The sequence below is a fragment of the Chiloscyllium punctatum genome, chromosome 5 (assembly GCF_047496795.1).
Source record: "Chiloscyllium punctatum isolate Juve2018m chromosome 5, sChiPun1.3, whole genome shotgun sequence".
NCBI lineage: Eukaryota > Metazoa > Chordata > Chondrichthyes > Orectolobiformes > Hemiscylliidae > Chiloscyllium > Chiloscyllium punctatum.
In genome coordinates, this window is record NC_092743.1 from 132,865,288 (window position 1) to 132,978,983 (window position 113,696).

Here is a 113,696-nt window from a genome sequence, read left to right on the forward strand (position 1 = left end):
ATCTATAGATCTATGTAGATCTAGATCTAGATCTATGTATATCTATAGATCTATGTAGATCTAGATCTAGATCTATGTATATCTATAGATCTATGTAGATCTAGATCTATGTATATCTATAGATCTATGTAGATCTAGATCTAGATCTATGTATATCTATAGATCTATGTAGATCTAGATCTAGATCTATGTATATCTATAGATCTATGTAGATCTAGATCTAGATCTATGTATATCTATAGATCTATGTAGATCTAGATCTAGATCTATGTATATCTATAGATCTATGTAGATCTAGATCTAGATCTATGTATATCTATAGATCTATGTAGATCTAGATCTAGATCTATGTAGACATGTTGGCATTGGCATCAGTAAATTGGAGATCGGCCAAAACTGGAGCAGAGCTTAAACAGTTAACTTACAAGACAGGTTGGATAAACTGGACTCTAGCCCTTGAGCTTAGATGGTTGAGGCAAGTCTAAATTATCGTACTTAACAGGATAGATATAGGGAACTGACAGAATGACAAAGGAGCAGTTCTCTGAAAGCTGGTGATTTCAAATAAACCTGTTCGATATAACCTGGTGTTGTGTGACTTCTAACACCGGCACCACCACATCATTGAACCATTTGATTTGATTTGATTTACTATTGTCACACATACCAAGGTACAGTGAAAACGTTTTGTTTTGCAGGCAGCACAGGCCTATCATACCATACAAAGTGCGTCAGACTGAAGAATACAATGTTACAGCTGCAGAGAAGGTGCACAAAGAGTGAGGTCAGCATTAAGTTCAAAACTTGAGCAGTCCATTTCTAAATCAAGGTTTTGTTTGATGCGTGTGAAGTATATGGATTATAGTAAATAGGATTAATTGGTTACAGACATGGATTGCCATGTGGAAGTCTGATGCTGTTGGAAACAAACCTCATTAACCTGAGTACAAGGTGTTCAGACAACATAGGAAAGGGAGAGTGGTGGCAGGATTATATTGATTAAGGAGAGGTTGCACTGCTGGAGAGAGAGAACATTCCAGAAAGTCCAAGGACAGAATAGATTTGACCAAAGCTAAGGAATAAAAGATGTGCAATTATATTGCTTGGTGTAGTCTACAGACAACTGATTAGTGGGAAGGATGTGGAGAAATAAATCTTCAAGGAAATTACAGGCAAGGGCAAACATTATGGAGTAATTATAGAGATAAAAACACAGCACAGTGGATGCTTGAAATGTGAAATCAATCCAGAACAATCAGCTTTGACAAAGGGTCAGTTAGACTTGAAACGTCAGCTCTTTTCTCTCCTTACAGGTGCTGTCAGACCTGCTGAGATTTTCCAGTACTTTCTCTTTTGGTTTCAGATTCCAGCATCTGTAGTAATTTGCTTTTATCAGAACAATCCAAAGTTGAGCAGGTTAGGTGAATTGGCCGTGCTAAATTGCCCATAGTGTTCAGGGATGCATAGGTAAGGTGCATTAGTCAGGAGTAAATGTAGAGTAATAGGGTAAGGAAATGGGCATGGGTGGGTCTCTTTGGAGGGTCAGTGTGGACTTGTTGGGCCAAATGGCCTGTTTTCACACTGTTAGGATTCTATGAGCTATGAAAACGCTGGAGAACCTCAACAACTCTGGCAGCATCTATGAAGAGAGAAGAAAAGTTAATATTTCGAGTCAGCTAAACTCTTCTGCAGAATACACAAATGTACTGCCTGAGCATTTTCTGTTTTTACTATCAATTATAAAAGGAGTCTTTAATTATCTGAATATAGACTGAAATGGTGACGCTGTAAAAGGCAGAGAGAGACGAGCATGCCTAGATTGTGATCAGGAGAATGTTCTATGGCAAAATGTGTCCAACCCAATGAGAAAGGAGGAAGTGCTAGACTTGATTTTTGGGAAGCCAGTGGGTCAAGTAAATCAAACAATGAAGGGCTTATGCTTGAAACATCGAATCTCCTGCTCCTCGGATGCTGCCTGACCTGCTGTGCTTTTCTAGTATCACACTCTCGACAATTAAATCAAATGTCAATAGGGGAACACCTTCCACCCGGACCTCAAATTTACCTGGACCGTCTCAGACTTCTCCCTCCCCTTCCTAGACCTCTCCATCTCTATCTCGGACGACCAACTTAACACAGATGTATACTATAAATTGACTGACTCCCACAGCTACCCAGCCCCCTGTAAAAACACCATCCCATATTCCCAATTCCTTCGCCTTCGCCACATCTGCTCCCAGGAGGACCAATTCCAATACCGAACAACCCAGATGGCTTCCTTCTTCAAAGACCGCAATTTCCCCTCAGACGTGGTTGACGATGCTCTCCACCGCATCTCCTCCACTTCCCGTTCCTCCGCCCTTGAACCCCGCCCCTCCAATCGCCACCAGGACAGAACCCCACTAGTCCTCACCTACCACCCCACCAACCTCCAGATACATCGGATCATCCTTCGTCATTTCCGCCACCTCCAAACGGACCCCACCACCAAGGATATACTTCCCTCCCCTCCCCTATCAGTGTTCCGGAAAGACCACTCCCTCCATGACTCCCTTGTCAGATCCACACCCCCCACCAACCCAACCTCCACTCCCGGCACCTTCCCCTGCAACCGCAAAAAATGCAAAACTTGCGCCCACACCTCCCCCCTCACCTCCCTTCAAGGCCCCAAGGGATCCTTCCATATCCATCAGAAATTCACCTGCACCTCCACACACATCATTTACTGCATCCGCTGCACCCGATGTGGCCTCCACTACATTGGGGAGACAGGCCGCCTACTTGCGGAACGTTTCAGAGAACACCTCTGGGACACCCGCACCAACCAACCCAACCACCCCGTGGCTGAACACTTCAACTCCCCCTCCCACTCCGCCAAGGACATGCAGGTCCTTGGCCTCCTCCATCGCCAGACCATGGCAACATGACGCCTGGAGGAAGAGCAACTCATCTTCCGCCTAGGAACCCTCCAACCACAGGGGATGAATGCGGATTTCTCCAGCTTCCTCATTTCCCCTCCCCCAACCTTTTCTCAGTCCCAACCCTCAGACTCAGCACCACCTTCTTGACTTGCAATCTTCTTCCCGACCTCTCCGCCCCCACCCCCTCTCTGGCCTATCACCCTCACCTTAACCTCCTTCCACCTATTGCATTCCCCATGCTCCTCCACCAATTCCCTCCTCCCTACCTTTTATCTTAGCCTGCTTGGCACACTTTCCTCATTCCTGAAGAAGGGCTTATGCCCGAAACGTCGATTCTCCTTCTCCTTTGATGCTGCCTGACCTGCTGTGCTTTTCCAGCAACACATTTTTAAAATCTTGTGTTGTAGCTCCTTGTAACTAGCACCTCAGTTTTGAGGATGCCTGGTGCTTCTCCTTTCTTGGCCCCTCACACTCTTCACTGAATCACTGTTGATCCTCTGACTTTGTGGTAATAGAAGAGGGTGGGTAATGTAAGTGGTCATGCGGTTATAGATAACGATTTGATATAATTCTGCTAATGCTTATGGCTTACTTGCATTATATCTTTGCCTAGTTTTGAGCTGCTGGATCTGTTTGAAATCTATCCTATTTGGTACAGTATGCCACACAACATGATCTTGAGAATCCTCAATGGCCTCTCCAAGAACTGAAAGATCATTTTTCCTAACCATATTGTCCTGGAGAGATACATCTGTGACAAGTTGATCAGTTAGAATGAGATTAGTTAGCTTTTTCCCCCTTGGTGGTTCCCTCAGAACTTGCTGCAGAAACAGTCTCAAAGCTATGTTCTTTAGGACTCAGCCAGCTCAGTTAGTAGTGGTGTTACTGGTGATGATGAACAATCAAGTTCCACAGCCAGAGTACATCATGTGCCTCCACCACCCTCAGTGCTTCTACCAAGTGCTGTCCAACATGGGCATGTACTGATTCATTAGCTGAGTGGGATAAGGGATGTTAGGCAGTAATCAGTAATCAGCAGGGTATTTCCTTGCTTAAATTTGATTTCATGCAGTGAGACTTCAAAGGACACAGAAACAATGTTGAGGTCTCCAAGAGCAACTCCTTCCTAACTGTATGCCACTGTTCCACTATCTCTGGTGAGTATGTCCTAATGGTGAGACAGGATGTACAGACCACGGTGACCATGGCATATGAGACAATATCTCTAAGATGTGATTGGGTGAGCACAATTTTGTCAGTCTGATGTTTGACTAGTCTGAGTGATTTGAGCACATGCCCATCGATCTGAGTATGCAGAATCTTTCAGGGCCAACATAGCTGAGTGCTGTTGTTGCTTTTGGTTTCTGGTTTGATTCCTTTTAGTAAGATCGCGAAGCCCATTTTCTTGCAAAGGGAAATGGAAACCTGGAACTTGATGTCATAAAATACCTTACGTGCTGAGTCATTTTGAATTTTCAAGACTGAAATCAATAAACTTTTTATTAGGTAAGGATATCAAGGTCGATGCAATTAAGAAAACTTTATTCAGTTGGACTGTAGAACTGCTACTATTTAAGTAACTGATGGAACAGATCAAGGAAATGAATGATTTATTTACATGAAGCTATACAGGTAGTGAATGTTACTTTCCTCATGATCTCTAAAGCAAATCCTTTAGTCTCTTTCTTTAAAATAATTTCTGTGGTTGGCTTCCAAGAAGATTTTGTCTCGCAGTTTCCATCATGCTCCATTTCCGTTCAGTTCTCAAAATAATATTCATTCTTCATCATAAGCCAACAGCATGTGCCATATAAATGAAGTAACAATTTGGCTCAATGACGCTATCAGACGCTTCCCGAAAGAGCAGTTGAAAAAAAGAAACCCTTTTCAAAAATGTTCTATTCAAAGCTGAGAATGGAGTCTGTGAGATCTTGTTTTCAAGCTTATTCTGCACCGAGTTGTGTTTTCTGTAAAGTTGGGGCAGCAGTTTGCAGAGGAGGGGTAATGGGTTGATCAGTTGCAAAGATGTAAGGTGAACTTACTGTCATATATTTTGGGCTTTCACCTCAAAATCAATCTCATTGAGTTTCCAATTGCAATTTTGGTCTTTACTATGGTTTTGCTTAAAAAAAACTAGAAAGAAAATCAAACTTCTTTCAGAACCTAGAAATATATCATTACATCACTGGAGGTATTCAATAGATCATTGACCCAGAATGCAATAAAAGTTGACAAAACTGTACTATTGAACTGAAGTTCAATAACTTCAGTTATGTGATTACATGGGAGAAGATCTTCTTTCCAGGTTAGGGGAATCCAAAATCAAAGGTCATAGGTTTAAGGTGAAAGAGGGAAGACATAAAAGGGACCTAAGGGGTAACGTTTTCAAACAGAGGGTGGTGCATGTATGGAACGAGCTGCCAGAGGAAGTGATGGAGGCTGGTACAATTACAACATTTAAATTGCATCTGGGTGGGTACATGAATAGGAAGGGTTTAGAGAGATAAAGGCAAGGTGCTGACAAATGGGACGAGATTAATTTAGGATATCTAGTCAGCATGGACAAGTTGGGCTGAAAGGTTTGTTTCTGTGTTGTACCTCCCTATAATTCCAAATTGGGGCTGTATTCCTTGTAGAGTTGACAGTCGGAGGGAACTTTGGGAGAAGTGTTCAAAATCATGAGTTATCCAGAGACAGCATCTGGAGAAAATTTCTTTGTGAAAGAGTTGAGAATCAGAAGACATTAAGTTAAAATGATTATCAAATAAACTGTTGGCCCCTTTAAGAAAGTCATTTTTTTTCGCCCAGCAATTCAATAGAATTTAAAAGTCACTGCCTGAATCAGGTGGAAGCTGATAAAATTGTGGTATTCAAGACTGCCTCCCATACCACCTTAAAACACATCAAGTCGAACCAAGAGTTTCTGCTACAGGTGGAAGGGAGAGAGAACTGAAACCTCACTTCCCTGTCTACACTCAATGTGTTTGTGAAAGGAAGAAGTGCATGTTTGTAAACCCCAGAATTTGCAATCAATTTTAACAATTAACTCTTCAAAATGCAAGTGTCATTTATTTATTCACTCATTCATCCTGAAAATCTAATGTTAACAAACACACACACACACATGCGGTCCCCATACACACATGTGTTACACAGACACACACTGGCAAAGAGTTAGCAAGTTTTGAGAAGATTTGTCACTCAGGTTGAGGTTCTGGATGTAGGTTTGATCACTGAGCTGGAAGGTTCATTTTCAGATGTTTCATCACCATACTAGGTAACATCTTCAGTGAGACTCCGATCAGGCACTGGCGGCATTAGCCTGCTTTCTATTTATGTGTTTAGGTTTCCTTGGGTTGGTGATGCCACTTCCTGTGGTGATGTCATTTCCTGTTCCTTTTTTCAGGGGGTGGTTAATAGGATCAAAGACAATGTGTTTGTTGATAGAGCTCTGGTTGGAATGCCATGTTTCTAGGAATTCTTGTGTGTGTCTCTGTTTCGCTTGTCCTAAGATGGATGTGTTGTCTATTAGATGGGGTAAATGGGTAAGGTCTTTTCCCTGGGGTGGAGGAGTCCAGGCTAGAGGACATAGGTTGAGGGTGAGAGGAAAAAGATTTAAAAGGGACCTAAGGGACAACATTTTCAAGCGCAGGGTGGTGTGTGTATAGAAAGAGCTACTAGAGAAAGTGATGGAGGCTGGTATAATTACATGTTTAAAAGACATCTGGATGGGTATATGAATAGGGGTTTATTGGGATATGGGCCAAGTGCTTGCAAATGGGACAAGATTAAGTTAGGATATCTGGTCAGCATGGATGCTTTGGACTGAAGAGCCTGTTTCTGTGCTGTACATCTCTATGATTCTATGACTATGACTCATGACGATCACAATAAAAGTAAAATTAGGTGTTATCCTGATCTATGTCAGAATAGAATAGAATTTCTCATTCCTGCAAAACTTGGAAAGCTGCTCTCTTTTAAAAATCCCAATTAATAATGATCTAGAAATGGAGACATTGGAATTTGTAGGCAAAAATGTTTTTGTTCGCTCATTCTTATAAACACATCTATGGTTACACTCCATAATGAATTGGAGAATAGTTTTGACTATTTAAGCTGTGGTAACAGTCGTTAGATATTTTCTGAGTCACTTTTTGAAAGCATGGGAGTCTTTCTCTGTTTTGACTTCAACACAGTTAGGGTTCAGATGGATTTTCTGCTGGATCTGCTGTTGGTCTGCTATTGGGATTGAAGGGTGTATAGGAACAAGAAGGACAACATACCAGGAGAAACATATTGAGCCAGACTCAGTAACATCAGCAGGAAACTGTGAATGCTAAGATGGCAGCAAAGACCATAAGACCATAAGACCATAAGACGTAGGAGTAGAAGTAAGGCCATTCGGCCCATCGAGTCCACTCCGCCATTCAATCATGGCTGATGGGCATTTCAACTCCACTTACCCGCATTCTCCCCATAGTCCTTAATTCCTCGAGACAACAAGAATCTATCAACCTCTGCCTTGAAGACATTTTGCGTCCCGGCCTCCACTGCACTCTGCAGCAATGAATTCCACAGGCCCACCACTCTCTGTCTGAAGAAATGTCTCCGCATTTCTGTTCTGAATTTACCCCCTCTAATTCTAAGGCTGTGTCCACGGATCCTAGTCTCCTCACCTAATGGAAACAATTTCCTAGCGTCCACCCTTTCCAAGCCATGTATTATCTTGTACGTCTCTATTAAGTCTCCCCTTAATCTTCTAAACTCCAATGAATACAATCCCAGTATTCTCAGCCATTCCTCAAATGTTAGACCTACCATTCCAGGGATCATCCGAGTGAATCTCCACTGGTGATTCGTTCCAGTGCCAGTATGTCCTTCCTGAGGTGTGGGGACCAAAACTGGACACAGTACTCCAAATGGGGCCTAACCAGAGCTTTATAAAGTCTCAGTAGCACAACGGTGCTTTTATATTCCAACCCTCTTGAGATAAGTGACAACATTGCATTCGCTTTCTTAATCACAGACTCAACCTGCATGTTGACCTTCAGAGAATCCTCGACTCGCACTCCCAGATCCCTTTGTACTTTGGCTTTACAAATTTTCTCACCGTTTAGAAAGTAGTCTGTGCTTTTATTCTTTTTGCCAAAGTGCAAGACCTCGCATTTGTTCACGTTGAATTCCATCAGCCATTTCCTGGATCACTCTCCCAAACTGTCTAGATCCTTCTGCAGCCTCCCCACTTCCTCAGTACTACCTGCCTGTCCACCTAACTTCGTATCAAAGCATCTGGGCATGATTCAGTTGAAAGGTGCCTTACTTCCTAATATAAGAAAAGTCACTTCTACCATCTCACCAAGGACTAGAGATTCACCGTCTTAAAAGTCTCCAAGTGCATACTTTCTATGCTAATATGCTTGCATTGTTAAGGATATTAAAACTAACCGTGGTGTTAATAAGATCATTACAGTGCAGAAAGAGACCTTTCAGCCCGTCAAATCTGCACCAAACCCCTGAAAAGTATCCCACCCACACTTTTACTGTAACCCCACATTTACCATGGCTAGCCCACCTTACCTTCACATCCCTAGACACCATGGACAACTTAGCATGGATAATTGACCTAACCTGCACATCTTTAGACAGTGGGGTGAGACCAGAGTACCAGCATAAATGGGTGCGGACGTGGGGAGAACATGGTAACGCCACACAGTCATGCAAGGCTGGAATCAAACCTGGGTCCCAGGCAATGTGAGACAGCAATGCTAACCACTGAGCCACCATGCCACTCAAGGTGCCATCTAATTGATAACAACATTTTTCATTCTTATAGATTAGATTAGATTACTTACAGTGTGGAAACAGGCCCTTCGGCCCAACAAGTCCACACCGCCCCGCGGGAGCGCAACCCACCCATACCCCTACATCTACCCCTTACCTAACTCTACGGGCAATTTAGCATGGCCAATTCACCTGACCTGCACATCTTTGGACTGTGGGAGGAAACCGGAGCACCCGGAGGAAACCCACGCAGACACGGGGAGAATGTGCAAACTCCACACAGTCAGTCTCCTGAGGCGGGAGTTGAACCCGGGTCTCTGGCACTGTGAGGCAGCAGTGCTAACCACTGTGCCACCGTGCCGCCCACATTCATTTCCCTAAATCATTAAGAATAAAGAAGTGAAGGTCACCCATATGCAAAATCCTCACTGCCTTTACCTTTGTTTCTTTGCTGCTTCTTACAGTTGTAGCACTCCACTGAGGGCAGTTCAGTCAGATGTGCAATGAGGACTCTATGGGCTTTGAATATGATGGGATGAGATTCAGACTGAGGCAGCTCTGAATTGACTGGGTGGAGACAATAATTAAAAAGGTTACAGTTCTGCATATGCCACTTCCAAGGGACTGGGAGTCGGGACACGGCACATGAGAACATTGTGTCAAAATGATGTGAAGGCTACACTTATATTGAAGGTTGAGGCTGGGCTGAGTATAATATTTCAGGGGTAATATTTTATTACTTTTAAAAGTGCTGATAACATGGAACCTGTCTGGATAAAGTTGAGTCAGGTCCTGGATAGAATTGATGCTGTTTTCTAAAATCTTTGGTGTTGCAACTGATTGGATTATTATCTCATGGAGCATAATAATATATAGATCTGTACGCACGAGCAGTGCGATAATAACTTGTCCATCTGTATTAGTGGATTATATGGTTTGGGTGACATCACAGAGAGATAATGCCAATGCAATAGATGTCAGACCTATGGTAAACAGTTAGCTTATCATGTGGACTGCACCACACTGTGCCTGTTTCCTAAGTATACCTCTTGTAATATGTGTAAAGGGATGATATTTGCACTTGCACCAGTGTCAACGTATAATGAGAAGGGTGCTGGTAATGGACTGGAGTGGACAAAGTCAGAAGTCACACAACACCAGGCTATAGTCCAACAGGTTTATTTAAAATCATGAGCTTTCGAAGCGCTACTTCTTCGTCAGATGAACAATTCCTTAAATTCTCCTGTAGGGAGATCATTTATCCTCGTGGCATAAACTAGTCAGTTATCAAACCCATTTTATTCATGTAGCTTCAACTGCTTTTCCCACGCATGGCTAATTGCTTTCAATTCCTGTATGAGTTTGTCCTTGTCCCTTAATAGTTTTTTCCAGAGTTATTGCTCCTTTTCGACATGTGTAACAGTTTATCTTAGTAGATTATTTCATTTCCATGAACATTTCTTGAAGTTCTGAAGTTAATAATATCACAATAAGGAGTAGGAACAGGTGTAGACCATTCAGCCCCTCGGGCCTGCTTTGCCATTCAATAGAATCATAGCCGATCCAATCTACTTGTCACATCCGCTCACCTGCCCTTTCCCTGTAACACTTGATTCCCCAATTGATTATGAATCTATCCCAGCCTCACGTATACATAAGTTAACGTAATTTGTCCCTGATTGCTATCATGTAATCAATTACGTCATGAATAAGATATAGCCTCTTCTCATTAAGATTCACCATTGGTTTTCCTCTACCACTGTTAGCGAAGTGATCCCATAAATGAAAGGCTTAACATATGAAGAATATTTGAGGACTCTGGGACTATACTTAATGCAGTTTAGAAGGATGAGGGGGACTCTGATTGAAACATACAGAATACTGAATGGTCTGGGCAAAGTGGGCTTTGGGAAGATGTTTCTATTGAAGGGTGAAAGGTATAGGGGGGATGTCAGGGGTAGGTTCTTTACCCAGAGAGCGGTGGGGGCATGGAATGCGCTGCCTGTAGGAGTGGCAGAGTCAGAATCATTGGCGACCTTTAAGCGGCAATTGGAGAGGTACATGGATGGTTGCTTAAGCTAGGACAAATGTTCGGCACAACATCGTGGGCCGAAGGGCCTGTTCTGTGCTGTATTGTTCTATGTTCTATGTTCTATATTGGCAGGTGAGACTAGGACCCAAGGGCACACCCTTAGAGTAAAGGAAAGAGCCTTTAGCATGGAGAGAAGGAGAGACTTATTTAGCCAGGGAGTGGTGAATCTGTGGTATTCATTGCCACAGAAGGCTGTGGATGCCAGGTTATTGAGTATATTTAAAACAGAGATCAATAAGATCTTGATTGCCAAGGGGATCAAATATCACAGGGAGAAAGCAGGAAAATAGAGATGAAAAACCTATCAGCCATGACTGAATGGTGATGCAGATTCGATGGGCCAAATGGCCTAATAATCTGCTCCTACGTAGAATGGTCTTATGTTCTTAGACCCATTCAAAGAAGAAGAGGGTTGTGGCAGCATCCTTGCATAACCAGAAGGTGGTCATGGTTGACAATGCAGCACATTCAACACACGCCATATATTCAATAAAATAAAATGTAATGATATTTGAAACAAAGTTTTCTCCCATGCTGTTTGAGGGCGTAGAAATGATAAAATATTTCACAGAATGAATGGACAAGACTAGTAAAATGAATTTATGATGCTCAGTTAACAGCCTTTTTTCTTTCTCTCACTAATTTCCTCACTCCCCTCTACTTTTGAAGGAATTGCCCCTTATGGTGAAGTAGTTGTGAAAATTGAATGTTAAGGCTCAGATGTTACCTGTTCACTGGCAGCATCAGAACTACAGTCAACCTAGTGGAAATCGATAAGGTGACCTTGTAGCTGGATGCAAATGAAAGGTTGGAAGATTCTGAGAGTAGACTAGTTTCTGCTCACAAAGACTAGCTTCTTATGGTCAGACTGTGCTGAATCACTGGAAGGCTCAATGCACCATCTAAAATAAACTAAATTATGATGCCTGTGTGGCCCCAAGATTCACCTGGAATATGCTGTTCTCCATTCTAGTCACCAACACCTTCCCCAGCACCATCACAAATGCTCATATTCATAAGCCATCCTGGATAAATTTTGCTTTATAAACTTAGCTTGCTGCATTAGTGTTTCAAACTCAATAGAAGTTAAAATAATGAGACATGCAGACTCAAGTATTGATCTGCAATCACCAATTTCACACTATTGAACAAAACATAGACAGGTGGTTGTGAATGCATGACTTGCTTGATAATAAAATTTATTATTTATTCATAATAAATATGAATAAAATATTTATTATTCATATTTTGTGTCGAAAAGTGGTTCATTTGAAAAGACTGGTACAGTGACTACTTTATTTTGAAACACATCTCTAAAAAGATATTAGTCGTTTTTATTTTAAAGAGACTTCTTTGAAGTTTCATGGACTCAACTAAGACTTGTTTACTGGAAGTCACATGGCTGGGTTTATGGTTGTTAGGAATTAAAGTTTGTTTTGGAGTTCAGTTGGTCTCCAGCCTGTTAGGAAGGAGAAGCTGCTCAGCTCATCTGTTAGCTCCTGAGGAAATTCCTTTGGCGTCCAGGGTGAAAGTTGAAAAACCGATGCAGCTGTTCTCCTATAAAGCCTCAGAAGTTACAAAGATTCCTGAATGAGCTCTGTCTGCAAAATCCTGTAACAATTGTTTATGTTCAGTGACACATATCTAAATATTTAGATTAGAGTGGTGCTGGAAAAGCACAGCAGGTCAGGCAGCATCCGAGAAGCAGGAAAATCAACGTTTCGGGCAAAAGCCCTTCATCAGGAATGGAGGCAGGGTTCCTCCAGGGTGGAAAGATAAGCTGGGGGAGGGGGGGTGGGGATGGGGGAAAGGTAGCAAAGAGTACAATGGGTGGATGGAGGTGGGGATGAAGGTGATAGGTCAGAGAGGAGGTTGGGGGAAGGTAGCAAAGAGTACAATAGGTGAATTGGGGTGGGGATGAAGGTGATAGGTCAGAGAGGAGGTTGGGGGAAGGTAGCAAAGAGTACAATAGGTGAATTGGGGTGGGGATGAAGGTGATAGGTCAGAGAGGAGGCTGGGGGAAGGTAGCGAAGAGTACAATAGGTGAATTGGGGTGGGGATGGAAGTGATAGGTCTAAGAGGAGGGTGGAGCGGATAGGTGGGAAGGGAGATAGGCAGGTAGGACAGGTCGTGAGGACAGTGCTGAGCTGGAAGGTTGGAACTGGGGTAAGGTGGGGGGAGGAGAAATGAGGAAACTAGTGAAGTCCACATTGATGTCCTGGGGTTGAAGTGTTCCGAGGCAGAAGTTAAGGCTTTCTTCCTCCAGGTGTTGGGTGGTGAGGGAGCGATGGTGGAGGTGGCCCAGGACCTGCATGTCCTCGGCAGAGTGGGAGAGGGAGTTGAAATGTTGGGCCATGGGGCAGTGGGGTTGATTGGTGCGGGTGTCTCGGAGATGTTCCCTAAAGCGCTCTGCGAGGAGGCGTCCAGTCTCCCCAATGTAGAGGAGACCGCATCGGGAGCAATGGATACAGTAAATGTTGTTGTGGTTCTGTTCGCCGAGCTGGGAATTTGTGTTGCAGACGTTTCGTCCCCTGTCTAGGTGACATCCTCAGTGCTTGGGAGCCTCCTGTGAAGCGCTTCTGTGATCTTTCCTCCAGCATTTATAGTGGTTTGAATCTGCCGCTTCCGGTTGTCAGTTCCACCTGTCCGCTGTAGTGGCCGGTATATTGGGTCCAGGTCGATGTGCTTGTTGATTGAGTCAGTGGATGAGTGCCATGCCTCTAGGAATTCCCGGGCTGTTCTCTGTTTGGCTAGACTAGTAGCCAGTAGCTAGTAGCCAGACTACTATGACCACTAGGACTCATAACAGCACATAAACCAACAGCCACTCTCAGTCAACAACTCACCAAGACAAAGGACCCAATACCCAGCATGAGCAAAACCAACTCTCATGCAAGGACTGCACAAAACACGACATAAGACAAACAGGAAGACAGCTAACGATCCACATCCATGAACACCAACTAGCTACGAAATGACATGACCAGCTATCCTTAGTAGCCACACACATGTGTTTGACTGGGACAACACTACTATTATAGGACAAGCCAAACAGAGAACAGTCAGGGAATTCCTAGAGGCATGGCACTCATCCACTGATTCAATCAACAAGCACACTGACCTGGCCACTACAGCGGACAGCTGGAACTGACAACCAGAAGCAGGAGATTCAAACAACTACAAATGCTGGAGGAAAGATCACAGAAGGGCTTCACAGGAGGCTCCCAAGCACCGAGGATGTCACCTAGACAGGGGACGAAACGTCTGCAACACAAATTCCCAGCTTGGCAAACAGAACCACAACAACGAGCACCCGAGCTACAAATCTTCGCACAAACCCTGGATACAATAAATGAAATTGGTGGATGTGCAGGTAAAACTTTGATAGATGTGGAAGGCTCCTCGAGGGCCTTGGACGGAGGTGAGGAAGGAGGTGTGGACGCAGGTTTTGCAACTCCTGCGGTGGCAGGGGAAGGTGCCAGGACGAGAGGGTGGGTTGTTGCGGGGGGAGCGTGGACCTGACCAGGTAGACAAGTGAATATAGCACTTGCTGTGACTAGTGGAGGAGTGGAACTGAAAAAGGAAACAGTACAGTACAGCCCTCTAACCTTGGTTGTAACAATTTATGTAAAAAGTAAAGTCACCATAGTCCTACTCAGTCATTCTCGAGATGACTGCTGGTGCTTTAACATGCAGGTCACTATATCTCAGGTGAAGGGAAAGGTTGAGAAGGAGAGTCCTTCATGGTAACTTCAGCTGCTGTGGGACTTGATTAAGTTGGTGGTATACCATATTACAGATAGCTACCCAACCATTTAAGATATGGGGAAGCAGAGCTAGGACTGTAATAACATTACCTTTCCAATTGATACATCACTTTCCACGACCTGAGAATAAAGTCAAGGCTTTTACAGCAAATGGAAGACTTGCAAACGAAAGTCACTGCAGTGAAGCAGAAAACAGACTCACTGCTACCTCAGGTTGTGGCATGGATTTAAACCCATCGCTCAATCTGGGTTTGAAATTCTATAGATTGAAGTGAAACGCCAGGGTCTCCCAGCCTCAAAATGTATTTTGTTTGAAGCTGTCATATTGTTAATCATAAGGAGATGGGTTCTGACAATGCAATAGGCAGTTTTTTGCTCTGAAAGGCTCAACCTTCATCCTACAATATTCAACAGCATGTCCAAAAGATGCTGAGCGACAGTTTGGACTACTTTCAAATGCTGACATTTTCCTATTATTTCACAATTTCCTTTACTTCTCTCCCAAGTGCATTGACTCATTCCGCAGTATGGTTCCACTTATTCCAATAGCCACTAGTATCTCTCCCAAGTAATTATCCTCCATTCCTGAGTCTTTTACTCAATGGCATTGCAGGTTCAGAGCCAATTCCTGTCAGCTCTTTGAGGTAGAAGTTCCAGGTTGGCCTCCATTGAGTGTTCAGCAGGGGAAGGGTAGCTGTCAGAATTCTGGTTGCATTCCTTGTCAGCGTTTTCAGATGAAGGGGTAAGGTTAATGAATATGCACATGAGCATTTGAGAGGAACTCTGCTATGAGGATGGAACTTGAGTAGCTTGGAGCAGAGAGCTCTGCTGTACAATCAATCTGGATTTGGTGTTAATAAATACTGCTAAAGGAAACACCTTGAGATTTTACGTGAACTAGTCTGGACAGACAACCCACAATAAAAGTGGTCAACACTGCTGACTCATAGCGCCAAGGACCCAGTTTTGATTCCTGCTTTGGGTGACTGTCTGTGTGAAGTTTGCACATTCTCCCCGGGTTTCCTCTGGGTGCTCTGGTTTCTTCCCACAATCCAAAGATGTGCAGGTTAGGTGAATTGGCCATGGGAAATTACCCATAATGTTCAAGGATGTGTAGGTTAGGTGCATTAGTCAGGGGTAAATGTAGAGTAATAGGGGAAGGGTGTGGTTGGGATACCCTTCAGAGGGTCAGTGTAGACTTCCTGTTTCCACAGTGTAGGGAGTCTATAATTCTATAGGTCTATAATAAAACAAAATACTGTGGATACACCAATCTAGACTAAGTTAAAAATCACACAACACGAGGTTATAGTCCAACAGGTTTACAGAGGAGCCTCAATTATCCAAAGGAAATGGGTGGGGAGAATTTTGTTCAGTTAATCGGATTCCAGATAATTGATTGCCGGATAACAAAGTTTAGCGGAAGATCGGGACAATGTGATCTTGTCAGATAATCTGATATTCAGATAATAGAATGCCAGATATTCGAGGTTCCTCCGTATTTGGAAGCACACTCGGGGTCACATAAATATTTAGCATGTGGAAGTCTGATTTCTTATCAGAATTAACCAGACAAATCGCTCCACCAACTAAGAATGGCCATGCACTGCAAGATTGACAGATTGATAGTGCTTTCTTGATTCTGTGGGTGATGGTTCATGGCAGTTTTTAGTTGGTGGAGTGATTTGTCTGGTTAATTCTGATAACGAACGAGACTTCCACATGCTAAATAGTTATGGGACCCCGAGCATGCTTCCAAATAAACCTGTTGGACTATCACCTGGTGTTGTGTGATTTTTAACTCCCAGTCCAATACCGGCACCTCCATATCAATTTAGAATAGACGGTGTTTCCTGCAAAAACATCTGCAAAGTTAGAAGGCAAAAATCCTGAGAAGGCTTCCAAAATATTTAAAATTGAACATTTACCCAGAATGAATTATAATCCAATCAGCTCATATATCCACACCAGGAGAAAGTGAGGACTGCAAATGCTGGAGAGTCAGAGTCAAAAAGTGTGGTGCTGGAAAAGCACAGCAGGTCAGGCAGCAATTTCTGTTTTTGAAGGTGTTGACAAAATCTCAGCAAGTTTTCTATCATCCAGAAACATTCAATACATATTTTAGCCCCAGGAATAATCCTATTAATGAATGTACCGAGTTCAACCAATTAACTCGGAAGCCTAATAATTAGCGGAATCCTGTGGTGAAAGGTTGATGTAGATTAACCAGTTCCTGTGATTATGCACACTGAAGGGTCAGATTATTTTCTGGAATAGTGTTCGGGTTCCTGAAAAACAAGCTTTCTGATCTTCTCTGGTCAAAAGAAGACTTAACTTTACAGCACTTGGTCTGGCATACTAGTTAGGCTGAGCAAAGAGTACAGAATCAAGATGTGATTCAGAAAATCTTTAATACTCAGCCTGAGCCTGTTAGTTTGCTAGTCCCAAAGGTGTTCTCTAGCCAACTATAAACCTGGAGAACCAGCAGGAAGTGCCATTTTGAGAGGTTGGCAAGTAGTGCAAAAGGAAACACAGACAACAGGATTTTCTTCAGGAGATGCATTGTGCTTTCACTGTGGCAGAATTGGACACTTTCAGCAACTCGTTAATTCAAGATCACATTTGAAAAAGCACAGAGAATCCAACAAATTGAGCAAGCAGAAGAATACATCATGTCAGTTTTAATGCATCCTGTTCAAGTGGAAGTTATTGACCCTATAGAGGAGGTCAACAATCTGAATCAGAATCTTTCACATTAAAAGTCAAGAATTTGAGCACTACATTTAAAATCAACTCATAAGAGGCCATTACTTTATTGTCTAGCATCTTAGAATGGCTTGACTCTATGCCTTCACCAGTGTTAAGAAGGTGTAGAGGTATACTGTACCTTTAAGCCAGAGAGCAAGTTAGCAAGGACTGACTGAAACCACAGAGTGTCTTGAATAACTTAAAAATGTAACACTTGGTCAAAATAAATAGATGGAGTTGTGTTGCCATGGAACAAAAACAAATTCAAATTCGGCCAATCAGTTTAAATTATGCCCCAGACACCAAAATCCAATCAAATTTGAATTTAGTGTTTTGATGACATCAAACCAATGAAATGATCTGATGTTTTGTGGTGTAAAACTGGACATTTTGAACAGTTATGGGGAGAACTGCCAAGAAAACAAACAAGTACAGACTGCTCACCGAATAGTTCTCTGAAAGGAACCTATCCTGAAGAAGTTTGTGCAGCGTATCATCAAAACTAAGCTAGAGAAACATCTGCAGAGGAATATCTACAAAGGAGAATCAACAAAGCTGACTGGTTTTGAAACATGATTAATCTTTTTGTAAATCTTAATCGAGGTTTTTTATCGGACCAGTATTATAGAGTGGGAGGTAAAAGATAGTTTTAAGAGAAAGGAGTTATAAATAATATTCTCTGTTGGACTTTAAGAATAAAATTGTTAGTTTTTACTTTAAATAGTGCCCTCTGGGGTAGTTGTTTGTCTCTCAAAATTTAACAGATTATGGAGAAAGGTGAGCTCTTTGTTGTTGGGTTAAAGTTAGCAGAGGGGTTTACCCAGTGTTGTAACAACCAGTTAGATATCACCATTCAGAGTCTTGGAGGCAACAGCTTTCCAATGAGAGGTTATCTTATACCAACTCTTACCTACAATGGTATGCTTATTTATAAAGCTACATATGTCTTGCAGAATCAGAACAGATCCTTGTGATGTGGCAGGTATGGATGCAGCTTGGTCTTCTATACCTGATACAATACAGTCCGTGCCAAAAAGATGACTAGATTCTATTTGTGAGGAGTTGATTACGTCTTCTCCAAAATGATGAGTCTGCAGATTGGATGACATTTTACCAAGATTTCACTCTACTTTTCCAAATAAACTGAATATTCATCCAAAGAAGATTTGATGATCTTCTGTCAAAAGGTGTATCAATTTTTCTGTACTTTCATTAGCTTCATGAGATTCTGTGTCCCATGTATACTGAAGAGGATGAACCTTTTCTCTTCAGAAGCTTCAACACAGGGAATACACCAGTAGATGAACCAGAGAACAATGATAGTATCAGGCCACTTGTAGCATTTTAACATGAATGTCATGCCTTCCTCACTCTCCAGTCATTGGTGCTGTGTACCAATTTCCTTCTTAATTGCATCCAGACCAGGATTCCTTTCCCTATTCCTGGAGTGTTGCAAGTTCCTGACACAAACAGTGCTCATGAAGAATCACCATGAGTCACTCCTGAAGATGTGATGGAAATATCATTACTCTTAACTGTACAAAGTGGTCACGATGAGCTTCAAATTGTCAACAGGCAGATCATTTAACGTTATAGACAACGTCAAATTCTGTACATTCAGGAAGGTCCTTCAGTGATAAGAATGATACTTTTCTATGAGAACCCAGAAGATTCTTTCACGTAGCCTGGCTTTCGAGGGGTTCAGTCAGAAACAACAACAATGTCTACCTCATATTGTTTTATCGTCAAGAATGCTTCAGAGCAACAACAGATGTGGTCCAAGTAGTCTGAACAGCACATCTTCCAAAACAAGGAACAATGTTTGCAAAGATGCTCAGCAATAATTCTCATTCCTATTACGAATCTTGCAAAGAATGAACACGTACTTTGCAGTCTTCCAAATGCTTCATGCATTTCTTTATCCTAAATTTCAGAATACGGTGTACAAATCCAACAATATCATTATACTACTCATGAAATATGAATTCAATTTAAAAAAGGTTAGTCCAGTTGGAACTACTATCCTTAGGGAAGGAAGTATACAATCCTTATCTCGTATACCTCCATGTGACTTCTGACCCCCATCAACTTGGTTGAGCCTTAACAATTTGGATAGCTATCAACTCTTTTTTTTAAATAATGCAGCTCTCTTCATCATTCAGATGTGTTTCATTGTCAAATGATCTTTACAAGAAAAGATATTGTGGTTGAGTCCGACAAATATCTAAGACGAGACCAATCAAATGGTGGTCAAGAATCCTCTTTTAAAAAGGCCGGCCAATTTTGATACAGATGCAACTACCCAGAGCCACCCAAACCTTTCAATATCGCTGGGTTTGGGGTGAAAATATTGAACCTGTTTTTCTCATTTCAGCAGCCGAACGTGTGCTTCAAGTGCAACCCGCCATCCCCTTCTGCCCTATTTTGACCGACAAGATTAAGGAGAACTGATGATTTAGTTAATGAACAACTGACAGTATTTTGAAGTTAAAATCTCCCCTTGACAGAGAGATATGATGATACACTCTTTGGACTGTACAGTATGTTTTCCAGTCCAGTGAGGGAAATGGAACTGGAAACGTACCCCCCATTTTGGGCGGCACGGTGGCACATGGGCGGCACGGTGGCACAGTGGTTACCACTGCTGCCTCACAGCACCAGAGACCTGGATTCAATTCCTGCCTCAGGCGACTGACTGTGTGGAGTTTGCACATTCTTCCTGTGTCTGCGTGGGTTTCCTCCGGGTGCTCCGATTTCCTCCCACAGTCCAAAAATGTGCAGGTCAGGTGAATTGGCCATGCTAAATTGCCCGTAGTGTTAGGCGAATGGGTAAATATAGGGGAGTGAGTGTAGGTGGGTTGCGCTTCGGTGGGTCGGTGTGGACTTGTTGGGCCGAAGGGCCTGTTTCCACACAGTAAGTAATCTAATCTAATTTTCTCTCACTCCTGGTGTATAACAAAACAAATAATGCATTAACCAGCCAATGAGCTTTGTTCTTTTTTAAAAATCATTTACTTGTAGGATGTGGGCATTGCTGACCTGACCAGCATTTAGCCCTTCCTAATTGTTATGTCTCAATCAAATTGAAGTAAACTACAGGGACACCAAATAAGGATCGCATATTGCCTCCCTGAAAAGATAGCACTTCCAATTGGACTAGCTATATTTTCCAACTGAATTCATATTTCAGGCTACGTTGGGATTGAACCCATGATCACAGAACATTAGCCTGAGTTTCTGAATTAATGGTCTATTTCTTTGCCAAAACACTACCACCTCCCCAAATGGCTGCATTGTATTCAATCCAGTGAGTAGGGTGGGACGTGATTAAACGTAACCCAGTTGCAGGAGTTCCAGTAGAAGAGGGGCCAGGACGTAAAACTGAAGTCGCTCAGGGCTGTTCTGTAAGGTAATCATAGAGTCATAGAGATGTCCAGCATGGAAACAGACCCTTCAGTCCAACTCATCCATGCCAACCATATATCCTAACCTAATCTAGCCCCATTTGCCAGCACTTGGCCCATATCCCTCCAAACCCTTTCTATTCATATACCCATCCAGATGCCTTTTAAAATTGTACCAGCCTCCACTACTTCCTCTGGCAGCTCATTCCATACATACACCACCCTCTGTGTGAAAATGATGACCCTCAGGTCCCTTTTATATCTTTCCCCTCTCACCCTAAACCTACGCCATCTAGATCTGGGAAAAGACATTGTCTATCTACCCTATCCGTGCCCTTCATGATTTTATAAACCTCTATAAGGTCACCCCCTCAGCCTCTGATGCTCCAGAGAAAACAGCCCCAGCCTATTCAGCCTTTCCCTGTAGCTCAAATTCTAGCAACATCCTTGTAAATCTTTTCATGAACCCTTTCAAGTTTCACAACATCTTTCCAAAAGGAAGGAGACCAGAATTGCACACAATATTCTAACAGTGACCTAACCAATGTCCTGTACAGCCGCAACATGACCTCCCAGCCTCTTTACTCAATGCTCTGACCAATAAGGGAAAGCATACCAAACGCCTTCTTCACTATCCTATCTACCTGCGACTCTACTTTCAAGGAGCTATGAACCTGCACTCCAAGGTCTCTTTGTTCAGCAATCCTCCCTAGGACCTTACCGTTAAGTCCTGCTCTGATCTGTTTTTCCAAAATGCAGCACTTCACATTTATCTAAATTAAACTCCATCTGCCACTCCTCAGCCCATTGGCCCATCTAATCGCCCTGAAAGAGTTCATGCTGAAGTTGCATTGGCTCCAATCAACCTGATCGTGTCTTTGGGTGGAGAGACAGTTAGTCTTGCACATGGTCATGATGGAAAACAAATGTTTCCTGTTGTACCATTCCCCATTTCTTGTCCCCCACACTTCCCCACCCCCCAACCCCAACTCCTGTGGTACTAATTATGAAATATTGGGGAGAGGGTGAGTAGTTCATGTGTTGAGTGTACAGTTGCCTTGTATCTGGACCAGGCATAGAATCAACATGAAGCTGACACAGTCTGCTGTAAGAGACATAAGATCTGCAAATGCTAGAATCCAAAGTAGACAGGCAGGGGGTTGGAAGAACACAGGCAGCATCAGGAGGAGGAGAAGTCGACATATCGGGTGTAACCCTTCTTCAGGACTGCTATAAGGTACTGGGGGATTTCCAAAGGCAGAGGCAGGGATTCTAGAGTCTAAGACCTGTTAATCTTTAAGGATTAGAGTCATAGAGTCATAGAGATGTACAGCATGGAAACAGACCCTTCGGTCCAACCCTTTCATGCCAACCAGATATCCCAACCCAATCTAGTCCCACCTGCCAGCACCCGGCCCATATCCCTCCAAACCCTTCCTATTCATATACCCATCCAAATGCCTCTTTAATGTTGCAATTGTACCAGCCTCCACCACTTCTTCTGGCAGCTCATTCCACACACGTACCACCCTCTGTGTGAAAACATTGCCCAATAGGTCTCTTTTATATCTTTCCCCTCTCATCCTAAACCTATGCCCTCTCGCTCCGTACTCCCCGACCCCAGGGAAAAGACTTTTATTTATCTTATCAGTGCCCCTCATAATTTTGCAAACCTCTATAAGGTCACCCCTCAGCCTCCGACGCTCCAGGGAAAACTGCCCCAGCCTGTTCAGCCTCTCCCTATAGCTCAAATCTTCCAATGCTGGCAATATCCTTGTAAATCTTTTCTGAACCCTTTCAAGTTTCACAACATCTTTCTGATAGGAAGGAGACCAGAATTCCACACAATATTCCAACAGTGGCCTAACCAATGTCCTGTACAGCCGCAACATGACCTCCCAAATCCTATACTCAATACTGTTGTGAAAACAGTTATTCTTTAATGGGACGTGAATGACGCTGAAAAAGCCAACATCTGTTGCCTTTCCCTAACTGCCCTTCGAATGAATGGCTTGCTGGACCATCTCAGAGTGTGGTTATTAAAGGGTCAACTACATTTTGGTGGGCCTAGAGTCACATGTAGGCCAGGCCAATTGGGATGGCAGATTTTCCTTCCCTCCAGAACATTAGTGACACAGATTTTTACAACAATTGACAAGGGTTTCCTGATCAACGTTATGCAAATTAGGGGTGAATCTTTTGCTGATTCAAATGAAAACTGTGTTTTTCATAATTCTTGCTTATTACCCGCAAAGGTGAAAACTTGTCCTGAGGAACTTCCTTTAATCTCTGTAGAAAATGAATACTCAGATGTTGCATTGTCACATGATTGTGGAGCAGCTAGCACCAGTGTAGATAATTTGAACTTGATGGAAATGTTCGAGTCACCACAGAGATGCTGGTGAAAGTACAGCATAATCACAAGTTCATCTGGCAGAATCAGAGGGAGAGCAGAACAGAACAGGCCTCTGGCAATCAGTGGAATGCTGGACGCCAGCTACATGCTGAGGGCAGGTCTGATAATGAGTTTCATAAAATCATAGAATCCCTACATTGAGGGAACAGGCCCTTCGGCCCAACAAGTCCACACCAACCCTCCAAACAGTATACCACCCAAACCCATCCTCCTACCCTGTTGCTCTACATTTACCCCTGACTAATAAGACCATAAGACCATAAGACATAGGAGTGGAAGTAAGGCCATTCGGCCCATCGAGTCCACTCTGCCATTCAATCATGGCTGATGCGCATTTCAGCTCCACTTACCAGCATTCTTCCCGTAGCCCTTAATTCCTCTAGACAACAAGAACCTATCAATCTCGGCCTTGAAGACATTTAGCGTCCCGGCTTCCACTGCACTCCGTGGCAATGAATTCCACAGGCCCACCACTCTCTGGCTGAAGAAATATCTCCGCATTTCTGTTCTGAAATGACCCCCTCTAATTCTAAGGCTGTGTCCACGGGTCCTAGTCTCCTCGCCTAACAGAAACAATTTCCTAGCATCCACCTTTTCAAAGCCATGTATTATTTTGTACGTCTCTATTAGATCTCCCCTTAATCTTCTAAACTCCAACGAATACAATCCCAGTATCCTCAGCCGTTCCTCATATGCTAGACCTGTCATTCCAGGGATCATCCGTGTGAATCTCCGCTGGACACGTTCCAGTGCCAGTATGTCCTTCCTGAGGTGTGGGGACCAAAACTGGACACAGTACTCCAAATGGGGCCTAACCAGAGCTTTATAAAGTCTTAGTAGTACATCTCTGCTTTTATATTCCAACCCTCTTGAGATAAGAGACAACATTGCATTCGCTTTCTTAATCACAGACTCAACCTGCATGTTTACTTTTAGAGAATCCTCGACTAGCACTCCCAGATCCCTTTGTGCTTTGGCTTTATTAATTTTCTCACCATTTAGAAAGTAGTCCATGCTTTTATTCTTTTTGCCAAAGTGCAAGACTTCGCACTTGCTCACGTTAAAATGCACCAAGCCTACACATCCCAGAACACTATAGGCCAATCCACCTAACCTGCACATGTTTGGTTTGCGGGAGGAAATCAGAGCTCCCGGATGACACCCATGCAGACACGGGGAGAACATGCAAACTCCACAGAAGTCACCCAAAGCTCGGATTGAACCCGGGTCCCTGGCGCTGTGAGGCAGCAGTGTTGACCACTGAGCCACCATGCTGCCCCTTCTAGAGTCATCTGTTGTTAGGAGATTATAGACCTATAGCCCGAGGTATGTGGAGATATTTTAGAGCTTGCACTCACATAGACAGTGGAGGGACCAGCTGGGATATCTATGCTCCAGTCTTCAGAATGGGGTTTCCTGCATTGAGAATCTGGTGACTGCCATGGAAGGTCAAATCAATAACTCACTAATGGGATACTGGGTAGGGATTGGACTCACACCCCATCACCTTGTCTCATAGCGCTGATGCCCAGAGCAAGGGCAAGAGGGGGCAAGGAGTTCAGACTCACTTCCAGGTCCTTGATTCCTCTCAGAAAGCTAGGAGGGTGAAAGGAGCGTTGGTCCTACAGATAGTCAGCTGTTGTTTCTGTTGGAAGTGCACTCTGTTCATCTCTCAATGCACTTTCAATGAGAATGGCATCTCCTTCATCTTTCTGCCTTTGCCTATGTCTGTAAGTGCGTTGATGATAGATCAGCCTACTACAGCTGTGCTGGAGAACTTCCACCGTGTTAGAGCTCTCATACTCTCAGGGGACCTGACGATATCCATCAAACTCACTTCAGGTAAAGGAACTAAAGGGGCAGTAGCTGTCTCCCAGTTCAGTGCATAGCACTAGGAACACCTCCCTGAAACAGCCACCAGGGAACTTAAAGCATATTTGTCACAGGTGGGTTTGCAGGTGATTTATCTTTTTTTTTAATTTGGAGGTATGTTGCTTAGAGTCTGTATTAAATGATGGTCTTTATTCTCTGACTTTGTTTTTGTTTCAGGGAGTATATTCTCAGAAATACATATAAATATGGATTGTGAGAAATTGGTATATGGAACTATTTGGACCCATGCACTAAATAGACTTTATCATGGGATTTCTTGGAAAAATGTCAATAGGCAATGAGAATTATGGGAATGTTTTGCTATTTATGAGAAAAAAACAATGATTTTGGAAAAGGAGACAACACAATGGTTTGAGAAAAGGATATTGCTTTTATAGTCTCATGGGCTTGACAAATAAACCTGGAGAAGTCCAAGGATCAATGCTGCTGGATGTATAAGGCAAGCCTCCACTCATTCTGGTTGACAGAACTTACCTGGCACTAGGGAGTGGCTAAGGATGTAAGAACCATGACTGCTCCCAGAACAACAGACACACAGCTACATGATGCTAACACACTAGAAGGACATTGATGGAACCTGTATGATTGACAAATACCACAGTGGAGCTTTGATGGCCATTCACGTGCAATTGGCCACAACTTGAATTTTGGTGAACCCAGCAAAACACATGAAGCCTCTGGCTCTCTCAATCTGAATAGCATAGTCTGTGGACTATTAAGAAAATTAAGTAATTTGCTCACCTAAAACATACACGATTATCTATCCATATTGACAAGCTGAAGGTTATATTACATAAGCCTTTGACTGCTTTCTGGAATGACCCTAATATATGAAGGTTCAAAGCCACTATTATCTTGAAAGTGACAGGTATAGGGTGGCCAATTTGAACTGATCTCTTCAGACATGGAGGGGTGTCATGGTCTCCACGGAGAGACAGTGTCTGCCCTATAGTCATAGGCTTTGAGATCTAAAATTAGCTCAATATCTACCTTTAGATTTTCTCTGCAGATTATTTTCCCTTATCTCATGCTATGTAGCCATCATTGGGTGGACCAGCTTTTGTTGTCCATTACGAATTGCCCTTGAATGGGGTGGCTTGCTTGGCCATTTCTGAAGGGAGCTAAGAGACAACCACATTGCTGTGGATCTGGAACTACATGTAGTCCAGACCAGGTGAGGATGGCATATTTCCTTCCCTAAGTGACATTGGTGAACTGTTTGGGTTTCGTAGCACTTGATGACAATTCAAGGTCACTATTATTGAAGCCACCTTAAAGTTCCAGATCTATGTACTTAGATTCCACCAGCAGTGATGGTCAGATTTGAATGGGTGTACCCAGACCATTAACCTGCATCTTTGGGTTACTGGCCAAGTCACATTACCATGACACCGCCATTTCCCTATCTTCAGAGAAAGGGTGCTTTTGTTGCCTAGCTTCCAGCTGCAGTTGGTTCCTAATCGGTCTGGACCATTGGTTGAATCTGTCCCTGGACAGTTAGCCTGCTCTATTTCCTTCACTTTAATTCCTTTGCACAAGGCCTCCTCCAGTGTGCACAATCCCTGTAGGGGACAGGTGAGGTGAGGTTCCTACACAGTAGTCCACAACCTCCAGGATATCTCTATCCCAGGGTCTTTTACTGCTCATTGTCTTTACTCATTATGGCAGCCCATAAACAGTGAGCAGAGAAAGTGAAATAAGATCCAAAAGCTAGCGCTTTCACCCATTAACTTTGTTGCCTGAAGCCGTTCTGGTTCAGTTTGCAGTCTGTATCCATCTTTTGAGCTACATCTTCATTCCTGAAGTTTTGTTTTTCCATTACATCTAATGAGAAATTCTGTGAGAATTTAAAAATTGCAGTCAATTGGGCTTTAATTGGACTTGTAAAACTGATGGAGAGACTTCAGATTTAGCTGAGCACCTTCTGGTCAGAAAGCCAATATATCTTTCAGGGACACGCTAATAACATCATCACTGCCTCATAACATGTGACCTAGTGGTATAAAGATCTCATACCCAGTCTTACGCTAGATCAACTGAAGCATGACACTCTGCACGAGCCACATGTAACCTAATTAGGTAAAAACAATGACTGCAGATGCTGGAAACCAGATTCTGGATTAGTGGTGCTGGAAAAGCACAGCAGTTCAGGCAGCATCCGAGCAGCAGTAAAATCGACGTTTTGGGCAAAAGCCCTTCATCAGGAATGAAGGGCCTTTGCCCGAAACATCAATTTTACTGCTCCTCAGATGCTGCCTGAACTGCTGTGCTTTTCCAGCACCACTAATCCAGAACATGTCACCTAATTGCCTAAAATAAGCCCAGACATTTACATATCTGAGGAATGTAATGTTTGCACATTTAAAAAAATTAGATGTCATAAATGGATTCTCCAATATCATGATATCCATATTTTAGTTTCTTATTAAGGGAGACACCATAAACATCGTCACATCAGGTAAAACAGCCTGTTGGAGGCAAACTCACATAAGGAGATTGTTACGGTCGTAACATGATGCTATCACCAAATTTTTACATCCGCCCTGGGAGCAATCCGTGGCCCTAAAATCCAATTCTAGGACACTCTTTTCAAAAATCACCGAAATTCTTCTTAGGTGAGAGGGGAAAGATATAAAAGAGACCTAAGGGGCAACATTTTCATGCAGAGGATGGTACGTGTATGGGATGAGCTGTCAGAAGAAGTGGTGGAGGCTGGTACAATTGCAACATTTAAAAGGCATCTAGATGGGAATATGAATAGAAAGGATTTGGAGGGATATGGGCCAGGAGCTGGCAGGTGAGACTAGGTTGGATGGGATATCTGGTCAGCTTGGACAAGTTGGACCGAAGAGTCTGTTTGCGTGCTGTGCATCTCTATGACTCAATGACTCTAACTGGAACTATTTAAAGTGGCTGTGAAGATTCTGCTGCCCTTCATAGATTTCCTGATACAACTTGACTGAAATAATCTAAAAGCGGCTCGAATTTACTATTCTCCTAATTCAACCTCTTTTTTCCAAAACCTTTGGTATGGATAAACAAAATTACCTTGAGGGAGTAAAATGATCAGGTGTATTTTCCGATACCACAACAACAGAAGCCACGCTCTTTATTCATGCAGAGAGATAATGCCTCCAATATCATTAGCAGTGTTAAATGGCACATGCACTGTAGAGGAAGTGGAAGCCAAGATCTTTCTCCTGTTTAATGGCAGGTGTTACAATGAACAAGATTCATTCCCATGTACAAGTCATGGAGTTACAGAGCCATACAGCATAGAAATGGCCCTTCTTGTTCAACTCATCCATGTTGACCAGATTTCATAAACTAAATTAGTCCCATTTGCCTGCGTTTGGCCCATATCACTCTAAACCTTTCCTATCCATGCAATCTCTCTTAATTGTTGTAATTGCACCCACCTCTGCCAGCTCGTTCCAGAAAGGCATCACCCTCTGTGTGAAAAGATTGTAACTCAAGTCCCTTCTAAATCTTTCCCCTCTCACTTTAAACCCTTTAGTTCTGGGCTCCCCTAACCTGGGGGAGAAAACCTTGGTTATTCACCTTATCTATGTCCCTCATGATTTTATAAACCTCTATAAGATCATCCCTCAGCCTTCTACACTCCAGGGGGGAAAAAAACTCACCCTATCCAGCCTCTCCTTATAGCTCAAACCCTCCATTTTCGATAACATCTTGGTAAAGTCATGAAAGACAAGCTGAACAATAACAATGCAACATCTACTTGTTAAGGTCTTTAGTTCATTTAAATGAATTAAGTGGAAATTGTAAAAATGTCTGTGTAAGCACATACTACAAACAAATACAGCATCTGAGGTAGTAAAGATATGTTTTGGCAGACGGTATTGTTTGAAAGACAGAATCCATAAAATGGTTAAAAGTTATGAATACAAAACACAACTTAACAATTATAACAAAAGAACATAAATAATATTCCACAGCACTGTGGTCTGTAAGCAAGTGTTTTTAATAGTAACAAACATCACCTTTCTACCATGTTTCAAATAACAGAACATGGAATGTAAATGTGCTAGCTTATTTTCCAAAGTAGTGCTTTACAATCCAGATTATATGGCCCACCCGTACATACATTGCGCTAATATGGCCAGGAATGTTATCTAATGACTTTAAATGGGCTGGTATGAAGGACTTTGCCAAATTGGCCAAGAAATAGGAGTCATGCTGGTAACAGACATGAAATGAGTGCCACAAAATGAACACGCACCCAAAAGTAATGCCTGGAAATTTGGCCTTGAGCCTCATCAGCTGCAGAATGCAGTTGATTGTCTAATTCAGCTCACAGGTAACAGTACAGACCAGCCTGCAGGTGGGTGGACAGAGAAAGGGAGCCAAACCAGAGGGAAAGTGCTGGGAACACACCCCAGTATGATTGCCAAAACAGGAGGAGTACTCACATTGCAACTGGTTCCGCTAATATCAAAAGGGACACTTACCTTTTTTACTTTGGTGGGGGTGGGGGGTGGTGGCCTCCAATGGTCCCTTTAAGGGCCATCAGTCAGGTTTCTGAAGACCCAGCTCAACTGGGCAGATGATGCAAGGGTCAGGTCATTCATGACAAAATTAAAACGGGCTGTCAGAGACCGCGTTAGGATATTCCGTTGTATTTTCAAAGCACCCAACACCCATTTCAGGTGGAGATTCTGGCCACTTGGAAGTTTCCAGCTTCCTGGTTGGCAGCTGCTGCTTATCTGGGGAAGATTGGGTACAAGAGACTGAGCTGGTGTCCCAATGTTCTTTCTTCATTGAAGAAATGGGCGTGGTGAGTTCCAATTTCTCCCTCACAGTCTGCACAAACTTTCCATTTCTACTGATAATACATTATTATAGTTGGCTTACGTCCTGGCCTGCAGGAATAAATGCCAGGTTCACAAAGCTTTCAGTTAATCCTATCTAATCTTGGCTTTCAGTTGAATTGTGTGTATATTTTCGGTTGCACCATTGAGTTAGCAGCATTCTGTAACAAAACAGTAATTACAGAAATGTGAATTTATTAAGTATAACTAAAAAAAAGGGGAGTTTTATTATGACCTTAAAGTACCTTTAACCTGTGTTTCTGATATTCAGCAATATTTTTTTTTCAATTTATGACACAGAAATGTTTGATTTACAATGGACTAAACGGTTTCTGCCAATATGACAACTCAGCAAAAAGCATAACGAATAGTTGAAACACTTTGCTTCTTCCAAGTACTGAACTGACTTTCCTGCATTATTTTCTCATGGAATCAGATGACTGCAAATATTCTGAATGCTTTGGCTCCAGGTGGATTCTTAAGGCTAAAAGAGAAGAGGAGACATTTGTTAAACATAATACATATTCTCTTTTAATAGTTGCCCCTAAATAAATAATATTCCTTGCAAACGTTACTTTCTACCTTTAGGAAAGTTCAAAATTTGAGAAAAATATCCCCATTTTTGTAATTAATCTACAAAAGAATTTCAGTAAAAGTAACTTCCTAAAACATTGTATGTCACGTATACTGTAAACAGGATAGTCACAAAAATGATGGTATGCTATGACTGAACCACTGATATTGATCTTAAACAAAGTGTGAAATTGGGCTTCACCAGGATAGTCTGATTTGATTTGATTTATTACGGTCACACATATCAATGAAAAGTTTCAAATAAAAACAGAAAGAACTGCAGATGCTGTAAATCAGAATAAGAAACAAATTACTGGAGATTCTGGCAGCAGATCTGGCAGCATCTGTGGAAGGGTCACTGAACTTGAAATGTTAACTCTGATTTCTCTCACAGATGCTGCCAGACCTGCTGAGCTTTTCCAGTGAAATGTTTTGCTTTGCTTGCAATACAGGCAGATCATACCATACAAAGTGCAGTAGGGTAATAGAATAGAGCGAGGAACACAATGTTATGGCGACAGAGAAGGTGTACAGAGAGTGAGATCAACATTAAACTTAAAACTTGGGAGGTCCATTCAGAAGTCTAATAACAATGGGGAAGAGGCTGTTCATGAAATTATTTGTATGTATTTACAAACTTTTATATCTTCTGCCCAATGGAGGAGAGTGAAAGAGAGCATAACCGGGTGGGAAATGTCTTTGATTATGTTGGTTGCTTTCTCAAGTCAGCAGGAAGTATAGATGGAGTCAATGGATGGGAGGTGAAAGTGAGGACTGCAGATGCTGGAGATCAGAGTCTACATTAGAGTGGTGCTGGAAAAGCACAGCAGGTCAGGCAGCATCCGAGGAGCAGGAAAATCGATGTTTTGGGCAAAAGCTTTTCATGAATGGATGGGAGGCTGGTTTGTGTGATGGTCTGGGCTGCGTTCACAACTCTATTCCTTAGAACCACAGGAGTATGACAATGGCTTAGTTCCTTGTACAATGAGGGTTTAGGCAGAGCTTTGAAGAGGGAGCTCTGCATTTAAAGTTGGACTTGAATAGATATTTATAAGCTCTTTAGAAGTAATTTCAGAATGAATCTCCTCAATAAAGGGCTGCTCAAAACAAAAAAACTGAAAGGACTTTTACCTGAAGAGAGTAAGTGTATTTTGGGAGAGACTTGTGTGTTCTCCTGGGCCCCAGAAAAATAAGTACTACAACATGCATACTGAGTGGAGTATTCAATCAATATCCCAAACTGCATGGATGATGATCATAGTGTGCACCGTGGTAATATTTATCCTTACTGACATCACTTGCATGAAAAATAGCAATGCAGGTATTAAATTTAAGAATATGCTGTTGTAGATATTCAAACTGGTTTTTATTCCTACTCATGGAATTTATCACTACATCAGAGTGAACATACTTTCATAATATTTGTAGAAATCTATATTTAAGATCCTTGATCCATATGCAGAGTACATTTACATAAAATAGGCCTTAAAATCCTCAACAGAATTTAGATTAGATCTCCTACAGTGTGGAGACAGGCCTTTTGGCCCAACCAGTCCACACTGACCCTCAGAAGAGTAACCCACCCAGACCCATTTCCCTCTAACTAATTGACCTAACACTATGGGCAATTTAGCATGGCCAATTCACCTGACCTGCACATCTTTGGACTGTGGGAGGAAACCGGAGCACTCGGAGGAAACCCACACAGAAACAGGGAGAATGTGCAAGCTCCATACCGACAGTCACCAGAGGCTGGAATCGAACCTGGGACCCTGGTGCTGTGAGGCAGCAGTGCTAACCACTGAGTCGCCCCCTTTTAAATTCTGATCAATGAAACAATAATATTCAGGGTAATTCCACAGACAATATCTGGAAACTCAATCATTTAATGAATTCCCAAATTCATCCCATGGTATTTATTATTTGTCTCTGAAGTTCAGACATTTTGTAAACCAGCTATGAAAAAAAATGTTGTGATGTTGCATTAGTAAGCAGCTTTTAGAGGGCTACGTTTTATCAGCTTACAGGAGCCAGGCAGTTCTACATACCATTGTCTCCACTGAAATCATTAAATTACTTTGCACAACATTGGGATAGGACAGACTGTCTCAGCCTGTTTATGGCTTTCTCTTTAACCAATAAGTTGAATAAGTTCTGCTGTTCAAAAATTAACTTTGGCATCTGATTAAGTCTGCTGCTTTAGATTATTGCTCCAACCTTTCAGAGAATATTCCATTCTGGTATGAGCCAACATAATGCTTTTTTTTGTCCACTGGCATCACGTCAACATAACCTCCTTCATGATTATGAATGACCCCAGCATGTACGGCTGCTCTGCAAATACTGGATCTCTGGAGGGGAATAAAATTTTAAAAACGATAAATATATGAAACAGACTTGGCCATGTGGCTTTAGCCTTCTGTCATAGCCATCAATAAACATAAATAACTTTGGTTTTAAAAATGTTGTTAGACAGTCAAAGCAATATACTTGGAAGTGCAATGACTACATTAATTCCATATCTTAACCTCATGGAGCAAAGTCAGTATCAAGGGAGTTTGTACGGTGAGTTTTCAGACTAGCAGTGAGAATGTTAAGACAATAACCCTTAGCAAGATAAAGGCACTGACCATATTAATAACAGGAAATCAGATAATTTAGACGTATCACAGAATGGAGATTATTGTGCTATCCTCACTGTTAGTTTATATTGATATTCAACACCTATCCTCTGATTCTAATGCCTATGACCTACTCAGGTTAAAAACATCAGAAATGAAAACTCCTGATCCAGGATGGCTGCTGTGATCACCTGAGCCAAGTTCACAAAGACAACATTCTGAGCAGAAATTAACATCATCACAAAAAGGGCAGAGAAACTTTGATCTATACCTCTCAGCTGATTCATACCTTTCTGAAAATGACGTATTGACAGGAAGGTTGTCTGCAGAACAAAAGTGGACTCAGAAGTGTATAAATGGAACTTTAACAACAGCTGATTTGGGGCAGCAGAGTACAGACAAAGAAACATGGATTTGTAAGCAAGAACTAGAGGTTAGACTCTCTACCCTATGCCTCTCTGCCCCTCAAATGTCAATTCCCCAATGAAAAACCAAAATCGATGAGCTACCATTCACTGAGAAATTAAAGTAACAAACAACCCTCATTTCTCCATTGGATACCAGACAACACTTAAACTGTTGGGAAACAGATTTCACTCTCGCAACTCAAGAACATCAAATATTTCAAATGGAAACTGTCTGCACCTGCCTGTCTGACTTCATCCTTCTTTGTTTTGAGATTTAATCCCTGTGTTGTTTTTGCGTATGTTGTGTGTGAATGTGTGTGGGTGTGCACATGTGTGTGCGTGCGCACATGTGTGTATGTGTGTGCATGCACATTATTTGTCATGTTTTCCTTTGATTCTTGACACTGAAAGATAATAACATTGGAATTTAGAAATAGCAGAAAGATATTTAGTGTATTGAGCCCACCCCACCATTCTAGCTTATGGCTGATCATCTCCCAATGCCACTGTCCCACACACTTTTCTTATCCTTTAATGTCATTGGTCTGCAGAAATATTCATTTCTCTCTTAACAGGCTCAATCACGGAGTTTCCATAGCCCTCTGGAACAGAGAATGCCAAAAATTCAATACCCCTGAGTAAGGAAATTCCTCCTTAGCTCAGTTTAAATGCTTTACCCCTCAACCCAAGGCTATGGAGAGGGAGAGAGGACAGATTTTGAAATTGCAGATCACTAAACCTGGACAGTGAACATAGAACACAGCACAGTACAGGCCCTTTGGCCCTTGATGTTGTGCCGACCTTTCATCCTACTCCAAGATCAAACTAACCTACATACTCTTCATTTTATTATCATCCATGTACCTATCCAAGAATCTCTTTAACGTCCCTCATCTGACTCAACTACCACTGCTGGTAGTGCATTCCACACACCCACCACTCACTGTGCAAATAACCTACCTCTGACATTGCCCCTAAACCTTCCTCCAATCACCTTAAAATTATGCCCCTCGTGATAGACATTTCCACCCTGGGAAAACGTCTCTGGCTATCCACTCTGTCTATGCCTCTCTCATCATCTTGTACACCTCTATCCAGTCATCTCTCATCCTTCTTTGCTCCAATGAGAAAAGTCCAGCATCCTCAACCTTTCTTTATAAGACATGTCCTCCAGTCCAGGCAGCATCCTGGTAAGTCTCCTCTGCACCCTCTCCAAAGCTTCCACATCCTTCCTATAATGAGGTGACCAGAACTGAACACAATATTCCAAGTGTGGTCTAACTAGGGCTCTATAGAGCTGCAGCATAACCTCATGGCTTTTAAGCTCAATCCCCTGCTAATGATCACAGTGTGTAGCGCATGTTGGTGCACAGCTTTCAGGTAGAGTATGGGAAACGATTGAGTGATGAGATTTCTAAAGGAGAAGTTATTAGCAACAAAGTTACCTTTGCATTATCTATTTGGGCTATTAGTCCTCTAATGTCCTCCACTATTCGACAAAGAAGAGTGCCTCTATCATGGTTACCATTTACATGGTTGCAGTTTAACTTTGACAATTGATTTCAACAATCATGTCTCACCTCTTGGGGAGTTCAGTGGCACTTACTGGACAGCAAATGCACCTCCAGCCCAAACAGACCACTTGCATTTGACAATAATGTTACATCAGTGACGCAGACCAGCACAGGATTGGGAAACAGGAATTATCAAAGAAGTCAAGCATTCAAACTCAAGCTCCTGATCCATGCTTTTTGAGTGAAATTTGAGCCTTTCATTAACTCAGATGCAAAAAGATAGACCGGGAATTTCTTCAAACATTCCGCTACTGTGTTGCCTTAATGCTTGGCGCATTTCTGACAAAAATCACATAATAGAGTTTGGACAGAAACAGTCTTGCAGTCCAGCCAGTTACGTTCCTTTGATATATTGTTATTCCTAGTCTACGCGCCTTTCGATGCATTCTGTATGCCAATGAAAGCAATTCAAACTAGTATACTTAGCCTTTTGTTAGCACTCTGCTGTGAAGTAATTTATATTGTTTAGTGCCTCATGGGTCATATAATCTAGACCGTCAGTGCTCAATTCATCATTCTCATTTGAATTCTACACTGCAAAATTCAGAAGGCTAAAAAAAAGTGATGATTCAAGAAAAGGCACACTGGGATTTTTCTTTTGTTAAAAATGGGTGTGGAAGAAGCAAAAGGCTTTCACTACAGAGATTACTGAAGTACTGACGATGTGGAGGAACCAGAGTTGGACTGGGGTGGACAAAGTTAAACATCACACCACACCAAGTTATAGTCCAGCACGTTTATTTGAAAGCACGAGCTTTCAAAGCACTACTTCTTCATCAGGTGGTTGTGAAGTACAAGACACAGAATTTACAGTGAAAGGTTACAGTGTCATATATTAAACATTCTAAAAGATGAAATAATTAATCTAAGAGTATTTAATATATTTCAACTGCATGACGCCTTTTGCTGTAAATTCTGTGTCTTATGGTCCCTGCTAAACAACCATCTGCTAAAGGAGCAGCTTTCTGAAAGCTAGTGGTTTTAAATAAACCTGTTTGATTAGAACGTGGTGTTGGGTGATTTTTAACTTTGAAGTAATTACATATTTGTTTATGGGATGTGGGCATCACCAGCTGAGCCAGAATTTATTGTCCATCCACAATTGCCCACAGGGCAGTTATGGATCAGACTATAGAATCCCTTCCGCTAGTGTGGAAGTAGGCATTCGGCCCATTGAGTCCATGCCAACTCACCAAAGTGTATCCCATCTTGACCAATGCCCACCCCATCCCTGTAACCCTGCATTTCCTTTGGCAAATCCACCCAGCGTATAAACCTTTGGACTGAGGGAGGAAACTGCAGCACCCGAAGGAAATCCATGCAGGAAAATGTGCAAACTCCACACAGCCAGTCAACCCAAGGCTGTGACTGAACCCAGGTTCTTGGTGCTGTGAGGAAGCAGTGCTAACCACTGAGCCATTGTATGTTTGAAGTCACATGTAAACCTGACAAGTGAGAATAGCAGATTTCCTCCCCTAAAGAGCATCGTGAACCAAGTGATTTTTTTTTAAAATTACAGACTTCTTTTATTAAATTCAAGTTTCACCATCTGTCACGGTGGGATTCAAACCAATATCCCCAAAACATTTGCCTGAGGTTCTGGATTACTCGTCCAGTAACATTATCACTGCCCCACCATCTCTCCAGATACACAACACAATATATCCAACATAAACTTTTCATTGTATACAGAATTATGTTTGAAATTTTTACTATTATAAAGCTTACTGTAGCTTTTCGGGGGAGCGTTCATTCACTTCTAAGAGATTCTATTTCTAGCGTGGGACAAATTGAACAACCTGAAAACAAACATTTAGGTGTAACACTTCCCCACATGCAATTATTCCGAAAATGCCGTTACCTTTTCAAGCAAATGTATATATTCAAATCTTACACATGCAGCTATTTAAAACGTCAGCCACAATTTTTGTCAATTTCTCTGGGAAAATCATTTTGTAAGTCTGTATAAAGTCTCATGGGTGATACTGAGAACTGAAGATTATGGTTTGAATTTTGAACCTCAAGGTATTTAGGTGATCAGATATCCTGCTGAAACACCTCAACCTCTGCTTGACTGACAGCTCTGGATCTGGGCAATATGCTGTCAATTTCACAATCTTCGTTTACACGATGTGAAGAGGTTTCAAGTGCTTGCAATTTCAGCTGTTGGTATTTTAGAGGGATAGATGTTTATTGACCTCAACAAAAAAAGTTTGTGTTTTTCAAAGTGGCAATTTACTGATGCATGAGTATTTTTATAGCTTTCTAAACATATGTCTTTTTGTCTAATGTTACCATAGCATTCATTATGTCTATACAACGTATAGTGAGTGAGTGGGCATGGAGATGGCACACCTTGGCATACAAAATATGAGGGACTATGGATGTGAAGGGGTGGGGACAAGTGCATAGCCTGGCCTGGTGGGAAATGAGAAACCAGAAGGCATGGGTGGAGGGACATAGCATGGCATTGTGGAAGGGGTTTTTTTCCAAATTATCTTTGAAAAATGTTCCCTGATAGAATCCATGGTTCATGATACCCCTGAGGTGCTGTGGATCATGTCTCTTTAAAGAAATTGACCTGACCCCATGAAAATTGCCACATCAGCATCCCACCCTGTTCCCCGGCCAACATCTCTGTCTCAGACTTGCTGCAGTGCTCCAGTGAAGCTCAGCACCAGCTGAAAGAACAGCATCTCATTTTCTGCTTGGACACCCTGCAGCCTTCTGGACTCAATATCGAGGAGTAGGAGAATCGACATTTCGGAGATTCCTGATGAAGGGCTTGCGCCCATAACATTGACTCTCCTGCTCCCCGGATGCTGCCTGACCTGCTGTGCCTTTCCAGTGCCACACTTTTCAACTCTGACTCTCCAGCATTTGTAGTGCCCACCTTCTCCTGGACTCAATACCGAGTTCAACAATTTTTGGGCTTATTAGCTCTCTCATGGCCTTACCCAATCCCCACACACCAGGCCTTGTCATCATATGTACTGCACACAAACCATTGGCAGCCACTAATAGACCCTTCTTCAGAACTAAACAGTTCTTATGAATAAGACTTTTATAGTCATAAAAACAGAAATTGTTGGGAAATTTCAGCTAGTCATTCTCCTTGGTTGACCTTTACCAAGTCCTTTGTCTGTCCAACTGCGGTTCTCTCCTTTTTCTCTCTTTCTTTGGGCTCTATCATTTACTTCCAGCCTCTGCCCAACCCCATCTTCTGCATAAATGCTAACCTTTTCCGGAAGGGTCACTAGACCTAAACATTAACTCTGCTTTCTCTCCACAGATGCTGCCCGACCTGCTGAGCTTTTCCTGCAATTCTTTTTTTTTTTGTTTCCGATTTCCAGAATCCACAGTTCTTTGGGGTTTTTTGTTTGCTCCATGAAAATTAGATTGGTCATGCCTTTCTCTGCAAAAGGTAAGGAATTCAGATTCATGAGCTGAACCAGCCCACACCCTGAAGAGTTAGTCCCAAAACCTGAAAAACCAGGACTGGGTCAGGAATCCCAGAATTAGGAATCACTTACTATATTTAAAGGGATCCCCAAATCTTCCCAATCAGGTGACAATCCTTGCCCATATTCCTAAAATTGCAAAAGTTGAAAATTGCTGTGCCTGATGAACAAGCCTAAACTATACGAATACTTACAGTTATAAAGCCCAGCAAATAAAAGAAAAGCATTGAATTTGAGCACTATAAAAGTTTTAATACAAGAACTGCGAATGCTGGGAATCAGGGACAAAAACCGAAATTGCTGGAAAAGCTCGGCAGGTCTGGCAGCATCTGTGGAGAGAAAGAGTTAACATTTTGGATCAGGTGACCCTTCCTCAGAATTCCCAGTCACCGGACCCGAAATATTAGCTTGGTTTCTCTCCACAGATGCTGCCAGACCTGCTGAGCTTTCCCAACAATTTCTGTTTTTATGACTATAAAAGTCTTATTCATAAGAACTGTTTAGTTCTGAAGAAGGGTCACTGGACCCAAAACGTTAACTGCTTACTCTCCACAGATGTTGCCAAACCTGCCAAATGTTTCAACAATTGCTGTTCTTGTGATCATAAAAGTCTCATTTGTTTTACAACATGATTGTAGTTGTGTATCATTCAAATTTAAAAAGTAAACCTTATTGTGATGTGCTTCCTCATGCAAAACTTCATCTTCTGCAATCGAACACTGACAACCTAGGCAAGTGGAATTTTAATGCACATAAAATCCTGCGAGTTAGACAAAGATTTGCAGTGAGGGAATGTTAGAAGCAAGAAAAAAACTTAAAGATGAAGATTTCTATTCATTTTGGTTTCTTTAAATGTTAAATTTCAATTCCTTATCCATGCTGTTGTAGTGGAGAACTCCCACTTACTGCATGTCCTTACCACCCATGAGTATAACTTTCTTTCCCTCATTCATTCTAGAAAGAGTGGCTTCGTTGTTCTCTATACCTAGACTGCAAAACTTTCCACATAGTTTTGGCAACAAGAGTAATTATGAATAAATAAATATTGGCATGATTTTTGAGTCCAAACCCTCTGGAAATTGTTGTAAAATGACTAGCTGCTAACAGCAGTGGCACCTTTCTAAGAATATATCATATGAAAACTCAAAAACAAAGGCTGATGTTTCCAAAACAAAAAGACACTCAAGTGCGTGTGTGTATTCTGCTTGGCAACAAACTGCTATTTTTATTTTCAACAGGATAGAGTTTCAAAAGTTTGATTTTAGTTCAGCTGCAAGCAACTTAAACTCTTGGGTGTGGCACAGAGTTGACATTAACACTTTACTCATGGGCTAGAGTCTTATGACATCCCCTAACTGTCAGGGACAGGATGGTAGGACAGGGACGGTGGAGCCATAAACTTGGGTACCATGCCAAAAGCCTTGCTCCACAATAAATTAGTGTTCTGGATGCACCTAGACCCCAAGGACTGCAGTGGTTAAAGAAGGTGACTCATCATCATAGTCTTCTCAAGGATAATCAGGATGGGCAATAAATGCTGACCCAACCACTGATGCCCACATCCGTCAATATAAAACAAAAAGGTAATTTTATGAGTGATGGGGGCAAGTGTGGACCATCCTTGTTCACCCATGGGCCAGCTGATGCCCTGAAGTGACTAATTAATTGATTTTCAATGATCCAAACCCTTTTTTTTTGTCAGCTGAACACATTAATAGTGCCTGTGAAGATTTCCAAGACCCAAATTGTGATGAGGTCAGCCAGGTGGCTTCACAAATATGAATCTTAGAATCTCCACAATACTAAAGGAGGCATGTGGCCATTTGAGTACACACCGACCCTCTGAACAGCATCCCACCCAGGCCCACCCCCTCCCCCATCCCTTCAAATTTAACTATCCTGGGCAATTTCAGGACTTCCATGAGTTCTTAACTTGTCTTCCATTTCTAATAATCCAGATACCTGATGATATGGGCCATTGTATACAAAATACATAAACTATCATATATCAATGTAAACATCATACAACAGTGAGTTTTGAGAAGAACAACTTTAAAAAAAAGTCACTCGGCAAACTATATTCTAACTTCTTACATCGGAATAGATGTGGGTTCCAATGACCCGAGCCAAATGGGGATTTTCTTGCATACAATTTCGTGGACAATATATCCTGAAATTAGAAGCAAAATACATAGGTTCAATATTTCATCGTCATTAGAAGTGGTGACCCTGGTGTTATATAATTTTCACAGTTAAAAAAGTACATATTTTCAAACATAATGCTTAACAAAATGTTTGGGTGCCTGAAGGAATGTTACATTTTATTAAGTGCTTTTCTTAGCAATTTACTGTTCAGCCTATTCCTACACATTTAGGTTAATATTCAAAGACATGGGTTAGGAGCTGATGTAGGCCATTTGGCCCCTCAAGCCTGGTCCAACTTTGAAAAAGATCATGGCTGATCTGATTGCATCCTCAACTTCATGTTCCACATTGCCTCTGATAAACCTTCCCTGGTCCCTTTCTTACCAACAATCTATCCACCTCTATCGCAAAAAATATTCAAAGGCTTTTCTTTCACTAATATTTGAGGAAGAGTGGCATAGACTCACAGCCCTTAGAGAAATATTTCTCCTCATCTCTGTCTTAAATGGAGAACACTGTTTTCAAACAGTGACCCCTACTTCTACTTCCTGGAAGTGATGCCATAGCTCATGCTCATTTGCATATTTATTGTGACAATTCTGTGGCTTTAAGAGGTGTATTTTATGCTTTTAAAGAGACATTTTAAGACAGAGGCGCCAAACTGTCTACTTGCAAAGTCAGTAAACAGGTTGAGAGGCCTTGGGGATTTTTTTTGAAGTTGAACAATAGAAGCAGCCTGGATGGGTGTAGCCAGCTCTCTCAGACCAGGATTTCTGGGTTTTTTTTAGTTTTTAAAGTTTAGCTTTAAGAAGTTGTAGTCGTGGGCTTGAAGAAGTGGAAGCTATTTTCCTTCTCTCGATTACAGTCAAAAACTGAGGGTCCTCTTCCTAGGCTGTTAGATTGCATGTGAGACAAAACCTATTTTTCTGAATTTGCCTTTATGTCAAAGCTTCTGTTGATAGGATGTCACCATATTGGAACAGTTAATTCTTATTAGTTATTGTATCTATTATTCTGATACGTTTTCCAGTAGAGTTGTTATTCTAAGCTCTTCTTTCTTTTCTTGTATTTTAACTATAGTGTTTAAATAAATTGTGTTTCCCTCTTGAACTGTCCTACCTGTCCACTTTCCTTCCCACCTATCCACTCCATCCTCCTCTTCAACCTATCACCACCACCACCCCCCCAACCTTCATCTACCTATCACCTTCCCAGTTACCTTCCCCGCAAGCCCCACCCCTACCCAACTATTTATTTCTCAGGCCATTTCCACTCCCTCACATTCCTGATGAAGGGCATCAGGAAACATCGACTGTCCTGCTCCTGGGATACTGCCTGGCCTGCTGTGCTTTTCCAGCACCACACTTCAACTTAATGTTGAGTAGTTTGACAAATCAAATTGTATCTGGAATATAGTACATTACGTTTGTCTCTAAAATAAGAAAAGTTAGGGTCTAGGCTACATTCTTAAAATATTTTGAGGAGGTCTGGTCTGGTCCATTACATTATCTACAGCTGAGTTTAATTCAATCCACCAAATCTTTCCTTTCACAGTGCACTGCTTGTTTTGCGTAGATGAAACAGGCACCAAAGTGCTTTTGTGCTTTGGAAGATTCTTTGTAAATGCAAATTCCAGTTTTAAAAAATAGATCCACTGTGCAGTTTTCCTATTCCAGAGAGAGCACTTAACCTCACCCAATGGTCAGGAAACTGATGGGATCCAATCAGTTCTGATTTTACAATCCCATCCATTGAGCTCAATAGAAACAAAAATTTGCCCAAGGTGACAGATGATCTGTTCCTTGAAAAGTGCTTAAGGTCAAAACTGCCCCGTGTACATGTCCTAACAGGGCAATGGCAACCCATTGTGCTTCGGTTAAGGGTCCAAGTGGTGTAGGTAGACCACAGTACCATTAGGAAGGGAGATCTATGAACAATGACAATGAAGGAATGGTGCCAGGTCAGTACAGTGTGTGACTTGGAGGGGAATTTTCAGAATGTGGAATTCCCATGCAACTGCATAACCTCGTTCTAGCTGGTAGAGGTTGACATTAACTACTGTGAAGCTGCCGTCGAGATGTTGCAGTGCATCTTGTAGATAATACACATTGCTGTGGTGGTAGATGGAGTGAATGTTAAGACGGTGGATGGGATGCAGATAAATGGATCTGCTTTTAATCTGGATGGTGTCAAGCCTCTTCACAGTTGCTAGGGATTCACCTAGCTGGGTAAGTGCAGTTTTCCATCACACACCTGATTGTGTTTTGAAGGTGTTGGACAAGCTTTGGGGAGTCAGGAGGTGGGTTACTCAGAATTCTAAACCACTGATCTGCCTTTGCAGCAATAGTATTTATATGGAAACACAGAAAATAGAAGCAGGAGTAGGCTATTTGACCCCACCAACCTGCTCTGCCATTCAAGATAATAGCTGATCATAAAGTTCAATACCCTAATTCTATCCGCCCCTCATCTCCCATGATCCCTTTAGCTACAAAAGCTATACCCACCTCCTTCTGGAAGACTCAATGTTTTGCCCTCAACCCCCTTATGTGATAGCGAATTCCACAGGCTCTCTACTCTCTGTATGAATAAATTTCTCCTCATCTCAATCCTAAAAGGTTTACCCCTTATCCTTAAACTGTGACCCCTGATTCTGGACTCTTCCCCCGCCCCCCCCCCCCCAACTGGGAACATGCTTCTGCATCTAACCTGTCTAACACTGTTCAAATTTAATAGGTTTCTATGAGGTCCCACCCCATTCCTCTAAACTCCAATGAATACAATCCCAACCAATTCAATCTCCCCTCCTTCTGCCATCCCAGGAATGAACTGAGTAAACCTTCCCTGGACTCCCTCTGCAGCAAGAACATCATTCCTCAGATAAGGAGACTAAACCTGCCCAATAAATTCCAGGCGTGGCCTCACCATTGCCCTCTCCAATGCAAGAAGACTACCTTGTTCCCATACCTGAATCCTCTCTCTATGAAGGCCAATGTACAGTTTGCGTTCTTTACCTGGTGCACCTCGACACTTATCTTCTACAACTGGTGCATAAGGACACCCAGGTCTCACTGAACATCCCCCTCTTCAAATTTACAGCAATTCAAATAATCTGTTCTCCTATTTTTGCTACCAAAATGGATAATTTCAAATTTACCCACCCACTCAACCTGTCCAAATCAAACTGCAACATCTCTGCATCCTTCTTATAGCTCACCCTTCCACATAGATTTGCATCTTCTGTAAATTTTGAGATATTACATTTAGTTCCCTTGCTTAAATCATTGACAGACATTCTGAAGCGCTGGGGTCTCAAACTGACCCCTGTAGTATCCCACGAGTCACTGCCTGTCATTCTGAAAAAGATCCATTTATTCCCACGGCTGCTCCAATCATATTTTTGGCCAATGATAATCTCCAGGTCATTGACAATGGAATTCAGGATGTTCGTGCTACTGGATATCAGGGGAAGAATTGACTATCTGCCTGATAGTGAGTCAGTCAATGCTTTGGAGCAGACCACAGGACAGGAACAGACCCTGAGGATTTGCATTATGGGGAGAGGCTGGATAGGCTGGGGTTTCTTTCACTGGAGTGTAGGAGGTTGGAGGGGGTGAATTTATAGAGGTTTATAAATTCATGAGGGGCATAGATAAGGTAAATGGCAGGGGTCTTTTCCCTTGGGTGGGGAATGTCTAGACTAGAGGGTATTGTTTTAAGGTGAGAGGAGAAAGATTTGAAAAAAGAAGTGAGGGGCAATTTTTGAGCAATTATTTCTCCCCTACGTGGAGTGGTCAGTGTGTGGAATGAACATTCAGAGGATGTGGTGGTGGATGTGGGTACAGATACAAATTTCAAAAGATGTTGAGATAAGTGCATGGATAAAACAAGGTTTGGAATGATGTGGGCCAAGTGCAGGCAGGTGGGACTAGTTTAGTTAGGGATTACGGTCAGCATGGATGGGTTGGACTGAAAGGTCTGTTTCCTCACTGTACAACTCTATGACTCTCTGGTGCTGAGCTGACAGTTTTTGGAACTGACCTGGGGACAGTGGTTCAGCAATCCCAGAGGGTAGGAAAGGGTCACCAGAACATTCCTGCTGCTCCTGGCGCACAAATTCAAAAGGCATTTGCTCACCTATTTGGCTGCATGGTTTCCAGTGGTTTGAAGTGAGTTTGCTGAACAATGTAGGCAAGGATAAAGTAACAATACGGTTCTTATGAAAATAAATGTGATTTTGATGATATCAAATACTTCAATCTCATAATATATTCCCTTAAAGGTGAGAAAGCATTTGGGATTCTAGAATTAGCCCTAAAGATTACAAACTGCACCTCAACCTCACACTTCGGACTCGAAATGATAACTCTGCTTTATTCTCTTAATTTTAATCTCTTCCCACAGCTGCTGCCAGACCTGCTCCAGCAATTTCTCTCTTTGTTTCTGATCTCCAGCATCTGCAGGTCTTTTTTTTAAATTTCAATCAATGTGTTTGGCAGGCAATGGAATTGCGATGGGGTCCTTCCTGTTTGAATGTGTGTGTCCACGAACTACATTTCCCCCGCCAGCATCCTCCCTAAAAACATCTCGGGGCGAAGTGAGACATTTTCATTGCGTTTCATGAACTGAAACTTGAACCAATTTTCTTCTACTTTTCTCACTACCTACTACTTCCCACACAACCAAAAGTGAACATTTTGAAATTACGCGAGTCAGTTGTGAATTTTGTGTATTTTAATACTCTGCATTTTAAATTCCAGCCTTTATTGTTTAATTCCAATTTTTTTTTTGGGACCGCAATCTCTATGAAACTGCCTTTCCTTTTTATCTATGGGAATGAATGTGGACATCGCTGGCTGGGCCCAACTTAGTGCAGTTGAGATTCACCCACATTGCTGTGGGTCAGCAGTCAGGACACCAGCTTCCTTCCTTGAAGGACATTAGTGAACCAGATGAGCTCTATTCCCCAAAAAGCAAGTCATGACCATCCATAGATTCTTAATTCCAGATTTTTTTTTTAAAAAGTTGCATGCAAATTCCACCCAGGATTTGAACCCAGTTTCCCAGGTTAGACGTCCAACAATAATACCACTAGACCATTTCCTCAGCTTATGCTGAGAATGAGCCAAGTAAAGCTGGATACTTTTTCCAGCTGCTTCATTACCATAACTGGCCAGGAACCAGGCAGTGACCCTGGCTGCACAACTGCAGGAACAGCACAGAGGCTGCAAAACCTCAGACCCAGGAGTAGGCAGGAGAGACAGTGGAAACGAGGACAAGATGCAGAATAAAGACTTAAAATGATAATCAATATGAATCATGTATCAGTCACGTACCTTGGGCAATGGGAGGCTGGTTTCTTGAATGTACACATTTGATGTCCTCTTGTCTCGCAATTAGCAGATTGGACTATGGAGTAGATTAAAATTTAGTTAACAATAGCTGAAATAAGCTAAAATTAAGCTACTTAAAATGTATCTTGAAAGAACTCACCTGTTACTTTAGAAATGGTAAATGAATTGGCAGCTCTGTATTTACTAAAACAAAAAGAGAAATGAGCAAGTTTGTTACAATGCTGAGACTCATACGTGTGCCCATGGCTACGCCTTTGGTCTGGAGGAAGTGGGAGGATTCAAAGGAGAAATTGTTAAGGGTGAGGACCAGTACGGCCAAACAAATGAGAGTGTCGGTGGATGGGTACTGTTGGGGACGTCTGGAGAGGAAAAAACGGAGGGCTTGGAGGCCCTGGTCTTGGCAGATGGAGGTGTAGAGGGATTGGATATCCATGGTGAAGATGAGGTGTTGGGGGCCAGGGAAACGGAAGTCTTGGAGGAGGTGGAGGGCGTGGGTGGTGTCTCGAACGTATGTGGTCTCCTCTACATTGGGGAGACTGGGCGCCTCCTAGCAGAGCGCTTTAGGGAACATCTCCGGGACACCCGCACCAATCAACCACACCGCCCCGTGGCCCAACATTTCAACTCCCCCTCCCACTCTGCCGAGGACATGGAGGTCCTGGGCCTCCTTCACCGCCGCTCCCTCACCACCAGACGCCTGGAGGAAGAATGTCTCATCTTCTGCCTCGGAACACTTCAACCCCAGGGCATCAATGTGGACTTCAACAGTTTCCTCATTTCCCCTTCCCCCACCTCACCCTAGTTCTAAACTTCCAGCTCAGTAACTGTCCCCATGACTTGTCCTACCTGCCCATCTTCTTTTCCACCTATCCACTCCACTCTCTCCTCCTTGACCTATCACCTTCATCCCCTCCCCCACTCACCCATTGTACGCTATGCTACTTTCTCCCCACCCCCACCCTCCTCTACCTTATCTCTCCACGCTTCAGGCTCACTGCCTTTATTCCTGATGAAGGGCTTTTGCCCAAAACGTCAATTTCGAAGCTACTTGGATGCTGCCTGAACTGCTGTGCTCTTCCAGCACCAGTAATCCAGAATCTGGTTTCCAGCATCTGCAGTCATTGTTTTTACCTGGATGAGCCAATGGGAAATGTGAGGTTATGGAGATAGGCTGGGGTTGGTTCTGGGTGAGATGCTGTTCAGAGGGTTGATGCAGACTAGATGGGTCTAATGGCCTGCTTCTATGGAGTTGGGATTCTATGAATGTATAATCACCAAAGTCTGATTGGACCACAGAGCTGCTGTCTCATGTGTGTGTGAGAGAAAAAGAGACACACACACAGAGATAGATAGATAGACAGATAGACAGAAAGATGACTGAGGATGGTTTGAGGGAAGAAATTAAAAAGCACAGTCCTTCGTGGTAATTTCAGATGGTACAGGAGTTCAATCCACAGTGCATCACAAACCAATCATCCAACCAACAGATAATCCTGCATCCAGCCGACTGGTAATCCTATATCCACCAACCGCTAATCCTACAACCAGCTGACTGGTAATCCTGTATCCACCAACTGATAATCCTACAACCCCCAACCAGTAATCCCACACCCAGCCAATCAGTATTACTATATCCAGCAACCGTTAATCCTAAATCCACCAACTGCTAATCCTACATCTAACCAACCGCTAATCCTGCATCCAGCCAACCGCTAATCCCACATCTAACCAACCGCTAATCCTACATCCACCAACCGCTAATTCTACATCCAACCAAACGCTAATCCTACATTCCAGCAACTGCTAATCCTGTCTCTAGCTGACCACTAATCCTGCATTCACCCTGCCATGGTAAAGTTGGGACTTGGAGGATGGTAGAGTTTGTGAGTTTTAAAGATGATGTTCAAGGAGCCTCTTGATAAATTGGAGCAATATACCACAGGTAGCCAGGAGAAAGTGAGGGCTGCAGATCCTGGAGAGTCAGAGTCCAAACGTGTGATGCTGGAAAAGCACAGCAGGTCAGGCAGCATGTGAGGAGTGGGAGAGTCGCTTCAAGGCAGAGGAGATCACACTGGGGTGAGGGGGCAGGGTTTCTGGTATGTAATGCAAACACGGTTTGTCAGTGGCAGAGGGAGTGAATTTTTCAAGGTGACCAATCAGTGCCAAACAAATAAAATGAAGCAGGCAAACCTACTACTCGGTCTTTGTCGGAACCTAGATCCTGTCTGGGCTCCACCCCTTCAATGTTTCGTCAAATGTATCCATTGGTAAGGCCGACATGTACGCTTGTGGAGGATAAACCATTTCATCTGGCTCAGTGTAATGCAAACTGCAGGTCTGGAATGTAACCCAGCAGTGGGAATCGCTGACTCCTCATTTGTTGCTTTGAAGGTTATGTGCCATGGCAATAGGATCGATAACCTTCCTTTAGCATGTTATGAATGATGTCGACTGAGGTCACACCAATACTCACCCATATGATTGGACTCCATTCCTATTGGCTTTTATAAAGAATGGTTTCTTTCCTTGTCTGGTCACATCTACCCAGCCACCTTCATTGTCGAGTACTCCATAATGTATTGCTGCTCTACATAGACTTGATTGCTGAAAGAATGTAAACAAAATGAAAGTAAATATAAGTTAATATATATTAAGTAAATATATATTAAAATAAATAAACCCACTACGGATTTGCTGATGCATTCTAAATGCAATAACACTTTTTTTTTCATTTTTGCAGTAGTTAACCTCTGTATTAAGGACAGTGCATAAGAAGATCTATAATTGGTTAGAGGGAACAAACTAAGACACAAAACCTTTTTCTGCGGGGACGAAGAACTACAATTTGCACTTTACACAAGGTATGAACTGGGTGTTGCGGATATCCCTCACTGACATAGTTCAATGGATGTGAGAGACAAGTCGATGCTCATGCCTGAGAAATCATCATTTGCAAGTTGTCAACAATATTATAAAGGTTTACAGTAGAGGAGGTAGGGATGAGTGGGTGGAAAGTTAGGTTCTCGTGATGACAGTTAAACAGTAATCTTTAAAGGAGAGTACAGATTGTCTGTTTTTGATTAGATTAGATTCCCTACAGTGTGGAAACAAGCCCTTCGGCCCAACAAGTCTACACCGACCCTCCAAAGAGTAACACACCCAGACCCATTGGCACAGTGGTTAGCACTGCTGCCTCACAGCGCCAGAGACCCGGGTTCAATTCCCGCCTCAGGCGACTGACTGTGTGGAGTTTGCATGTTCTCCCCGTGTCTGCGTGTGTTTCCTCCGGGTGCTCCGGTTTCCTCCCACAGTCCAAAGATGTGCAGGTCAGGTGAATTGGCCATGCTAAATTGCCCGTAGTGTTAGGTAAGGGGTAGATATAGATGTAGGGGTATGGGTGGGTTACGCTTCGGTGGGGCGGTGTGGACTTGTTGGGCCGAAGGGCCTGTTTCCACACTGTAAGTAATCTAATCTTTAACTCATGCACCTAACACTATGGGCAATGTAGAATGGCCAATTCACCGGACCGGCACATTTTTGGAATGTGGGAATAAACCGGAGTACCTGGAGAAAACCCATGTGGACACTGGGAGAATGTGCAAACTCCACACAGACACTCACCCAAGGCTGGAATTGAACCTGGGTCCCTGGTGCTGTAAGGCAGCAGCGCTAACCACTGAGCCGCCATGCCGCTGGAGTCATTGCTGCCAGCCTTTTAGGGACTACTTCAGGTTTTACTGTGATGTCCCTTTCATCGTATGTATAGGAGTTGGGATGTTATCATGAGGTTTTACAGAATGTTAGTGAGGCCTCTTCTGGAGTACTGTATCCACTTCTGTTTGCCTTGTTATACGAAGGGCATTGTTCAGCTGAAAGTGTTCAGAAGAGATTTATCAGGATGTTGTCGGGAATGGAGGGTTTGAATTAAAAAGGAGGACTGGAACGTTTTTTCACTGACACACAATTGTTGCTGTGAACTATTGTTACTAAGAATTATCATTGTCTGTCTCTTCGCTGTTCTTTGGGGTTCATCAATTTAACCGTTTAAATTGCAGAAAGGAGAAAAAAGGAATTGCTTTGTGTTTCTTTTTGATGTTGTTATATCAGAAAAGCAGATATCAATGAACATGATCTCAGTTGAAAAATAATGGGCTGAGTTTGTCAACATATAAAATAAACACTTAACTTCACTTGTTTCAGAATCATTAAAAATTTCCCAAATCAAAATGACATTCGGTGCGACTTGGTCTCAGCAGATAGCAACATAAAATGTTTATTCTTAACAATAAAATAGGTGGCTATGAAGTGAATTTCTCCCTCAATATCTTTGAATGTTAAGTGACCGCAATTATAATTGATCATAGAGAACTTAAGATTTAATAAGTTGTTTATTAAAATCAATTGAGCTGCTATTAATTTTAAACAAAAACAAAAATGTCTGGAAGTAATGAACAGGGTCAGTAAATTTGGTAAAAGAAATGACATGCTGTGACATTTTATTGTTTTGTTCTGCATGAATACTGATATTCCGCAATAAACAACATTTCTTTTGCAGAAGGACTGAGTAACTTGCAAAATGTGTAAGTACATAATTGACAAGATTAAGGGCTTTTCACCATATTCTGTTACCTACCATTTCATAATGCAGTGTTCCAATGACTTTTCCTGTACTGTACAAACAACCTGCTGGGCATTCATACCTGTAATCAAGAAATGGCGGAGGACAAAAGGTGAGAATTAGAAACAGAATTAAGTTTTATTCAAGAGAGTCACGGGTAGTTTTATTTGTCATTTCTACTATACACAACGGATACAGTAAAAATGAGACAATGTTGCTCCAATAACAATAACACAAACTACAGTTTAATAATGAATGAACATTAATTTTAAAAACGTTTTAGCAGTAACTCAAAAATGAATTTCAGATGGAATAAAGTGTGATCATACAATGATCAGGAGCCCGATGGCTTGGGGGAAGAAACTGTTGCACAGTCTGTCTGTGAAGGACCGAATGGTCCAGTACCTTCTGCCAGATGGCAGGAGGGAGAAGAGTTTGAGTGAGGGATGTGTGGAGTCTTGCACAATGCTCTTAGCCTTTTGGATGCAGTGTGTGGTGTAAATGTCTGTGATGTCTCAGCTGTCCTCACTATCCGTTGTAGGGTCTTGCATTCCGAGATGATGCCATTCCCAAACTATGCAGTGATATCACATGTATTCAAGTACAGGGGTACAGTGAAAAGTGCCCTATGTCACTACACACAGTGACATCTCAAGTACAAAGTATCTAGGTACAAATCTGAGGTACTAAAATTAGAATAGGTACAAAAATAGAGAAATAAAGAAAACAGCTAAAGTTTCTACATGACATTACATCTACAAAGGCAGATCCTTAGTGACTTGCTTCGGTTTTAATCAACATTTCCACAAGATTTGGGTTTATGATTAGATTAGATTCCCTACAGTGTGGAAACAGGCCCTTCGGCCCAACCAGTCAACACCGACCCTCCGAAGAGTAACCCAGCCAGACCCATTTCCCTCAAACTAATGCACCTAACACTATGGGCAATTTAGCATGGCCAATTCACCCGACCTGCACATCTTTGGATTGTGGAAGGAAACCGGAGCACCTGGAGGAAACCCACGCAGACACGGGGAGAATATGCAAACTCCACACAGAAATTTTATTAAAATGATTTTCTAAATACAAATCTTATACATGTTGGTTGATATAAATTTTAACTGGCTCCAGGTAAAATGTCATGTTGTCTTCTTTTAAATATTGCCTTAATTGTTCATTTTTTGTCAAGCCATTGACAACAAAATAACGAGCTTAGAAAGTGTGTCGAAGATAACTGATATCAATTTATGTATTAGTCATCAAATTTACATTATTTACCCCACTGGGAAAAAAGGATGGTCAATTTCTTACCTATTGCAAGTTGTTCCCTTGCATTGATCACGGAGTTTAGTTTCACAAGACACCAACTGAGCTGAGAAGAGAGATTATAATAAGAATGCATTTTTTATGGATCTGTTTCATGATTTTTTTACATTTTTCCAGAATGAACTTGAAGCTGATACGCTTCTTCATAGGCAAGAGAAAGTGAAATAAAACCTATAATAAGCCGATAAATTAGTCCATTTATACCCAAATGCTTACAGTTAATAACAGTGCAGCAAGAAGGGACTTTTCTTTGGTAATATTAGAACAAAGGGCAAAAACAAAATTTTTCAAATGAACACCTCTGATGCAAAACCATATCGGAGCATATTAGTGTAACCACCAAACACACCTTTCCCCCACTCCCCACTAATCTTTCAGGATTCATTCTCCCCACAACACTCTAGTCCACTCTGTTACATCGAAACATCTACTCCCCTTCCTGTATCATCTCTTTTTCGGCTCTTACCTTCATACCATGTGAGCCCCAATCTCTTTATCTAGATGAAGCAGTAATTTAATTGTAACTTTTCTTCAATTTAATACATATTATTTAAAGCTCGTAATACAGGCTCCTCAGGATTGAAAAGACTGAGTACAGATTGAGTGATCATTTTGCTGAGCCCTTCCTCTCAGGCTGTAATTAGGACCTCAAGCATCCCGTCACTTGCTAATTTAAACTTGCTGTTCCACCTCCACTTGGTCCTCAGCCTCTTAAGCTGCTCTACTAAACATTCAGTAGAAGCTTGAAGCATCACATTTTTAAAAAATTAGACACTTTACAATTGTCTGACGCAACATTACGTTCAGCAATTTCAGATTGCAACCACGGTGATAACATCTGTAACATCCTTCAGTTCTGGCAGTTGATCATCAACCTCAGATGTTATCTCTAGTTCTCTCTCCTCAGAAGCTGCAAAACCTACTGAGTATCTTTGACTATTTTCTGTTCTGGTTTCAGACATAACATCTGCAGTATGTTGTCATGGTATTAGAGTAAGCTGCTCTTACACATTTGTTGGGTATTTATAACCTCATTCAACTCAAGGTGTTCTGTTCTTGAGGGAACGGTTTGTGTTCGAGCTTTCGAATGAGTCCGAGTTCCAGTTTGCTGTCGCTCAACCTCATTGGTTTCCTCCTCTGGTTCTGAAGGAGAGTAATGGTGATCCGTGCCATCTGCTTCAAGGTGAAACAAAAACAGGAGAGAACAGGTCAACACTGAAGGTTGTCTATAATCACATTACACCCTTTCCCAACACAGCAGCGTTTAATGTCAGTCAGAGAAAGCCACAAACACGAATATAATTTTATGTAAACCAGGATTTAATCAGACAGCACTTAGGGTACTATAAACACTTTAGGTTAAATAAACAGAAACTGAATAAGAAATGAAAATGTACAGATGTTAAGAAAACAGAACTTTGAAATCAAGTATTTCCAGGCAGTGACTGCACTAAAAACAGTGTTAGCAACATTTGTGGGTTTAAGCAATGATGCACAACTTAACACACAATCATAGAATCCCTACAGCATGGAAGCAGGCCATTCAGCCCATCAAGTCCACAACAATGCTCCAAAGATACCCAGGTCCCCCATCCTAATCCTGTGACCCCGCATTCCTCATGGCTAACATACCTAACCTGCACATCTCCGGACACTGTGAGCAATATAACCCATTTCTCATAAGAAAATGGAGTCTGTACTGCATTGGACACAATGCCACATTTGGATTAACTGAAGGCAGTTTCACTAAACTGAATTCTACAGAACTGAAGTTCCACAAGATATCCCCTGACATAACGCAAGGAGGAATGGTGAGTTTTAATGGAGACTTGGTCAGTATTCCCACCTCAAACATCACCATGGCAAACTGGTCACACACATCACTGCTGGTGGCAGAGATTTGCTGTACATAACACATTTGCCTGGATAACAGTCACCATATTTCAAAGCAATTGCATGTGAATTGCAAATGAAATTTTCCCGAATGAGACAATACAGTGCACATGAATGTTCTTTTATGCTTCAGTGAAGAATATGTATATAGATAGGAATTGTGACACATCAGAGTTTGAGCATTCTGCACCACAGCAAATAGGAATGGGATGTTTAATCAGGTCTCCAAATCAGGGGTTTATTTCACCCATGACCCATGGATGCTATCAACCTAGCAGAGGATTTTTCTTTTTCCGTTTAAAACAGGGAATGGTGAAGATCAAGTCGAAAGAGCATTAGCAAATGCTTGGAATCAGTTATTGGACCATCGATAGAATACAAGAAAGAAAAAAAAAAGGAAAAAGGCTCAGGTCTGGTTGGAAACTACACAACCAAATTAACTTCCCAACCATTCAAAGCAGAATCATTGAATCTCTACAGTGACAAAGCAGGCCATTCAGCCCATCGAGTCCACACTGACCCTCTGAAAAGTATTGTACTCAGAACTGCCCCAATCAATAGCTTTGGGTTGGGCAAGTTTCTCCAGCTCTTTTGCCTAATCACCCAACACTCCTATAGGACTGTTATCCCATCATGTTCTATTTTTGTAGCCAAAGTTAAAAATCACACAATGCCAGGTTCTAGCCCAACAGGTCTATTTGGAAGCACTAGCTACTGGAGCGCTGCTCCCTCAGCAGATGATTGCCTTCTGTGGCCTACTTCTGGTCTTTGAAGCAGCCTCCTGGCTGCTAAAACACAGTCGATTGCTAATTTTGCCAAACAGCAAGGGATGCTGGGTACTTTAACCAAGTGAAACTCTGAAACCACAAAGCAGAGACATCAGACACAATGCAACACAGCCACCAGGTGCTGATGACATCAGCAGAATGTAAAAAGCCAACAGTTATCCTGGAAGGACACATCCACAAGAACTTATCTACCAAACAAAGGAGGGCCCAGACAGAAAGGCACTGGGTTCTGCCGCACCAAAAAAATCTAACAGCGGCAACCCAACTGAAAATGTTTCAAAGTATTAAGTGAGTCTTCCTGATTGGCCAGAACTATAGAAGGTTCCTGAAAACAAACCAAAAAGGTATAAAAACAGAGTTCACCTGCAGACCGATTCTCTTTGGACTTTCTGGAGATCTTCCAAGAAGATCAGCAAAGCAAAAGGCAAAGATTAGCTACTGCACAGAGAAGGGTGGGGTGGGGGCTGGGAACGGAGAAAGCAGCTTCATAGTCAGAGAGAGAGACACAGAAAGAGAGAGAGAGAGAGAGAGAGAGAGAGACACACACACAGAGACAGAGAAAGAGTGAGACAGAGAGCGAGACAGAGACACAGAGAGAGTGACACGAGAGAGAGTGACACGAGAGAGAGTGACACGAGAGAGAGTGACACGAGAGAGAGTGAGTGAGTGAGAGTGTAAATCTACAAAAGACTCAGGAAGCATTGCAAGTTTAAAGGCCCGAATTGGATTAGAGATAGTATCGTTTAGTATTCAAGGTTATTTTAACTTGTTTCCGACAAGTTAGAATTGTTTACATTGGTAATGGCTTATGTTGGTCGTGATTTGAGGACATCAGTATTGTGGGACTCCTGGGTAAATTCATTTATAACATTCTGATTGGTGTTGTGTGCAGCCCCTAGGCCACAGGGACTTGCATTGCCAGCTGCAGAACAAAGTGGATGTTGGGAAGATGTTTCCATTGATAGGAGAGACTAGGACCCAAGGGCATAGCTTTAGAGTAAAGGAAACAGCCTTTAACATGGAGATAAGAAGAGATTTCTTCAGCCAGATAATGGTGAATCTGTGGAATTCATTGCCACTGAAGGCTTTGGATGCCAGGTCATTGAGTATATTTAAAACAGACAAGTTCTTGATTGCCAAGGGGGTCCAAGGTTAAGGGGAGAAAGTGGGAAAGTAGGATTGAAAACCTATCAGGAGGAGAAAGTGAGGACTGCAGATGCTGGAGAATCAGAGCTGAAAATGTGTTGCTGGAAAAGCACAGCAAGTCAGGCAGCATCCAAGGAACAGGAGAATCGACGTTTCGGGCATGAGCCCTGGGCTCATGCCCGAAACGTCGATTCTCCTGTTCCTTGGATGCTGCCTGACCTGCTGTGCTTTTCCAGCAACACATTTTCAGCTTTGAAAAACCTATCAGTCATGATTGAATGGTGATGCGGACTCGATGGACCGAATGGCCTATTTTCTGCTCCTATGTCTTATGGCCTCACTTGTTTTAAGGAGGGATGAGACAACATCCTCATCTTATGGTCTTTTGACATCCCTTATTGATTTCTTGGTGACTATATTACATTAATAACCAGAGTACTTCTTGATACATGGATGCACTGTCCTTTATCATTCTTGACTGATAAAGTCTCATCAGCAGAATGTAAAAAGCCAACAGTTATCCTGGAAGGACACATCCGCAAGAACTTATCCACCAATCAAAGGAGGGCCCAGACAGAAAGGCACTGGGTTCTGCCGCACCAAAAAAATCTAACAGCGGCAACCCAACTGAAAATGTTTCAAAGTATTAAGTGAGTCTTCCTGATTGGCCAGAACTATAGAAGGTTCCTGAAAACAAACCAAAAAGGTATAAAAACAGTTCACCTGCAGATCGATCTCTTTGGACTTTCTGGAGAACTTCCAAGAAGATCAGCAAAGCAAAAGGCAAAGATTAGCTACTGCACAGAGAAGGGTGGGGTGGGGGCTGGGAACAGAGAAAGCAGCTTCATAGTCAGAGAGAGAGAGAGACACAGAGAGAGAGAGAGAGAGAGAGAGAGAGAGAGAGAGAGAGAGAGACACGAGAGAGAGAGAGAGAGAGAGAGAGAGAGAGAGACAGAGAAAGAGCGAGACAGAGACATGAGAGAGAGTGACACGAGAGAGTGACACGAGAGAGAGTGACACGAGAGAGAGTGACACGAGAGAGAGTGACACGAGAGAGAGTGACACGAGAGAGAGTGACACGAGAGAGAGTGACATGAGAGAGAGTGACACGAGAGAGAGAGTGAGAGAGTGAGGTTCCTGGGTTCAATTCCAATCGCGGGTGACTGTCTGTGTGGAGTTTGCACATTCTTCCTGTGTCTGCGTGAGTTTCCTCCCACAATCCAAAGATGTGCAGGTTAGGTGAATTGGCCATGCTCAATTGCCTATAATGTTTAGGGATGTGTAGGTTAGGTGGACTAGTCAGGGGTAAATATAGAATAACACGGTAGGGGAATGGGTCTGCATGCGTTACTCTTCGGAAGGTCGGTGTGAACTTGTTGGGCCAAAGGGCCTGTTTCCATTCTGTAGGGATTCTAAGTACTCTAAGTGTATGGGTTTATCCAAGGCTTGATACAAGTTTAATACAACAACATGTTTATCTTATTAGAAATAAATCAGAAGGCTCGATTAGCTAAGTCATGGGGGAGCAAATGGCCCGGCAGTATTATCGCTAAACTATAATTTCAGAGATCCAACTTCAAATCCCACCTTTGAAAAATTTGAAAAAAGATCAGGAATTAACTGTCTAATGATGATCATGAAACCATTGTTGAAAAAAGGCATCTGGTTCACTAATGTCCTACTGAGAAGGAAACTGTTGTCGTTACTTGGTTTGGCTTACATGTGACTCCAGACCCACAGCAATGTGGTTGACTCTTAACTACCCTCTGAGCAATTAACGATAGGCAACAAATACTAGCCTTGCCAGCGACACCCTCATCCTGTGATGTATGCTCAGATCCCTTTGCCCCTCTATTCTTTCTTAGGTTCTTACTTTCTAACTTATAAATAATCTAAATTTTATCACCAGAATGTAGTGCCTCACACTTATCTATGTTAAAATTAATTGCCAATTAAGTGCCCATTGTACTATAGATATAATTGCTTCTGGATAACGTTCAAATTTAAACATTCTCTTCAACCTTATTTGCAAAGGTAAACCATTCTAGTGAATAGAATATGAGATGGCATTCTGCTAATGAAAATCTCTGAAATTACAGTACGTCCAATTTTTTTTGGAGTTGTATTTTTTTATATATGTACAGGCCAGATCCAAAGTTTTACAGATATTGCAGGACCTTGTAAAACTCAATTCATGTTCATGAGCTGAAGTTGATAGGAGCATAACTATTTTGAATTGAAGTTTTAGCCAATTCGTGCATTTGATTGCCCTGATTATGTTTAATTAGATTAGATTCCCTACAGTATGGAAACAGGGCTTTCAGCCCAAGTCCACACTGACCCTCTGAAGAGTGACCCACCCTATATATACCCTGACTAATGCACCTAAGTCTATTGGACTACGGGCAACTTACTGGACCTGCACATCTTTGGACTGTGGGAGGAAACCAAAGCACCAGAGGAAACCCATGCAGACACAGGGAGAATGTGCAAACTCCACACAGACAGTTGCCCAAGGCAGGAATCAAACCCAGGTGCCTGGCGCTGTAAGGCAGCAATGCTAACCATCGTGCTGCCCACTTCATAAGTAAAGAAGGAAAGGTTTTCCTCGGATTTCAGAGTTAAAAATCACACAACACCAGGTTACAGTTCAATAGGTTTATTTGGAAGCACTAGCTTTGGAGGTGCCATCTCTTCATCAGGTGATCTGCCAAAGAGGCAGCTCCTTGAAAACTCGTGCTTGCAAATATAATCTGCTGCTGTGAGATTGTTAACTTTGTCCAGCCCAGTCCAACACCGACACCTCCAATCAGATTTTAGAAGCTAATTTAAAACTAAAACAAGAAGAATTTCAGTGAGAAAAGACTCTGCAAACAGTGTTGTCAGATTCTGCAGGTCACTCAGTTCAAAGTTAATTGCAATTTCTGACGAGGGCTGTAACTGTAAAAAACATGCAGTACAACAGCGAGGGGTATGTATAAAGTGCTGGCTAGAATTGGGAGAGATAAGCAAGCAAGAAAGAAAACACAGGCATTCAGAAATCCACAGAATGAAACATGCACAAGTAATAGAAGTTAGAGTTCATTTTCTGCAGTGGTTAATCTCAAAAATTGCCAGCAAGATCTCACATGTAGATACCGGAAGGCAGTGATTTTCGGATACCTACTGACAGGCTGCAACACCTCACTGCTAGCACATGACCACACAAAGATTTGCTAATTTTCTGAAAACAGGAAGAGCACAACTGCTAATTGTGACCTTACTGTGTGAATTAAAATGACCTGCATATTTCAAATCTCAATATAATTCAGCCCAATTGGTGGTAAGGCAGGCATGATGTCTAATTCTCTCATTCGCCCTCACAATAAGGCATCATCACAATCTTTACAACAAGATCCTGACAATATTGTTGCTCCCAGCAGATGACCTGCCTACCTTTTTTTTCTGAGGAAGAGAGGGTGCTGTCCTTCTGTAGCAGTATTGTGTGGTGTTGCTGCTGGCTGAAGCTTTGAAAATATATTTCCTGGTTTGCAAAGTACTATGGAACCTTTAGATTCTAAAAATCTGCGCCATGCTTCCTCAACAAACTTAGTGTCCAAAACTCCTCATAGTCTGTTTTACAAATGGGTGCAACACAAAGCAGTTTTATCCCAAGATACCACATAAAAAGCTCGACATAAAATATAAACATCAGTCCAGCAAAATTTAAAGCTTTACATAAAAAAAACAGAGTCCTTTTGTCATGTGCGCCTGCTTTTGACCAAAGCAAGCCTGAATAATTTCACTTCCCTATGTTGTCTTCATATAAACTGGAATTTTTTTCAAATATTTATCCAATTTTCCATTACAAAGACACAAATGTCTATATGTCAACAATTTGTCGTAAAGCATTCCATCCTCAGACAATCAATTATCTCAAAACATTTATGTTATTCCTTGTGCACCTCAAGGCCAAAAGACTCATTTCGTTTCCTGCACATTCGTAATGTTTAATTCACATTCCATTTCCATGTCCAACAAATGGAAATATAAATAGACTAACTGGAAATGTATCTATGAAGGATCAGAGTTTACAAAGAGGCCTGTATTTAGAATGTTCACATGGTCTGCTTTAGTAAAGGTAATTTATGCCATAGTTTCGGGACAATATTTCTATGTTTATGTATCAAAGAGAGCAAATACCTTTGTAACACAGATTATCTCTACAGCCTCCTCCATAGCTAGGAGGGCAGGCAGAACAGGGAGGCCCATGTTTGTAAGGAGCGTGACCCCACCAGTTCCCCCTGAAAATATAAAACAAAATGTTCAATGCATCATTATTGACTACTAGAAGTACATTTATAAATATTGCTTTCTTGTATTTCTTCCATTAATTGAAATATTTTTCAATCTGATCATGAAATGAAGGAGAGAGAACTGAAACTTGTCAAACACTGAACACTGATCCAGTTAAAACCTCAACAATGAGGTCATCCGTGATCCTCAAAGCTGCACCTCTTCAATTTAATGCTTGGAGGATCTGTTATGGGGTCAGGGGGATGGGATGCAGGTTTGACAGGCCAGGGAATGAGTGAGGCCTTTGGGGAGCCAAGAGAATCTCCTACCCTGATCCACCACTGCCTGTGAAGTTAAAGGTTAAAAGCTTTAACTTGCTGAGTTTCCCCCTTTGAGTAGGCCGCCTTCTGCCTTGGGACAGGACCAGTGGGGCAGGGGACTGTGTCTTGGGTTTGCACATGTACTTTCAATGACCATCAGTTGATCACTTATGAGCTTCAATAGGTCCAAGGTTGGGTGGACCACCAACACCCGGGCAGCTCAGTGGCTAGCACTGCTGTTTCACAATGCCAGGGACCCGGGTTAGATTTTAGTCTTGGATGGCAGTCTGTGTGGAGTTTGCATGATCTCCCTCTGTCTGTATGGGTTTCTACTGGGTGCTCTGGTTTCTTCCCACAGTCCAAATATGTGCAGGTTAGGTTGGTTGGCTGTGCTTAAAATTGTCCAGATTCAGTATATTAGATATGGGAAATGCAGGCTTATTGGGTGGAGGGGGCTGGATGGGATGCCTTTTAGAGGGTTAATGCAGACTCAATGGGCCAAATGGCCTCTTCCCACACTGTTTGGACTTTATGATGAACTTCCCCGCCTCGTTATAACCCCCAATAACAGTTCAGAGGTGGAAAGATAGGTAGAGCAAGCCCATTGACTGATTGTGATGAGTCACCTCACTTTCAAATATCACAGTGGGAGCAGGAAGAATAAACTCCAACCTCTGCAATGTGAGAGTTGAGCTGCTGTGAGAACTCTTCACAAACTTCAGATGGAATTGTAAAAAGGTCATCCAGAAAAAATCCCAGATTCAAATTCCAGATGTTTCCCATATATGTCAGCCTGAATTGTGTTAGTGTGAGTATGTACAGTGATGTTGTATGTACATATGTACAACATATGTTGCATGTGTGGACAATATATGTTGCATGCGTGGACAATATATGTTGCATGTGCAACGTATGCTGTGTGTAGTGATAATGAAAAATAATAGTTAACAAGGAGTAAATTCCAACGTAACTGAAGAGTTCAGATGATTCTTGGATGGAGAGAATGAAATGTTGGGAACAGTTTTCTGAAACCTATGATTACATTCCAGCCTGGACATGATTCATTGATGTGAACTATTTCAAACATAGATTATTTTAATCCTTTGGAATAAATTTGTCTGGTTTTGCAATAAATCTTTTTGTCGGCCATGCATTCTCTTATCTACTATGCCTCATATTTAATGCGTACTTATTTGGAAGGTGCTGGATTAGTGGTTATGACATCAATTATACAAAGGTTCAGCAAAATAAGAGTTGACTGTATATTTATCTCGTGGCTATCGAGGTTCCTGGCAATCAGAATTTTGCCGCTTGAAGACAGATCAGATAACTTGAAAAGACATGCCTGAGACTCAGTTGGCTGGGTGGCTGTTTTGATGCCAACAAAGTGGGTTCAATTCCTGTACCAGCTGCAGTTACTGTGGAATTCCCACTTTCTCAACCTCTCCTGCAAGCAACAAAAACTGGAGATCGCAGCAGGTCAGGCAGTATCCATACAGAAAGTAAGCTAACATTTTCAGTCTAGATGACTCTTTATCAGATCTGAACTGAAGAGTAGAAGGGGCAGCATTTATGCTATAATTTGTGGGGGGTTGGGGGGGTGGAGGTGACAGGAGTAACTGGTGTAGGGTGCTGGTGGAGAAATAATGTCAATAGTTCAGGTAAAGTGATCAGAATACGAGAATGGCAGAACCACTGTGTATCCCCTGCCAGACATGAAAGAACAGACCGTCGCACTGGGGTGGGGGACAGCTCATGGTAACAGGATACAACAAGCTAAAAGAAAGGGAAGAAATGGCAGTTAGTTCACAATATGAAGGTGTTGAACTCAATATTAAGCCCAGAAGGTTGTAAAGTGCCTAGTCGAATGATTAGATGTTGATCCTCCAGTTTGCGCTGTGATTCACTGGAACACTGCAGCCTGCCAAGAACAGACATGTGGGGCATGAGACCAGGACGCGGTGTTAAAATGACCAGCTCCAGGAAGGTCAGGTCCCTGCTTGCCCACAGACCGGAGGGGTTCTGCAAAGTGGTCACGCAGTCAGTTTTTGCTTTCTCCAATGTAGAGTAGGCCACATTGGGTGCAATGAATACAATACACAAGAGTGTAGGAGATACAGGTGAAATACTGCTTCACCTGGAAACACTGTCTAGACCCTTGGATGGTGAGCAAGGAGGAGGGGAAGAGGCAGGTATAGGGCCTTCTGTGGTTACAGGGAAAGTGCCATGGGAGTGGGGGTGGTTGGTGTTGTTGGTGGTGGAATGGACTATGGTATCCAAGAGGGAACAATCCCTGTGAAAGGCACAAGAGGGAATGAGGGGACCCTGCACCCATTACCCCCATACCTCCCCCCTCACAAACTATAACATAAAAGCTGCCCCCTCCAAACTTCACTTCAGCTCTGACGAAGAGTCATCTTGACTTGAAATGTTAGCTTGCACTCTCTCCACGGATGCTGTCAGACCCGCTGTGATCTCCAGCATCTGCAGTAAATTTGTTTCACTGTCTCCTGAGGTGTGATGTAGCCACAGCTTAAACTCACCATCACTCATCTTTCTCTACAAGAGAGCACCTTCTGGGATACGATGACCTTTACATTCCTTTCAAACTAATTCCCATAAGCATGTAAACAACAGGGACTTTTACCTTCGCCCAGCTTTTTCAGTTTTACTCACTTGGGAGAGTAGTTGCAAACCAAGTAAATGGCTTTTTCCCATATTTGACCCCAGATGTTCATGTTTGTGCATAAGTTAATGGCACAGCCAACTTTGTTACTTGTTGCCCACACTACCTAAAAGAAAGATAATAAAGTCAAAGTTGTCATCCATTTTCAACATTCACTTCACATTAACAAAGGTACTGGCAGCAAGTGACAAGAATCATTTTAATGCAAGTATAATAATTGCATCACATAATTCCATAATATTGACAATTATCAAGTAAAAACAATAGTCAAAAAGTGTCCCCCAATACCAGTCAAAATTGTTACTTTATATTTTCTGGACATCATCATCTTATTGTATGCCAATTATTATAATTAATTCTGAGTGGCTCGGTCCAGGATGACTTCTGGATGACCTGCCAAATGGCTTTGAGTGTGGAAAATGTGACAGGAGGACTGAATATATCCTGTCATCACATAATAAACCTTTTCACTCAGAGGTGTTGGGGTTCTGGAATGCACTTCCTGGGAGGTTAATTGGAGCAGGAAACCTCGCAACCTTTAAAAAGGACTTGGATGATCACTAGAGGTGTCATAACATTCTAAGCCATAAGCCTAGTGCTGGGAAGTCAGACTTACGTAGGGAGTAGTGTATTCTTGACAGCATGGACTTGATAGGCCAAAAGGCCTCTTGTGTACTCTGTGGTTCTATGTCCTGCTTCTTTGGTCTCACTGCTTTCTTGCAGGGTAATCATTCCGTCTGCTTGAAAGATACTTAGGAAATCTTTGAAGGTTGTAAAGAAAGCAGCTTTGCCCCTGGAAGATGTGTGTTTCACACACTGGGCAACGTTGAGTTAAGAAAGTGTGGTTAGTTCTGTTGTATTATTGCTCGGACTTCCATGAAATTGTGCACAAGGTGTGAACAAGAAAAATGAACAGTAGAAAATTCATCACAAATTTGACAAAATATTGTTTTATCTTAGACAATATTTGCAACTATTCCTTTCTTTTATTGTGCATTCCAGGTAATGTGCTGCCTGAGCTCCCACCTTGGGAACCCTGAACTCAAAAAGCAACATATCCAACTAATTCCAATGCAGCTCACAGCGAAGGGGCAAAGTGCCATCCATGTGGAACTGATGACTGGCGACAGCAAGTAGACATGAGTGCAAATGTGACGCTCAGCTGCATAAGAGACCACCACTTGGATTATTTAACAGCCTAAAAACAAGGAGAGGTGCTTTTGATAGGACATTCGTTGGTGCAGAGTGAGTGGAAATATCACATTGCTGGAAGAATTTTGCCGAGGCTTGGGATTTTCAAACTGGATCTTGTAAAAGCAGCATAGGAATTGTCAGTGGACCATTTATTGAACTGTTTGGAGGGCTCAACATCTCTTCAGAGCACTAGATTCTGCAGTCAGATTGATGGAGGTTTGTTGTTCCCTGGTCCCAAGGTGATGGCAATGAATGCAGCTGTAATGACCTCAAAAAAACACTGGGTGGCTTTCCGCCTGTGATGCAATGAAGGCCGAGGCTGCAATAGGTACCTCTGCAAGGCCACCACTTCCATTCTGAATGGAGGGTTCCAAGTTCCTCACCAAGTCCTATGCCAACGTGAGATGGACTCCTCCATGTTTCTTGACCTTGACAACAGATTGGGAGTCCAGCCCGTGGGCGAAGACCGCAGGATGCATGGCCGTCAGTATCTTCTGCAATCTGCCCCCACTGAAGGCTGTTATGGACCAGGTCGGACCCCTCAAAACAGTTCAAGAAGGAAGCCCAGACCCTAACTTTGCTGGTTGTTTTAAACAGGTGTAATGTGGATATTCCAGGGGAGAATCAGCTGGTCAAACCACTTAGTTTTAAACAAAACAAAATTTATTTCCAACATTACTGAATGAAAGACAAACAACAGAAAACAGAATAACTTAAGCTCTCCGAAAACCCAACTGATCATCTCAACTTCATAATGGTGTTCCAAATACTTGCAAAAATCTCCATAAACACCCCCTTGGTATAAAAGGTAAAATCAAACACAGGGTCTTACAGGAGACATGTCATTGAGAGAGTACCAGCCAGGACTTGCTTCTTTGGCTCCAGCAGCTTTTTTTTTCCCACATTACTGCTAAAAACCAAACCGACCCAGAGAAAAGTTGAGCTGGGGTAAACTGGCCACTCCCCTTTCATTGTACAAGTGCTTTCTTTAAAAACTTGAAAGCCTCTGCCTGAGGCAGTATCTGTTAGCTATTACCAAATTGGCCCAAAAAAACCCTTCACCTCCAGACTTTTCAGAGTCTGTTCGTTTACGACCTCTCTGAGAAAAAAAGCCAAGGATTGCATAACCTTGTTAAAGGAGCAGCTTTATCACAAGTTTCTCTGGAGTCTTCCGCAGTAGATCCCCATCTGCAACTCTGGCTTATGGTGACGTGGTCTCGCCTTTCCTAATCAGGTTGTGGCAACTGGGTGGGTGGGTAGCTGAGACGGTAAATGTTGGGAGGACAGGCCATGGTGTGGGGGGTGGAAAACAAGCTACATGAAGGTGGAACATACCACGTTTCTAAATCCTTCACAATATCAAATGTAACAGCCTCATTATGAGAGCACCCAGTGATTTGGTACGTCCTGCCCACGAGGGACTGCCTGGCTTTAGTCTGCTCGCTGGGATTGTGGAGTTGAGCAGAGCGAGCTGTCAGTGCAGTGGTGATGGATGAGAATGCATTCACTGACCTTCCCCCTCCACATGAGGATTATAAACATTTTTCAATGTTGCTGCCAGGACTTCTGGGAATTGACTGCCATGGTCAACCTCTCCCAGCCACTTCTCAGGTTTTGTCTTGAGGGCCTCACATTGGGCTGCATTTTACCAGAAATCGGCTAAGCGTCGATTCTGGTGAGTGCCATGGGAGGGTTTCTCTCCATGGTATTTCAAACCAATAAGTGGATCCGTGGGACAAAAATCTCACGATTCAGTCCAGTACATGGTAACGTACTGTTTCATCAGACAGTCTGCAATCGTGAGGCCTAGCAATATTTCTTGCTCTATTTTCCCAAACTCACCTCACAATCTAAAACCTACAACAAAAAAAAAGTGAAGAAAAGAAGAAAACAGAAAGAGAAGCAGTTGGAGTGGATCAGAGCCCAGATGCTGTCTAATCCACCACTGCCAGAGATGAACGGTTAGAGGCCATGTGAGATCATGTGATGTGAGCCACATTGGGTGAAGTGTGATGGGGGTCGGGGGGGGAAGAGTGGGGGTGGTTGGAGCATGGCTGGTTGAACAGGGGTACACTGTGGTGATGTGCTGGCTCCCCCCGTCATTGTGGTCTTGTGGAGTTTCCTTCTCCACTCAGTTGTGTCATGGTCCACCTCCAATCACAACAAGAGGAGGCAGGACAGAAGAACTTAGATCTGACCCATTGATTTGGGGATTGCTTAGCTCACTCGATCACTGCTGCTTCTGCCGCTTGGCACAAAGGTAAGTCCTATCTTGTAGCCTCACTGGGTTGACAGCTCACTTTTACATACTTGCCCTGGCATGCCCCTCTGCATTCCTCTTTGAACGGGGGTTGATTCCTGGTTTCACGGTTACGGTGAAGAGGGAGATGTGCCGTACCATGAGGCCACCAGTTTGATGGAATACCATTCTGCTATAGCTCAATGGCCCAGAGTGCCTCACAGATGCCTAGTCCTCAGTTGCCAGATCCATTTGAAATCTTTCAGCACTGTTGGAGGGCATACTCTGCTCCCACAGAATATTGCAGCATATTTCACCCCAAATAGCTGCCAGCATGGACCTCCAGTTAATAATTAGGAGCCTTAAATCTGTCATGCAAAATTGGCTGCCTTTCTCTCTGGTGTAGGCAGTTAATCAGAGTATCTGCCCACTCCATGGAAAGCTCCTCCATGCAATACTGTCAGGGAGCAACCCTAATGCAGCTCTCTGCTATTTTCATAACACTGCCCCCTTGACATCACCACTAAAAGCACCACCGGGGTGACAAGAAACCTTGTTGGACCTTCCTGGGAATAATCTAGCTATCAGATTTCCTATATTGTAACAGCAACTGTACACCTAATGTATTGGGATCAGTGTCAAGCACTTTAGGAAATTGTGGGTAGCCTTCAAAATAACAGTTGTTCTTTTCTTTTAGTCACATTCTCAGGACAGCATTTTTTTTTCCTGTTACAATGAGGTGTTCCCATTTCCTACACTGCCCATTGTAGCCAGATTATCTCATAAGTGTTAAATTTTGTGGAACCAAATTGATTCCAGCCAAACTAATTTGATATATTTGATGCAATGTTAACTATCTCTCTCTCTCTCTCTCTCTCTCGATCTCGGAAAAACAAAAGAACCAATCGTTGACCTCAGAGCTGAGGTGGACAGAGTCGAGAGCGTCAAATTCCTCAGAGTGACGATAACCAACCATCTGCCCTAGATCTCCCATGTAGATGTGATGCTCAAGGTGGCACAATAGTGCCTCTTCTTCCTCAGGCAACTTAGGACATTTGGCGTATCCACAAGGACTCTCACTAACTTCGACAGATACACCACAGAGAGCATACTGTCCGGGTGCTTGATATCCTGGTATGGCAATTCAGGACTGTAAGGAACTGCAGAAAGCTATGTGCGCAACGCAGACCATCACGGAAGCTAACCTTCCATCCATGGATTCCATTTTCACTTCTCACTGCCATGGAAAGGCTGCCAAAACCAAAGAGCCCTCTGACCCCAGTAATACCCCTTCCCAACATACAGAAGTTTGAACACATGCAGGTTCAAGAACAGCTTCTTCTCTGCTGTTATTAGATTGCTGGATGGACTTCTCTAACTTCAAATAACACTGGTCTTGCTTTGTGCATGTCCTTTGTGTAACCCTCACTCTGTCTAAGCACCCTATAACCTGTATGTCTTTGTTTACTATAATCTGCCTGTACTGCTCACAAAACAAAGCTTTTCACTGTACTTAGGTATATGTGACTAGGATGAATCAAATCAAATCATTTGTCTATATTTCACTGTAGAAAAAAACGACTTCAATTCAATGGATGAGATTTTGAACTAAACCTACAAGTGGTTGAAGCAGCATATTAAAATAACCAAGCTTTCCGTTTTTACAATTCAAACTACTTACCATAGAACATAGAACATAGAACAATACAGCACAGAACAGGCCCTTCGGCCCACGATGTTGTGCCGAACTTCTAACCTAGATTAAGCACCCATCCATGTACCTATCCAAATGCTGCTTAAAGGTCGCCAATGATTCTGACTCTACCACTCCCACGGGCAGCGCATTCCATGCCCCCACCACTCTCTGGGTAAAGAACCCACCCCTGACATCTCCCCTATACCTTCCACCCTTCACCTTAAATTTATGTACCATTGACAGCATCTACTAGCGACAATGACTAGATTAAATATTTGATTTAAATTCAAGCCTACCTGTGTATAATGGGTGCACACTGGCCCAACACATCGATAGGGACACCACGGGTTACATTCTTGAGGATATGGATACATGTAATCTCGAACTTCATCATACCATGCTTGAACATGAAAGGTAGGCGGCCGATATCTGTGGATTTAATTTTTACTTTTAAAAAACAACAGCAATCTTTAAAGACAAAAATCTGAAATACATATAAACTCTGCAGCATCCTAATTCATGCTATTCGGGGATAGTATGCAATACCTGCCCCAGTGTGCTCCCAGATTCTGCCCGATCGAAGGCAGCAGATAAGCTGGACCATGTTCCCATTGGCAACCTAAAGCCCAATCTTCTGAAGATCTTTCCAATTCATCGTCCCATGTCTGCAAAAGAAGCAGTTCAAACAAAAGGTAGTTCAGAGGCAAAGGTGGAGCATGCAGAACAGAACAACCCCAACTAAAAATGTCACATTGAAACATTTCTGACTCGTTGCCAATGAACTAACTCCACAGTAAAAGGCTGGCTCAGTTGTGTCAAGTGGGGGAAAGGAGGCGGTTTGGGAGATTCAACAATTAGGGAACAGACAAGCATTTCTTGGGTTAGAAATATGATTTCAGAATGCTGGAGCACATTCCTGCTGCTGGGGTCCAGAATGGCACTGATTGGTTGCAGAGCCACTAAATTCCTTTAGGGAAGAAACTGCCATCCTTACCTGGACTTGACTACATGTGACTCCAGACCCACAGCAATGTGGTTGACTCGTAACTGCCCTCTGAGCAATTAGGGATGGGCGATAAATACTGGCCGAGCCAGTGACACCCTCATCACAAGAGTGAATTAAGAAAAGAACCTTCTAAAGATGAAGGATACCAGCTGGAGGCCACAGTTTATATTGGTACCAATGGCATAGATAGAATGAGGAATGAGGCAGAATTTACAGGATAAGATTAGTAATCAGGACTCCATACCAGCACCCACTGGATTACACTCAATGTCACATTCTAGCGAGGATAGAAAAAGGTGAATGCAAAGTTGGGCATTTGGTGCATCAGGGACGGCTTTAAAACACTAAGATGTGGGGAGTTGTTCTCGGGAGCTGGGGCTAGGTCAAAACAAACAGACGTGCCCTGGCTCTGTTGAGGGCCAACGTCCTCTCAGGGCAGCTTGCCCTCAGAGGGGTTTCAAAATATTTTAGCAGGGCAAAGGGAATCAGGGTGTCGAATTAGAAAGGAGAATCAAAGCACTGAAAGGATTCAGAGACAGAGATAGCACCAGAGTAAGATATGACATGGGGGTCAGGCCAAGGAAGAAAACTACAAGCTCTCATTCAGGTCGACAGTACAGAGAGCCAAATTTATAAAACGTAAATGAGATTGGGGGAGCTGTTGTTGCAGATATTTACCCAGGAATATGATGTTGTGCAACAATGGAGACCTGGCACAAAAAAAGGGTAGACACCTGCATTTAAAATATTCCTGAGTATTCAGAAAAGACCGAGAAGGAAGAAAGGACATTACTGATGAAGGAGAATGTTGCAGTGCTGGAGATAGACACCCTGGAGATGTCAAGGATGAAATCTATTTGATTAGAGTTTAGAAACAACAAGGATGTCATTACACAGCTGGATATATTCTATAGGCCACAACCAGTAGAAAGAGAGAGTACATTTCCCAGAATATTACAGAGAGACTGAAGATCTACAGTGTAGTGCAAATGCAGGATTTCAACCATTCCTGCGATAGAATGGGATAGAAACAGGATTTCAACCATTCCTGAGAGAGACTGGGATAGGAGTAGTGTAAGGGCAAAAGAAAGAAGAAATTCGGAAGCGTGTTCAGGAGGATTTTTCTTGATCATCACCTTTCTGCCTCATCAGAAGTCATGATGGGTCCAGACAGAGAGAAACTGTTCTCATTGGCAGAAGGGTCAAGAATCAAAAGGACTCATTTTCAATGATTGGCCAAAGAAGCAACAATTTTACAGACGGATTTTTTTTTATGTAGCGAATGGTCATAATAGACAATAGGTGCAGGAGTAGGCCATTCTGCCCTTTGAGCCAGCACCACCATTCATTATGATCACAGCTGATCATCCTCAATCTGTAATGAGTACAAGCGCAATCTTTTTTTTAAAAAATGGGAATTAGATCAGCACCAGAGAGAGAAGAAATGGGGGACAAACAGGAAAAGGGAAGAGGAATGCAGCCACTGAATTGCTCTTGAAGAGAGCTGTCATAGACCTGATAGTCTGCAGAAGACCCTTAAAGACCATCTTCAGAAGAGAGTGAGAGTACATGGCCAGGAAGGCAAACCCTCAACATCTGGACTGAAGGACCTTGAAGCAGTATCGCAAGAAGTCTAATGACCACAGCTGCTGGGCAAGTTCCATGAATGCATCTTAGTCTGACATCTCCCACCCAACATAATACCGGCATCTAATGTTGCTCAGTGTACCACAGTCTCTTCACTCACATAGGAACACTTCCTGATATTTAGGACACTGCTGTTGGCAATCCTTAAGCTAATGTTTTATCCAATTGCAAACTGGCCTTCCAATTCCTTAAATCTTAATGCTGTTAATCAACCTTTTATGGAATAGCTTGCCAAGTGCTTTCTTGAAAATTCACAGAAATAACATTCACTATCCTCATGAGCGAGACCTCTTTAACCAACCGTTCTGCCATCCACCCTCAGTTTCTCCTTCTTCATTGCAGTATTCACTCTCATATCTATTTGTGGAGTGCTTTAGGAGCTTGTAGCTTTGTAAAGGGCACCACATTTATGCTGTCATTCTAAGTAAATTGAAAAAAGATCAAATTTTAACACTTGGAGACATTTAAATTTCTGACACATTCCCTCATTTCATATTTTTGTATTGTCCACACTTTATTTCAAAAGCAAGCATTTTCTTATAAAAGCATCTTTACAGGATCAAAATGTCCTTTGAGGTGTTACACACCAAATATACTTGACTTCCAGGAACATCCATCTAGTGAATACTCTCACCCCCAACCCTTTTACAAACAGAAGTATTACTAAGATGCATAGGTTCTCCTTCCCCATCCTTGATTTTAGTCCTGTGCTTAGAATTCTCATTTTTCTTTGTCCATCTCCCTTCTCTGGTCAGCACATTCTCTCCAAAAAGTGAAGATATTTTTACGTAGGTTGAAATCTTTAAAAATAAAAAGGGCAGATTTGTTGTAGCTAACGGTGGCTTCCTGCTCCTGAAAATTCTAATGCTCCCTTGAGGAAATAAGCAAAAATGAACATGACTTTTCCTTCCTTTCTCCATGACTGTATTCTCTGTAAAGCTGTGCTGTAATAATAGCCTGCATCCATGTAAATAACTCCTGTCATTTATTTTAACAGCTGTGACAACAACAGTCCCAACCTTACTATTTCATTACCTATGCCGTTGAGTTCAATGGAATCGTTAGGTCAGTCTTCCTATTGGTTTTAATAAATTACAACGAGTAATTATATCCTAAAAGAAATGTGGTGAAATTTAAATAAAAATGGCCATGCCATCTTTCTAAAATTACATCTGTACATTGGGAAAAAAGACTGGTGTTTGTTTTTAGTCTCAGCAAGATTGGTCTAATTCAAACTACAAAATGAAGAAACCTTCTTTTGTGATTCGGGTCTGTTTCCTATCCTCTTCGTTCATGATCATACATCATTTGCATTTCAATCATTCATCGTCTTCTGCCTCAAGGGACACAGCTATTTATTTTTCATCTATGGAGCTACTCCGGTTCTCCTTATTTTTCCCAGACCAAACTATCAGTGAGGTCAATCTACTGTTTGAACCATGCTTTCAGATCCTGGAAAAATTATCTGTGTGACTTCTGTTAACAAAACTTTCAGACTTAGACCAGTATATGAACACATGAACGAATGTTGTTCTAAGCAAACTCTGGGCATTAAATTGAATTCCATACAGCCCGTTATTCGGGTGTTATAGGTGCTTTTGGGAAGTGCACACTTTTGGCTGCATATTATTAAAGCACTTCACAGGGCACAATTAATTCCCACTAGAGTATGTAGAGAAGGGAGATTGCCATATTGATGCATTTGCAGTGTTGATTTAATGCCAACTATACCATTCCAGAGCTCAATGCTTGAACGAATGCCTTGTTTGAACCCTGTACTACTGACCATGGGATGGCATGGTGGCTCAGTGGTTAGCACTACTGCCTCACAGAGCCAGGGACCCGGGTTTGAACTATCTGTGTGGAGTTTGCATGTTTTCCCTGTGTCTGCATGGGTTTCCTCCCACAATCTGAAAGACATGCAGGCCAGGTGAATTGGCCATGCTAAATTGCCCATAGTGTTAAGTGCATTAGTAAATGTAGGGTAGGGGAATGGTCTGGGTGGGTTACTCTTTGGAGGGTTGGTGTGGACTTGTTGGGCCGAAGGACCTGTTTCCAGACCATAGGGACTCTAACCTACTCATTCAATGATGACTGACCTCCCACCAACACCAGTTAAAAATCTGCCACTTACAGATCAGTTGCTGGTTGACCCCTTTTAAAAGGAATACACAAACATACAAATTAGAAGTTTCTAGTCCGGGTATAATTCTACAAGTGGTTGGTATGCCTGCTAGTTGTTTCAAGTTGCCAGTCCTCCAACCAAACTGAAGGATTTGGTACAAACCAGACTCAAGTGGAGCTTCGAGTCTAAGTACAAAGATCAGATTCTCCCAGCTACGAACAGTTCTGGTGAAAAGTTATCAGATTCAAAATGTTAACTGCTTTCTCTCCAAAGATGCTGCCTCCCCAGACCTGCTGAGTTTCTCCAGCAATTTCACTTTCGCTTTCAGACCTCCAGCATCTACAGTCCTTTGCTATATTTAATCAGAGCTTGGGACTTATCATCTCTAGCAGGAAAAGTGATCAGGCTTGGACACACGACCATGTTGCAACGCTCATGACTAATACCTCAAAGTCCACTGGAGCACAGGCAGAAACCACCCCAAGTCTGGAAGTACAGACGGTTGTCACGTGAGCTGCCACTCCTGTCATCCTGATATTCAGTGTTTAAAGAGGGGAGCAGGGACCATGACAGTACAGCAATTCTGCTTCTGCAGACCAACCTCAGGATGACAGTATTTATGCTCCAAGCCTGAGAAGGTGCAATCGGACACTGGCCTCAATGGCTCATCATTCTCCTGTAGGCTAATGTATTAGGTCCTCATCTGAGTCACCGTATCAGTGATTCAATACAAAAGGAGGCCCTTCAGCCCATTGAGTCTGTGCCACCAATGTCTCATCTTAGTGGCAAAACTTTGTGCAACTTCTCCCTCTGGTAAACCATACCTCCTACATCCCTTACTCACAGGCCATTCGTGTCCAGAATCCCACTATGTGCAGATCTTCTAAGCTAGGCTTTCCTAAACGGTAGGTCATGACCCCCCCCCTTAAGTGGGGGCACCAGCCGAGACTTTGAGGTCACTACTGTAATGGCCGCCGAGAAGCTCCAACCAATTGCTAACATCTGTGAGGTCCATTTAATTGGCACAGGTTGTTAAGGAGTCAAAGTGGCCTAACTGCCCAAGATTAAGGCCCGAACCTGTTGGGAGTAGGTTCTTTGTATGTAAAACCTTGTGGATACAGAAGCCTCCCCACTCCGGCACTCAACAGATCACATGCTCTCTCACAGGCAACTTCCTCTTTACAGCTACTTACTGCCACACCGCTCCCCCCCCCCCCCCCTCCCCTCCACACTAGCATTCTCCTCCCACCCTCACCGACATTTCCTCCCCTCTTCCCCCACCACGCAGCCACTCCACCGTCTCATAATCCCCACTGCTTATAATGCTTGGGAATCTCCGAAAATCAAAATGGGCCTATGATGAGAAAATATATGGGAAGCATTGGTCTAAAGATTCACCTAAAGTTTGTGCAGTAACAGTATCTGAGCTGGTGGAGGAGAGTGTGAAATCATACCTGTGTTGTTCATTTGTGGGATTTAAGTGTCATTCAAAAGGTCCCTATTTATTTCCCATCCCTAATTGCCCTGATAAAAGTCGTGGCAAGTTACCTTGACAACTGAGGCCCTTGCTAAGTCATTTCATGGAGCATTTCAGACTTGGCCCCATAAACGCCAGAAACAGGTAAGGAAAGCAAATCTTCCTCTCTGAAAGAACCTTTGTGACCTGGATGGATTGGTGCAGCAACTCACCAGTTAGATGTTCACCGTCACTAATGAATAATCATAACTGGGATTTTAAAATGGACAGAATTCAAATTGCCCAGATAAACTCATTTTTTTTTCTGGCTCAGCAATCGAGTCCCCTGGGTTAATAATTCTTCAACATAGCCAACCCACTCTTATTCCCATGTCTTCCAATTATTCCTTTGCCAGTCGACCAGTTGCACTTCGAGTGTGTAACAGTAGCAGGGTAGAAGGGTGATGGTGTGGTGTGGGGCAGCAGTCTTATTGTGCAGAAATCAGTTATTTCATGCTCTCTTACATTCTATGCCTCCCGTTCAGAAAGAGACAGAAAATTCTACCTGAATATTATGTAATCTGTTGATATTACAGCATTGGTCTTGCATAATGTATGGAAACTATGTGAGTCTAAGGATAGCAGCTGTGCTGTATATGTGTGAGGCCATTGAGGAGCATATGAATGGTGCAATGAGCCCCAGTTGATGAAAATTAATGATGTGGATAGTGGGAATTGAGCATTTTCAGAATTTGGCATTTGAAGATGCAATCACTGACCTTGATTACTCATGTGAGGTGACTGAAATTCTTAATGGCATAAAATCCAGATCCCCTGGGAAAAGGATTCTGGCATTGACCTTCATTGCTATCTGCTCAAAAGACAGAAGGAGCACTGTCAGAGTCAGCTCCTGTCCCACTGTGGATAGAGGGCATCACATCCCTACTTTTCATTCCTTCATCAAGGTCTCTAGTGCAGTGTCTAAAAACGTTGGAAGCCATGCTCTACCATTCCACTCTTCAATGCTTCCCCAGTTCAGGTCCATTTCTACATGCTGCAACACCCTGCATCAATAACAATGCAACTCCCCTTACTGAATACATGCTATTTTATGCAGAGCAAGCTAGCGTTACCAAGTTATCATTTTGGGCCCTAGCTGACGTGTGCAATGAATGAATAGCATGATTAATGCGAACTGCACACAGGAAATCAGCATGTTACCTGTATTGCAATCAACCAGCTTGGGCTATTTAGTTAAACATTGCATCTATTTTGGAGGCGATCAGATTTAGCTCCACCCTGTATAATCATTTTGTTTTCAGTTCATGCAGGGGATGTGGGTGTCATTGCCAACCAGCACGTTTGCTGATCCCCAGTTGCCCTTGAACAGAGTGGTTTGCTAGGCTATTTCAGGGGGTAGTTGAGGCTATGGTGCTGGAAAGGCACAGCAGGTCAGGCAGCATCCAAGGAGCAGGAGAATCGACATTTCGGGCATAAGCCCTTCATCAGAAATGAGCTCATTCCTGATGAAGGGCTTATGCCCCGAAACATTAATTCTCCTGCTCCTCGGATGCTGCTTGACCTGCTGTGCTTTTCCAGCACCACACCTGCCTAATCTCCAGCATCTGCAGTCCTCATGTTCTCCCATTTCAGGGGGCAGTTGAAAGGCAACCACATTGCTCTGGGTATGGAGTCATACGTGAGCCAAACCAAGTGAACATGGCAGATTTTGTTGCCTGAAGGACATTAGTGAGCTAGGTAGGTTTCTCCTGCCAACCAGCAATGGTTTCATAGTCATTAGTAAATTCTTACTTTGAAATCTACCATTTTGTCATATAAATTCAAACAAATAATTTATACTAAATGGCTTACGTAGTTGTAGCTTTTTCTGCCTTTATTTCGTATTTTCAATTTTTTTTAAATTTCACATGCAGAACAAGCAATCTGAAAAACTAGTGAATTCTGTCAGTATGCTTTGATCAAAAATTAGTAATTTCCAAATTGCATTTGGCTTCACGTTGCAACTTCAAGCTTGCAACCTATTGGCAGTCTTAGTAAAAGCATGCACTTTACTTATTCTTTCCAGTTAGTTAATTGATTACTTTTCATTGAAAGCAATCACACATCCACCGAACCGTGGCACAACAGGGCAGCTACTGACGTCAAATGTTATTGCAAACTGTTGCAGAATGCAGGGAGTAGTGCTGGATCTGAGAGAGGGTCTTAAAAAAACAGAACTATGTGACCAGATATTTCCGCAAAAGCAGTTTGGATTTAGCTACAAGTTAGAGAAGTATTGAGGGACAGAAAAGATGTTATTCTACTTTAAAACACTTGTTTATGGTCATTATTGTTCAATCAAAATGACTGTGGCAAGAAAACTGGCATAATTTCAAGAAGTTTGCAAACTTCAACAAATGAACTGCAGAGTGGAGCAATGATAATCATCCTATGCATTGACTGTAGCTATGAATCAATGCCAAAATCCTACTAAAATATTACAGCACAAATAATTAAAAAGGACATCTTAAGTGCTGATTTTTATTTTATAGGACAAACTCAAATGGTATAAGTGAGCTAATTTGATGACAGAAGTGTTTGGGAAATTCTGAGTCACTAGAAATACCTCAGCACCAGGCTTATAAAAGGAGTAACCTCAACTTTATGCTCTTGCCCTCAGCAGTCCTGCCTGCACAGAAATTTAGGTGAACATTAAATTGTGAATTGGAAAATCATGTGTAAACAGTTGGAAAGCTATGTTGAGCCTGGATCTGAATTTCTAACATAAACTATTGCAAGGTGAACCTCAGTCACAAAGTGAAGAAATTACTTGTGGAATCCAATGGACATTCTTATTACTTTCTAAACATTGAAATCCAAACAAGACAGCCATCTGGAGGAACACACACAACACTAGTGTGTGCACTTGAGTCAAGCTCCTGAATTGTGCTTTTCATTGATGTAAAGCTGCAAAAGTATAGCATAGTAGAAGCTATGCCTGAACACAGGTGGGCGGCACGGTGGCACAGTGCTGCCTCACAGCGCCAGAGACCCGGGTTCAATTCCCGCCTCAGGCGACTGACTGTGTGGAGTTTGCACGTTCTCCCCGTGTCTGGGTGGGTTTCCTCCGGGTGCTCCGGTTTCCTCGCACAGTCCAAAGATGTGCAGGTCAGGTGAATTGGCCATGTTAAATTGCCCGTAGTGTTAGGTAAGGGGTAGATGTAGGGGTATGTGTGGGTTGCGCTTCGGCGGGGCGGTGTGGACTTGTTGGGCCGAAGGGCCTGTTTCCACACTGTAAGTAATCTAATCTAATCTAAAAAAACAGGTCACACAATGTATTGCTGTGATAACAGCTTATATTGTACATCTTTTGACACTTAAGTTGTATCTTGAACCATTTAATGGCCATTGACATAACCCTTACAAACACACTATCTTTTCACATACTAATTCGCATGGTGACATTTTAAATTTACATTTTTTTTAAACTTTTCAACACATCCATCATGTTTTAGAGTAGGAAACAGGTGGATTTGTATAACAGCTTGGTAGTTCTCATTTTCACGAATTGGCTTTCAACTTTTTGATACAACATTTCACTAAAAGATTATATAAGGGTGGCACAGTGGTTAGCACTGCTGTCTCACAGCACCAGGGACCCAGGTTCAATTCCTGCCTCGGGCAACTGTGTGTGGAGTTTGCACCTTGTCTGCGTGGGTTTCCTCTGGGTGCTCCGGTTTCCTCCCACAATCCAAAGATGTGCAGGCCAGGTGAATTGGCCATGCTAAGTTGTCCAGAGTGCTAGGTGTAGGGGAATGGGTCTGGGTGGATTGCTCTTCGGAGGGTCGGTGTGGACTTGTTGGGCCGAAGGGCCTGTTTCCACACTCTAGGGAATCTAATCATAAAACCAAATCATGAACAGACAGTAAGCAGTTTAAGGCACACAACAAGAACGACTGTTCCTATACTTGTTGTGATTTCAGTAATTTAGCCAAGTGGGTAAAAGCGTCAACATTTTCTGCATATAAATTTATTTCATATTTAGGTAAATAAAAACAATTGATGAATGACAGCTACCAGAAAGTTTAGTTACCCCAAACATTTCAATTGTCTCAGGATATCTATTCCCTTCTAGTTGATTCAAGTTACCTTTACACAGGCAAAATCATAAATTATTATATATGCAGTTTAATATTAAGGTTCAATAAGTAATTGGAAACAGGAAGAAACATAATGAAAAACCGTGGTTAGAAAAGACATATAAATTACTTTCCATATCAACATCTAGTCAAACACAAACTGTTCTAACAGCAGCACAATGTGCATGCTTACTTTGTGCACATAAGTAATTGTCAATATTAGTATTAGGCCTTAAAATATAAACAAACTATTTTTATTGGTAGCACTTGCATAATATTACAAGTTGGAAAAGTTAGTTAAATGCACACATGGCCATTTATTCTCTTGCTGTCAACTGCACACCCACCATCCAGAAGTCAACATGAGCCTTTGGAAAGAAACACTTTCTGCTGCTGCTTCTCTCTCTCTCTCTCTCTCTCTCTCTCTGTGCAGAGTAGAATTTTGTAGATTTGCCATATCACTGGGGAAATGACAGCTGCTGTTGTAAATTCTGTTCCCTCTTCATGGAAATGAAAAGTGCAGGTGTGGTTCCTATGTTAGACTGCCACATACAGGTAGCTGCTCTCAGTTTCCAAAAGCAAAAAGGAAATTCTACAGTAAAGCTCACCAACTTTTGATGAGAGACTTTAACACTTTAGTGCTAGCCATCAATGAAGTCCTACCATGTTTTAAAACAGGCTCATCAAGTAAAGTTTCTTCCAAAGTGTTGCATGATATTTTCATCAAATGTTAACATGTTCCTATCTAAATCTAAAAATGTTCAATAATTATTCTGGCAGATATTGCAGTGTGTTACCTGAGTATCCACACACACACATTGACTTACCATTTCCAATTAAAATAATGTGTAACTGATTTGCTCCAACAAATGAAAAAGGGTGATAAATTATTCTATGAGCACACAATCATTTCACAAAAGTGAACAGAAATCCAACGATTGGCTTCAGGAATAAATATTCAAGGCTACATGTGCTATCGTAAGGACAGACTGATGGGCAGAGGGGGTAGGGTGGCCCTGTTGGTAAGGGATGATATTCAGTCCCTTGCACGGGGGGACCTAGAATCAGTGGATGTAGAGTCAGTATGGATAGAGCTGAGAAATTCTAAGGGTAAAAAGACCCTCTTGGGAGTTATCTACAAGCCCCCAAACAGTAGTCTGGATGTCGGGTGTAAGTTGAATCAGGAGCTGAAATTGGCCTGTCAGAAAGATGTTACTACAGTTGTTATGGGGGATTTCAACATGCAGGTAGACTGGGAGAATCAGGATGGTATTAGACCTCAAGAAAGAGACTTTGTGGAGTGCCTCCGAGATGGATTCTTAGAACAGCTGGTGCTGGAGCCGACCAGGGAGAAGGCAATTCTGGATCTGGTATTGTGCAACAAACCAGAATTGATCAGGGACCTCGAAGTGAAGGAGCCATTAGGAAGTAGTGACCATAATACAATGTGCTTCAATCTGCAATTTGAGAGGGAGAGGGTATAATCAGAAATGACAATATTTCTGTTGAATAATGGGAACTATGGAGCTATGAGGGAGGAGCTGGTCAAAGTTCAATGGTCCAATACCTTAGCAGGGATGACAGTGGGGAACAATGGTGGATATTTCTGTGTATAATGCAGAAGATGCAGGATCAGTTCATTCCAAAAAAGGAAGAAAGATCCTAGGAGGAGGCATGGGTGGCCGTGGCTGACGAGGGAGTTATGAAACATATAAAGTTAAAAGAGAAAAAGTATAACATAGCAAAGATAAGTGGGAAAACGGAGGACTGGGAAGCTTTTAAAGAACAGAGGATTACTAAGAAGGAAATACGCAGAGAAAAAATGAGGTACAAAGGTAAACTGGCCAAAAATATAAAGGAGGATAGTAAAAGCTTTTTTAGGTATGTGAAAAGCAAAAAAATGGTTAAGACTAAAATTGGGCCTTGAAGACAGAAACAGGGGAATATATTACAGGGAACAAAGAAATGGCAGAAGAATTGAATTGGTATTTCAGATCTATGTTCACTGAGGAAGACACAAGCAATCTCGCTAGGTAACAGTGGCTTAAGGACCTGAACTGAAGTGAATTTATATTTGCCAGGAATTGGTGTTGGAGAGACTGTTCGGTCTGAAGGTTGATAAGTTCCCAGGGCCTGATGGTCTACATCCCAGGGTACTGAAGGAGGTGGTTCAAGAAATCGCGGATGCATTGGTGATTATTTTCCAGAGTTCGATAGATTTGGGATCAGTTCCTGCAGATTGGAGGGTGGCTAATGTTGTACCACTTTTTAAGAAAGGTGGGAGAGAGAAAGCAGGAAATTATAGACCAGTTAGTCTGACCTCAGTGGTGGGAAAGATGCTGGAGTCTATTATAAAGTATGAAATTACGACATCTGGATAGTATTAACAGGATAGGTCAGAACCAGCATGGATTCATGAAGGGAAAATCATGCTTGATTAATCTTCTGGAATGTTTTGAGGATGTAACTCTGAAGATGGATGAGGGAGATCCAGTAGATGTAGTGTACCTGGACTTTCAGAAAGCTTTTGATAAAGTCCCACATAGGAGGTTAGTGAGCAAAATTAGGGCACATGGTATTGAGGGCAAAGTACTAACTTGGATTGAAAGTTGGTTGGCTGATAGGAAACAAAGATTAGTGATAAACGACTCAATTTCGGAATGGCAGGCAGTGACCAGTGGGGTACCGCAGGGATCAGTGCTGGGACCGCAGCTTGTTACAATATATATTAATGATATAGAAGATGGTATTAGTAATAACATTAGCAAATTTGCTGATGATGCTAAGTTGGGTGGCAGGGTGAAATGTGAGGAGGATGTTAGGAGATTACAGGGTGACCTGGACAGGTTAGGTGAGTGGTCAGATGCATGGCAGATGCAGTTTAATGTGGATAAATGTATGGTTATCCACTTTGGTGGCAAGAACAGGAAGGCGAATTACTACCCAAATGGAATCAATTTAGGTAAAGGGGCAGTACAAAGAGATTTGGGTGTTCTTGTACACCAGTCAATGAAGGTAAGCATGCAGGTACAGCAGGTCGTGAAGAAGACTAATAGCATGCTGGCCTTCATAACAAGAGGGATTGAGTATAGAAGCAAAGAGGTTCTTCTGCAGCTGTATAGGGCCCTGGTGAGACCACACCTGGATTACTGTGTGCAGTTCTGGACTCCAAATTTGAGGAAAGACATTCTGGCTATTGAGGGAGTGCAGCGTAGGTTCACAAGGTCAATTCCTGGAATGGCGGGACTTCCTTACGCTGAAAGACTGGAGCGACTGGGCTTGTATACCCTTGAGTTTAGAAGACTGAGAGGGGATCTGATTGAGACGTATAAGATTATTAAAGGATTGGACACTCTGGAGGCAGGAAACATGTTTCCACTGATGGGTGAGTGCCGAACCAGAGGACACAGCTTAAAAATACAGGGTAGATCATTTAGGACAGAGATGAGGAGAAACTTCCTCACCCAGAGAGTGGTGGCTGTGTGGAATACTCTGCCCCAGAGGGCAGTGGAGGCCCAGTCTCTGGATTCATTTAAGAAAGAGTTGGATAGAGCTCTCAAGGATAGTGGAATCAAGGGTTATGGAGATAAGGCAGGAACAGGATACTGATTAAGGTTGATCAGCCATGATCACATTGAATGGTGGTGCAGGCTCGAAGGGCAGAATGGCCTACTCCTGCACCTATTGTCTATTGAACAACGGGCAGACTTTTACATTGCACTAGGGGTTCCCATGCCTTCAAAGTAAATTCAGAGTCAAGATCACCCCATTCCACTGAGTGGTCATGCAACCAATTAACATTTGACAGGGTGTTAATGAGGAAGAAAAACCACACCCCTGTCTTCCAAGGACTGCCAATCTGGCAATGCAGATGGAGGAGGATGTGAACCAGAGTCTGCTGGATCTGCCCAAACTCTCCTGAGGAAACACACCGTCATCGTTGATTTCCAGGAAGCTCAGGAGGAGATGATCAAGGAGCTGGGAGACCAACCTGAAGAGACTGGGATGGCATGGGAGGTGTACCTGTGAGTACCTGTTTGCTCAGCTCACCTGGGGGGAGGGGGGGGAATGCCATTGGAAAGACTGACTGAACTGGCTGCAGGGACAGAGCTGCTGTGTATAAATCAGAGACCTATAGAGACTTCTACTTTTGTTGAAACACCTCATTGGCCAGCTGCTCTGTGCCTGAGCAGTTGGACTAGACAACCACTGAAAATGCACCTGCCTCCCAACAGAAATCTTTAGACCTGGATGGAGAGGTAAGTGTGGGAATGGGCAGACATATGGATTTGACAGTCCATGCTTGACAGACCTTGGAGAGAGGGGGCAGGGGATGGAACGTTGAGAGGACGGTTAAGTGGAGGGAAAGTCTCAAGCCAGGGTCAGGGAGAAGACCATGAGAAGTAGGAGGTCGGTGATGGAGGTAACCTATTTTCCTTGCCCATCAATCTAAGCAGCGAGGGCTCATGGGCTTCCCATTGGGCACGACCACCCTGACAGGAATTATGGGAAGGCCTTTATCTGCCTATTTAGTGTAGACTTTAGGAACTCCATTAATCCAGTGGCAAAAAGGGTGCCTGACAGCTCCCCCATCAGTGGGCTGTGCTGTGTGGTGGGGAAGCTGGGTCTGGTTGTGGGCACCACTAATGTTTCCTGTGCTATTATTACGTCCTATTTTACACCCTTGCCTGCCTTCCAAACCACCCGCAGGGATCAAAAATGCTACCCAATGTTTGGGAAATGGAATACTCCAGTTCTATGTTATCTTTTCATCTCTTCCAAAGCAGAGAGCAGAGTAGATTGGAAAATGAAGTTTAACTCAGAATTGTGAGCTAGTCCATTTCAGTAAGAAGACAGTCCATTTGCTATTTTGAACCATGCAAGTCAACGTGGGGAGGGGAATAAAGAGATCTTGGAGTACCCAGAAAGCAATCACCAAAAATTTACACCAAGACAGCACAGTGGCTCAGTGGCTAGCACTGCTGCCTCACAATGCCAGGGACCTGGGTTTAATTCCACCCTCAAGCACCTGTGTGGGTTTCCTCCGGGTGCTCCAGTTTCATCCCACAATCCAAAGATGTGCAGGGTAGGTAGATCGGCCATGCTAAATTGCCCAGAAAGTGCAGGCTAGGTGGGTTAGCCATGGGAAATGCAGGGTTACAGGGATGGAGTGAGTCTGGGTGGGACACCCCCAAGAGGATTGGTGTGGGCTGAATGGCCTGTTTCCACACTGTAGCGATTGTAAAAGTTAGCAAGGCCATTTGAAAAAACAAAGCATTAGGCTTTATTGGGCTTTTGCCCGAAACGTCGATTTCGAAGCTACTTGGATGCTGCCTGAACTGCTGTGCTCTTCCAGCACCACTAATCCAGAATTTATTTCAAGAGGGATGGAATGGAAATGTGATGGTGTTTTGCTGAACTTATATCAATCTTAAGTTCAATCGCACTTAGTACTGTTTGGAATTTTGACTGCCAAAAGTATGTAGAGGCAGGAGGAGTTGCACCGCAGATTTACAAGTGAGTAGAAAAGCTGCAACGCAATGGGTCACCCTTTACTTGAAAGCAAAAAAGTGAAGGGTGACCAATGAGAGATGGTTAAAATTCTGAAACGTTTTGATGAAATAGACACAGACAGAATGCTTCCACACGTGGGGAGCAGCATAACCAGACATCATTGATGTAACGTAATGACCATGAAATGAGAAAGGGATTTCAGAAGCATCTTCTTCACCCAAAGATTGGTAAGTACATAGAAGTCACTAGGTGAGGAGGTGGTTGAAGTGAATTGTACATGTACATTCAAGGGAAGCTAGACAAGCATCTGAGAGACAAGGTACAAGGTAATCAAGCCAAATGTGGTAGGATGAGAGGAGATTCAAATGGAGCATAAACCAGTCCATGCCAGTCTGTTTCTCTATTGCATATCTTATGTCATTCTGTGTTAGATTTTATTCATATAGAGCAATTTGGTGCTGAGGCAGGACAAATTTTATTTTACTGAACAGAACATAGTAAGTATCAGAACTATAAATTTAAGACTTTTTTTGCAGGAATGCAGGACAACTCAGGTCTAATGACTATCTGATACTATCACTGATTTTTATTTTGCAACTGTGCATTTGGAAGGAACAAACAAAATGACAATTAAATACCATGAAGGTCAGCTGTGGGTGGAAGGTGACCCTCCATCTCAGAAATGTAATAGTTTTTGCCCCCTCTCCCATGTTATTTCCAAAGGGCAAATCAGAAACACAAATTCACACAATAATGTCAATACGAACACAAACAGTTAGATTGTTCAAAGTCACAAATCACAACACCAGGTTATAGTCCAGCAGGTTTCATTGGAAGCATTAGCTTTCAGAGTGCTGCTCCTTCATCAGGTGGTTGGATTGTTAGCTTTAACAGAAGGTGAAACCTTCTTCATAATCTGATAACCTTTAATGGAAGTTGAATAAAAACAAGCTTGTTTCTAACTTTGAACAAGCAATATTGTTTTACTTACTTTTCCTGAAAGATTAGGCTGAAATGATGCTTTGAAGCAGAAGAGGTAAGCACTTACCATATATTCCATATTGGAGGCACTTGGTGATACCTGACTCCTCAGTTTGTTATGAAGATCCAAGATTACTTGTCTGTCCAGATCAGTGATAGATCTCTTGGCCCTTCTGGATGTTCTCTGTCCATGTTGATCTAAATATTTTCTCATGACTGAATCCAAACCGTCTGTAAAGTTGTTGTTCACTCGAGTGACTGTTTCACCTGCCAAGAGTTCTTCTTGGTCATTCTTCAATGGAGCCATCGTTACATCCAACTCAGAAGTAACATTGGGGCTCATCATCATAACTGTTTGTGCAATGATAAGTGAAGCACTGAGTCTCATCCATCCCAACTCTGAAGACTTCATGGTGAATGACCACAAAATAACACTCTGGGATTAACTCCACAGCACTACTCCAAATCCAGGCTTGCTTGAAGCTGCGCAGATGAAGAGAACATTGTGTGGGTTAAAGGACACAGCATCTTTGTTACATATACAAGAATAAATGGTCCAGTATTGGGGAAAGGTGTGTCCCTAGTGTTGTCATGGAGACAACCAGGACGCTAGTATATCTAGACATCCCGATACCTGAACCACAAAACACTTGATTGTTTTTAAGAGTTAACACGTTAAAGGATGGGTTTATGAGAGACTTGTGATGTGGATACAATTCAGGGAGTTCATTCTGTAAAAGTTGCTGGTGTTGCAGCCTAAAGGGGCAGACAGTGCTAGCACAGAGAGAGGATCCTGTTCCTCTAGTTAAGGGGAAAACAGAATTCCCAGGAGCTGAAGGAGCCAGAACTGTGCAAGCTGCTGCTATCCTGCATTTCAGTGACTGGGGAACGGTTCCGACTTACCGTCAGTGCTCACAACAACAACTGCTGCTGCTGCTGGTGGTGGTGGTGGGAACAGAGAGTGTGTCAGGACGGGGGCTTTCCAGGGGCAGGGAAAGGCTGGGCGATAGGGTCTCTCTGCTCGGGCTAGTGGCGGGATGATCCGCTTTGCTCCGCCACAGACACCGCTGGGAGCACGGACTGAGCTCCGCCACAGCCCCCGCCGCTGCCTTTATAGAGCGCCTGGCGCCGTCTCCCCGCCCACAGCCCCGCACCGCCGCTTCAGGACCTGCCCCCAGCCCTTCACAGTCAGGGCGGCCAGGGAGAGACAGGGAAAACCTGGAATGGGGGAAAACCGGGAACTGGGGAAACCGGGAATAGGGGAGAAACCGGGAACAGAGGAAACTGGGAACGGGGGAAACCGGGAATGGGGAGAAACCGGGAACGGGGGAAACCGGGAACGGGGGGAAACTGGGGACGGGGAAAACTAGGAACGGGGGAAACCAGGAATAGGGAAAAAAAACAGGAACAGGACGCAAACTGGGATCAGGGGGAAACCGGGAACAGGGGAAAACTGGGAACAAGGGGAAACCGAGAACAGGGGGAAACCAGGAACAGGGGAAAACCGAGAATAGGGGAAAACCGGGAATGGGGAAAAACTGGGTATAGGGGAAAACTGGGATTGGGGAAACTGGGAACAGGGATAAACCGGGAATAGAGGAAAACTGGGAATAGGGAGAAAACCAGGAATGGGAGTAAACTGGGATCGGGAGCAAATGGGGATTGGGGGCAAACCAGGAACAGGGGGCAAACTGGGAATAGGGGGCAAACCAGAACTGGGGCAAACTGAGAATGGGGTAAACCAGGAAAAAAAGGGAAACTGGGAAAAGGGGACAAACTTGGATCAGGGGGCAAATGGGAATGGGGGTATACCTGGAATAGGGACCAACCAGGATCAGAGTTAAACCAGGAACAGGAGCAAACCAGGAATGGTGTAAACCAGGAACAGTGGGAAAATCAGGATTTGGGGCAAACTGGAAACAGGGAGTAAATCAGGAACAGGGATAAACCAGGAATGGGGGGAAAGCAGGAATGTGGGAAAACCAGGAATAGGGAGAAAACCAGGAACAGAGGTTAAACCGAGAACTTGGCGCAAGGGGTAAATCAGGAACACAGAGGAAAACCAGACAGGGCAATCCAGGAACTGGGGACATTCCAGGAACTGAGAGTAAATCAGGAATTGGGGTAAATCAGGAAATGAGGGTAAACCAGGAACTAGGGATAAACCAGAAACCAAGTGGAAACCCAGGAACCAGGGCAAACCAATAAACTAGAGGGGTCAATCACTCTGGGCAATAATAATTCAGAAAGTTAATGCATCCTTCAGGGCAATCCAGGAAAGGGAGACTTCAAAGAAAGGATATAACATCATCCAGAGAAAGTGAGACGGCAATTCAGAGAAAAGCAAGCAACTCAGAACCTTTATTCTTGATGAAGGGCTTTTGCCCGAAACGTCGATTTTGCTGCTCGTTGGATGCTGCCTGAACTGCTGTGCTCTTCCAGCACCACTAATCCAGTATTTGGTTTTCAGCATCTGCAGTCATTGTTTTTAACTCAGAATAAGGGGCACCCCCTCAATGATTAAGTCACAGGGACAATCAGTGGAAGAAAAGCTTTATCAAGGAGATGGGGCAGACAAAAAAAAATGACAGAAGAGGGGTCATTCAGATAGCAGAAAAGAAAATTCCAGAGAATGGGAACATTGCAGGAAAAATAATGCAAACCAGGACAAGTGAAAGAGAAGGACATGGGAAAGGGTGTTAAAGAAAGAATTAAGGGCAATTCAGGAGATGAAATAATACAAAATGTAGTGTAAATTAGAAAGTGGGGCAGTGATTAGAATAAGGGTGTCAGAAGCAGCTTCGGGGTGTGTGCAGGGCAATGGAAAAGTACTCTGTGGAAAAGGAGCGAATTCAGAGAGTTTGAGAAGAAAGCACAACATAGAAAAGCAACGTAAGGAATAGAGCGAACTGGTATGGTCACAAAGTAACCCAATTGGCAGGTAACCAAAACAAACATTATTCCTGCAATTGGGAGAGAAAAGCATCCAATAAGGAGAAAAGAGATAATGCAGAGAGAAAGCTAAGAGGGGTCCATTGGCAGGCTGAGATGTTGCACAATCCCAGAGATAGGTGACATTTCAAAATCAGTTACCTATCCACTCCACCCTCTCCTCCTTGACCTATCACCTTCATCTCCTCCCCCACTCACCCATTGTACTCTATGCTACTCTCTCCCCACCCCCACCCTCCTCTAGCTTATCTCTCCACGTTTCAGGCTCACTGCCTTTATTCCTGATGAAGGGCTTTTGCCCGAAACGTCGATTTCGCTGCTCGTTGGATGCTGCCTGAACTGCTGTGCTCTTCCAGCATCACTAATCCAGTATCATCCAGGATAATCAATACAGAAAGACAATCCAGAGAAAGCATAATATACATTTTTTTTTAAAAGTTCATGAAAGACTAAAACATCAAGCAGTGTATCCAAGCTAAAAGGCAATGTAACCACTGGCCTACTCTCTCATCAGAGATGGACAACTGGCGGTACTTTAACCAGAGGGCTACCACACCTCAGATGATGGGAGAGATTGTGAAGGAGAATCCCCCATTGTAACCTGGTGTAGAAATTGAACCCATCATGTTACCATTACTTTATATCATAGACCAGCTGTCCTGCTAACTGAGCTAAACCAGCAAGCGTAAAAGGGGATTTATAAACAGGTTCTGAGAAGGGAATAATCTAAAACATGAAGCTAAGGTAATGTTTCAAAAGGAACAGGGGTACGAGTAATTCAGTGAAGCAATAAAGCGCAATCAGACAGAAGGTTAAGAGACAACAGTAGAGAAACAAGCTGTAAAGTGGCAATGCAGAAAATCAGAGTTTCACATTTTGAATTGGTACTATATACTTCAAGGACAGCATTTCCAATCTTTCAGTCGACTCCACTTCCCTTACAATCAGTCCACCTTTTCCATCTGATATCTGATCAGCACTTTCAGAGTAGCCTGCAGCTGTTCCACCAAAATATCCTCAAAAACAGCATGAAATTCTAAATAAAAACCGAAAGAACTGCAGATGCCATAAATCAGAAATAAAATCAGAAGTTGTTAGAAAAGTTCAGCAGGTCTGGCAGCATCTATGGAGACAAATCAGAGATAATGTTTCGGGTCCAGTGAAACATTAACTTTGATTTCTCTCCACCGATGCTGCTAGACCTGCTGAGCTTTTCCAGGAACTTCTGTTTTTGCTACGTGAATTTCCAATACTTTCTGTTTCCCTTGTAGATTGCCTGCACTATTTGTCTTTTTATCTCGATAATGCCATACTTTGCAAAAGAGTATCTGTATTTTTATAAATATGATTGATATGTTGTCCAACAATATCCATTTGTAAAGATGATTGTCTAATTATGTTGACAAATCTGAGTATTTTTATTCTTTATATAAGAGGGGGACTTGGAAATCAGATGAGTGATGTGTTTATAGGACAATGTTAATTAACTTGAACAAGTACTGTGCAGCCACTTCTAACTTGGAGAGACATCGGATGTGATTCAAGTGTGTGTAATGGAGGGAGACTCTGAGTCATTTGGTGAGCATCTACATTGGTTAATAAAGTGAGGTGACTTATTATTGTTGGCATGTAAGACTGTTATATTGTGGAATGTAGCAAATACTCCAAAATACGGTAAAAGTCAGATTATCCCAGTGCTAATATTTATTTGAAACACTGTGGTAAAAAAATATCAGTTTGAAATACGTGGAAAGCATATGTTACTAACTCGAAGAACTTTATAGTTTTATAATCTGATTTTTGTTGACTTAAAAATAGGTGAAGTGGGAGTGGGTTCTAATGTTCAAACACACTCGAGGGACCAAGCATCAGCAATGGGGAATACCTAAAAGGAATCTCTTGTTGCAGACACCCCTACAACCCCTGTCCCACCCATGACTCCCATTGTATAAAATCCCTCCAGCCTTCACTCACCTGTCAACTGGGTTGTTCTGCGATCCTGTGGGTGCAGTTCCAGCAGCTGTCATTGTCACTGGTGGAGCTGCTGAGCCAATGAGATGTCAGCCTCTGATTGGCCAACAGCTCTCAGCATATGGGATTTCCCAACCTCAGCATCCAGCAACAACCTCTCCACCTCCCGACTGGCCTATCATTCCTTCCCAGAACAGGCAGCTTGGAAATATTGCTGGCTCTCCAACTAGAATCACCTCGATAACACTCTGCCCATTGTGAAATACAATGTGAAAGATTCACACCCTGAAAGCAGAGCTAAGTAAAACCCATAGGCCCATGAGCTCACTGTATTTAGTATATATCTTAGCAAACATTTCAGTTACCTAGCTGTGATCAAATATTCACAGAATCACAGTTCAAAAGGATATCTCTCAATCTATCATGCCTACACTAACTCATTGAATGAGCATAATTATCCAATACCTATTTCCTGCTTTTCCTCCACATAATGTTTTTTAATCCAAATAACTGTCCAACATCCTCTTGAATGCCTCAAATCTTTCTCCACCACACCTCCACTCAATGCATTCAACATCCCAACGAACCATTGTGTGATTTATTTTTGTTTGTGGGCAATTCATCTCACATGCACATCTTTTGATTGTGGGAGGAAACCAGAGCACCCGGAGGAAACCTACACAGACACGGGGAGAATGTGCAAGCTCCACACAGACAGTCACTCGAGGCTGGAATTGAACCTAGGTCCCTGGTGCTTTAAGGCAGCAGTGCTAACCATTGAGCCACCGTGCCACTTCTTTTGCACCTTAAATGTGCATTCATGTTGCTTTTGCAAATGGGAACAGTTTCTCCCTGTCTAATCATTCCAGCCCATTTATGATTTTCAAAAACCACCATCAGATTTCCTCTTAACCATCTTCTCTCCAAGGACTGCAGTCTCACCTACTTTAATTTATTCCCACAACTGAAGTTGCTCTCCCTGGAACGGTTTTTGTAAATCACTTCCGCATTCTTTCCCATGAGTTCACTTCCTTCCTATGTTGTGGTGCCCAGAGATGTAGATATTACACAAGCTGAGGTCTAACAAGTGTCCGATACAAGTTCAACATCACCTCCTTGCTTTTGTACTCTTTGCCCACATTAATAAAGCTGATGATACTGTATTCTTTATTTACTGCTCTTACTAACTGTCCTACTACCTTCGATTGTCTGGGTATGTAAACAGACAGGTCCCTTTGCTCTCCAGCCCCTATTTTAATATTGCCTTTCAGTGCTCTTCCTCCCAAGGTCCATCACTGCACACATTGCTCCATTGAACCTTGTCTGCCCATTCCACCAACTTGTCAATGATCATTCTGGAGTTCCATACAGTCCTCCTTACAGCTTACAATTCTTCCAATGTTTGCTTCATCAGGTTTAACAAAATCGCCCAATTATTATTCTATTTACACAAAGATAGAGCTTGGTCATCCAATTCTAATGTAAATGAATAAAACAATCCTGTAAGATTGTAGCTATGTTACTTGAGCAATAACCCAGAGTTATTGGGCCAGATTTTCCAAGTCAGGACCTGTTAACCATCATTCCTCTTCCTTGTCAATTCCTTTGACTACCACTAGTACAGATTGTTACATGGATTATTTGATCAACAATATCTGTACCCTACCAATTTCCTGCACTTCCTCTCTAATCTCTTCCTTGCACCATGCCCCCAAGAACCACAGTAGAGATTGCCTTGGTCTTTACCTTCAGTACCACATGTCTTCTCATCGAACACACCACCCTCCACCATCCCTGTCTACTATAGCATGATGCCACCCCACCCTCAGCATTTCAAAAAGACCATTCCCTCCATAATAGCCTAATCAACTCAATCACTCCGAACACTCATCCCCCTCCCAGACCATCCTCCTGTGAAAATGCAGGAGGTATAGCAAGTGCCTCTTGAGCACTTGTCTCTCCTGACTACCCAAGTACTCCTTCCAAGTGAAGCAATAATTCATGTTGGATTGGTTTCAACCTAGTCTTCCACTTACACTGCCCCCAGTGTGGTTTCCTCTACACTGGCAAGACCAAATGCAGATTGTCTGAGTGCTTTGAGGAACACCTCTGCAAATTTGACCCCAAAGCTTCCATCTTGCTTCCAAGTCGATATGCCATCATTTATCTCAACTGCAAATGAGGAACAGCATTTCATTTTCCAATGACGAGCTTTATTATCTTCTGGTCCCAACATGCTGTGCAACAATTTCCAACTCTGTCACCTCATCTAGAGTTTTGTGTTTTTACTTTTGTATGCAACTATTTATTTTTCTGCCATTCATACCAATTCTGTGCAAATCCTTATTTGTTTGTTACAACAATTACCACTCCATTTACGTTTTTCACCATGAAATATTTGATCGCTAATTTCTCTGGCCATTCACCCTGTCACATTTCCTTCTTCCTGTTCTTCCTCTCTGACCATTCCAGGATCCTGGCCAGAACCTTGAGACTCAATAAGGGGCTTCTACATGACCAAAACCCCAGTCAAAGAGGTAGGTTTGAAGGAGAATCTTGAAGAGAGCAGAGCTAGAGAGATGGAGGGAATTAAAGAGGGAATTCCAAGACATAGAATTTAAGCAGCTAAAAAGCACAATGACCACTAACTACTGATTTAGTATCACTAGTACAGTAATTGATATTGAAAACAGTTGAGAAAGACGTCACTTTCTTGGAGCTTTTCAGCTTGCACTCATCTGAGCAATTCTCAAGAATACTATTAAGGGGTTTTACCCCATGAGAGAAAAAAACTATGGTTAATCAATGGACTCTGATTGGCCATGGCCCTTTTTAAAAACTTAGTTTGGTGAGTATGGGCCAGCATTTATTGCCCATCCCTAACTGCCTTTTGCGAAGGTAGTGGTGAGCTGCGTTCCTGAACCACTGCAGTCCACTTGCTGTGAATTGACCCGTAATGTCTTGAGGGAAGGAATTCCAGGATTTTGACCCAGCGACATTAAAGGAACAGTGATATATTTTCAAGTCAAGATGGTGAGTGGCTCAGAGGGGAACTTGCAGCTGGTGATGTTCACAAATATCTGCTGCCCTTGTCCTTCTAGGTGGAAGTGGTCATGGTTTGGAAAGTGCTATCTCAGGATCTTTGGTGAATTTCTGCAGTACTCCTTGTAGATAGTACACATTGCTGCTACTGAGCGTCAGTGATAGAAAGAGTGAATATTTGTGGATGTGGTGCCAATCAAGCATATGGAGTCATGCTTTTTGAGAATTGTTGGAACTGCACTTATCCAGGCAAGTGGGGAGTATTCCATCAACATCCTGGCTTGTGCCTTGTAGATGGTAGACAGGCTTTGGGGAGTCAGGGGGTGGGGTACCCACTGCAGTATTCCCAACCTCTGACCTGCTCTTGTAGCCACTTTGTTTATGTGGGAGTGTCCAGTTGAGTTTCTGGTCAATTGTAAGCCCCAGGATGCTGAAAGTGGGGAGGAAAGATTCAGCAATGGTAATGCCATTGAATATCAAGGGACAGTGTTAGATTGTCTCCAATTGGAAAAGTTCATCGTCTGCCATTTGGATGATGCAAAAGCTACTTGTCACTTTTTAGTCCAAGCCTGGATGTTGTCCAGGTCTTGCTGCATTTGCACACTGACTGCTCTGAGGAATCACAAATGGTGCTGGGCATTGTGAAATCAGCAGTGGACATCCCCACTTTTGACCTTATGATGGAGGGAAGGTCTTTGATGAAGCAGCTGAAGCTGGTTAGGCCTAGGCCACTACCCTGAGGAACTGCTGCAGAGATGCCTTGGACCTGAGATGACTGATCTCCAACAACCATGAACATCTTCCTCTGTGCCAGGTATGACCCAACTAACAGAGGGTTTGGCCCGATTCCTTTTGACTCCAGTTTGCCTGACCTCCTTGATGCCATACTCAGTCTTTCTTACTGAGCTCTGTTCTCTTGCACCATGACAGGAAATCCAAATTGCTGAGCTTAAGTGGAAGCACACACACGCAAGTGCCCTTGTTAGTGATGTACATGTGTAGTTCTGTAATAACAATTTGTTATATTCTTCAGTTCTATGTGACCCACATCTCGTCATTATGTTATGGGAGCTAATATAACAGTAACAGATCATCTGTATACACTGTCACTTCATGTCATGGAGTTATACCACGTCAATAGGAAATGCAGCAATACTCACATTTTGTATTACCAAGCAATGACTAATATCATGGGAAATGCAGGGTTACAGAGATAAGATGGGGGAATGAGTCTGGGTGGGCTGCTCTTCGGGAGTTGGTATGGACTTGTTGGGCCGAATGGCCTGTTTCTACACTGTAGGGATTCTATCAGTCGATGATTTGAAATACTCAAAAGAACAGAATTAGGTGAACACAGGAGCTCGGGGTGGCCGAGATTACATATTCAGGTCATCACTCAGTGATGGAAATGGGCAACCTTCATGAGAACATGAAAGCTGATGTGAGCTTGCAAACCCAAAGCATTTATCAATTATTGGAATACACGTCTTTAATGTTAGTATCCAACATTTGGCCTATATTAGGACCTGCTGTTTGTGGAGCGGGTAAGGTGGGAGCAGGAAAGGGCACTCGAGAGATGAAATCTGGAAGTGCTGGGGATGCAGAAACGCTGCCAATGTCAATGTTAGTGGCTGGTTTGTGACACAGACTGATGTCAGCAGCATGGGTTCAATTCCCACCCAGGCTGACGTTAACATGAAGGGCTCTCTTTCTCAATCTCTCCCCTTGCCTGGGTGACCCCTTGCATTAGACCGTCACCAATCAGCTCTCTCTCTAAGGACATGGCCCACTAGGACTTTGGTGGGTTCATCTTTAAAAGGTACGTGGATAAACACTTGAAGTGTCACAACATCCAAGGCTATGGGCCGAGTGCGGGAAAGTGAGGCGAGTGTGTTTTAGAAGGTACAAACTCAATGGGTCAAAGGCCCTCTGCTGCACTGTGTGAGTCTGTGCCTCATTGCTACTTTTGATTCCATTTCCTTGCAATAACCAACAGGATTGCTGAATGGAAGACCCTGGGTCGGAGGCTGCAGACCAGGCTCACAGGAGATGGTGGTATCTGCTCCCAGGAGGACCAGTTCCAATACCGTATCTGCTCCTAGAAGGACCCGTTCCAATACCGTACAACCCAGATGGCCTCCTTCTTCAAACACCGCAATTTCCCCTCAGATGTGATCGACGATGCTCTCCACCACATCTCCTCCACTTCCCGTTCCTCCGCCCGTGAGCCCCGCCCCTCCAATCGCCACCAGGACAGAACCCCACTGGTCCTCACCTACCACCCCACCAACCTCCATATACATCTGTCGTCATTTCCGCCACCTCTAAACGGACCCCACCACCAGGGATATATTTCCCACCCCTCCCCTATCAGCGTTCCGAAAAGACCACTCCCTCCATGACTCCCTCGTCAGGTCCACACCCCCCACCAACCCAACCTCCATTCCCGGCATCTTCCCCTGCAACCGCAAGAAATGCAAAACTTGCGCCCACACCTCCCCCCCTTACTTCCCTCCAAGGCCCCAAGGGATCCTTCCATATCCGCCACAAATTCACCTGCACCTCCACACACATCATTTACTACATCTGCTGCACCCGATGTGGCCTCCTCTATGTTGGGGTGACAGGTCACCTATTTGCGGAACGTTTCAGAGAACACCTCTGGGACACCCGGACCAACCAACCCAACCACCCCGTGGCTCAACACTTGAACTCCCCCTCCCACTCCACCAAGGACATGCAGGTCCTTGGACTCCTCCATTGCCAGACCATAGCAACACGACGGCTGGAGGAAGTGCACCTCATCTTCCGCCTAGGAACCCTCCAACCACAAGGGATGAACTCAGATTTCTCCAGTTTCCTCATTTCTCCTCCCCCCACCTTATCTCCGTCCCAACCCTCGAACTCAGCACCGCCTTCCTAACCTGCAATCTTCTTCCTGACCTCTCCGCCCCCACCCCACTCCGGCCTATCACCCTCACCTTGACCTCCTTCCACCTATCGCATTTCCAACGCCCCTCCCCCAAGTCCCTTCTCCCTACCTTTTATCTTAGCCTGCTGGATGCACTTTCCTCATTCCTGAAGAAGGGCTCATGCCCGAAACGTCGATTCTCCTGCTCCTTGGATGCTGCCTGACCTGCTGCGCTTTTCCAGCAACACATTTTCAGCTCTGATCTCCAGCATCTGCCGTCCTCACTTTCTCCTCACAGGAGATGGTACCTGACAATCGGAAAATATCACTGTTTGGACAAGAGGAGGGGGTCAGGGCCTGGAAACCTAGTGGCAGGAAACATTCAAGCCAAGTGCTGGGAGAGGGGAGGTCATGGGGTCGGTTGTGGCTGGGCATTGAAGGGGCTCAGCCAATTACAGTTACAAAGAGAGACCGTGGACAGTATGTGGTCTGTCGGAGGCACATACCTGCTCCTTCTGACCTATGAACGCTGCCCCGAAACAAACACAGACAGCTGCTTACTCACCCAGTCGCCATCACCACCAGCTCCTTTCCACATCTTGGAAAATGCAATCACAGAATCCCTACAGCAAGGGAAGAAGCCATTCAGTTTGGACCAACTCTTCAAAGACCATCCCACTCACACCCTATCCCCACATGTCCCATGGCTAATTTGCACACTGTGGGCAATTTAGCACAGCCAATTCACCTAACCTGCATGTCTTTGGACTGTGGGAGGAAACCGGAGCACCCAAAGGAAACCCACACAGACACAGGAAGAATGTGCAAACTCCACACAGACAGTCACTTAAGGGCTGGAATCAAACCTGGTTCCATGGCGCTCTGAGGCAGCAGTGCTAACCACTGAGCTACCGTCGTGTTTAAGCTTAAATCAACTTCCCAGTTGCACTGAGACATAGGCACGTCATTTACTGCCATCACAACAGACACAGCATAGGCAGTGAGTTTGAGTCGCATTTTGGGATTTGTTTCTTGTTAAGCTTCCACAATGAGAGTGAGGGGAGGATTCATTAGTCTACATGGAGGTGGAAGTAACTGAAGAGAACCACAGAAATGTAATGAAGAGAGCCTGTCTAGAATCCCTTTGAGCTAATAGTCTGTACAAACGCTAAATTGCACAGATAACCTTTGAGAACATGTTGCTCTTTGGTTTTGGAAACCTCAGTAACATATACTGTCGTACTGTTCAACACCAAATGAATTTGTAGCCACCTTGTGGACTTCGATTGCAATTACAACCAAAAATAACAACGTTGTCTACATTAAACATAGTTTGCATCAGAAACAAAAATGTAAATTTACTTTCAAAAAAATCTATGAAAAACAAACAGGTAAAAGGTAAGACTGACAAATTGAAGTTGAAATTGAATTTATTATTGACTGGTCAAACTATTTTTCAGCTTTTCAGATTATCTCTGTAATTTAGCTCTTGACGTCTTGTGTACACCAAACAGTATTGGAACACCTCTTTAGCAGGTCCTCATAAGAAACTAGGCTGCCTCAAATAAGTCCCAGACCAACTCAGTTCAGATTCAGGACATCAATATGGCCAGTGGCTGCCACAGAAAACCAAATAAATTTGTTTCACATTTCTGTGGAGATAGGATAAACTGGCAGCTCATTCCAGCTTTGCAATCATTTCCCATCAATCATTGTCATGATCAGCATCACCGTCCCACTCACCATCACCCCCATCCTGCCCCATCCCAATGTTTATCACTAGTCAGGCAGGGAACCCAAAGTTGAATCTTATTGGTCAATCGTCGTCATCATCATCATCATCATCATCATTGTTGGCATTCCCTCATCATCGAGCATGACTCTCTTCCAGTGTGAGTCTGTAGGTGGCTGTACAGACCGATGCAGCTACCGCAGGCTCTATTACACTGGGAGCTGAAGGTGGTCACAGGCAGGTGGAGCATTGATGTGGCTCCCTTCGCTGTTTCCACCTGGCTTCTGCTTTTTCCTGACAGCAAGTCTCAAGATGTTCACGCCTTCCTGGATGCTCCTCCTCCACTTGGGATCGTCTTGGGCCAATGATTCCCAGGTGTCTGTGGGAATGCCGCACGATGCTAGTGAGGCCTTGAGGGTATCAATGAAGTGCTTCCTCCATCCACCTGGAGCTAGCCGGCCATTTCGAAACTGGGAGTAGAGCACTTGTGCCTGTCTGTCAGGCAAGCAGCACAATAGGAACCCTACGTATATGAGCTCAGGGCACCAATAGTTCTCAATCCTCAGACCATCATCTTCAGACACAAAGATGAATCTCTTTACCCATTTATCACATTAAGAAATGGCCTAAGGGATTTTTTAAAAATCATTAAACTTTCATCCACTTACATCCCACAGAGTTAGTTTAATGTCACGGTATACTAGACAGAGATAATCCAGTGCATGACTTTCAATAACAGTTTGTATCTTTGTAGTGACATTGACATAATAAATTGCTACAAGATTCTTCACAGAGGTAGTTCACGACAAAATATAACATTCAAATGTTGGGGTAAAATCCAACCCAGAATCTTGGGTAAAATAACTTTCTCTACAGTCAGAAATGTATAAATCCTGTCAGCTCCTCTCAGTTTCATCAAAATATCAATCTGGGCTGAAACATATTATGTAGAAATATCACAAATTGCTTGATTCTTGCTCGATTTTCTTCCTCACATCTCTCCTTTGCTTCTCCTTCGTCCACATTTGAAGCATTATGTTCACCCCGACTTCTCCCTTATTGCTGTTGAGATCAGGACAATTATTACCTTAAGGTTAGATCACTCTAGTGTTTTCCAAACCAACCTCTGCCATAAATTGTGAGGGTTCATAAAGTCATTAGTTATAATCTTATTGTAATGATTCCTCCTCTAACAATTTCACCATGCCTCTTCAAATCAATTTCAAAATACAAGTACTCACCCATCCTACCCAGTTTGGCTACTTTATCCCATGCTATGTCTTTGTTCTTAACCCTTGCTCTTCTGAACGGAAGTTTTCTCTTTGCATCCTATTCTTTTGGTCCCCCCATTGTCTGATAACTATCCCCATTCAATTTACCTGTGCCTCATTTACTTTACCCTGGTTCCAAATTATTCTGAAAGTTTTTGACTCATTCCGCTGATCACATTTCCTAATATCCGCTACCTGTGAGCTCAGCCTTTTTATTCTCTAAACTCTTTATAACACAGTCTGAAACATTATTCTATGTAAAGAATGCTCTACAGAATCAACCTCATTGTGTAAATCCCCCTCCATTATGGTTTTATCAAACTCTTTTTTTCCAAAAGAAATCATCTGAAACTCTTCAAAAAATAATAATCCTAAATTGAATTTGATGACTTTCATAAATGATTTAGATTTAAGTCTTGGGAGAATATTTTCATTTTCACAGATGAATTCAAATGTTACCGTGAACACTGAAGGGTCAATAAATTCCTGTAAGATAACGTTGCATGGAAAACATGGGTCAAACTGTGAAAGATGACATTTGACAGGACCAACGTCAAGTATGCAGGGATAAGCAACAAATATTGGTCTTGCCAGAGATTCATAGATAGCATGAAAAATTTAAAAATGGAACAGTGCTGAAAAATGGGCGGCACGGTGGCACAGTGGTTAGCACTGCTGCCTCACAGCGCCAGAGACCCGGGTTCAATTCCCGCTTCAGGCGATTCTCTGTGTGGAGGTGGCACATTCTCCCCGTGACTGTGTGGGTTTCCTCTAGGTGCTCCGGTTTCCTCCCACAATCCAAAAATGTGCAGGTCAGGTGAATTGGCCGTGCTAAATTGCCCATAGTGTTAGGTGATGGGGTAAATGTAGGGGTAGGGGTCTGGGTGGGTTGCGGATCGGTGTGGACGTGTTGGGCCGAAGGGCCTGTTTCCACACTGTAAGTAATCTAATCTAATCTAAATGTTTCAGAGACACTTGAATAATGATGAGAATCTGTAACTAAAGCAAATAAGTTTTACCAATAAGGCTATGAAGCAAAACAGATCATTTTGTTCATATATATAATTTTGGTTAGACCATATTTATAATGTTTTATTAATTTCTGTGACGGGTAATGTAAAAATTTGAGAAATGTTCAATGGAGGATGATAGAGGGTGGCATGGTGGTTCAGTGGTTAGCACTGCTGCCTCACAGCGCCAGGGACCCGGGTTCAATTTCAGCCTCAGACAACTGTCTGTGAGGAATTTGCACATCTTCCCTCTGTCTATATGGTTTCCTCCGGGTGCTCATGTTTAACCTCCCATAATCCAAAGATGTGTAGGTTAGGTAGTTTGGCCATGCTAGATTGACCATTGTGTCCAGGGCTGTGTAGGCTAGATAGATTAGCCATGGGAAATGCAGGGATAAGGTAGGGGGCTGGATCTGGGAGGAAAGCTCTTGAAGGGTCAGTGTAGACTCGAGGGAAGCCTATGACTCTGCAAAGAATGATTTTCTAGTTAAGAAGCTTTGGTTGCTTATATAGCCCTAAAGATCTGCCATATATTCATCTTTGAGACTGGGGGATGATTGGCTATAGGTATGGAATTTTGATTCAATTTGATGGATTGGATAAATATTGATTAATTCAATAGGGACAACTACACACTTCTTCTTCGGAAATAGGGTTATGGGATCTCTAATAACCACCTGAGAGAGGAAACAGGACCCTGGTTCAAAATCTCACCTCAACCTTAGCTGCTCCAATAGTACAACTGCTCCAAAGTGGACATACATTCATGCTTTGAGAATGACCGTACTGATGGCATGGGAGATTACACCTGCATGTAGCTGCTTGTGAACTCCTGCACGTGTAACACTCCCATAAAGTGTTCCAGTGCAAAAGTCCCATGCTCAGACGTGGGGAAAGTCTTTCACGTAGGCAAGGAAGCAATTGCGTAGTTTCACTCTTTAAAGGTTTCCCAGCCTTTCAGTTCGACTGAACGACTCCTTTCTGCTGTATTCTCACTGCGTTGACCCACGTGAGCTCCACGCTGTTTGGGAAGCCTGGGTTCTGTTTGATAAAACAGGTGAGTTAACAGCAGAGTTAATTTTCACTTTGTGTGCATGTATGTTATGGATTCAACATCCCTTTGAGGGATTCACACATACCCCTGAACGGGCTCCGATAATAGACAAAGGTGAACAGGATCATTTTGAGTTTCTGTCCCATTGGCATTTTCTGGGCACTTAGCCCACCCCCACCACCCCACCACCCCAACACACACACACACACACACACACACTCACTCACTCACTCACTCACTCACACACACAGACACACAGACACTCACACACACACACACACACACAGACACACACACACACACTCACTCACACACACACACACACACACACACACAGACACTCACACACACACACACACACACTCACTCACTCACTCACACACACAGACACACAGACACTCACACACACACACACACACACACACACACTCACTCACTCACTCACACACACAGACACACAGACACTCACACACACACACACACAGACACACACACACACTCACACACACATACACACACACACGTCACCTTAACAGATAAAGGTTTGCCTCTTATTTAGGATGTGGAGGTGCCAGTGTTGGTCAAAATTAAATATCACACAACGCCAGGTTATAGTCTAACAGGTTTATTTGGAAGCACTAGCTTTCAGTGCACTGCTCCTTTGACAGGTAGCTAGTGAGGCAGGATCATAGGACACAGAATTTATAGGAAAAGATCATAGTGTCATACAACTGATGTGAAGTATTGAACAAACCTAGATTGCTGTTAAGTCTTTCATCTTTTAGAATGGGTTGCAGGTTTCGATTCATTAATCTATAAATCCCAGAACTTATTTCAAGTAACATTCCCAAGAGAACTTCAGGTTTTATAAAAAAAAGTGACATCTCAGCTCAGACAAAGCATTAAAGGTGTGAGGTTAGAGTCTGTCTGTATCCCAATCTTGAGTCAGACTGGTTCTATTTCCAAAGTAGGAATTCATAAATGTCACGTGAATTGACTGCCTACAGATTGTGTGTGTTCTTTTTTAACAAAATAGAATGTATCTGCAAATACAAATTCTGCAAGTTCACCCCATAGACTTGTATGTGTGTGAGCTTGCATGTGAGGGAGAGAGAGAGTGTGAGTGTGTGTGTGTGTGTGTGTGTGTGCGCCCGCGCACGCGTGTACTTGACAGATTTAGATTTTATTGTCATGTGTACTCAAGTACAGAAGTACACACGTACAGCGAAAAGTGTATACTGTTGTCACACATGGTGTAGGTACAAAAAAATGTAGGTACAAAGTAGTAAGAGAAACAGAGTGACTAAATGTTCAAAATTACCTTTATAGAATAATTAGAAAAAGAAAGAAATAAGGTAAGCTTTCCTCTGAACAGCAATAGTGTGGTATCTGTAAAGTTATTTCTGATGCAGTGATGGTGCAGTGCATCTCAGAGACCTAGTGACAGCATTAAAATTGCATTGTCACTTAACATCTAACTGTAGTCAACATTGAATCATGGCATCAATAAGTTAAATGTGCATTACACTAACTTTCAGCTCCATTTTGAACACAAGCTCATATCTTTGCTCTCCCACATCTGCACTGACATGGTAAAGGAAGACCCCAAGGAATCCTCAAAAGAAGGCGGTGCTGGAGAGTGGTTTGCCTCCTCCAAACCACAGGCACTCGTTTCCTGTTGTGTTCAGCATCATAGACAGATAAGGCAGCACATGGTGACATGGGCATCGTGCAGATAGTCCTGATTAGAAGGTGGAGAACTCACCAAGCTGTGCTCACACTGATCTAGCTACTGAGTCTTAGGGTTATATCCAAAACTGATGCTTGCAGAGCAGCAATAGGAAATGTGTGGGCATGCAGCATCAGAATTTCTAAAGGCAGCATGCAACTGTATAATCAAATCAGGAAGTGGTGGAAATACTCAGCAGGTCTGGCAGCCACAGAGACTCTGAAGAAGACACAGATTAAATTAACTGTTTTTTTCTCTTCACAGATGCTGTCGGACCTATTGTATTTCAGATTTCCAACATTTTCACTATTTTGCTTTAATGGAACTGTATTCGTCTGGAAAGAGGGATAATGCTGAGGTTTGCATTAACAGAGGCCCAGTAACATGACATGGACTTGGGTGAGGCAACAGTTTTGGATCTCAAAGGAGTAAGACCTACCATTGAGACCAACAGTTCTTGAATCAGCAAGATTTAATAGAAAAATCCAGCTTCTGGAAAATCTATACATAATTTTGATAATACCCTAAACAGATTAGTGAGGAAATGTGACCATAGAGCTCTAAAGTAAGAATTCATAAGACGAGTGATGCTAAATTTTCTTTTGCGTCTTTGTTGGATTTATTACAGTAAAAATATTTTAATGTGAGGAGATCAAACAGATCATAGATGATCCCCAGAATCCATCTCATTCTTGAGTTGCAAAACCCAAAAGATGCACGTCAGAAAGCAATACAGAAAAAAAGTCAGACATTGGCTACTGTCAGTGCTGTGAAGCAAGGAAACCTCAAAGCACAAGCAGTGTTCTGTAATAGTGATAGAATGCTTTATATGAAACAATGGGTAACTTCCAGTAAATATGCAGAATAGGACACTGTCAGAGAGTATCAAAAGACAAAATAGCTATTCAGACAAAGAGGTTAATGTGGCGAATGAGTTAAACAGCCTACAGTAGAAGAAAACTTTGAAGTATTCCTGAGGAAATAACTGATCCAGACTCAGCTTTTTGGCAAGAGGATATTTATCTCAATCGACTTATAGGGAATGGAATCACAATGTTATCAGATAGCATACCGTCATTGAAGCAACACTGTTTTCGCAGCAGTGCATCTGCATGGTCTGGTAAGTATAGCAGTTATGAGAAAATATATGCTGCAATGGACTCTGCAACACTGTGGATGTCAGATTGTGTGTGTGTGTATAAAAGTCGAGAATTCTTACCCTTGGATATGAAAATGTGTTCTGATCCAAATCTTTTTCAAATGACAGAGGAGTCAAGTTGGTTTAAGTCAGGAAACCACTATTCAAAGCACAGCCAGTTATGTGATAACTGGTGAAGGTACAACCAGTCAGAGAACAACAGGTCAATGAAAATTTGGCAATGTACTGTGCCTTGAACATTGTAAAAGCTCCTAGTTTCCATCCAAACCACCACACTTGGCTTCCCACCTGATTCAGAAGAAATACCATTGGATTTTCAAACTACTGCAGGGAATTCTGCAAAAGGCAAGGGTTATGTCCAGACCCCGATTGACATCTACTTTTCCTGGACTTCCTCACACTGGGAAAACCCTGCCCATTAACCATTTGTTTCTCTGAAGATGCTGCCTGATTTTCTGAGTATTACTAGACTTCTCTGCTTTTGTAATTCATGTGTTAGAAGTGCTCAACATGTCCACCAGATGACGACAGAGACAAAGCAATCCAAACCTTGAGGAAGAATTAGTGCAGAATCTCCCCATGAAGCAACTCTCCGAATCATTGGTCATTATAAATAAAATATAGACACAATTATATTTGGTGATGATGTATTTACACCATTTATAATTGGTGACACAATTTGAGTTTCACAAGGAGGAATATTTGCAAGTGAAGAGTTTGACTGATCTGTCAGGTATGCTACATTTTATTTGAACAGATGTCATTTGCATTTTATAAGAGAATGTGGTTAATTTTAACATTTTAAAATAGTTTTTGCCATACCTTTTGAGCCTAAATTGAATACATTTTTTCCAGTTTGCAACAATTAACCCTTGTACAGATAATTTCCAGATTGCAAGATTTATGTGCAAGTTGGAACACAATGCAGGACAATATGAAAAAACTGTTCATAAATTCAGGAAATACTTGCATGTTAGATCTCCCTCACAGCTCCCTCACAGCTCCAGAGACCCGGGTTCAATTCCACCCTCAGGCGACTGACTGTGTGGAGTTTGCACATTCTCCCCGTGTCTGCGTGGGTTTCCTCCGGGTGCTCCAGTTTCCTCCCACAATCCAAAAATGTGCAGGTCAGGTGAATTGGTCATGCTAAATTGCCCGTAGTGTTAGGTAAGGGGTAAATGTAGGGGTATGGGTGGGTTGCGCTTCGGCGGGGCAGTGTGGACTTGTTGGGCCAAAGGGCCTGTTTCCACACTGTAAGTAATCTAATCTAATCTAATCTAATCTAATCTTTAGAATTATCCCTGAATGGGATCACGTTCGCAAGAATGGAGCCTTCATAAGCCAGATGTTAGTCAACTGGGGACCCCCCCTGTACATTGTGCAGCAATATGATATGTACTCTTGAAACAGGTAAAGCACAAAGCAATTCCTCAATAATACTGTCCTATAAGACTCGTCCTGAGTCTGATTCAATTATGTGACTTAGAATGTTACTATATGTGAGGAAGCACCTTCCTATTGCCAGTTTCCACTGCCAATTTGGCACTTTATGTTTACAAAATTGAACTCGAAGTTACATTATCAGATTCCAATATTGAACTCCCATGGAGGTTCCCAAATTCTAACAAACCACCAGTTAAATAGTGCTATGCAAAAGCGCATCAGGATCACAGTAGCAGCACTCAATTGCCATTTTAACTATATACTCACACCATTCCCTCTGAGCAAGCAGAGTTAAACTCACACCTATAATTTCATTTTTAATAAATATTCTGGAATTTCTACCCATTTTCTCACTCCAAATATATTCATCCAACCTTAACCTTTCTCCCTTTCAGCCTTATTGACCTCTGTATAAATTCTATAATTCTAAGGGAGTTCTGAAGGCGAAAGGAATCAAAGTATGGGAGAAAAAGCAGGACAGTGAACTGAGTTGATAGATCAGCCACTTGAAGGGCCAAATGGCCTATTCCTTTTGGCTGTTTTCTGTTTGCTATGATTTTCAATGTTTTTCCCCTTTAAATTACTCATTAAAACTGACCTCTTTGATAAGGCTTTTTTTTTGTCACTTGTCCTGTTGTCCCTTATGTGCTCCCCTTCGTTTGATAATGCTCCTGTGAGGTGCCTGGGATGCTTCAGTGTTCTAACTACAGGTCGTTCTGCTATAACCCACTTTTATTAAATACAGTTTTGTTGTAACGCAATTTGTGAATTGTGTACCTTTTTATTAAAAGTGAACTCCCGTTCTCTGTGACACGATTCCCTACCTGGCACTAGTTGAACGGCAAAACCCAGCCTCAGAGTCCTCTGTCTGCAAAATGTAAATTCAACGTGTTCAGTTAAAACAGGAATGCAATCAGATCTGAAAGCCTTGAAACGTAGCTTGAAACTGGGAATTGTAGTCTACATTTAGAAGGAACTTTGTTTCAAACTGGGGGAATATCTTGCGGAGGATTGGAATTCTCTGCTGGCATCACGTGGTCAGTCAGCTTGTGCACTTTCTAATGAAGAGCTTTGTGAAAATGACAGTGTTGTAGTCAGTGATTTTCATGTTAACTTGCTGCATTATTATTTCATTAAAGTAAATGATTTAAAGATTTACTGTGCTATCATTTGTGTTAGTCTAACTATTGTGTTTGTTCTTGATTTTTACTGATATTTTAGGTGGTTTGCTCCAACCCTGTTTTTCCCATAGGCCCCATTATTTATACTGCGTGATTTTCTATAACATGACGACGCACAAGAGTGCAACTACTGCGCAATAAGAGAACTACCTGCACACTCTATAAATGTTAGCGCTTGTTACAGCGCATGGCAGAAATCAGCTTCACACCCAAAGAATATTGCTGAAGCTCTAAGGCCAATTTCAAGTTAGCCAAGGCCTCCATCTTGAGGGTGTCCCTTACACGTTATGTTTGAGGCTGCACAGACGAGTTATCAGGTTTTCCTGTACTTTGAACTATGGTCAAATTTATTAGCTCAATGTTAAATAACAACACACTATGGATGGCTGGTATCACTGCTGCTCATAAATTCAGCACAAGTCACAATATGGCAAATGAAGCAGGCAGTGCAAACGCTATCATCTCCAAATAAAAAAAATCACCATACAACCACAAAATATGGCTGATAGTTGCATGATTTAATTCACTGGAATCGGTCATATAGCTATCCTTGAAATATCTCCACAGAAGTCAGTATACCGTCACCCACATCACCCTTTATTTACACATGCACAGTACATGAAACCTGACCAGCTATCTCAAAGTCAGTCTCTAGGGTAGAACTCCTGTTTATTTTATTTTCTTTTAGAACCTCTGATACTCCTATTTATTTATTTTTCTTTTCTTTGATACTCCTTTTTTTGTTTTTTTTTCTTTTTCTCCCCCCACACTCCCGCCTAACTGCGGTAGTGCTTATTTTTCCCCCAGCACCCATGGTGTGTGTGTGCAGGTGTGAGACACAGTGAGAGACACAAGGTGCACCAATCTTTATTCAGTTTCTACCACCAGGAAGAAAAGAAACACCCAATTGGCCAGTGACACTCCTGGTTTTATTTTTTAATTTTTTTTTTATTTTTAACCTCTTGTTTATTATTTTTCTTTTTGTTTTCTTCCCCCACCTCTCCACACTACCGCCTAACTGCGGTAGTGCTTATTTTTTCCCCAGCACCTATGGTGTGTGTGTGCAGGTATGAGACACAGTGAAAGACACAAGGTGCACAAATCTTTATTCAATTTCCACCACCAGGAAGAAAGGAAACACCCGAGTGGCCAGTGACAAGCACTGCCCTTCACATCAAAGGGCAATGCTACATGAGGAAACAGTGAAGGGGAGGGTAGGGACTAAATCAAAATAGAGTTGGAGGGGGAAATAATACACTCCACTCCCTGCGGTGCCCACCTCTCCCTGAACAGCTCCAGGGTGTCGGTGGACACCGCGTGCTCCTTTTCCAGTGACACCCGGGCTCTAACGTAACTGCGGAGAACTTCTGTTTATTTTTTTTTACTGTGTGAACCTTCTGGTTTTTTTTTCTAACCCCCACACTACCGCCTAACTGTGGTAGTGCTTATTTTTTCCCCAGCACCCATGTTGTGTGTGTACAGCTGTGAGACACAGTGAGAGACACAAGGTGCACGAATCTTTATTCAATTTCCACCACCAGGAAGATAGGAAAACACCCTTCACATCAAAGGGCAATGCTGTGTGATCAAAACAGTGAAGGGGAGGGCAGGAACTAAATCAAAATAGAGTTGGAGGAGGAAATAATGCACTCCACTTCCTGCGGCGCCCACCTGTCCGTGAACAACTCCAGGATGTTGGTGGACACCGCGTGCTCCTTTTCCAGAGACATCCGGGCTCTAATGTAACTGCGGAGAACTCTTGTTTATATCTGTCAGCCAGGGCTCCCTGATTGGCCCATGTTAACAGCCCCAATCAGGGCACTCATACTCCATGAGATTGAACTGACCAACTTCATCCCAATCACTACAATCCCTAAGAATGAACATAATGGGTTTTCCTTGACTTCTCTTCCACAATTGAGAACTTGTTTCATTCATAATTGACTGCCATACACATGCAAAGTTTGTTTTATTTCTTTCCCCAAAATTGGTTCGATTTGATAATTTTTGTACAGTAAAAACCTGTCATTCGCACCATCGTTATTTGCTAATTTGCATTCTTGCACAAAATATTATCTACACTGTTTTGCCTCTTGTGGGTCCATTGTTTGCTTATTTGTGGTTTACAGGAAGAAATTAAAAGAAAACTTGGAAGAAATGTTTAAAAAAATAGAAAAGAGACAAAACGAATATATTTTAAAATCCAAGGGTTGAGTCTTTTTTTTAGCTAAATGTGAGTTGCATTCAATTTTTTTGGAGAGATTCACACTGCAAGGCCACATCTCATTAACTACCTGCCCCAAACCTATGTCACCCTTATGTCCAATTCTTTCCTCACCATACCACACACAGCTCCCAGATTGACCTTCCTCTCATCTGATACCTGCTATACTTGTGTCCATGCCATCTTTAAAAGATTGTGTACCCCAGACATGACAATAAAGTGGCATGTCCATCACAAAGCAATGCTGCCCAGGGCACATAACCAAACGTGACCAATACTCCCTTGCAGATAAAGCTTCATTCTGTCACCTCACTTGCTGTTTAACCACAGGGCCAAAGATGTTACCTGTCCTCAGAGAGAGCCTGTCGAAACACCCTCTCTAAGTTAGCATCACCTTGTCCCCCAGTGGCCAGTGGACAACTGCATCTTACCATTGCTCATTAGTGTGGCAGGTTTAGAGGGGACAGAACTCTTAAAATCATCCCAGGAAAGCTTTTTAAGTGAAGATGTAGAAGGCCTTACAAGGAGGGTCACTGGATCCGCAACATTAACTCTGCTTTCTACGACCACACATGTCACCAGACATGCTGAGTTTCTCTAGCAACTTCTGCTTTTTGTTTCAAATCCTCAGTACCTGCAGTTCTTTGTTTTATACTACAAGAGAGGAGGGTTGTCGGGGACTTAAATTTAGTTAATGAAGCCGAGCATTTGTTTAAATATCAGTGGGGGAGCATTATACAGGCAGCAATCATAACTCTGTTAGATTCAAGCTTCTTACTCAAATGGACAATGGTGGGACTGAAACCAAAGTTTAATAGACTGAAGGCCAATTTTAATAAGATCAGACATGATTTGGTGAGAGTGGATTGGGAGCAGAATGGACTATCAGAGCAGTGAGATACATTCAAGAAGGAAATAGTGAGAGTGCAGGGCCAACATGTTCCAATAAAGACAAACAATAGGACCGACAAATCCCCAACAAATGAAGCCTGTATATCAAAGGATAGGCGTGGACATGTTGGACTGAAGGGTTTGTTTCCAGGTTGCACAATTCTATTTCTCGATGATTCTAAGTGAATGTACGACAGCCGCATCACTCAAAGACCTTCTGGCAATTAGAGTTTTTATTTCATTTATTCATTCGTGATATGTGAGTCTCGCTGGGTCAACATTTATTAACCATCACTAAGGGCATTCGAGAAGGAGTGGTGAACATCCTTGTTGAAACACTGCACTCCTCAGTGTAGTTACACCCACAGTGCTGTTAGAAATAGAGTTGCAGGATATCGACAGTGAAAAAAACAGAAATACAGTTCCAAGTCAGGATGGTGTGTGGTTTGCTTGGGAATTTGTAGGTGATGGTGTTCACTCTTGCTGGTTGTTGTTGAGTAGGATTGGATAAAGAGAAAAAGGGAGGCTCCAGGCTGATGTTGAGCACTCAAAACGGCAAAAGCCCAAAAGGAATGCAAAATATACAAGGGAAAACTTAAAAAGGAAATTAGGAGAGGACATAGGGGGCATGGCAGAATAATTTGTGGTAATTTGTGGAATGAACCAGAGGATGGTAGTAGGATTCTCAATGAATATTTTATGTCAGTGTTCACACATTCAAGGGATGAAATGAGTACAGAGAAACCTCGATTATTCGAAGGACACGGGCAGGGAGATATCGTTTGGTTAATCGAATTCTGGATAATCGAATGCAGGATAACATTGTTTAGCCAACCATCGGGACCTTGCAATCTTGTTGGATAATCCAATATTCGGGCAATTGAATGCCGGAAAATCAAGGTCCCTCTGTATAGAGAAGGACTATGATAAATGTGAAGAAATTGGCATAGACAAAGAGGAAGTTCAGAGTGGTCTAACAGGCTCGAAAGTAGATGAATCTCTGCAACCTGACGAAATACATCCCAGGCTCTTGACTGAGGCAAGGGAGGAAATAGCATGGGCACTGGCGATCATGTTTAATTACTCTTAGACCACATAAGAGGTGACAGAGAACTGGAGAACAGACATTTGTAGCATTGGTGTTGAAAAAGGGAGCAAGAGATAAATTAGGAAGCTGCAGGCCAGATGGTCTAATATCATTGGTGAGGAAACTATTGAAAGTAATTCTGAGGGATCAAACTCAGTTGCTTTTGAAGAGGCAGCCATTAATATAGAATACTCAGCATGGTTTTATTAAGGGGAAGTCACAATCGAAAAGTGTGGTTCTGGAAAAGCACAGCAGGTCAGGTACCTGTTGCATTCAATTTCAGTTTACTGGGTACTAATTGTTTCAATGTTCTGAAGCAATTTGAGCCTGGAGTTTCCTGCTTTTAAATGTATGCACAGTGGTTCGCACTGCTGCCTCACAGCGCCAGAGACCCGGGTTCAATTCCCGCCTCAGGCGACTGACTGTGTGGAGTTTGCACATTCTCCCCGTGTCTGCGTGGGTTTCCTCCGGGTGCTCCGGTTTCCTCCCACAGTCCAAAGATGTGCAGGTCAGGTGAATTGGCCATACTAAATTGCCCATAGTGTTAGGTAAGGGGTAGATGTAGGGGTATGGGTGGGTTGCGCTTCGGTGGGGCGGTGTGGACTTGTTGGGCCGAAGGGCCTGTTTCCACACTGTAAGTAATCTAAAGAAAAAAGTATTGTGTGTTTTTGCTGAGTTTAACGGGCATTTCCAATGAAGGGCTTATGCCCAAAATGTCAACTGTCCTGCTCCTCGAATGCAACCTTACCTGCTGTGCTTTTCCAGCGCCACATCTTTTGACTCTGACTCTCCTATTACCTGTGGTCCTCACTTTCTCCTCAGGGGGATTCCTGTCTAAGCAACTTGATTGAATTCTTCGAATTGCTAACCAGGTGTGTAGATAAGGGCAGTGCGTTCGAAGTGGCCTACCTGGGATTATGTTAGGCTTTCAATAAGGTCCGCATTGCAGACTGATGGCAAAGGTAAGAGCCCATGGGATCCAAGGAAATTTGGTGATTTGAATCCAGAATAGTCTTTTCTTAATGTTTTTTTAAAGCTTGTGACCAGTGGATTCCACAGGGATCAGTGTCAAGGCTCTTGCTGATTGTGATATAGAGAAACAATTCAAACTTGAATCTGGGGGATTTAACTGTAAGTTCATGGATAATACAAAAATTGACTCAGTATTAAACAATGAAGAGGATAGCCTTTGCTTACAGATGGATATAGACAGGCTGATCAGTGGCAAATACAATTCAATGTGGGTAGGTGTGAGGTGATGCAATTTAACCAAATTCTATTATATGATAGTCATTCATTTCTAAAGGTAAAAACAATGACTGCAGATGCTGAAAACCAAATACTGGATTAGTGGTGCTGGAAGAGCACAGCAGTTCAGGCAGCATCCAACGAGCAGCGAAATCGTTGGATGCTGCCTGAACTGCTGTGCTCTTCCAGCACCACTAATCCAGTATTCATTTCTAAAGGTTGTTTCGCAAAACGATATTTAATTTGCCCTTTTTATTGCATAATACTAGATCTAAAATATCATATTCTCTGGTCAGAGTTTCGACAAACTGATCGAGAAAATCATCCCAAATGTATTCCACCAACACAACTACCAAGTGTCGTTGTTTATTCGGTTTAGACGGTCCATGTGTAGGTATAAGTCGCTCATGATCACTGTATTATCCACAGTTCATGCTTCTCTGTTCTCCTGATTCACATCATACCCACGCTTCCACTCATGTTGAGTGGCTTAGAAATAACTCAAACCAATGTCTGCCACCTCTTGTGGTTTCTTAGCTCTGACACACCAATTCCACACATTGTTCTTTTGATGAGAGATCCTCTCTTACGAATGTAGTGATCCCATCCCTCCTTATCAGTAAAACAGCAGCTCTTTTCCCTTCTTGTGTGTGCTTCCTATATCCTTTGATCATCAGTTCTCAGTTCTCGTAACCAGGTTTCCATGATGGCAATTAGACCATTATATTTTTTACTTCAATTTGTGCCTTCAAATGATCTAACTTGCTTTGAATGTTCCATGCATTCAGGAAGCGTGTCATTAACATTGTCTTTTTGGCATTATCCCATATTTTAAGCTGAGTTCACCACTTACACTGTAAATGTTTAACAATAAGAAACAAGAATGCATATAACTGAGACTTTTCATGAACTGTTCAGACTTCAGTCCTGATGCTTTAGATTAGATTACTTACAGTGTGGAAACAGGCCCTTCGGCCCAACAAGTCCACACCGCCCCGCCGAAGCGCAACCCACCCATACCCCTACATTTACCCCTTACGTAACACTACAGGCAATTTAGCATGGCCAATTCACCTGACCTGCACATCTTTGGACTGTGGGAGGAAACCGGAGCACCCGGAGGAAACCCACGCAGACACGGGGAGAACGTGCAAACTCCACACAGTTAGTCGCCTGAGGCGGGAATTGAACCCGGCTCTCTGGCGCTGTGAGGCAGCAGTGCTAACCACTGTGCCACCGTGCCGCCCTTTAAGGATATGTGCAAATGAACTGCTTGGTTATGATGCAGCCAAGTTACTGAAGACATAAATTCTGGGTAATCCAAGATGGAGGAAGGGAAAAATTTCTGGCTGTAACAGCTGCTCCTTCATTGAAGTATTTTAGGTGTTGGAGGTGATTTCCTCGAACTCCAGGAGCAGCAATTACTGTTTCATATGCTGTTGCATTGCTTTGGAACTTTGGAAAAAAAAGTCAAAATATCAGCAATTTTAAAAGGGAGAAGAACAGACAAGGGAAGCACATGGTGAGGTCAATGCAAGAGAGAGAGAGAAAGAAACTGACACAGCAGTGAACCTGCACAGTTACTGCCTTTGCTGTTTGAATTCATGTATCGCTGGACATCAGAGTGCATCTGGGAAAATTAACAAACAGTGAAATTCACAACCAATCTTGAAGGAACTGTTGGGTGAAGTTCACAGCACAGAAGCAGGCAAGTGTATTGTTTTTAAGTGGGACCTACAGAAAGTCTGCAGTA

The 113,696-nt window shown here is 42.7% G+C and overlaps 1 protein-coding gene across 2 annotated transcripts; it reads right to left on the reverse strand.

Annotated features, from left to right (window-relative positions):
• Positions 1-28,989: 28,989 nt before the first annotated feature.
• On the reverse strand, positions 28,990-86,122 carry LOC140477448 (cysteine-rich secretory protein LCCL domain-containing 1-like). Of its 2 annotated transcripts, none has more exons than XM_072571378.1 (15): positions 85,942-86,122; positions 85,106-85,521; positions 68,717-68,835; positions 68,467-68,599; positions 63,032-63,147; positions 59,943-60,043; positions 52,942-53,106; positions 51,919-51,979; positions 50,623-50,689; positions 48,463-48,593; positions 46,129-46,172; positions 45,972-46,044; positions 40,585-40,660; positions 32,645-32,778; positions 28,990-30,338 (listed from the first exon to the last, which is right to left on the reverse strand). In XM_072571378.1, the coding sequence occupies exons 2-15, from the start codon at positions 85,448-85,450 to the stop codon at positions 30,287-30,289; spliced, it is 1,617 nt and encodes a 538-aa protein (XP_072427479.1). In that variant the 5' UTR covers positions 85,451-85,521; positions 85,942-86,122; the 3' UTR covers positions 28,990-30,286. The 2 variants fall into 2 exon arrangements, with proteins under 2 accessions (XP_072427479.1, XP_072427478.1); XM_072571377.1 differs by having other exon boundaries at positions 52,942-53,109.
• Positions 86,123-113,696: the final 27,574 nt, after the last annotated feature.

What these genes read in the sequence shown, in the direction of transcription:
- LOC140477448 (XM_072571377.1), bottom strand. Translation starts at nt 85,450, where the DNA reads ATGAAGTCTTCAGAGTTGGGATGGATGAGACTCAGTGCTTCACTTATC. An exon ending in CCTCCAATATGGAATATATG is followed by an intron (nt 68,836 to 85,105) that starts GTAAGTGCTTAC and finishes CTTCTTTTGCAG; the next exon opens with ACATGGGACGATGAATTGGA. An exon ending in TGTGCACCCATTATACACAG is followed by an intron (nt 63,148 to 68,466) that starts GTAGGCTTGAAT and finishes TCTTTCTTTTAG; the next exon opens with GTAGTGTGGGCAACAAGTAA.